The sequence below is a fragment of the Homalodisca vitripennis genome, chromosome 3 (genome assembly GCF_021130785.1).
Source record: "Homalodisca vitripennis isolate AUS2020 chromosome 3, UT_GWSS_2.1, whole genome shotgun sequence".
NCBI classification, from domain to species: domain Eukaryota; kingdom Metazoa; phylum Arthropoda; class Insecta; order Hemiptera; family Cicadellidae; genus Homalodisca; species Homalodisca vitripennis.
In genome coordinates this window covers 36,121,232-36,265,410 of record NC_060209.1, presented here as the reverse complement: position 1 = coordinate 36,265,410, position 144,179 = coordinate 36,121,232, and the positions used below count along the sequence as shown (strand labels likewise).

The following is a 144,179-nucleotide window of genomic DNA, read 5'->3' as shown; positions in this document are numbered from 1 at the left end:
CTCTTACTGGCATTAAATATACCCGTCTTTAATTCCTTATGCAGTGCAGCGAAGATTTTCACAAAATATTGTAAAATTATTCCATACATTTTTTAACATATTTGTAAAGACTTTATTGGGAAAATTATAATTTCTGCACTGTTTATGCAACGATATTAGTTATATGGACGACTGGAGTTGGCTCTTGAAGCGGTCAAGGCTGTTCGCTAGTAACTGGTTGTACTTGTACATAAATCATAAAGTTCATTCTGAAAGAATAATAACGAAGAACAGGTGTTTCTATAATTGAACTTTTTTGAAACTGCAACTTTCATTATAAATTACACAATTCAACTCAAACAACATTAATAGTAAGTGATATTACATCTGAAATATTTACACATATAGTATCAAAAATAAAAAATAGAATGCTTTTGACGCTTCTCATTACATGAGAGTAACGTAACTAATAATTATTTTATTCTTTTGCACCAGTATGTGCATCAGTCTGCATTGAAGTGAAATCGTAATGCGAATTGCTTATATACAGGTTAGGATTAAGTTACACCACGAGTCGAATAGCAGGCTTCACTGCAGTTACATTCAAACATTCAAATCTGTAGCTCATTTCATTCTCTAGGAATCCTGCAAAGAGATAGACAGAGAGGCAGTCATACATAAAATAAATATTTACATAGAGAACTTAGAGAATCACATAACTTGTGTCAGGTACTGAGTGATAGACTTCAATGACACAGAACCAAATTACATACAGTAGTTTTACTTGTCTGATCGAACAACTCATTCTTGTCTATGTAGAAATGGAGTTTTATGCAAAATTTTAAAGTTACAGATTAAATATTTCTCTAATTATCATGGCACGTGATTTATATACATTTTGTTAATTAATTAATATCTCGCAGTATTGATTACTCTAATAAAAGTTTCTGTCACCCTGTTTGGTTGTCTAGCAAATTAAGGGAAGACATTTTAATGCGTATCGTTGCATACTGAGAAGAATGTGTTCATGAGTGACCTTTAGTTTATTAGTCAAGATTAAGGCAGAGTCTCATATAAAAATAAATAGCATTGCGATTAATAATTAAAAAGAATTTTCGAGTTATGAGTGGGTAAACCTTATTTAACCAGTTACACACTCCTGTAAAGCGGTATAACTACAGATATCGTCCAAATATCAATACCAAATAAGTCAACAATCTTTTTGTTGGTATAAATTCTATGGTATTTACTTTATTTTGTTTCTTATTGAAACAATTTTGTTGGTTTATTTGAAAAAATAACTATGTAACTCTATTACAAACCAATAACAATTTGTTTCCTTTAACATTTGAAATCTAATTAAAAGTACATGACATTGGTGAGCAAGACTCCTTACTTTCACAGTTTGATTTAAAACACAGTTGACATGAAAACCTTGTGACATGGATACAGAGTTACAACGTAAAGGGTGGTTGATAGCAAGCACTGACATAGTTCATTTCAAGAAGATTAGTTCTCATTGAAAGATTGACCCAAATCAGCTTCCTTTTCAAATGGACTGTTGAATATTTGTCGATGTTTTTACGTTTTGATTTCTTCAATGATAATCAAATTGATCTAAAATATAAAATATGTAAGAAAGAACATTATGCAACTATTAACTATTATCAAAAGCATCTTTCAAAATAAAACATTGGCTATTCTATACTTATTTTCTAATTTTCATGAAATGCTTTACGTACAGGTAAGATTTAGATATATAAAAATTTAAAATGTTAATTAGACGACTGTTTAAAATATGTATAATATAATTTTATTGTGTGTGTGTGTGTGTGTGTGTGTGTGTGTGTGTGTGTGTGTGTGTGTGTGTGTGTGTGTGTGTGTGTGTGTGTGTGTGTGTGTGTGTGTGTGTGTGTGTGTGTGTGTGTGTTATCTAATAAACGTTTCCAATATGCGGATATATATATCCGATTTGGGATGTGATGTTATACTTGCCACTTTGATATAGCAATTACTGCATTATTTATTAGTCTTATATACATTTTGTGTAATTTTTATTTACTTTTTTCGGATCCCATTATTCTCTTTAATAACTTATTGTTATTCTTTTGATTATTACCTTCGAGTTATTTAATGAACTAAATGATCTTACACTAGATTTTCGTTGAGGTTGTTATTTTGATGTTTCTTGTGGATAGTCATGATAATGTTTGGAATAAAATAACTGGCTTCAGTAAACATTCCGCTGTTAGTTAGAACTGATTTGGTTAAAAGATGTGTACCTAAAGATAAAAAATTATAAGAATCTACTCGGATCATAAAGAATACATGTATACAGTTTCAGGAGTAACCCATTCCTACATTTATATCTTTCCAAATGGTCCACAAATTTGCCAAATCCATTGCAAACTTATTATCATTTTTGTGTCTTTTTGTATTAGATACGTGTAGAACAAATGCAGGGACATTTGAAACAAGTAAATCCTATTTTCGATTTGGAAATGAACAATCGGAAACATACAATATAAAATTCATAAAATCATCAGAATAGTTATAAAAATAATGTGTATAATGCTGTACTCTCAAGTAATATAAAAATGGATTTTAACTCGTAAAGCCCTGATGAGGGGTTTCCATGTCAGACAAATCCTTACTCTGTCTTTTCTCTGTCTGTCATTGTATCGTCTCTGTTTTGTAAAGAGATTAGAAATTAAGGGAAATAATTAGTGTTTTCTTTACTTGTTGAATATCAAGTTTCGAGTAATGTTTGTTGACAGCTGTTTGCTATCGCCAGACAACAAACTGCTGCCAGCTGTCCCATTGTAGCTGCTGACAGCTTGACAGCTCGTTACTGAGGCCCGACACCGCTCTCCACTTATTCGTACTTCGTCAATGTCGCGATAAGTCTATCAGTGAAATTAAGATGATTATTTCTGGTACCCCTCTCCCCAATATATATACGTCTATTGAATTCAATTTTCGTGATGGTAATGTAATTGAATAGAGATAAGAATTAAAAACTTCTATATAATAAAAATATATAAAATTATTTGTATGGAATTATATTAAATAACTCGCCTACGGATTATTGCTACTATATCATAAGTGTTGTAGAATATACGATTTACAGTTTCTTGACGATTCACCTCACACTGTGAACTGGAAAGGAGTATGCAGAGAGAATATATTAGAGAATATCACATTAATATTCCTTTGCTAGAGGAAAGGAATTAGAAGGATCTGCAAGTTTGACGTAGTCTCCCAGCACATTTCACATGAGAGGCTCGAGAGGAAGCATGCCGTGAGATTATAGTACGACGATCGTCAATTCTTAGGAGACAAGTAGTTATTAAAACACGTTTTGGAAAAAGTCGATCTTCGTGATAAGAAGTAGGTAACCAGAATGTCAAATCTGTTGATTTCAATACCGTAATGAAACACGAGCAATCGTTTCGGTTGTACCATATTGAACTGTAAAAAGTTTTCAATTATAAGTTTTAGTCAGAAAACAAGTAGTATTTTTTGTAGATGTTGGACTGTTACGTATGTTATAAATATTAACATGTGTAGAGTAAAAGTCTTACAAAAGTGGGCGTAGAGGTATTACAAATTTTTTTGATGTCACGATATTTGGGAATATGGTTTCAGTAATGACATCAGTCCCAGTTGCAACAGTTCTTGTATTTCTAATCTTGTAGTATAAATCACAAAAACGGACACAAACGGACAAATATTTTGCAATGTAAAAAGGTTAAAATGTATGCGAAGATTGATAGTCTAACAAAAGCAGTTTGATACATGGAAGATATAACTCCTATGGGATATGGCAACACGCCTGGTACAACACATTCCCTCGCTAGTGGGCCTTTACATAATTCAAATGTTACAGCGTCACAATGTTTATAGCGTCGGCTTACGAACTGGATAAGGCTTTATACTATTTTTAACAGTTGTATGTATTTTTTTTTTTAATTTGTCAATAAAAACGTAGTTTGGCACTGAAAGTACTCAAACGTAAATAAGCGGTACGGGAAGTGTAACAAACTGCATAAACACTAACATGAGTATCTGAAGGTCATATGATGTTCCTACAGTGAATAGTTACTACTGATCTTACAGATAACTATGTTCAACGAATTACGACAGTGGAAAGCCAATACCCATTTTAAAATCTTTTATAAGTTTGTTCTTTACCTTTTAAATACTATATCTAAATTTAAACCTTGTATAGTAAATAAAATGCTGCTATAAAATCCCACACGGAGAAATATTAATAACAACGTCAGAATAGCACAAGATACCGAGCGTTCTTTTCGTATATTTAGCTGATGAAAATTAACCAGACAGTACAAATAGAAAATTTTGTTTGCAGAATATTTCTTAGTAAAAGAAAATATTATTTAGAAATTAGTAAACTATTAACACAATCTAACACCAAGAAAATTAATAATAATAATAATGGTTTTATACATTATATTCTTGAAATATATATAAGTGCCATATGTATCTTGTCATTTTAAAATAGGCAATAAGAAGTTTTGTAGAACGAACTCAATGTCCGGAGCATGTCTTCTGGGCTCCCCTCTTGTCTCCAATATGTTATTAAACCACGCGCCCAAGTTACATTGCACAATATTCTGGGACTGACATTTTAATCCTGCTTAATCCGATGTTTGTTATACTCAAAGGAGTTCTAGATATACTTCCTCCAGGATCTCTCAAACTCGTCATCCAACCAGGAACTTGTAGATAACAAAGTATCGTGCAAAGCTGTATTCAATGTTTGCATACTCGATAGAAACGGAAATTAAACCTTCTGTAAATAGATACTCATAATCTACATACAGCGCCCTTTTCATGTAAGGACTTTGTACGCTATGACTGCTTTTGACAAGCTCCTCAGTTTAATTAGCGTACTGTCACACATAAGTGTTTGTACATTCTTGATTGATGAACATTCTATTTTTTGTTCTAAACTATAAAACTACATTTTTAAAAACGGGATTCTCATATGGATTCTAATTCCCGGTGCACTTCTTATTCAATTGTTTTTTTTTCACACAAGATAAAATGGCAAATGGTGTATAATATAAACATTATTATTCTTGAATAAGTGTTTGGAAAAGCCGGAATATAAGACTGAAATGCTTTCAGATTTAAAAAAATACAAGATCAATAATAATAGATAATAATAAATTGTTAATAGTTGTGTCAATTTTAAAAGGTGGAGTCAAATTAAAGACATTTTATTAGCGAATATCGACATCTTTAGCTTTGATGCTACTTAAACCATGTAGTTTTGTACTATGCGACGTGAAGCCGAAGATAAATAAGAATCTAATAGTGTGTCTCTAGGTTACTCTAGTGTTACTCCGTCAGGTATAATCTGTTGGACTGATTGTACTGAAATTTTAAATGGATAATCTTAAGGTCTCTGGTTAACATATAAGCCTATTCATATTTCGAAAATCCCCACTTTTCTTGAAAACTCCATAAAAATTCCATTATTTATTATATTTATGGACTTTGGTTAATCAGCAGACAATAAATGTGTTATTACCTGTCAAAGTCAAAAATAATAAGTATAACAATGTATACACATTTAAACAGGTGATATTAATTGTTTGTCGTTATTCATATATGTCGAAGTCAGTTACACTTTACAAATGTTATGTTACTTGCAGAAGCATCGAAGTCTTGCTAGTGCCGAGTAAAGTCGATACCACTACATCGCATACAGAATAGCGACTCTGTAGCAAACACACGTGTTCTGATAATATAGTGCTACAGCCACAGTGTATGAACTGGCATATCACTCAGTATCTAAACAATATATTTCCCTTTATAAACTCACAGACACTAAAACATAGTCTCAACTTGGAAGTGGTGAAAATTGAATTTCCCTGAATCCAAAACAGTCTGTTAAACTGAAAATAGCTCTGGCACATCGCCTACCACAAAGGTAGTGTAGTTGTTTACCACCGATACAAGTAAGAGCATTCCGGACATTGGCAATTCACCTATCAACAACTCTGGGCGTAAAACTGTTGTGAATACGCTAGAGCACTTCATATTTTGGCGGGCAATGTAGAATCCGAACATCATTGCCTCATCTACGTCTAGACTCTTATCCTTGAGACATGTACCTGACAGTATTGAAAACCTCGACTCATGTGATAAAGAAATGTGACCGAACTGGTCACTTCAAAAACAATGATGCATTCCTTTTTGATGCTGGATGCAGCTATTGTGACCTCTATTCTGTAGTTCAGTTTGAATAATTAGGGTTTAGTTTTATTAAATGTATGTTTTAGAGTTAGTGCGCTGAGTAAACACACAACATGGCTGTTGTGGTTCCTTATTTATGTAAGTCACAAAGCTCTGTTTTGATTATTTTAACCTATATTGTAGTTGCGTGTTAGGTTAGGTATTCAAATAAGGAAGAGATCAGGTTACAGATCTAGAAAATTAGTGTTACTGATTGTTTTGTATCACAGAATTGTTATAAATAACAATAAAGCAATAACCTTTTAACCATTTATTCTTTAAGCCATTAATTATTATTTTAATATATAAAAAGTGTAAATAATTAATAACTACAAGGTATGACAGTAGTAACTCGTGAGTAATCTAGCAAACTGGACGTTTATGAAGGTTATGGGCATTGAAAGCATAGTTTATGTTTTAATGTAATGCGTCAAACAATATTATACGATTACTTTAATTATAACAACTCAATTTGTAGTCATCTTATTTTGTAATAATCAGCCATATTAATTAATACAATTATCCACTGTATTATTCTAATACTTATAACTACAGTTTTTATTTCTCGACTTGTTTATATCATAAAAGTTTAAAGTAACGGTAACTAATAGTATCGACTACTAGTACAAAATATAGTAAATTGCGATGTTTACGTTTAAAACTTGGTCGGATTTACTCTTTTCAATTCAAGACATTCGATTGGAAATCTCTCCGTTCCAGTTCCGGTGATTTATTATTTGAAAGTTAAATTGAAAAAGAAGAAACTTATAGAAGAGTTTTACATTTCCATTAGAGCAATAATATTCAACAAACTGAATTAAATGTTCCCCTCGTTTAAGTTTCTATTGAGTTATGAGGAATAAATAAAGGTCAACTAATCTTGTTAAACATTACTCGTGCGGACATTTTTCATTTAATATAACATTTTAGCTTTCTTCTACAAAAAATAATATTAATATTAAGTTTTACTGTAGTTTGGAAACTAATCCAAACAATGAGTCAAAAGCTAGCAAATATCACTGTCTAAAATTGAATACTGTTAAAAGAGATACATTATTCCATTTTTCTTCGGCATGGATAAATAAAACATTATATTATATCTTTTATTATTGAGTGTACAATGATGAATCTAAAGTATGTGTTATTACTATGCCAATAAATAGGCATCTCTATAGCATATAGAATGGTGTAATGTATTCCTAAGAAATGTTGTTTTATAAATGAAGTGTAGAAGGCACTTATTGCAGGCCAATAATAATCACCACGTGGAGTGATAACACAGGAGGTCTGGAAGCCTTCACTGATAACGATTCGCGACAAGGCTACCGGCTTTTAGTCGCTGACGTGAATATGGACGCAATCCATCATCATAACCTATAACAGTAAACATGATAACGTGCCGGGGTAATGGATGAACAAGCAACAGTGAACTAGAATTACAACACCATTTAACACCTAATAGAGAGCTGCGCGACCTCAACACGTGTCTTTGTTACAACTTTTGTTACTTTTTAATGAGACTCTCTTATTACACGTTTATTACGACAATCTTTACACTGGTCAATAACACCTGAACACCTGATTTGCAGAACCATTAAGATGAAAAATACAGTTCAGATAAATTGAGTTCTCAGTAACGAGTAATCAGTCACACAGACTAACTGATGCCTAAATTACACATTCTAATTGAACGTACTATTTAAAAGGTTTGTAAATATTTGCAAAAGCCATTATGAAAAAATTCTAAATCGTAAAATCGTATGCGGTTCCTGTGTATTTCATTACTGGGCAATACATTGAAATATATACAATGGAACTCTTAACCTATATTAAACTTCTGATAGATCATGGCCAAGTAAAATACTTTAAAACAGAGAGCTCAGAGAGCTTATTACGATACGCTGAGAAAATAGAAAGGCGGAACTCCTTTCGAACGTCTACTCAAATTTTTTTTATCCTTTGCTCGATTGTTAGTTCAGTATAAATCATAAATCGAATTGTACTATATGGTAGCATAATCAATATGGCTTCGTACAAAAATTCTAAAACCATCTTTTTTTGGAACATTTTTGGACTAATGTGTTGAGATACGAATGAGTAAATGTGACTACTGCTGACTTTCTTAGGTTCAGTCATCATTACAACAGGTAAATGGCTAATTGCAGAGTTAAATGGTCTGTATCCATAAGTATGGCCTGCAGGCCGATAATATCAACAACCGAAAAACCCAAAGGTGAACATCACAGTTCAATATGTATGTAGCGACGAATAACAAGAAAGTATAGCCTATAATACAAATTTGAGTCGTATAAAATTATTGTACCTTAGTAAAGAAGTATATTAACTCTATGTATAGTATATTAACTAATGCTCAGCGTACTAAAGCATAATACCTACGCCCTTTCTTATGGATAGGATGTGAGCCAGGTAATAAGACCAAGAGAATTCAAAACATCAAAACTTCTTCAAAAAAGATTAATTATGGAGCTTTTCGAATACCTACTTGGGAGTCCAGGTAGGTAGTGCTAATCAGTTTTCCAGTCTCAATGGCTGTTTTAGCCATCAACCATCTGTTTTGTTCAAACATATTCAATATTGCAATCGGGAGTGGTCTTCATCAAAGGAATAATATGCGGAAGTGAAGTGTTGTTAAAGGTTCGTATCACGAACATGTACTCATCAATATTTAAAGCAAGGATCTAATATTTAGAGTTCTCAAAACACTGCAATATATATACAGGTATGATATATCCTATTAAAGGTAACATTGATTGCACTACAAAAAACATAATTTATCAACTAACCTGTAAATTCTGTCCCAAAGACTATATTGGAAAAACCATCACTCCATTAAGAGTGAGAATGACCAATCATCGATTTGATGTTGCTCATCAAAATTATGAGAGACCATTATCTGCTCATGCGATTCAACACAATCAAAATAAATTAGAAAATTGCTTCAGCCTAAAAGGAATTTACCATTTAGAGCCAAACCCCAATCAAAATACCAATCTAATAAATTTAAGAAATGTTGAAATCGCACATCAATTAATTTTAAAATCAAGGCAACCAGATTGGTTGAACCTAAGATGATTCTCTTTTCCTTTTTATAAAAAAAATTTAGTTCTATGTAAACATTTACAAATATTCTACATACAGCTGATTGGGATCTTGTTGTTTATGGTATTTATTTGTTAAATTTTTATTTTGGTTATGTCTTTTGTTTTTGGTTTGAGTTCTGTTTATATGTTTTAATTCAGTGTGTTCTGATGAAGGGTTGTGTCAACTCGAAAATTAAACATGAGCACTGAATTTTTGTTTCTGTTTTTGTGTACACTATAAAGTACTTCGAAGAGTATATATATATATATATATATATATATATATATATATATATATCTATATATGTATGTATATATATATCTATATATGTATGTATATATATATATATATATATATAGGTATCAGTACGTCTATTTTTACATTTCAGTTGAGTCGCTCTCAAAATAATTCGAATCCCCCACCTCTCTCCAACAGTTCAGCTCAACTTTTTAAGCAAAGTGGTTAATTAATCAAAAACCACTCTGGACAACAATTATCTGTCAATTACACAACAATCAAGTTAAAAGCCTTGTATTGATGACCAGTAGTGATGAACGAGGAGAGAAGCGTGAAAGCTCGGTTTTAACGGGAAAGAACCCAAATAATTCCCAGGAGGGAAATGAAGTATTCAAATCTATGAGGATTCGTCCGCTTAATTGTAGGACACAAATCAGCCTGTTCGTTATCAGTAGATGTAGGACGTTATGGTGTCGACTTACAAGATAGATTCAAAAAATCTGAAAATGTAATCTATTTAAAACTCGGAGTAAATAAGAAAACGTAGGAAGAGAAAAAATGTTCCCTTATCTGGCCAATACCTCACATTATAACAGTCAATCTCATCAGGATATTATATTTCAAGTTGATTTTTCCAAAATCACATTCTTTTAAATTATAATGAACTAACGGAGAGAATTAATTATAAGAAAACATTGTACCTTCTTATAGTAGGTCAAACAAAACTTGACCTAGAAGCTTACGGAGAAAAATATCTTGATCGATCTCCTAAAGAAAGAATATTTTCTGTAATACGACACAAGAAGCCCCACTCCCCTACATCCTCTAAATTACTATTGATTTGTGAAAAAAGAAATTATCTGGGATGCAGGAAGTTGAATTGCAGTTACATGAAAGCCGAATTTAGGGCAGAGCCATAACAGTGAAGCTAATACCGATCTGGAGTGAACAGATATTATTGCATTTAGTCAATTGAAAATTCTGGTACTGTACAATATAGTTCCATCATATTTCATTCAAGCTATATTGTTGTACTAATAATATTGTAGTAGTAATAGCCATATACTTTATTTCTTATTATGATGTAACATACCTCTAAATTGCCTCATCAAACGATTCCCCAACTACATCTTTGAGTACTTTAAAAGCTTATAATTCATCGCTTAGTGATATTTTTGTTTTTCTTCTAACTAAACAGAAAATCAACCTTAACTTAAGGTGTTAGAATTAGGTTTGTGACGTGATATTTATTTTCTTACCACACTAGTATATGCGGCTTTATTAAATTATGCAACTTTATAAATATATGTTATATATTTGTCGCTATGATTATCGAAATGGATAGTAAAATAACAATAATAGTTAGGTTTATATCAAATTAGTTAACAATAATAAAATTTAAAACGTACACAAGGAATTAGAATTACTAATATTCTAATAGAATTTGGCAACGTGAAAATCAATTTTGAACCTAGTTATAAGTTTGTATTAACACAGTGCGCACATTTTGGTAAATAACCATATATTTTTGTTTATATTTTGTAAATAGTTAAGATAGCAAATCATGCATGTTTTATATGTATTAAGATAAATATGTAATATATCAATTATCTTTGATATGTTTAATTACGATATATCCAAAATGTGTAGTTTAATGTTGGAAAGAACAAAATTATTTTAAAGAACTCCTGTACAGAAAACTCGTATACGTTGAGATTTTATTTGGTTTTAATGGATGGAACCGAGTTTGATGAGTTAGGAAATCTATTAAAGTTTGATACTAACTTAGAAAATGCGGTATTTTCGTGGTTGTAAACATAAAAACTCTATCTCATAAATAAGAATATTGAAAATAAAAAAGTGTTTTGTGTAAGAATATGAACTATGTGTGTGTGCGTGCGCGCGCGTACGCTTATCTCGTGTTCAGCTTGAATGATTTCGTTCAAACTTAGCTCGATATAAGATGTATTGCTGTTTGTTTAGTTATTCAAAATGTTCATCCTCTTAAAATCTTACAAGGTACGAAGTTCACCCTATGAAGTTTGCTCGTCTCACAGGATTCAATATACGCTTGTCAGGATTAATTACAGGACGAGGCTCTGAACCAAACATAGGCTCTGTTACACAAGCCTAACTGGTCACGTGATTATATTGATATATCGTATGCAAGCCTCTCTGTTAGTGAGTCAGACTTAGAAAAGTGCTATCAGTTCGTTGATATATTCTTATTCCTCTCTCTGCACACTATTTTATTAATCCATGTACTGTCATTATAAATATCTAACACTGGAATTTATTCATTTTTTCAAAATATATTTTCAATATTCACTCTTACCATTATATTTTCACAATTATTCTTGAGAATAAGAAATATCACCAAATAAAATACTAAAATTAGAGCAATATACACATGTCACAACTTTTGTTTAAGAAAAAGGGTTCAGCTAATAATTTAAAATATAACAGGCTTTTCCAATTCTTATTTGATCATCTTAGGTATTTGATGGTGTATAAATTACAATAAAAACATAAAACCAATATTTAATACATTTTATTATTTTGTGAGGCCTTCCGATATCCAAGATATCTTCTTCAGACACATCACAAAATAAATACAAAAGTAAATTTGATTATTAATAATAGTTAACATATGTGATTTAATATTAATTTGTCTTGTGTGGCGTAGTGTGTAAATATAATTAAATTATTACTGGTATTATACTATATAAATTTTGAATGTTATTTTTGTAATCTTCGTTTAAGTAATATTGAATTTTGAATTGGTCCATCTTCTTGATTTAGTAGATCATCTGTATTTGTTTGATTTATGTAATATGACTCCCATGCATTTAAATATTTTGGAGTGTTAACATGTTTTAATAGTTTTAAGTTTTTCTGTGATATAGTGTGTCCAGTATTGATGCAGTGGTGTGCGACGGCAGATTTTTCTTTTCTGTTGAATTTAATGTGGGAGCAATGTTCTTTATATCGTGTATGAATTTTTCTTCTTGTTTGTCCAATGTATTTTTTGTTGCAGTCATCACATTTAATTTGGTATATAGCTGATTTATTAATAATTTCTTCTTCATCTTTTGGATTTTTCAATTTATTCTTCAATTGACTTGTCGTTTTATATGTGACGTTTTTATTTGTATGTTTTTTGAATGATTTTTGTACATCTTTAGACATATTTGTCTATACATATTATATATATATATATATTGAGTTTTTTCTTCAATAAAATACAATAATATTGGTTTCAATGTTTTTTATTATTGTTTGGAAGTGTTCAGTTTTTTATATAATTACCCATATTAAGTAAATTTCATATCATGTACCATGCCATACGTTATTATTTTCTTACGCCTGTTCTTTTCTTGCTGAAACTAAATACAGATTATTACAATGATGTGTAGCGAACAATCTGTATCTTCCCAATATCTTAAGTCTAAGGCTAAAATTATTGAAATTTCTCTAATACTTGTTTGAAGGAAAGACAAGAAAACTACGTTTTTCCAGAAAATAACTAGGTATATTGTATGGTAAAAAAATTCAAAGTAAGGCACCATTTAAAACTTGGTTGTAAATGTGGACAAATATAGGAATAAATTGAAGATTTTTTTAAAATCTTTCTTTTGGCGCGATTTGTTGTGATTATTATCACATAACTTTATTTGGTGTCTGTGCGCTGCAACATCGATCTTAACCAATTTCATAATTCCTTAAAAGTACTAAATGTTGTCAGAAACCCCAAAGTTATGGATTATTAGAAATATGTATTTCTATTTTCATTTCAAACACTGTTATCTAGTATATATGATACTTTTAGACAGTATTTGCATGTTAAACATGTTCATTCTATTTATGGGACCACTTTATTTTGTAGTAAAAAATTGCCTTTTACATTGTAAATAATAATAATAATTTTAATCCAAGATTCATCTTTTTATTAAATTTCAAGTTTCCACCAGCTTTATATTTCAATTTCAATTTCATACAAAACAACAGTATACTTTCAGTCGTGTAAGATTATATTACAAGGATTGTAATTAAAACGTTAATCGTTGCAATTCATCAATGTATGGTGCGTACTGTATAAAGTATCTATCCTAAAAACAATATAGAAAGACTAGTAACAGGAAATTTAGAAAACAACACTATAAACAACCAAATCACCAACCATTAAATTTAGCACATTATACTATTAGCCACAGATTAAAGGTTTCAAAATCAGGGAAATCCAAGTAAATATTACCCTATATGTAATCAAGGTAGTGAGAGAAAATTAAGGTAGTAATATAACAAACTTTAAGAATAAAGTTAAGATTTGTAAATAAATTTGAGACTGCGGGTAACTTTCTCAAGGTAGTTTGAAACGCTGCTTAATAGCTTTTTATTTTAATACATAGAAAATAAATAAAAAAAATCACCATCATGTTTGCAGGATGCAAAAAGGCAGATTTCATATGTAGCTGCCGCCTTAAATATCGAATGAAATATACAATATCAAAATAGAAGGTGCAATAATAATTTTGAAAATTAATTTGTAGGTACAAAGTTGTGACTACGAAAACTATTAAATAGCTGATATGCTAATATATTATTTTTATACTTGGAGGCTCCATTATATTAAAAAATATGGAAATATTTGTAAGTGCATTAAAATATTACTCAAATTAATATATTAAAACGGTATAGGCTTTTTGTTGAATTGGATATAGTTAAAAAAACTCTGTTCAACAATATTTTTCTCACTACAGTCGATATCTTTCTCGAGATATCTTGTTACATGATATATTCACATTTGTTTTAATTAACTTAGGTTTCAAAGCAGTGTTCATTTAATAAAGTTCCGGAGAGGTAGAGAGTGTACTATAACAGCAAAAGTGCGCTGAAATTAAATCGTGTCGCCAAACCTTTAACTTTGATTTTCCACTCTATTATTTATTCTTTTTTGCTCAACATTATAAATAGAAGTGTCTGAATCATGTTACAATCATGTCATCCGATTGTACTCAGTTTGTTTACTAATTATTTTTTAACATCAAATTCTTCCGTTCACATCATGGTTAATCATAAGACAAATGTATAAATATTCACTAACCCTCATTCTAATCCCATAGAGCGTCATGCTCCATCATTGATATCATTGTTGCTTATTTATAAATTAAGCTTTATACAAACTCTCAAGTTTATAAGACTGTATTTGATATATCGAGTGGACAGACAGACAGATAGACAGACAGAAATGAAATTTCTCTCGAGTGATAAGCTCAGCCAATTATTATCATTATAACGATCTATAAATGCTAATGAAATATTTTATAGTAAATTTGTTGTACAGATTTAAATAGTATCGTATAAAAACTGAAAAATACTTTCATCAGATAATGTTGTTGCAACTGACAGGCATTAACGAAGAGCATTACCATCTCACCTGTAGAACAGTTGGCTGCTTGTTAACAGCTCTCTTGGCGCACCACAAAGTTCACTTCTCAAACAAGAAACAAGTTATGAGACTGAATATGTCAACTTGTGTAATGAGCCTTTCATACTGCATATTGGTACATTGGTAAATATTACCATCCTTTGTGCAATTCTGCTATTCAAACTTGATAAATATATCTCTACAAAAATCCAACGGACATTAAAAGTAGTTTAGAGAAATGTCCATCTCCACACCACAACATGCACTGCTGTAATAACCCCAAAATATTAGAATCTCCAGCAGGGGCGTTATTGGAAAAACCTGTATTAATATAATCGTGTTATCCTATATTGAGACAATAGGTCTACGGGCTTAGTGCTTCTAGTAGGAGAGTCACCAGTAACCTAACCTAAATGACAGTATAGCTCTAAAAACACTGAAGTTGGTATTATTACGTGCAGAAATTCCCCTACTTCTCAAAATTAACTGATCTAACGACACCAAGTTAACAAACTTAGACCTCTGGGAGGGATATCAACGACCTTTAATTTTACTCGGTATACATTTTCTCAAATTGTGTGCGTAACGCCTAATTCAATTCTCTATTCAATTTTCATCTTGTTACGCAGACTAATTGTTACCAACGAACTGCAATTTTAAAATTTTTCAGGAACGATTCATAACTCCACTGGTTGTAAATTAGGCTAAACCCCATATTTCATTTCTTGAATACTTTAATTTTTGTTGGATAAATTTAGTGAAATTGCCTTTTTTTTGGTTTTTTTCAATTTTTTGGCTGAAAATTTGACTCAAAACTGTAAAATAACTTCCATCTTATTTAACATGTTTTACTTCTCACACTTCTCTATTGAACGTACTTGCGTTCAAGGTTTTCTTCGGACACCTTTAACCTTTTTCTGGGATAAATATCCCTTCCATCATTAATGCCATCACCACTTGAGTCACTGAGTACGCCTCAATGACTGCTCTCGTTCGTGAGTCCTCTCGACTCAGTTTCTTAAAAGTGCTGCAATCAATTTTGGACTGAGAAAATATTTTTTATCTTAAATTGCAGCCTTATACAAAAAAATACAAACATTTTATTTTATCACTTTACATAAAATTACAAGCATTTAAAGTATGAGTTTTGGGCAATTTTGTAAATAGGCTCAAATGAAAACTTTTGAGGATACAAATTTGAAATTTCTCAAGATGTGCACGAGCTTTAGGGAGTTAAATGTTGTTTATTCATTTATAACTGAAGGAACTTATATTTTTTAACTAAGCTATTTTTCTGACCTAAATTTATTTTATAAATATAAACATATCACTTCCTAAAGCTATAGCTCATGTAAATCCTGTAGAAATTTCACACTTTTATCTTCAGCCTTTTCTATTTGGGCTTTGTTACAAAATGCTCAAAAATTCTACTTTAAAAGCCTGTAATTTCTCTAAGAGTGATCAAAATATATTTTTCTTCTCTTTTTGTATTCAGGGAAGATATCTTAAAAAGCTTTGAATTTAGCATAATAAATTTAAGATTTTACCACCTTAAACATTGAATCACACTGCGTACTCAACGTATTCTTATATTTCCTTACAGAATAAGATTCATGATAACTTCGAAATTATTTCATAATCATTCGGTCCCTTTCGACCTGGTGTTGATCATCATTCTCGATTTATTTTTTAATTCTTTATACACTAAGCGAACGGGCCTTGCAGAAGTATATATACTAGGGGCTACGAAAGTTTACAACAGCAATGTATAAATAATGATATGCATCTTAGTGAGCTTAGGTGAATGCGGGTGTGGGGCTTTGGTCTTACCGGTCCTTTGATACTAATTACCTGTATGTGTATGTATGTAGTACATAGAACTTCAAACATTAAAGTAAAAACATAATAGAATTGTTTTATCTTATTAATTTCCTGAATAACCCTCACATGTTACTTAAACTTGTAATTTTTAACTGATAATAAAGTAGCTTGGTAAAATAGCCCAATTTCCATCAAGACCATTAAAATTAGAAAAATACATGTCAAATCCAATCAAAGACTTCTTGATACAATATGCCGAGAACTGCTTTTAAAGTCACGTATTCCATATTTTCAATGGGTTCAAAATTTGTCGTAACATCTTTTACTAATAAAGCTAAAACTACCTCCAGTGTTAGTTACATTTTTATTAACTAGCAATATCATGGCTAGGGCCAGTGTTAAAAAAGAATAATAATTCAACATTTATTCGTAAAGCAATAATGTGTACTTTTTTTCTGGCTTTATTAATATTCTGTCCTATTAACATAACTTTACTGAATTTTCTTACAAAAGTAACCCTTTGACCTTGGAATATCTAATAGTGCTACAATTTCAATTACAAAGCAGCAGCTGCTTGAAATCTAAACAAAAGTTCATAATATTCTATTCTTGTTATTGAAGATTTTCTAAAAACAACAACTTCTAAAAATTCGTGATTATGTAGTTTGGCGTGCAAACTATACTCATCTTTCAGTTCAAATGGTAAAACAGCTGCTGCCGGTAGTAATACGGGTGATCTGTTCACCTTACCTGACGGAAGGTTGTCTGCTTCACTCTAGTCAAGTAAAGAATACTTCACATGTCCATAGTGACCTGTGCAATCTTTCCTAGAATTATTTTTACCTTGATTACATAGAGATATGCTACATAATAAAGTTTTGGCCAATGCATCCAAGTTGTGTAACACTGTATAACTTCAACTTAACTATTTAAGTGCACAGCACATTTCTTGGGTCTAGCATTGTATTCTAGTTAATCTGCTTTTAATTATTAATCTCAGTTTGAATAACTTCCATCACCATGTCACATTCATAACATCCCATTATTCTGAAATAGATCAGGAGGTTGGAATATATTCTAGTGACCAACCAATGGGGATCCTCTCGTACTTTCAGATATGTCTCGTTCTTGGGTATAAAAATTGATTTTGACCTAAAGTGGAACTCACTAAACTTGGTCAAGATTGCATTCGGTTTCCCGGGGTGCTATATCGCCTCCGGTATCTAACTAGTTTCTTAAACAAAAAACAATAAGAACTGTATATTTCGAACAAAATTAATCTGTTTTTAGCTACGGAGTTACGTTGTGGGGGGTGCGGCTTCTAAATCTTCTTTGGCGAGACTTTTTGTGCTTCAAAAAATATGCGGCCTCAGAAAAAGAGAACGTTGTAGAAGATGTTTTCATCGAGAGGGAATCTTAACTTTAACCTCCCTTTTTGTCAAATCTATTTCTATTTTAGTTTTCCATAACAAAAGCCTGTTTTCTCAATAGATTAAAACTATTCCAAAAATCATTATTATATTTGGGTCTAAAAATATTTAATTTCTTGCCTGATACCATAAAGAACTACCCTGACATTCGTCCTTATAGGTTCTATGCTAGGAACCTTTCTTATGAATGGTGAATTTTGCAGCTCATCAAAAATGTTTACCTTTTCCCATAGTCTCTCATAATTTTAACAGCTTTTAACAGTTTTAAAATAAATAGTATTTATTATACGTTATGACTATGTTCGAAACATTGTAATATGTCTATGAACAATAAACTATTATATTCTATTCTACCATTGTCTTAGGAATGTTTATTACGCTATAAAAACGTTGTATGCATATGGCGTTCCTGTTATCCAATAATAAATTGCATGCAATGGCACTGGTAATTGCTAGTCATTAATATAAGATTATGTAATGTTTTCTTTACTGGAGTAGATATCAAAATAATAACAGGTAAGTTATATTCAAACACAGAATCGTGGTAAGTTTATCATGAATCGCATCTATAATATTAATAGAACACGAGAATACATCGATAAGTTAATAATAAATTGAATAGAATTATTCTATAATTTATTTTCCATCAGAAGGTGAACTGAAGAAGTGGTTTTGATCCCATTAAATAGGATTAACAACAAAGTAGGTGTCGTCGTCTTGGAAACTGTTTGTTATTCCCAACATGATTGTCTCAGTCTGTCCCACTTGAAAATCAATAAGCTGAGTTTAAAGGCAACTTTGCAATATTCATTTGAGCGTAGAAAACTAATAATTAACCAATTTTAACTCGCAATAGTTCAGTAGTTTTATAACCATAACCTCGTAAGTTCAGTTAAGAAAGTAATGACTAATTGGTATTAAAAAATATTGGAATAATATATATATTAATTTTACAGAAGTCAACTTTCTGATTTTTTTTCATGGAGTTTGAAACGAGGAATATTTTTAAAGTACTTACTGTCTATTTTGCTGCAGAATTTGCCACATCACCAAGTGAAGTCATGACCTTTTACCGAGAGGTCATGGGTGCGATCCCGGGGTCATCACAAATTTTGAAATGGGATCAGGGTCATACCTTAAGCACGTTTAATGGCCCCTTAAAATTCCACTGGCATAACACCCTTTCAAAATCCTCCCTAAATAACCATGACTGTACTAAGGCAAACCATGGAATTTTTCTTATTAAAAGATTCAGACAAGTAAATTACCAGTGCAATTATCCATTTTTTTTCTTGAGCGGCCAGGTATATTCCTGGTTTCCAGGAATGGTCGAATATGTTTTATAACATAAACATGTATTTCTCTTGATGTACGAGTGAAATACCAACTTGTTATTACTCGTAATAACAATTACTTCCCAATTGAATTTATTATAAAATGGGCAAACAGAAGTTTTTGGACTATGAAGAAAATAATGATTTTTTTGTAATAACTACTGAATGCCCGATGCAGATAATAAGATATAATCGTTTCTACCTCACCCATTCCGACACACCACTGGTTGGTAGTTTGCTGTAGAATGAGTTAACACAACCCGTGTAGAATATTCAACTTCGCCTTCGGCTCGCTGGGGGCTACGCCCCCAGGCCCCCAAAGTAAAAAACGCTTGCAAATTCGGGGATAAGCGGAATTCGGTGACTGGTTAAGTCCGGACATTAAGTAAATGACAAGGGATTTAAAAATTGACCTTTTTCATAGATTTTTTTCCGGATTCGTAAAAACTTTTGACTTTGAGGGCATTTTGCGGTTAAACCGTTAGAGATACGACAAAAAGTGACCGGACACGTTTCTTGTTGGAAATTTAATTTTGTCTTTCGATTGTGCCCTCAGATCTGATCTACGACCTATGGTTTAGCCAGAAATGAGCTCGGGAGAAAAGTCTGCACGGGTCAGCTATCTTGAATTGTTTAGTATAAACATAATAAAAACCGACCTCAAGGCAGTATTATAAGTCGAACAGGGGGTTTAATATCACCAGGAGACTATCTAGTCAAGGCGAGAAATTCCCTGGGTGGGTGATTAATGTTAAGGAGGTTAAGACAAGAGGGGTTTAATTTCGTCAGGATATTGTCTGGTCATATGAACAAATTCCCAGGGGGGGTTAACGTTTACCGGGGGATAAGTCTCCAGGGGGTTATCTGGTCATCAACCAGGATCTTCCCAGGGGGGGGGGTTAAGAGATTTGGTGACTGGTAAAATTCGGACATGAGGTCATGGCAGGAAATTCCCTGGGGGGGTTTTAATGTTACCAGGGGGGTTAACACATCAGGGGGTTGAATGTACAGGAGGTTATCAGGTCATACCAGGAAATCCCCGGGGGGGGGGGGGTTTAATATTACCGGGGGTTAATGACACACTTGGGCCTTTTTTAGAGGGTATTGTGTCTGTGAACATAATAAATATTCCCTCTGTCCCTATCTACTATTGACGCTTAGCTAACGCTCAGCCCCAACTCCCGAAGTCACTGAACCTTTTCTGTAGATCACGTGATTTCCTAAATCCCGTTTAAAATTTGTTTTGAGTTACGACCAACCGTTTTAGCCGCTATTAAGCCCGGAATGTAAATTTTTAGGCGAAAATGTCCAATATTTTCACTTAATATCGCGTTTTTTGCGGTCAAACTAAGGGAAATATAGTAAAAAGTCACTGGACCTTTTTTGTAGGTCATCTTATTTCCTAAATAAAACGTTAGTCTTATTTTGACCTCCGAGCGTTTTGTCGCTTAACCATGGAAGATAGAGCAAAAAGTCACTGGACCTTTTTTATAGTTCACTCCATTCCTGACCATGAATTTTTCGTCAGATCCGAGCTAGCTCTAACGGTTCGCCCGCTATCGGGCTTACAAGAAAGGCCTGCAAGAGTAAAAAATGCGCGTTTTTTGGGAATTTTTTTCGAGGGGTTTAAAAGTAAAAATGTCCGGTTTTCAGACTTTTCCTCCGGGTCATATTGTGAAAGGTACCTGAGTGCCAAATTTCAAGTTTCCAGCACTTCTGGAAGTATGTTAGAATTTGTATCTATATATCAATCAGTCAGTGAGTGAGTCAGTTTCACATGCGGCTGTATAAGTATTTAGATATAGATATGACAAAAAGTGACTGCACATTTCTTGTCAGAAATTTAATTTTGTCTTTCGATTATGCCATCAGATTTAAGCTACGACCTATAATTTAGGCAGTACAGAGCTTAGGACAAAAGACTGCACTGCGCAGTTGAAAATATCACGTAAAACTTAAAAAATCAATACTTAAAACGCGTTATGCGGCCAAACCGTTGAGGATAGGGCAAAATGTACTGATCATTTTTTTGTAGATCACGCAATTTCATAAATCCTTTTAAAAATTTGTTTTGAGCTACGACCAACAGTTTAGAGCCGCTATCGAGCCCGAAAGGTAAATTTTTTAGGCGAAAATTTCCAAATACTTTCACTTAATCGCGTTTTTGCGACCAAACCAATGCAGATAGAGTAAAGAGTTACTGGGACATTTTTGTAGATCACCTCATTTCCTAACTCCAACGCAAGTCTTATTTCGATCTCAGAGACCAATGGTTTCGCCGCTATCGAGCCCGAAAACAAAAGTTTCACGTAAAAATTACAAAACGATTGCACATAATCACGTTTTTTTCGGCCGAACCACTGGATGTAGAGCAAAAATGTCACTGGACGTTTTCTGTAGATCGCGCAATTTGCTAATTTGATGGGTCAATCAGATTTGAGCTACGATCAACGGTTCGGCCGCTATCGGGCTCGAAACATTAATTTTTATCGAAAAAATCTCTGGAATGTCAAATGTTCGAGCGTTTTGTCGCTTAACCATGAAAGATAGAGCAAAAAGTCACTGGACCTTTTTTTATAGTTCACTCCATTCCTGACCATGAATTTTTCGTCAGATCCGAGCTAGCTCTAACGGTTCGCCCGCTATCGGGCTTACAAGAAAGGCCTGCAAGAGTAAAAAATGGCGTTTTTTTGGGAATTTTTTTCGAGGGTTTTTAAAAGTAAAAATGTCCGGTTTTCAGACTTTTCCTCCGGGTCATATTGTGAAAGGTACCTGAGTGCCAAATTTCAAGTTTCCAGCACTTCTGGAAGTATGTTAGAATTTGTATCATATATATCAATCAGTCAGTGAGTGAGTCAGTTTCACATGCGGCTGTATAAGTATTTAGATATAGATATGACAAAAAGTGACTGCACATTTCTTGTCAGAAATTTAATTTTGTCTTTCGATTATGCCATCAGATTTAAGCTACGACCTATAATTTAGGCAGTACAGAGCTTAGGACAAAAGACTGCACTGCGCAGTTGAAAAATATCACGTAAAACTTAAAAAATCAATACTTAAAACGCGTTATGCGGCCAAACCGTTGAGGATAGGGCAAAATGTTACTGATCATTTTTTGTAGATCACGCAATTTCATAAATCCTTTTAAAAATTTGTTTTGAGCTACGACCAACAGTTTTAGCCGCTATCGAGCCCGAAAGGTAAATTTTTAGGCGAAAATTTCCAAATACTTTCACTTAATCGCGTTTTGCGACCAAACCAATGCAGATAGAGTAAAGAGTTTACTGGGACATTTTTGTAGATCACCTCATTTCCTAACTCCAACGCAAGTCTTATTTCGATCTCAGACCAATGGTTTCGCCGCTATCGAGCCCGAAAACAAAAGTTTCACGTAAAAATTACAAAACGATTGCACATAATCACGTTTTTTTCGGCCGAACCACTGGATGTAGAGCAAAATGTCACTGGACGTTTTCTGTAGATCGCGCAATTTGCTAATTTGATGGGTCAATCAGATTTGAGCTACGATCAACGGTTCGGCCGCTATCGGGCTCGAAACATTAATTTTATCGAAAAAATCTCTGGAATGTCAAATGTTCGAGCGTTTTTGTCGCTTAACCATGGAAGATAGAGCAAAAAGTCACTGGAACCTTTTTTATAGTTCACTCTCCATTCCTGACCATGAATTTTTTCGTCAGATCCGAGCTAGCTCTAACGGTTCGCCCGCTATCGGGCTTTACAAGAAAGGCCTGCAAGAGTAAAAAATGCGCGTTTTTTGGGAATTTTTTTCGAGGGGTTTAAAAGTAAAAATGTCCGGTTTTCAGACTTTTCCTCCGGGTCATATTGTGAAAGGTACCTGAGTGCCAAATTTCAAGTTTCCAGCACTTCTGGAAGTATGTTAGAATTTGTATCTATATATCAATCAGTCAGTGAGTGAGTCAGTTTCACATGCGGCTGTATAAGTATTTAGATATAGATATGACAAAAAGTGACTGCACATTTCTTGTCAGAAATTTAATTTTGTCTTTCGATTATGCCATCAGATTTAAGCTACGACCTATAATTTAGGCAGTACAGAGCTTAGGACAAAAGACTGCACTGCGCAGTTGAAAAATATCACGTAAAACTTAAAAAATCAATACTTAAAACGCGTTATGCGGCCAAACCGTTTGAGGATAGGGCAAAATGTTACTGATCATTTTTTGTAGATCACGCAATTTCATAAATCCTTTTAAAAATTTGTTTTGAGCTACGACCAACAGTTTTAGCCGCTATCGAGCCCGAAAGGTAAATTTTTTAGGCGAAAATTTCCAAATACTTTCACTTAATCGCGTTTTGCGACCAAACCAATGCAGATAGAGTAAAGAGTTACTGGACATTTTTGTAGATCACCTCATTTCCTAACTCCAACGCAAGTCTTATATTCGATCTCAGACCAATGGTTTCGCCGCTAATCGAGCCCGAAAACAAAAGTTTTCACGTAAAAATTACAAAACGATTGCACATAATCACGTTTTTCGGCCGAACCACTGGATGTAGAGCAAAATGTCACTGGACGTTTTCTGTAGATCGCGCAATTTGCTAATTTGATGGGTCAATCAGATTTGAGCTAACGATCAACGGTTCGGCCGCTATCGGGCTCGAAACATTAATTTTATCGAAAAAATCTCTGGAATGGTCAAATGTTCGAGCGTTTTGTCGCTTAACCATGGAAGATAGAGCAAAAAGTCACTGGACCTTTTTTATAGTTCACTCCATTCCTGACCATGAATTTTTCGTCAGATCCGAGCTAGCTCTAACGGTTCGCCCGCTATCGGGCTTACAAGAAAGGCCTGCAAGAGTAAAAAATGCGCGTTTTTTGGGAATTTTTTCGAGGGGTTTAAAAGTAAAAATGTCCGGTTTTCAGACTTTTCCTCCGGGTCATATTGTGAAAGGTACCTGAGTGCCAAATTTTCAAGTTTCCAGCACTTCTGGAAGTATGTTAGAATTTGTATCTATATATCAATCAGTCAGTGAGTGAGTCAGTTTCACATGCGGCTGTATAAGTATTAGATATAGATATGACAAAAAGTGACTGCACATTTCTTGTCAGAAATTTAATTTTGTCTTTCGATTATGCCATCAGATTTAAGCTACGACCTATAATTTAGGCAGTACAGAGCTTAGGACAAAAGACTGCACTGCGCAGTTGAAAAATATCACGTAAAACTTAAAAAAATCAATACTTAAAACGCGTTATGCGGCCCAAACCGTTGAGGATAGGGCAAAATGTTACTGATCATTTTTTGTAGATCACGCAATTTTCATAAATCCTTTTAAAAATTTTGTTTGAGCTACGACCAACAGTTTAGCCCGCTATCGAGCCCGAAAGGTAAATTTTTAGGCGAAAATTTCCAAATACTTTCACTTAATCGCGTTTTGCGACCAAACCAATGCAGATAGAGTAAAGAGTTACTGGGACATTTTTGTAGATCACCTCATTCCTAACTCCAACGCAAGTCTTATTTCGATCTCAGACCAATGGTTTTCGCCGCTATCGAGCCCGAAAACAAAAGTTTCACGTAAAAATTACAAAACGATTGCACATAATCACGTTTTTCGGCCGAACCACTGGATGTAGAGCAAAATGTCACTGGACGTTTTCTGTAGATCGCGCAATTTGCTAATTTGATGGGTCAATCAGATTTGAGCTACGATCAACGGTTTCGGCCGCTATCGGGCTCGAAACATTAATTTTATCGAAAAAATCTCTGGAATGTCAAATGTTCGAGCGTTTTGTCGCTTAACCATGGAAGATAGAGCAAAAAGTCACTGGACCTTTTTTATAGTTCACTCCATTCCTGACCATGAATTTTTTCGTCAGATCCGAGCTAGCTCTAACGGTTCGCCCGCTATCGGGCTTACAAGAAAGGCCTGCAAGAGTAAAAAATGCGCGTTTTTTTGGAATTTTTTCGAGGGGTTTAAAAGTAAAAATGTCCCGGTTTTCAGACTTTTCCTCCGGGTCATATTGTGAAAGGTACCTGAGTGCCAAATTTCAAGTTTCCAGCACTTCTGGAAGTATGTTAGTTAGAATTTGTATCTATATCAATCAGTCAGTGAGTGAGTCAGTTTCACATGCGGCTGTATAAGTATTTAGATATAGATTATACAAGAATGACTGCACATTGCTTGCACTCAGAAATTTAATTTTGTCTTTCGATTATGCCATCAGATTTAAGCTACGACCTATAATTTAGGCTATACAGATCCTTAGGACAAAAGACTGCACTGCGCAGTTGAAAAATATCACGTAAAACTTAAAAAATCAATACTTAAAACGCGTTATGCGGCCAAACCGTTGAGGAAATAGGGCAAAATGTTACTGATCATTTTTTGTAGATCACGCAATTTCATAAATCCCTTTTAAAAATTTGTTTTTGAGCTACGACCAACAGTTTAGCCGCTATCGAGCCCGAAAGGTAAATTTTTAGGCGAAAATTTCCAAATACTTTCACTTAATCGCGTTTTTGCGACCAAACCAATGCAGATAGAGTAAAGAGTTACTGGGACATTTTTGTAGATCACCTCATTTCCTAACTCCAACGCAAGTCTTATTTCGATCTCAGACCAATGGTTTTCGCCGCTATCGAGCCCGAAACAAAAGTTTCACTAAAATACAAAAAATACAAAACGAATGCAAAATCACGTTTTTCGGCCGAACCACTGGATGTAGAGCAAAATGTCACTGGACGTTTTCTGTAGATCGCGCAATTTGCTAATTTGAAGGTCAATCAGATTTGAGCTACGATCAACGGTTTCGGGCCGCTATCGGGCTCGAAACATTAATTTTATCGAAAAAATCTCTGGAATACGCGTTTCAAATGTTCGAGCTTTTGTCGCTTAACCATGGAAGATAGAGCAAAAAGTCACTGGACCCTTTTTTATAGTTCACTCCATTCCTGACCACCATGAATTTTTCGTCAATCCGAGCTAGCTCTAACGGTTCGCCCGCTATCGGGCTTTACAAGAAAGGCCTGCAAGAGTAAAAAATGCGCGTTTTTTGGGAATTTTTTCGAGGGGTTTAAAAAGTAAAAATGTCCGGTTTTTTCAGACTTTTCCTCCGGGTCATATTGTGAAAGGTACCTAAATTTTCAAGTTTCAGCACTTCTGGAAGTATGTTAGAATTTGTATCTATATATCAATCAGTCAGTGAGTGAGTCAGTTTCACATGCGGCTGTATAAGTATTTAGATAAGAAAAGAGGGTTTAATTTCGTCAGGAAATTGTCTGGTCATATGAACAAATTCCCAGGGGGGGTTTAACGTTACCGGGGGATAAGTCTCCAGGGGGTTATCTGGTCATACCAGGATCTTCCCAGGGGGGGGGGGTTAAGAGATTTGGTGACTGGTAAAATTCGGACATGAGGTCATGGCAGGAAATTCCCACGGGGGGGTTTAATGTTACCAGGGGGGTTAACACATCAGGGGTTGAATGTACAGGAGGTTATCAGGTCATACCAGGGAAATCTCCCCGGGGGGGGGGGTTTTAATATTACCGGGGGTTAATGACACACTTGGGCCTTTTTTTAGAGGGTATTGTGTCTGTGAACATAATAAATATTCCTCTGTCCCTATCTACTATTGACGCTTAGCTAACGCTCAGCCAACTCCCGAAGTCACTGAAACCTTTTCTGTAGATCACGGGATTTCCTAAATCCCGTTTAAAATTTGTGTTTTGAGTTACGACCAACCGTTTTAGCCGCTATCAAGCCCGGAATGTAAATTTTTTAGGCGAAAATGTCCAATATTTTCACTTAATATCGCGTTTTGCGGTCAAACTAAGGGAAATATAGTAAAAAGTCACTGGACCTTTTTTGTAGGTCATCTTATTTCCTAAATAAAACGTTAGTCTTATTTTGACCTCCGACCAATGGTTTCGCCGCTATCGACCCCAAAAACAAAAGTTTCGCGTAAAAGTTACAACAAAATTGTACATAATCAATCACGTTTTTTTTCGGCCAAACCAATCGAGATAGGGCAAAAGATTACTGGACCTTTTCTGTAGATCGCGCAATTTGCTAATTTGATGGGTCAATCAGATTTGAGCTACGACCAACGGTTTCGGCCGCTATCGGGCTTGAAACATTATTTTTATCGAAAAAAATCTCTGGAATTTCAAATGTTTCGAGCGTTTTGTCGCTTAATAACCATGGAAGATAGAGCAAAAAGTCATTAGAACCTTTTTTGTAGTTCACTTCATTCCTGACCATGAATTTTCCGTCAGATCCGAGCTAGCTCCAACGGTTCGCCCGCTATCGGGCTTACAAAAAATGCCTGCAGGGGTGAAGAATGCGCGATTTTTTGGGAATTTTTTTGAGGGGTTGAAAATGAAAAATTCTCACTTTTCGGGATTTTCCTGGTGGTTACACGTGGAAAGCTATCTGTGTACCAAATTTCAAGTCTCTAACTCATCTGGAAGTAGGTTTAGAATTAGTATACGTGAGTGAGTGAGTGAGTGAGTCAGTCAGTCAGTCAGTTACACATGCGGTTGTATATATATTAGATAGAATAGCCCTTCGGGATTGTTAACCTAATAAGCTCTCCACCGTAGTTGCATTAAGCATTAATTACTGACTATTCAATTGAGCTGCATGACCCACATCTGAATAGTTTAAGCAAGCTGAGCAGTATTCAGCAACTCAATGGCATATGAAAGCTAATCCAGTAGTAATTAGGCGCCAATTAAAAAACAAAAACTTTTCTTCGGATGTTTGACAATAATATTATTGATATTGAAGTGTGTCAATTACAATCCAAATATTATTTCCGTTCTTATTCCGTTTCAGACGAAACAAACGAAATTGGAATCTATGGCAAACAATTATTTGAAACCGGTTTTAAACTATTTATTCAAATCGGGAAACTTGCAAGATTTGCTTAGAAACATTTGACGATTTTACCTCGTTTTTAGTTAGTAGGCTCTTTTTACTACTTTTTGTCACTCGATGAATATTATTAGTTCGAATAACAATTTAATTAGTGATAGATAATATGCGTAACTTCGTGCCCAAAAGTATCAAAAAACCATCATACCTTATATTCTGCTGCTAAATTTTCGGATTTGAGAAGATTTTCTAGATTATTTATATTTCACTCTGAAAATATCTCGTTTTTATCAATTTCAAGTTTGTATTAAATGGCATATGTGGGTAATTTTGAATCTTCAACGCACATTTTTTTACTACACACAGTTATTTTTCACACAGTAACAATGAAGTTTCTATCAATAGGTTCTACTTCCTTCATTTCAAGGATTCTGGGTCTCACAATTTAAAATTGTATGCCCAACATGGTCTGTGAATCTTTTATGGAAATGTTGTATTACCCGATTATGATTATTGGATCAAAAATTAAATCATAATTATGGGTATGCATAAGTGTACGGTTCCTTTAACTAATACCTCAATATATCACATGCATAAATACCTTAAATAACAACATTTAAAACCATTTTAAAGTATATTTTAAGGTGCTACATCCAACTCACGATATGATATACGAAATATTGCAAATCTCATTACTTTCCATGCTAATTCAAACGATTGGCATATATAGTGTTTAAATACAGAATAATTAGGTTCAATTTTATCTTTTATATTTTTTTCAATTAGTTAAATACATTTTTAATAAGCTTAAATATGTTGTTGATAACATTCAATTTTCATTATTATATTAAATCGTTTTGTTAATTCTTTAGTTAAAATAAGTGATTTAAAAGTTTCTCCACTCTCTCCCAGCTTGGTTAAGTCTGCATTCGGCTTGCCAGGTCACTATATTCCCTTCAGTATATAGCTAGTTTCTTAAACAAAGAAACGTTAAGAATTATATATTTTGAAAAAACTTACCCTGATCTTAGCCATGACCCGTTATGGGGCTTCTAAATCTTCTTTGGCGAGAGTTTTCGTGCCTCAAAAAAGGGATGCTTAGGATTATCAGCAGTCTCAGATGAAGAGAAGGTTGTAGAAGATATTTTCATCGAGAGGGTATCTTAACTTTGACATCCCTTTTTGCAAAATCTATTTCTATTTTTGTTTTCAATAATAAAAGCCTATTTCCTCAATATTCCAATCACTATAATATATATCCAGTAATATTAGGCGCCAATTAAAAAAAATAATCAGAATTCTTTAATAACTCTTAAAAAATATTAACAATATAACTCTAGGTCCTTATTAAAGTTTGTAATTAGTTTCCATTTTTATAAATGTGGACCAGACAAACAATACTAAGATACTCGGGTTCTGCTTTCTCTAGCCCAATTTGCATTAATTTTGTTTTCCTGAGATGTACTGAAATTGAAAAACAATAAAAAGATTGAAAATAAAAATAATATAATACAAGGCAAAATTTGTATTCATAAAATGGTAATAGCTCAGCCTAGAAGAACTTCATCTAAATATTTAACCTACAGGTATATAACTTAATCAGTTAACTCAACGTTTTAAATGTATATCGTAACTTGTCTTTCATAAATGTCTTACACATTAGGTAACTGGGTAAATTTAATAAAAAATCTGCCTATTACAATCGCCCCCATGACGGAATTTCCGATATATTTTTTTTATTATTCATCTTTCACTCTGAATATAATATTAGAGGGTCTTTAATAAAAATATTTACCATGAGTTTGTAAACGTAACTACCGTAATGTTGAAAATATCCAGACTAAACTTGGTACAAAGGCAGTAATTGCATATAGCTCGTAGCGTAGAAGCAATAAAAGTAATATTCCACATTGTTTTTGCTGTCAAAGTTGCATTTTAGCACACTGACTACATACTTCTGGAGATATGATAAACATTTGCAATACTGTAAAAAGCTCTTGCAAAACTGCTGCAAATAAGTTGCAATTTCTCAATTCCTTTTCATAAGAGAATCTACTATTTGTCGAATGTATATCGCTTACTCATATGAATGTTAAACTAACATTTTACCGATATAGCAAAAATTTTGTACCTATGTTGTTCTACATATTGCAATAAAATTCGAAAGTATTTAGTTGTGAGTTTGTTCTATGCGAAATCGTGCAACTTTTTTTATATTTAAGTATTATTTTACGTGATTCTCTAAATTTATATTCAGCACATCCATTGGTTACTGGTCGGAGTTTTTAATCTTGAAAGGTCATAATAGAAAGTTTTAAACTTTTCAATTTCACCGACCTGGCAATCGGAATATATTAAATATCAGTCAAATACCATATACCAAGTTAGTAATTCACATAGAAAATTTATGTGGACATACAACTTTACAAATTCATGAAACATTGCACTTACAGTTCATTGAATCGTTTAATTATGCTTTCAACTTTAATCACTTCATCCACAAAGTCCATTTTAAACAACTTTTTCCAGCCCTGTATACACTCGAACACTTTCTCTTTTACATGGATATTTTATCTCTTTTAGCCGTTTAAAGTTCAGGTGAGGTATCAAAAAAATTAAAGCTTATTGTATAAATCTAAGTACAAATTTAGTATAGTAATATTAAATTTTGAAACATTTTCCAGACAATGCCAATTAAGCAGACTTCAAGTTAAATATGATAACTATATTTTCTGATCATTGCAACAAGGTAGAAGTTAATCGAAGATTACAAAGACGAGGTATGGTATATTTTGTCATCGACATACCTGGCACACAATCAATTAATTCATTCATCTATTATAATCCTGGACTAAAATGTGCATCCTAAGAATTATGTGTATTCTTTATCAAGATGTTCTTTTTCATCAAGTCTACTTTTCTCAACAATGTTTTAGATAAGTGTCCATGAAACAAAAGAGACAATTACTAGAGAAATCAAACGTTTTTGTCACCAGTTATTTGAACCAACTGCATCCAGACAATGCTCGAATTATAAAACTTCCTAAATAAAATATACCTTTAGTATAAGTATGTAAGACATCCCCTGTCCCTTAATTCGGTTAGCGTTGAATTTTAATTGGACTCTGCATGCAGTGAAATTATGAGGGATGAAGGAAGCAGATATGTGGTCAGATGAGAGCTAAGTTTAACTGTAGCTATCAAGGTTGAAAATACTTTATAGAATTTGGTTATGGACTACAGACATTTTGGTACTGAGTATAGACTTATTCACATTTGTAACCTCTTCTAATAATACTAAGAACTAAGGTATGGATAGTATCGAGCATATCTTCAAACGGAATCATAAGAAGACCTCCCATCCAAGGGTAAAGTTTAGATTAGTGGATTTCCAGAAAGTAACATTCAGCTAAAGAAGCGGACAAAGGATTGTAGCAGCTAGCTTTCGTCATCGACCTAATTATATCAACCTGTGACTTACTGAATTCTTTTACAGCCAATATCTTCTAAGTCTTACAAAAAAACATCATCAAGCTCGATCTCCTTGTCTAGTGATTAAATTTATTCTCATTTCCATCGTTATTAAGTTCTTATCAGTTCCCCTACTCATTAGCAGTTCTGCACTATGAAGAGAAGAATCTTTGTCTTTATGGTTGCTCTTTAGGATGTTTTTTACCTGGAGGTTCCGCCGTTCTTTTCAATTACAGTGGAATGAATGGAGTTCAAAAGCTCCTTGTCCAAAATTTCAACCAGCACATCAACGGGCCTTGGAGTCCATGTGTGTCACCACCATCGAAAATAGTTGCAACAACTCACTTTTCAGCAATTCTTTTCTTCCAGGCTTTGACTGATCTTCAAAACTTTAAGTGCTATTCAAAATCTTGGGCCAGTGGTAGGTTTGTTTCAGTCTTAAGATCTTAAGATCGGCGTCACTTTAGCAACTTGTACATTAAACCTTAAATTTGTAAATTAACTCCTTATGAAAAATTGGATAATAGCCTTTTTTGACGATCCAATGAATGCCCTAAGTAGTATTGTAAGAGCATAGTCCGAACCACAGAAATTCCGCTAGAATTTTCAAGCATCATTCCTGATTTCAGGGACTCAAAACATTTGTTCCCCTTCCATATTTTGGATTTAAAGCCACCATATACAAACTCTGTGAATCTAAGGTATTTGAAGTGCGTAAACGGAGTAAGGGATAACGATCTTTGACCCTCTCTTAATTTTTGGCAATATTAAAAGTCTTAGGTTCACAAATTGTGCAGGATTTGGATAAAAGTGTCATGACTCTGCCTATCGCTAAAATAGATCGAGAAGCAGGAGTCTGTACAAATAATAATATACAAACTTCAGGAGATCGCCTTTGACCCGGGTAAGACTAAGAAATGAGTACTGCATATCATACCAGCTATGTATAGAGATATAACCTTATCACTCAACCAAAAGGCCACAAAAATAGCTAGTTCAGTCACCTTGTGGACACAGTCAAAAATACCAATATACATTAGCAACGTTTATTGACTTAAAACCTAAAAATACATATTTTTGAGCTTTTAATATGAAAAGTAAAGTAACCATTAAAATGTTTTAATCCTTTCTATACCTAAAATTAGAACCCAACAGAAAGATAAGTATTACTCCGTATAAGGGTTTTCACGGAGTAATTGGTATATTTTCAGCCGTTCTAGGAAGATAACGACTGACCTGGCAGTAGCTTAATGTTACCGTAGGCCCTTTGAAAGTATAATGTCCCAGGGGTGTTAAAGCAGACTCTGAAACATTCGTGTGCATTTAGCTAATGAAAAGAGTACTGCCAATGTCCATATAAAAATACCTAGCCTTCACTGCATTTTACACCCATGCTGTAGTAAACTATTGCCCTAAATTACCCTATCTCTAGACTTTATGTTTGTAGCAAGCTTATAGAAACTTTTAAATATACTGATTGTCGGATTTCCTTATTTGAAACATTGATAAGTGGTTTGTAATCACATTTTGATTAGAACTAGAGTGTTATGTACAGAATCTACCTTTGGCAAAGCATTACTGAATATCATCGAATTTCCAAACAAGACTGTGATTTTGGTGTGTATTTAGATCACTATTTTAACAATTTAGACCAAGGCCGCGTAAACAGGCTACGATAAGGGTAGAATGAGGGATATTCTCAGGAAGGACATGCACCACCATTGAACTCAATATCAATAGGAAGTTCCATGCAAAGTTTAAATTCTGTAGCTAAATTCATTCTTGAAAACCCCTGATTTTTAGGCATCACTAAGACCAAATGCCATAGATGGACATCAAACACATAACTCGAGGTTCCCTATGTATAAATTAAGTTTCATGTACTAAATTACCTATGCGACTCAATTCCAGCAGTGTCTTGCGCGCACCTAGGCTTCGCTAACGCTCAGCTAAATGTCATGGAAAGATATGCACTATCATCGATTTCGATATTTTCAATACATAAACAAAGTTTTATTAAAAATGTCAAGACCTTTGCTCAATTCGTTCTCGTTACATCATGTGGCCAAGCAGAAAAACATAAATGAAAGTTAGCTTGGCAACTTACGCTAACGCTCAGCTAGTGAGAATGTTATCCAATAAATTTTTAAAATATTAGGTATTCTTAGCCATTTTAAAAGTATATGCCTGCAATAAAATCATTACTCATAAATATCTGTATATACAAAATTAGAAAAGTAAATTTTTTAGTTAGTACTGTACGGTGGAGTTTTGTTACACTATCAAGCATTGCTCTTTGACCTTGCTATCTTCAGTAATCTAATCTTGGTTATCTTTAAATTGCGCATCAACAATAATCAGCTCACTGATAGGCCAGTAATGGACCCGGCATTCTTGGTCAACACTTTCACGGTCGTAGTGTTCACTGTGGCGGGCTACGTCATCAGACTCTTCTTCGTGTGCGGCAGGAAGACCTAGGCTCCTGTGTTTTGGATGCTTCTAAATCTACATACTTGGGACTTTTTATGGTGAATGACATCGAATTTTAGTTCAAGCATTTTCAACACTGTGTGCAGTTTTGTGTCAACATTGCAGCTCCACTTAGCAAACTACTGATCTAGTTTGTCCTGTTTTCATGAAAAGTACTGTGCTTCTACGTGACAAAAATAAGTAAAACTGAATGTCATATTAAATTTCAAAACATTTTTCACTGATCTGATAGTAAGATACAAGTATTACCAATTGTTTTCCTGTAGTTTTGTTGGAGAAAGACTTGGATTAGACATCAAGAAATATATTTTGAAGTTTTGTAATTTTATTCTAAACTTTCTTACTAGTTTAAAAACCATTGAAGATTTTAATTTTTACTTTAAAGAAGTACCAAATCTACATATGTGTGAAGCAATTTTGAAATTATTCAAAGATCAACCTGTATGTTTTCTAGGATTGGCTGTACTTTTTAAAGTAATATTGTACGTTTTATGACATAACCAGAAAGTTACAGTTTGTATGTTATTAGTTTAGAAATGAATTATTTGTTATCTTATATTGCCATATTTTTCCTATTCATGTTTGCCTTCTACTATTTATTCAAACACCTTACTGATTATCAACATAATAGATGGTAGTGCTGCAGCAGTGGGATGAAACTGATAAACAGTTATAATTAATAATGTAACCTCATTATTTATCTTTAATGCAGACCAATTATTATGATACTGTATGGATGGATAATTTAACATTTAATTAAACATTTTTCACAAACTGAAGTATTTGATGATTATAGGCCATGCTCATTATCTGAATTTATACATGATTGATGGTGTTCATATGTTATACAATAATCTCTATAATAACTGCACTCATCTCCTCATCAAACAGAGTTTTAAACAGGGGAGGGAATTGTGTAAAATTTAATAACCTACAAATTGGAAACCAATGGTCTAATTAAGTATGGTAAAGTACAAAGCAACAAAGCTATTTAATTTTAATTAGAAGCTGTAATGTATTGATAACTAGCTAATTATAATAAACTAAATTTATTTTAATTTTGTACTTCATCCATCTCGTTTAATTTGAAGGGATAAAATTTTACCGGCATTTTCATTACAAAAATAGAACACTACTTTACATTTCGAGGTTTAGAAGTTTGGCACACGCTTAACTTTATGCCTTATGAAATTTTAACACCTAAAGAGGTGGATACATTCCAATCTTTCGAACTCTTAAAAATACCACAAATAGTATGTTTTAGAGATAGATACATTTTAAGACGTGTATGGATCACTACAGCTATACATAAATTATTTCAGGGGGTTAGAAAAGGTAATATATGGTTGTCACCCTTATTCTCTTCCTTCTTTACCCCAGTTTTGAATTTGGTAAATATAATCAGGATAGCTGAGGTTTCTTGATCGATCGGTTACTTCGGTGTACCGTTTCCAGTCACCGCTAGATATGCCTTACGTGTTTCGATGAGAAATAGTAGTCCGACATGGGATACTTAAAATCTGAGAATCGCCTTTATTGTGATGATAGACGAATAATGCTATAAGTAGAATTGAAGAAAAATGTAATTAGTTTTACAGTAATTCATTAATTACTACATCACTAATAACATAAAATATACTTTCAGAGTCCATGTCAAACTGGAAGTTCTTTAGTTATCCAAGAAGCTCTCCCATAAATCGGCAAGAGTAGGCCGGGAAATCTTGCCAGATCCCAAAACCCCATGAGACAGAGTGCAGTCAGAATCTGGTATTTCCCAAAGACCGGAGGGTTCTATAGCACAAGAGCTTGTAGGAGCTGTGAGACTTCAGAAGTCCCTAGAGGTTGAATTCTCTCGTTGCCGGGAACTCCCAATGACAAAGAGCAATATATATATATATATATATATATATATATATATATATATATATTTACGTTAAATTGTATAAATGGCAATAGCCTTATTTAATTTCAATAAACATTGAATCGCAAAAAGTACTTGCTCCGCCGGGAGTCGAACCCGGATCTCTCACTTGCCGGGTGAATGTGCTACCATTACACCACAGAGCGCTTACTTTTTCCGATTCAATTATTTTGTATTTGGCCGTATCTGTCACATATGCGTTTAAATAAGCAAACTAACATATGATCGGAAGACCAAATAAATGTCAAACGACTTTTATTTACGTTAAATTGTATAAATGGCAATAGCCTTATTTAATTTCAATAAACATTGAATCGCAAAAAGTACTTGCTCCGCCGGGAGTCGAACCCGGATCTCTCACTTCCCGGTAATTGAATCGGAAAAAAGTAAGCGCTCTGTGGTGTAATGGTAGCACATTCACCCGGCAAGTGAGAGATCCGGATTCGACTCCCGGCGGAGCAAGTACTTTTTGCGATTCAATGTTTATTGAAATTATATATATATATATATATATATATATATATATATATATATATTGGAGCAATATATATTGGAGCTTCTATAGGCTTGAATATCTCAGAGAACGAAAACACCCGTAGGTGAACACCTCCTATATGAAGGAAGCTGACATACACAGGAAGCATCGACAACTCCTGCATCCAGATACTGGATGTTGTCTGAGACCGAAGGTTCAAAGAAAAGGGAATTTCCTAAGCCTGGAAATTTTTATAGGAGACTCCGAGAGGTCGGGAGAGGCTGAGTTATATATGTAGGAGTTATATATCAGAAACTTCTACAAACCGGAAGGTGTCATCGGCTATAACATCGGATAGATAGAGTGACCAAGGGACTCTAATTTTATGTGGAGTGATAAACGTTTGTACTGTTTGATATGCAGTGAATTTAACATAAGCTGCTGTTAACTTAACATCAAAAATATGTTCCAGACCCAAAATAGATTGCAGCACCAATTTCTTATATTACTCAAAAGTAGAAAACATTAAAATAATTCCTGCTTAAAAGAATAACATACAAACACACTTTACTAATCAATTAGCAAAGTGCTGCGTGGGTACATTACACTGCTGACTGCTCTGTAACGAGCAAGCAGCTGAGCGTTCAGAGAAGATCCGGTCAGGATGCCCAAAGGACTCATCGTTGATTCATTTCCGGTACTGCTAGCTGTGGTCAGACAACCACCCCCACCCCCAACCACCACCACCCGACCACCTCACCACAGCGAGTCACTGTGTACTTTAGCAATCCATCAGGCTGACTGGCAGAGATATACTGCTCCTGGTTGAAATATTGTTTGTTCCTATAAGTTCAAGACTATTAATTTTATTAGATTTGCTTAACATAAAAACAACTACGTAATCAAATTACACATTATAAATATATTGAATTAGTGTCAAATATATGGAACCCGAAGCACTTAAAATCCATTTAAAGTATGTGTATAGAAAACAACAACTACTATCCAACATTATCTTATTTAAAAACAAATACACACACACACACACACACACACACACACACACACACACACACATATATATATATATATATATATATATATAAAAACAACATTGCGGGGTATGTTAAGATTCTTAAGTAACGTAAATATCACTAGGAACTTCCAATGAACTCCAAATAACCACAGCTGCTGTATTAAAGATCTAGCCTAGAGTGCAACTAAAGTAATCCAGACTAGAGGGTTTAAAAAACTGTGCAACTATTGATGCAACAGTACAAATTTTCAATTCAATTGTCGAAAGTGTTCAAGGTCTTGGAGTCTGAACAAATAAAGATATTTATTAGCAGTATGAAATCAGAAATTAACTCAGGGTGAGTACTAGATCATTTTTTTGTTAAAACCACCAGACTGATCAAATTTGCCTTAAACAGTTGGACAAATTCAAGGCTATTGCAGCCAACAAACACATCTCAACATGACTATCTCCTACTAGTTCTGTGGAAGTTTCTAGAAACCGTTTTGATTCATTAGTTTATGAAGTGCTTAAGTGCTAGAGAAGGCGTGATGCTGTGTCTATCGGTTTAAAGAAAATATGTAGTAATTGGGACAACAGGGGAAGGTCTCCGTAAAAATGTATCAAGGGTCATATCATCACGGTGAACTAATATTCAAAACAGAATTAAAACAGAGTATACAAACACTGTTTGTATAAGATATAATAGTGTTATACTAGACTAGTATAATAAATTAATTATTAGCAACATTTAAAATACTATTGATAGAGCTTTTTTAGTTCTTATCAAATCAATAAAAAATTGATAAATATTAACATAATTCGCATTAATCTATTATTGTGTTTACTCAGTTTTGGATAAGTTTATTATTTTTCTGTTATAAACAAATTTTTCATGGGCAAAATTTCTTTATTTTTTACTTATCTGTAAGCTTATATCTTAAATTTCAGTCCCTAGGGATTTTAAGCATTTTTAATTTAGCTTTACTACAACATATAAAATCCAGTTTTAATCAATTGGGCTAGAATAACAAATGTCTTTATATATTTTTTTTTTTTTTTTTGATGGTTTAAGAGAAATCTAAAATTCCAACTTTACTTTTTCTGCTAGAATCACGAGAAAATAAAGATTTCTAAATAGTGGCTTGAACTATATTGAATAGACTGGATTTATTGAATAAATGAAATAATAATAATAAATAAATGCATTTTTGTATTTGTGTAACAATAGAGAGCTTAGTATAAAATTGGGTTTAAACTGTTTACTTCTTTGCCAAGAATTTGAAATACATTATATTTTAATAAACCGATACAACAGAGTATCAAAGAATAAGGTAAAACGTAACAAAAGAGGCAGTCTACATACACGGACACCGACGGATCAAACGCTAAAATCAATATTGTTCTCTTTGGTCCAAGAGGAATCCATGTACCGAATCTAAGATAGACTTTCACACGGACATACACTGACCTAATTTCAAGAGAGTCCTCTCGAGTCCTTAATAAAGTGTTTGCATATGTAATAACTAACAATAATAGTACATAAAGAAAATCGTATTTTAAATCTTAAATGTTTACATTTTAAATGTGTAAATGATAGCAAATACCAAATAAAAGTAAAAAAAAATAATTATTATATGTCTGGTTCAATTAAACATTAGATATTGGAAACTCTAAAAAAAGAAACGTCACAGTAAGCTATCCTATCTTTATAAAATTTATATTTCACAATGAAACTTATAGTTTTAGGTTAGTGGAGTGATGTCGATTTCATTATTTATAAACTTTTATTTTTGTCAGCACATTTCAATTTTAGTAGTAAGAGACCAATCTTTTTTAACAAAAAAGTTTATATATTTCGTTATTATCATTACATAGCCAACATGTCAGTTTGGTATTTCTATATTTTATTCCAACTCTTGTTTTAATATGCATTCCTATGTTTAAACTTATAATAAAAATTAAATCACTAAACAGTCAACATGAATGGATTTCATAGAGCTTTACATCACGTGATATGTTTCCTCACGGACGTGCTCTGTTAGCTGGCAACTTATTCCAGAAGGTTTTGAGAGGTTTCACTTGATTGCAGCAGAAAGAAACCTTGTGAACCATGATTAATGATCCTGTATACAAAGCCCCCGCCCCGCCCCACCCCTCACCACGTCTAAGTTCGGTCTCGATATAAAGAATTGACGTTTACGTGCAGACATTGATTATAAAAGCACTCACTCACTGAGTAACACGTGAATTTCACGTTGTATTTCATTGATTTCTAGATCATAATCTTGTAAATTACAGTCTTTGAATAAAACATGCTTAATTATAGTTTTTTATTTTGTACGATGAAAGAAAACATGATTCTTACTGGATTAAATATGAAAGAAACATTTATTCAATATCAGTTATAATTCAATATTTTCTTAAGGTTTTTTATGTAATTCTAATAATAAATCATCTCCCTTATTAATATTTTTTACTACATTAAATTTATTTCATCTCAAACAACCTCTTATTATATTAATTTATACAGTAAAATAAATAAATTTCAGCAAATTTCCCTTAGTATAAAATAAATATTACTTTTATATTTTAAAAAACTATTTCGATAGAATGAACGAACAGATTGACAGAAACCAAAAAACGTTAACATGACAAATAAATAAAATAATACACATAATTTCAAGTTTTCGTTCACTACACATGTTTTATCACCTCATCATTTAAGAAATCGTATTAAGGGTTTTGACATATGTTAGTAATGCTTCAAAGGTCTTGCTCATAAAAAGTCATGCTGTTGCTGTATCAGTCAGGTATTTCTTCTGTTTTTGGACGGATACCACTTTTGTTATCAAATTTAGTTCAAAGTGTGGTTAAGTTTAACCTCGCCACTTTTTTTAGTTTTTAGTTCTTCTTGCTTGTTTAGTTTTATGTATTAGGGGTTCTTGAATCCTGGTAAAGAAGGTATTTTTCCATCCTCCAAACTTTAGACTTTAGACTTCAAAGTGCACGAAACACTATTACCCTTTCAAACCATTCATAGTCAATAACACACTGAAGAATACGCATATATCATTAAAATCCTGTACTCATATATAAAAACCATATTTGAAATGCTAAATCAGATCAATCTCTATGAATAGGTTGTAATCCTAAAGCTTTAATGGTTCATAATAAGTAGATTTATGATAATTCCGCCAAATCGTATTAATTAATCTTCACACAACACTTCAGCATTTTCACTCAATCATCACACTATATAACTATTATGAAACCAATTAAACGTCATTATAATAAGAAACAGAATTTATTTTAGGTATCTCTCCAAAGATAATTTTACAATATTACAATAATCTTAACACGACTAATTACCAACTTCTGCACCAGTAGTAGAATCTGGTAAATAGTTTATGTTTAGTTCTAAATAATTGATCTTGAATATATTGATGAAATATAATAACAATAGTCAGAACTAGAAATGAATATGAATTAACATTTGTATGTATTTATTGATATTAGTTGGCCATTTTTATGACACGAGTATTGGTCATCTCGTACCTTGGCACTAGTGCCTTGAGGATTCTTTTACGACATATGTCTGTGTCTACAACTTTGAAATTCCGTGATTTCGTCACCGTCTAGATGTTATACACGCGTCTGCACAAGGATAGTGACAATATAACGTCCTGCCTCCGTTTATTTTAAATCCTCCGCTTTAACCACACTATAACAGTTAAATAACCGGGCAAGGCAAATTTGTTATTTGGCAGCAACCAATTGTGTATATTTATTTGTTTGATTCTTTGGATTTATTTAACTATAAGTGCGTCTCAAGATCGGTTCATTCCTTTATAACCTTATAACGATAGGTAATTTAGAAAAGTAAATTGATAATAGTGATTCATTAATTGATATAAATGTTTATGATTTTGGATCAGTGAATTTTATATATATATATATATATTTATTTATTTAATTTATATATATTTATTTTATATATATATATTTATATTTATAGTATTATTATATATATATATTTATTTATTTATATATATTATATATATATATATTTATATTTATATATATTATTATTTTATATATATATATATATATATATATATATATATTTGTATATATATAAAATCTTAATAATCAAATAATCTTAATTTACTGTAACACCCTGAATGTTTATTAATGTAAATACAATTCCCTCTTTTTGTAATTCTTTTATTAAAATAAATAACTCTGGCGTATTTATTAAATAACCATTTACTACATTTTAATTATTTTAGGATGAAAATATGATAACTTACAGTACAACTACAGCTACGTGTTGTCACAGTAATAAACTCTGCAACAAGTGCCCTATTAGTCCCTGAGTATCAGCTATGCGATAAGTTATAATTTGACGCGAAAGATGAAACATAAATTAGCCATGAATAAACATGAGGAGATAAGTGTAGTCTGCAAAACTTAGTTGAACAAAGTTGTAGAGCTGTCATTGTGTGGTTACACTGTGTTGTCGCTACAACAATACTCTCAGTTTAAATCTTTATTAATACCTAACCAATCAAGGTTGGTACCAATTTAACTAATTTGTTACCAGTGTTAACAAAAATTTATTTTAGCACTTCAAACAAGTCAGTACACAAAAGTAATACTAATGCTAGAACAATGTGTGCATCGTCAATGTTTAAGTAACAGTTAATTATTTTCAGGCTTTCAATTCTATCGTTTATAATATATTATTGGAAAGATTATACTATTTTTTATTCTAGGATACTGCGGCTAGCTAGATTGTCTTATCTTGATAAAATATGGCACGTGACCAAAGTGTGTATTCTACGGCTATATCTTTTAGAAAAGTAGGAGGTATCCCTCAAGATAGCTTTTTAGTAACCATCTTGTTCACTCTGTACACAGCTGACTAGTCTGACTGAATCTTATGGTACCGCACACCCTTTTGCAGATGATTATCATACACACAAGTGTCACGTATTCCATTGTCAGCAAGGAAACTACTTGCTCCGCTCCATGCCACCTTATACGGTACATGGTAACTAGTTTTCAGAAGCTGTAACCAATAACTTTGATTTTAGTTTCAATCTTAACGTCAAAAGCAGGCCCTGAATGTTTTTCAATTATTAATTTTTTTTTTATTGTTTATCAAAAATACGCTACGGACTTATATAATCAAAATGTTAAATGTATTCCCTTTTCATAGAGGTCTCCTTAAAATATTTCTATAGTAATAACGAACTAAACAGTCTGTAAGTCAAGACTAGACATAATAATTCAGAACTAAGAAATATCTATAGATTAACTGGCCCCACTACATTTTAGTTTTACAAGTATTATTATTGTTATTAAGTATTATTATTAGTATTGTTATATTGGAAATGTAGTAAATTACTTTATTGTATTTAAACGACACGACAATTTTCTTCTATTTCTATAATGTTATTGTCAACAATGTCAACATTGTTTCAAATAAGTTTGTATTGTTTGTTTGTATGTAACGTTAAACTTGCATGAAATGCCATTCATTTAGTAAGTTAAATTTCATTACAATAAAAGAACGATAAAACACAATATTATGTTGCAAAATCAAATATTCTTATTTATTTATACCAACGCGCACTATTTATGTTTTCATTATAAATAATGTAGATATTATTTTAATATATGTATCAATATTAGCCTATAATTTAACACTCACACACTACACAGAAGGTCGACGAGGATATACTCGGTATGGTCATCCTCGAGGGTTTGTTTGTCTTGGTTGATTGCTGCCTTGTCACGCTTAGGATAATGTAATATTGACAAGTGGACCTTGATGGAGATGACTCTCGTATCCGCTCTATACAACAATACTGTCCTCTCGTATAGGAGCTTTCGTCTCCTCAACGTAGTTCTACACTCTGCCACTGTTACTTGTGTTTCTTCTCTTAGGACAAGAAGTTGACAAATTACTCTTAGTCCTGAAAGGACCTTCACGCTGCTCCCTGGAGTGATAGGATGGATAAGGTTGGAGGTAGGGGCCGCATCCTGTCAAGATTCACGAGCAAGAATGTTAGGCAGTAGTACCAATCATGTCTCCTTGGAAGAAGGGGAAGCCGGCTCTGTACCAGCCTCTCCAGTAGGCAGAGGTGGTATGCCCTTATGTCTAGGCTACCAACTGCCCTTAACACTTAAGTATCCCTACCAACTCTAACAGGTATCTCTTGTACTAGAATAAAGCTACCGGTCTACCCGTGCACCACAATATCTCGACATTTTCGGTTAATGATGTATACTGCTCCTGGAATTCCAAAGGGTTGCCCAGAATTGACAAAACTGTTTTTGTTATACGCAGTTTAGGTTCAACTGGAAGGTAACATTCTCAGCATAGATAAAAAAATACATACGGTGGTCTCACTGAAATCACTTTACTAATCAGGATCCTCGTTTTACAAAATGTGAGGTTGATGTTTGCAATATTCAAGTTTAAAGTAAATTTTGTATTTTTTTCCTATTTTTAGAATAAAATATTATAAAAAAACCTTTAAATTGTACGCCATATAATGATACAAAAAGGTGAAAGAGTAATACCACTCCAATTATCGTTGAACAGATATTTACAAAATGTCATTACACAAGAGCTTCTATTGTAAACAATACAATGAGAATTAATTCCTTAAGGGAAACTGAATGCTATAAAAAGATTACATAACGAGTACTGCTGGGTGTTATAATGTGGATGCAACTTTTTCAGTTAAATACATCACTAAATCGCCAATTTAAAAATCTAACACGTAATAAATCAGTTTAACATTTTACTTAGCATGCAACTTTGAAGATACACCACCCTAACTGTTACTAATCTCTTTATTGTCACACACTCGCTATATACTGCCAAGAAAATTGTTCAACAGTCTACTCTAATAACTAGTTATCTACTTCTAAATTGATTTAACTCATTTGTAGAGGGTCATAAGCATTACGATTTATGTATAGTAATTAATTTGCTACCAGTATATGTGTTCAAACTATTTTGGGACCTACGTATATTGAAACCTTCCAAATTATAAAAATAAAACTACTCGTATACCGTGCAAATGGACGACCCTTCTATACTGTTTCTCTCTGTTTCTGTTGAGGGTATTTGTTTGGAGGATCGTGTTTTTGTTAAAGTCCTGGGAGTTATAATTGACAATCAGCTAAACTTTCTTAAACATGTTGAATTGATTTCTCAACGTGCAATGTGTAAATTGAGAGTTTTGAATAGATACAGAGCGTTAATTCCAATGCTTTCAAAGCTGCATATTGCAAATTCTCTGGTATTTCCATCAATATATTACGCCCTTCCAGTGTTTGGTAGCTGCTTAACTCAAGAGGCAAATGTCATCCTTGCACGGATACAGAACAGTGCGCTGAGGTTTGTTTATAATCTAAAAAAATTTGACCACATCTCACCTTATCGCAAAAGAGCAAATTTACACTCTGTTCAAGATATTTGTAGGCTCCAAACTGTGACATTGGTGCATAAGGTTTTGGTAACTGGTGAACCCTCTTACCTGAGACGGAAACTAGTGGCGCGAGCGACTCTAAGAGAACGGCACACTCGACAGGACGACAAGCTGCAACTGCCGCGTGTGCGGTTGGAGGCTACAGAAAGGTCCTTCTCGTACTTTGGACCCCAGGAGTACAATGCCTTACCACCAGTTATAAAGACTTTGTCTGTTAAAACTTTCAAAAAGGAAGTTAAAACTGTATAGGTACCTTAATGATGTATTGTTGTTTAAGTATGAATTTTCTATGTAAATTACCAGCACGCAATATTTGGGTGTCACAGTTTTTAAAATACGAATTGTACTGTTATGATTAGTTTGACGTGAGTCGATTTGTAAAACAGATTGTAAACTGAAATCCGCTCAAGAATAAAGGCCTTATTTATTTTTTTTACTGTTCCCACCCGTAAATTGATACTTTTAATTTGTAAAAATACTTATTAATCAATTCAATATTAACTTTGCTTTAAATGAATTTCAGCCTACAAAGCGCTCAAGTTTAAAATAATGTTTTATTATGTTACAAAGTATCAGAATGCTGTGGAAACAGGAACCATGTACGGGTATGTGGAGGAATGTTACACTAACAATCGCTCTTCTCGTTCAATGTGTTTGTTTCGTCTCACAAGGGTGGCAAACCATTTCCATGCAAATGAAAACAGCTTCGTTCCCTGTCCTACAAAATGAAAATCTATTACGGACGTGTAACATGTGAGTCAAGCGGTTATTTTCCCCATTTTTCCATAGCTGCCGAAATTGTGTCGCGTTAAACTGGACGTAAACAACAAAACGTGTGCCCTTCCCACGGATTTGGCACCGGAAGTCATATTAGATAGCGTAATGTACTGTAGTACTTTTGAATGTTGTTGCTTTTCTCCAAGACAAATATAGTATTTTTTATATTAGAGAATAATGGATTGTAATCAGAAGGTGTAGTAAACTAGTTGAAATGAATATCATGTATATTCATTGCGAATTTTTATGTCTATGAGTCAAACAAAAACAAATTTAAGTTCACTTATTTCATTTAAATATTTACGAATATTACTATCAATGTAATTGGCACGTCTTATGTTTCATTAGCAACGAACTATGATAACCCAACTCTAAATAATAAAATATTACTGATTTGAAAATAAATTTTTTTTTTTACAATCTTATAGCGCATTTATTCATATCCAAGTGAATAGAATCGTACATAACAACGGTCTTCACCTTTGAGCTCTAAAGTAAAAAGCAATATGAAATTAAAAATCATACGACCCCAAACGCATTTCAAATATATAACTTAAAAATCCAAGATAGCTTTGACTGGACTTAAAACTAGACTAAATAAAAGAAGCAACCTTTATTATAGACATATGCTAAATATTAACGACTAATTCAGTATTACACTCCGTATTTTATATACTCACTTGATATTGTATACACGACAACCGTTTTAAAACGTTTCAATTGAATTTATACACATTTTAATTGATATCGTAATTTCACCAGCAATGTACTAGATTATGACGCAATGGTGATTTTCTTTCAATAATCTCTAACGTTCCATGGACCATGACCACAATTATGTTGCAATCTCCTATCAATTAGTGAATATTATTATATTATGTGCTAAACTGTGAATACTATCCGATGCATTAATTATGGTGTTAACTGTTATAATCAAATGTGTTGATGTTTCCTCTATTCATCAAAAAAACAAAAACTAGAATGTCACGACACATTAACTTTGGTTTTGAAGAGCCAGTATGTTATCTCGGAAATGTCAAGTCAAACACATAATAGTGCGCAACACAAAGGTAATTAGGCTATCTGCAAACTCTGCGGTTTAGGAACTCGTTGCCTCGAGTGAAATATTTAATATTGTTGATTGGATTGCCAACTCCACCCACCTCAACTTTAACAAGTTAGCAGTGGTAGATGAAATAATCTTAACTTTTTCTCAGTTGCCTTTTAATAATAAAAACCACTTTCGGCGATATTTTTATCGTAACTAAACTTGTTGCACATCTTAAATTAATTGTTTTACTTTCTGCAGGCTAGACAAAATTATATCTGTACGTTATAAAATTCTAAATAAATTTAGCTAAATTTATAAATATGCTGTTCTCTGTTTTACTTTTTTCAGGCTAGACACAATTTTATCCATACGTTATAGAATTCTAAATAATAACTAAATTTATAAATATATTGTTCCAATATTATTCTAGAGAATGTTTATTCTACTATGTGTTGACTAATTAAATTTGTTTTACTATTCAGAAGAAGTAATAAAACTCTTGAACTCAGGCTCTTGTTTTATTAAGAGCCTGAAGAACATCTTATTTTAGTATCATGCTTTTGTTATTAAAACTGACTGAATGGAATTTTAAATACTGTTTGTAAATAGACCGATATATGAAAATATACTAACACTAATTTGGCCACTAATAAGGCCAAACATTACGTCCTCTAAGGAAGTCTACCTAAATCTTAAGGGCGGTGGTCCAAACCTTATTTAGAAATCTAAGTAATGTTAAAATACCGCATGGACCAAAAGACATGTTTTAGGAACAGACCGATGCAAATAATCATTACTAAAACACTAATTATTATATATTATATTTTATAAATTACTAGTAGGCTACATGGACTAAAGCAATTTCAATGTCTATACAAATAAGTTACACGCCACCGAGCCTACCGCTGTATGAAAATTATTAAAACTTGATCTGGCTGGCCCGAACTATAAACCAGGCGTGATGGCGTGGTGGCGACAGAGGTAGTTAGTTATTGCTTGTGCGGTTACTTACTGTCTGACTGTATCCGAATTGATTGGTAATCATTTGGCTTGATTGGAATTGTCCACTTCCTATGAACCGTTATGGCCGCACACTATCAAACTGTATTAAAACAAACAAACGCCAACATACAATGGGCGGGGCGTATCTGTTATTCAAATGGATTCTATTGTTAAATGACTTCAATATTGTGTTTTAGTGAGATAAAAGTTTAACCCTAACAAAGTGTATAATGGTGGATAGCCATTTTGTTAGTTTAATACTTCGAGCTTGATTTGTAAAATGAATAAAAACATGATTTGTTTGATGTTGTATTTATCTTACAAACAAACGAAATTCGTCACTATAATACATTAAACACATAACATGCGTTAAAGCTTGCAATTACAAACTCAATATTAATTTTGGTTTTACTCGAAATCGTACTTGTAGTCGAACTTGCCCTCTTTTGTAGGAAATGATTTTTGTTTGTATGACTGACATAAATTTAATTCAAGAAGTAAGCGGTCATACAAAATAATATGTTTGAGCTTTTAATTGTATATTACGTTTGATATAATATGTATTGTGTAGGTATTATTGTATTAGATTTCAAGCCACTTGGCCTTGTTCTACTGTCAATTTAAACTTGACAGTAGAAGCTAATTAATTGCTTATACTCACATAAATGAACTTTTACTCTTATACCAAATATATTTGAAAGAGGCTTTCGTTATAGGAGTAATTTTAGAAATTCTTTCGAATAACGTCATCGATTCCAACCATTGCACTTAATTATTAGTTTATTTAAAACTTATCGATATATACTAAAGATAGTGTTTAAATTACTGCAAAAGTAAGGATTAACAATAATTTAACATGTACTACACGTAAACATTTATAATAATTTATACTTCTACAGAAGGTTATATGTTTCAGTAGCACTCTACGACGTGAATTGAAATGTATATTTATATCTCTGTTAATACATTTGAGTAAAGATTTTACCGTATTTGCTAAAATTTGTGAAATATAATGTTTGAAAGTTTGGATATTAGTATGTTTGAGACTTCAGGTGCTTGATAATCCATTACACATAATCTAGTTGACAGATTTTAGACAACATTTGGCATGATCATTGCTTGGATATAATAATAACAAATAGACATTTTTTAATTCTGAAATATTAATTATTATACAATATTTTTATTTCAAATTTTTGTAGCGTGCTGCAAATAGATATGTCAATAGTATTATCTAACTTTCACTATAGGTGGCAGCACTGAGGAATTCGCACAATTTAGTTTATTTTAGATATTTAAAATTACCTTTGACATTATGGAATGCCATATTTAAATAATGCCAATTATGCAATCACAAGATTTTGGATCTATTCACTTTCATTAAAACAGGTGCCAACAACAAATTTGACCTTGCTATACTCGTAGAATGTCCATATAAATTCGGTTTTTATTCCAAGATTTCCAGGGTTGTTGTTTACAAAATAGCATAACCTCTTTGGCTACATAGCCATTACAAACTTACAATGGCTAAATTTGTTCCAAACAACTTATACGCTGAATTCGGCAGAACATCAATTCAATCACAACGTGCCTAGAATAGTTCAGAATAAAACTGTTTTGACCACCTTGTCCTAAAACATTCGAAAACCATCCTGGGGTATATACTACAAAATGTTCAGGCCAATTTTGGTTCCAATCCATCCGACCGCAACGCGTCGAGAATACTAGTATAAAACACTGTTTGATTATGGAGCTACACTCCTAAAATATACATACAAGTACATATACGTTCAAATATAGCTTTAAAATATATTTGTGAGATTCTAGAGTCGACAATTTTCCTAAAAAGTAATAACGTACAAAAGCGAGTTTTGTATTAACTCAAGGGTGGGTAAATATTTACCAGAGTCCACTGGAATAAATGTATACATGGTCCTTCATAGCCAAATCATATAACTAAAACTCGCATTTACTATAGTGTACATAAAGTCCTGCACGGGTATAATATTTTCTGAACGATAACAGATAAAGAAACAAGATTTGGTACATCAATACTACACCTAAAAATCTACTTTTTGAAGGAACTATCAGTTTTCTGTAATATCATGGGGACGTCCCGCAAGGAGTCAGAAGGAAATCTTAAATAGGAGCATAGGTCAATATGGACATCATTTTAAAGGGCTTATCTAGCAGAGTTTAATGCCGCAAACCGCACTCAAAAAGATTGATCCAGTACAAAATGGCGGCTGTTCAAAGATTTTACTTGGTTACATTTTATTAGTAGCCATAACCCCAGTAAAGCAAAACTGCAACCAAACGAATACTGCAGCTAACTACTACATTATGCTTGTCAGTTGTACAGAAGTGAATTATGACATTAGTTATCCTCAAGGGTTACAAATTTGGTCCTAATATATTGATAACGGGGAAAACCTGATAACAGTAACAATTAGAAATCTCTTATCTTTGGGTCGCAGTTAAGACTTTCCTATTAGCCAGTCTATTCATAGTAGGCTATTCTAGTTTTCCTGTTTTTAGTAGTGCTGTCCATTCATTTTATCAGTGCGCTTTAGTACAAAAGAGTTTGTCGTATTGCTTGTAGTTCTTGAACTACACTATGTCGCTTGACGAACGTGAACGTATAACACTTCTTATGATGGTTGGGGAAATAACAGACGATCACACGAGGAAGCATGCTATTTATTTAATGACTACTTTCACGAGAGGCAGCCAATTTCTAGAACAACTGTAGGGAGAACTGTTCAACACTTTATGAAAACAGGAAGTGTATCCGATCGTCATAGTTCGCTGAGATTTCTAATTGTTACTGTTATCAGGTTTTTCCCGGTTATCAATATATTAGGACCAAATTTGTAACCCTTGAGGATAACTAATGTCGTAATTCACTTCTGTACAATTGACAAGCATAATGTAGTAGTTAGCTGCAGTATTCGTTTGGTTGCAGTTTTGCTTTACTGGGGTTATGGCTACTAATAAAATGTAACCAAGTAAAATCTTTGAACAGCCGCCATTTTGTACTGGATCAATCTTTTTGAGTGCGGTTTGCGGCATTAAACTCTGCTAGATAAGCCCTTTAAAATGATGTCCATATTGACCTATGCTCCTATTTAAGATTTCCTTCTGACTCCTTGCGGGACGTCCCCATGATATTACAGAAAACTGATAGTTCCTTCAAAAAGTAGATTTTTAGGTGTAGTATTGATGTACCAAATCTTGTTTCTTTATCTGTTATCGTTCAGAAAATATTATACCCGTGCAGGACTTTATGTACACCCTGTATAAATCCAAATACAATACTTTATTTATTTCGTGAAATTGTAAATAAAATACTGTTCTTAATAGTCAATTGATTCGCTGTTTAAACCTTAAATATAAATATATTTTCATAACTAGCCTAGGTTCTCAAAAAACAGATGTTAACAGATAAACGCCGTTGTATAAAAAAAGCAGTACCAGTTTAAACTTCAATATAGTTAATAGCTGAAAAGCCCATCATTGCGATATGATTGCCTATAAAACTAACTGTCGTTCAAGTGGATATTATAATCCAGTTATGAATCGAAATTATACAATCCAATTATCACATTTTTTCTGTCGGACACACAGCTTGCGCAAATTCTTTCCAATGTAGTAGCTTTAACCACCGCAAACACAAACTAAAAGAGTACCATGTGTGTACAGGTTCACAATGAGTTCGCCAACAAGTGAACGGTTGTTTCAGTTCTGTCCTTGTCCGCCAGGTAGCAGCAGACAATGATAGTTTATGCGTACTTTGGTGTGACGCTGTTTGTTCTTCTGATATAAATTAATAATTATAATTTAAAATAAAACGTAACAACTTTCATTATTTTTTGACGTGACAACGTCTTAAATTAGGTTGCGGCTCGGAGTCACTCATGAAAAAGTGTAACGCCCGGTAACGTTACGATGCCCGTCGAGTGGGTCCGCCGCACGGGATCCGCACGGGATAAAGCAGATAACTGTGGGTCCGCCGCACGGGATAAAGTAGATAACTATGTTTATTCGTGAAAATGTGGAGTGCTTAGATTCGTCATTTACAACAACTACAACAATAAAGGTAAATAATTGTACACTGATATTTCATTATCGTAAACTATGATTGATTGATTAATTGTTAGATTGACACAAAAGTTGAGAAACTGAGTTTATAGGTTATGTCATACTATTGACAAATGTTGATAGTGTTAAGTAAATTATTAGTTTAAATCGCTCTGCAATCAATCGTAATTCAGTCGATTGAGAAGAAACAGCGCGTATTGCTAGTCAAACATTTAAAATAACAAATTATAACCTCTAACCTGTCATAACAGTGCGACCAAACAAACGAACTAAACCGACCAATCACCACGCGCGGAGTTAGAATTTAACTGTGTTTAGCAAGAATTTCAAATTCCAATTTTAGTAAATGTTTTATTCAACTTTACCATTTACAATAACAAATTTTAATTAATTTCAAATTATGTACAATGTTTTAGTAAACAAAATATATTTCTATAGTTAAAATTTGTGCAATTCTTATTTTCATTCAATTCCTTGTTCCTATTGTGCAATTTAATAATATTCATATCAATAAATATTCTACCGAGAAAAAGACGTTGTCACGTAAAATCTTCGCCCGTAAAACCGACTTTACAGGCAACCATAATTTTTAAATGTACATGTATCCGTGATATTGTAATTGGAAGACTGTAATTATATAATACTATAAACCCCTTAGAAAATAAGACTATTTTGTCTTTGGAGTTTGCCTTCCCGTTTATATAATAAATCGAATTGTTTATCGGACTTGGACTTGAAATTTACTACCCGTGTCTTCCTAATGATATAACTTATTGTTTGGGAACTGCACATCAGTCAATCGCACCTGAATGTTGATGTGCAGTTTGTTGCTTGTCTAATGGTAATGTAGTTGTGATGGATATATTAGTGATTCCCAAGTATCACTGATTTATATTAGTGGCCTACGGTGTTATCTATTTCTTGTTCCTCTTTAGTGAATTCAGTAAGCACCGTTCAGATTGAAATATGAATAAAACTTTTCTATCATGGGTTTATTCTATAACAATTTACAAAATAATATTTAGATCAATTCATACAGAATTTCAATGAGGGTACAACAATACAGATTAGACACTGCAATTTGTCCAATTAATTAATAATTATGACATTTCTCATAAAATATACCCATACTGATAGACAGAATACACTATCATCACATCACATTGCAATATGTCTGTTTCCTGTAATTGGCGTTAAAACGACCAAGGGGTTTAAATTTACTTCCCATTTTCTAAATCCTAAAATAACTTTGTCTCATTTATTAAGTACCCACAAATACTTTATATTCGCATCTGTATCAATCATATTGAGAACTTGTTATTACATTTTAATTATTTTAGGATGTAAATATAACTAATTAGAATACAACTACAGCTACGCGTTGTCACAGTAACAAACTCAGCAACAAGACACATATTAATCCCTGAGTATCAGGTATGCGATAATTTAATTAGAAAGATGAAACCTAAATTAGCCATGAATAAACATGAGGAGATAAATTTAGTCAGCGAAAGTTAGTTAAACAAAGTTGCGGACCTGTCATTGCATAGTTACACTGTGTTGAGGCTACAACAATACTCTAAATTTCCATCTTTATTATAAACCAACCAATTAATGTTGGTACCAATTTAACACCGCCTAATTTGATACAAGTTTTTAATAAAAGTTATTATGGCAGTTCAAACAAGTCAGTACACAGAAATACTGCGGATGCTCGTATCAATATAAGCATCTTCAATGTTTAGGTAACAGTTTTGAATCTCAGGCACCCCAAAATATTACTGATATTAAGCATATTGATATATTATTTAAATATGCATCTTCAAAGTGTAAGTATGAGTCAACTATTCTCAAGCTGTCGACTCTATCAACCATAATATGCAACTGGGTAAATTAAATTATTTTTGATATGGGGGTTCTGCAGTAATATAGATTAACTCTTATCATGGGATAATATGGCAGGTGTCCAGAGAGAGTATTCAAGACCTCTCAGGAAAGTGTACGGTGTCCCTCAAGGCAGCGGTTTGTGACCCATCTTGACAACGAGATATTTTAATATTAATTTTGATAATATAATAAACTGTATTTAATGACTGATAGTTATGTAGCTACGCGAATGCATGTAATTATTTGTATTAGTAATCTACTATATAAAAATTAATCGCTAAATGTATTGCAAATCTCGAGAACGATTGAAACGATTTGGCTATGTGTTAAATGTAATCCCGTGCTTAGATAAATACTATCGTACAGACTATCGTGTGTCCCGTCGGACGCACAATTACGGTACACAATTTTTAGGTTCACCTTGGGTTACAAAATGAAACGTTGAAAAACTCATTAAAATTAAACATTTAATTTAAAAAAACGTATTACTGTTTTTTGCCAATATTATTGAAAAATTCGACGGCAAATAAAAAATTCCGGAAATAAGCCTTGTCGTGACCGTGTCAATAAAAATTAATTTTCTTGTACTTAAATTAAATAAAAGAACTATTAAGGCGTAAATTTACTCCTTGTTTTAAAATAATGGGTGCTTTCAATTAACTTATGATATGTTTGTTTAAAATAAAGTAATTTAAAGCGATTTCAAATTTGAAATTAAATGTTAATTTCAGAGTAATTCTTATTTATAATTGTTCCCTAATAACGCAACAGGCCAACATAATTCAACTATAGCAAAGCAAAATTTTAATAAAGAATTACTGCACGTAGCGTAGAGCATTCGTGGGAAGGATTGGTTCAAAGCAAAAGTTAAGTTCAGATCCATTTTACTTTCCACTAGGTACAGCGCAGCATCTGAAGTCTAACGCTGTGACAGACGTGATTTCTGGAAACGACATCCGATTGTGTGAAATACAATTTTTGACACGATCCCAAATCACGATGGTAATTGTGCACCAGATGAGACAATGAGAACACCATTTCATCTGGATTACATTAATTTTGTTTCTAGTCTAGGTATCTGTTATGTAGAAACCATGTAAAGAGTTCTTTTTGAGCTTGTTGATTCCAGATTCCAGGAGTAACAGCGTTAGACTTCAGACGCTGCAATGATTGGAAAGTGAAATGAAGCTGAACTTAACATTCGTAACGAAGTACTTTAGAATGTTGTGGATTTTCTCAATGACAAAAATAGTAGTTGTGTTGTACAGTAACATTATTTTGTAATCATATTAGTACGTAAGAACATGTAGCCATGATTGTATGTATTATTTAATGTGTATCAATAACTCGAATAGTGTTAGCGTGAGAAGAGTAGACGTTAGATAAGTAATAGATATACAACATTATCATTAACAAATTGTCACTGATCACACAGCAATCTACAGATCATTAGCACTTTGGACAATGATATGTACAGAGCGATAATCGCTCTTAATGGGTTGTGTTATTTAAGCCCTGTGAGGCGCAGCAGTAGTCATCAGTCTCCGCAGACTGCACAGTGAGGAACGGTCACGGTGTTGGGATCAGTCTCCGCAGACTGCACAGCGAGGAACCGGTCGCGGTAGTAGGCAGAACAGTTAGATGTTGGAATTGTGAAACATAAGTACCACAAAGTATGGTGCTAATAGTTTATTCTCAGTAGTAATTTTATACAGGTGTTTTCATTTTTACATGTTGTGAACAGAGTTGTGCCAAGTGACTATTTTCAATAAACTTATTTTTAACCCGATGTACCGAGTCATCTCTTGAGTTCCTACTCTTCAGGGTGAACATTGTTACGGGTTATCTTGCCACTCGGGTAGCCCGCTAACCGTCCCCGCAACAGTTGTTTATATCAGAGAGTAATGGACTGTAATTAGGACCCATAGTAAGTATCACGTATATACAACATGAATTTTCACGTCCGTGAGTCACAAAAAAGCCTAAAGCTCACTTATTTCATCTCATTATTTAATAATACGTTAAAATGCACGTCCTAAGTTTCATTAAACTCAACCCTAAATAATAAAGTATTTCAGATTTTAAAATTGAGTTTTTCTTCACAATCTTTTACCTCATTGATCCATATTCCGGTGATTATACTTGTGATTATATCTACGGTTTTACCTTCGAAGTTAATATTATAAGTAATATAAAATTAAATCTCACACGACCACATAAATATTTTAAATACTAAACTTAAAAATCCAAGACGGCCGCCTAGACTCAAAACTGTGCTAAATAAAAGAAGTAAACTTTATTATGGACACATACTAACAATTTATGGGTAATTCAATATTGTACAACATATTTCATAGACTCGCTGTTTATTATATACATGTTAAGACTTTTATAATGTTTCAATTGAATGTATACATATTTCAAATATGTATGTATGTTAATTTATAATTTCACCAGCAATGCCATATGCAAGGACGCAGTGGCCATTTCCTTTGATTATATAACCTCTAACATTCCATAGACCATAACAACAATCATGTTGAAGTCACTTATCGATTAGTAAATGTTAGTAATATGTAATAATCTGTGACTATCCGATGCATTACTTACGGTGATAACTTTTATATCCAAATGAGTTGATGTTCACTCTACTTATCTAAACAAAAATAAACAGTCACTATAATATCACGATCTATTAACTTTGGTTTTGAGTCAGTACGTTATATCGGATATGTCAAGTAAAATACATAATAGTGCGAAACACAGAGGTAATTATCTGCAAACTCTGCGGTTTAGGAACTCGTTGCCTCAAGTGAAATATTTAATATTGTTGATTGGATTGCCAACTCCACCCACCTCAACTTTAACAAGTTAGCAGTGGTAGATGAAATAATCTTAACTTTTTCCCAGTTGCGTTTTAATAATAAAAACCACTTTAGAAAACTTGCTGCACACTTTATATTCACTGTTTTACTTTTTGCAGCCTAGACACAATGGTATATATACATTATGTCACTAGCAAAATTCTAAATAAAATTAGCTAAATTTATAAATTTTAATATTGTTCAGGAGAATATTCATCCTACTATCTGTTGACTAATTATATTTGATTTACTGTGTAGTAGTCTTAAGTTATTTCAGTATTAATTTTATTGTCATTAAAACAGAATGAATGGAGTTTAGAATACAGATTATAAATACAGTTATTTATATGAAACAATATTAACACCAAATTTATTTTGTAAATAATTATGTAACCAAACCCATCAAACTGTACTGATTACATTTTTTCATCAAACGGCTCACTCCGACTACGCTCTTTTGGTTCAGTTCATTATACTATGCCAAGTTAGGCTCTCCCGCTTCGGTTCATTATACTACAGGTATATTCGGTGAGGCTCATTCGGTTCAGTTTATTATACTATCTCAATCTAGGCTCTCCCACTTCAGTTCATTATACTATATTCGGCTATGCTCATCCGGTTTAGTTCATTATACTATGTCAAGCTAGGCTCTCCCACTTCATTATACATATATTCGGCTAGGTTTGTCCGGTTCAGTTTATTATACTGTGTTAATCTAGGCTCTCCTTCTTCAATTCATTGTACTATATTCGGCTAGGCTCGTCCGTTCAGTTTATTATACTATGGCAATCTAGGCTCTCCCACTTCAGTTCATTATACTACATTCGGATAAGCTCATCCGGTTTAGTTCATTATACTATGTCAAGCTAGGCTCTCCCACTTCAGTTCATTATATAGTAACATGACAGGATGGGCTACTCCGGTTCAGTGCATTATATTATATCAAACTAGGCTTTTATGATTATTTGTCAACGTTCGAGGATGGCGAGACCATTGTTGAATTTGAATTCTTATCTCTAGGGTGATAAGCTGACACGATAATCACTCAGTTGAAAAGCTGTTTATTACAGAACATATTCTCAGAAGGAGTAATCAAATCAGATTTCGTAGTCTTTTTAGTGAAAGCACTTATAATGTAGCACTTACGATGGAGTCCTGTGATGGTTAAAAAAGGGAAATAGTCATGTATGAAGTATATTGTTCCAATGTTTGTGATTAGGAGGATCAGAGAATAAGCAAACTGGAAACTGACACTTATGTAAGATAGTTTACCACTTTTAGTTCGAAAGAATTATATTTTTTCCGCCGTAGCTTACCTCCTTGTTGTTCTGGTGAAGGAATATTACATATACGACTTAAGAAGCCACTATTTTAAAAAGGTGACAACTTCCGGCGCTTATAACCTGGTTCTGTATACGGGATAGAGAGTAAAACTAGCTTCCTCCGGATGTGTGTGTCACACACAGTAGACCACCGTTTGCTAATAAATGTCTCAACTTAACGTCAACGGTTCTCTAGATAATGTGCGTGCAGACACACACAATCACATACTAAGATCTATTTATACCGTTCCGATGTACTATTAATATTTATTATTGTTTTAATATCTAAGATGAAATGCATGCCTACTTTGCTGGCTACACAGTTCGATGTCTGCTTAGTCCTGTGTTATAAATTCTTCAAAGGTATGACAACCTACAATAACCAGTCTTGTTCGTTATATCATTCTATTTTCTTGGTTCAGTCTTGGAGTAAATATGTACATTGTTATATACATAATCAGTATCGTACCTATCTTCAGTGCAAAACAGAGCCACTGTCCCCTTGCTGGGTTTCTGCCATATTGCACTTTGTGTCACTGCACTCGTTTGTTTCCTCAAATTGTAGTCACAGAGTCATTGCAGTCACTTTTTTGGTTTCTTCAGCTACTGTACATATATATCGTCCCATAATGTCAAAGGTAATTTTCAACATCTAAAACAAACTAAATTGTTCGAATTCATTCATCACTGCTGCCATCTATAGCAAAAGTTTAATAACATTATTGTCATATCTATTTGCAGCACAATATAAAAATGGTATTTGTTCAACAAAATATTAAAGTCTGAAATAAAATATTGTATAATAAGTATTATTTCAGAATAAAAATATGTCTATGTTTTATTCTTATATCTAAGCAATGGCCAAGCCAAATTTCGTTTAAATCCGTTCACTAGATTCTGTGTGATGGATTATCAAGCATCTGAACACTCAAACATAGAAATATCCACACTTTCAAACATTATTTTTCTCACAATTCCATTTGTTTGACATTTTCCTGTTTGCGGTCAAGTCAAGTCGCTGTGACTGTGGGGGGGTGGATCCCCCACATCTATCACGGCAGAGGCCTTGAGAGATGTGGGGGATCCACCACCCCCCCCCCCCAAAGTCAACGACTTGACTTGACGCACAAACAGGAAAATGTTTACACAAACAGACAATTATAAAATTATAAATTACAATTCACACCGTAGTGCTACTATATTATATTATCTTCTGTATAAGTTATTATAAACGTTTTTGTGTAGTATATATCAAATTATTTTTAATCCTTACATATCCAGTATTTTAAGCATCATTTTAAGTAAATCGATGTTTAAATTCAATTAATAATTTCAGTGCAATGCTCGGATGCGTTGACGTGATGGGAAACAAGTGCCAAACATACACCTATAACAAAATCCTCTTTAATAAAATATTATGATGTATAAGAGTAAAAGTACATTTAAAAGACTATAATCTATACATAAGCTTAAAAAGTTTAAACTGACGATAGAACAAGGCCAAGTAATTTGAAATCTAATACAATAATACATTACACAATACACAATATGTAATATGCAGTATTCTTATCGATAGTTAAAAACATTATTTTGGATAATCGCTTTCTTCTTGATTTAAATTTATGTCGGTCAAGTACGATTTCGAATAAAATAAAAACTAATATTCAGTATGTAAGTAAATTGAGAGATTTAACGGACGCTACGTGTTTAATTGATTATGGTGACCAGTTTCGTTTGTGTGTAAGAGAGATAGTACAAACAATGGTTATTCATTTTACAACACAAGCTGGAAATTTTTAAATGACAAAATAATGGCTATCCACCATTATACACTCTTTATTGGGGTAAACTTTTATCTCGGTAAAATCCAATACTGAAGTAATTTAACAATAGAATCCATTTGAATAACAGATACGCCCCGCCCATTGTATGTTGGCGTTTGTTTGTTTTAATACAGTTTGATGGTGGGCGGCCATAACGGTTCACAGGAAGTGGACAATTCCAATCAAGCCAATTGATTACCAATCAATTCGGATACAGTCAGACAGTAAGTAACCGCACAAGCAATAACTAACTACCTCTGTCGCCACCACGCCATCACGCCTGGTTTAGAGTTCGGGCCAGCCAGATCAAGTTTTAATAATTTTCATACAGCGGTAGGCTCGGTGGCGTGTAACTTATTTGTATAGGTATTGAAATTGTAGGTTTGTGCTTAGTATCAATTTATTCTAATAGTTGGTTATAAAATGTGGGTATTAATAATTAATGTTTTGTTTATTATTATTTGTCTCTGTCTTTTTTAAAAAATGGTGGTGTATTGTGCTCAATGCGGTAGTTTATCAGTAGAATATTTTTTAACATTACTTAGATTTTGTTTACTGTTTTGGACCACAGCCCTTATTATTTAGGTAGACTTCCATTAAAGAATATAATGTTTAGTATTTTGAAACTTGCCTAGAATAATCGAGGAAAAACTGTTTTGACCATCTCCTTATCCAAAAGGAACCGAAAACCAACATAGGTTATTTATTTTAGAGACATTTTCATGCCAATTTTGGTTCCAATCTATCCGACCACAACTCATCTAGAATACTAGTGTAAAATACTCTTTGATCATGGAGCTACACCCCTAAAATATTAATGTACATATACATTCAAATATAGTTAGTATAGCTTCAAGATACATTTGTAAGGTTTTAAAAGTCAACAATTTTCAAAGGAAGGATAAACATACACAAATATATGTTGTGTCAACCCAAAGTGTCCGACCACTTTCAAATAAATGTCTACATAGGCCAATGGTCCTTCATAGTCAAACCATTACAACTAAAATATATTTACTGTTTATTTTATCCTAAAAGCAAAACTTTTGTATTACAAAACTTTTATGAGCGAAATTCTGTGCTTAATGGTCAATTGATTTACTGTTCAAACCTTAAATATAAAAGTAGTTTAATTACTAGCCTGGGTTCTTAAATGGCAGATGTTAACAGAAAAAACACCGTTGTAAAATAATCAGCAGTAAGGGTTTAAACTTCAATACAGTTAATATCAGATAAACCCATCATGTTTGCTTATCTATTATTTGTTATCCAAGTGGATGTTGTAACCCTTCAATTAAGAATCGGAATTTTAATGACCCAAACTTCTCCAATTCTTGCAAACAACGCTCGCGAGGACTTTAACCTCTCGTGTCCGTTTGGGCTTCACATTTTATCTGTCGGACACACAACTTGCGCAATTTCTTTCCAATGTAAAGGTAGCTTTAACCACCACTAACACGCACTGAAAGAGCCCTGTCTGTTCACGAGGTCATCATGGGCCACCTGGATGGGGTGATCATACACCGCAGCCCTTGAGGAGCTCGTCTGTCATGAGTTCGCCATCAAGTTAACGGTCGTTCTAGTTCTGTCCTTGTCCGCCAGGTAGCAGCCGACAATGTTAGTTTATGCGTACTTTGTGTGCCGCTGTTTGGTCTTCTGATGTAAATGAATAATTATAATTTAAAATAAAACATGTCTACCTTAATTCGTCATTTAAAATGTACATGCGTCTGTGACATTGTAATTGGAAGACCATGACTATATAATACTATAAAATTCACAGAAACAAGATTATTTTACCTTTGTTGTTTACCTTCCCGTTTATAAAATAAATCTAATTGTTTATTATAACATTAAATATAAATTTTGAGACATGTTACCCGTGGCTTCGCACGCATATAACTTATTGTTTGGGAACTTCACATCAGTCAATCTCACCTGAATGTTGATGTGCAGTTTGTTAGTTGTCTAATAGTAATGAAGTAGTGATGAACATATCTTAGATGATCAAGTATCACTGATTTATATCAGTTGCCTACGGTGTTATCTGTGTCACTTATCTATAAGCGCCGTTCCGATTGAAATATCAATAAAGATTTTCAATAATTTACTATCATGGGCTTATGCTATAACAATTTACAAAGTAATATTATTAGATCAATCCGTACGGAATTTCAATGCGGGTACAACAATACAGACTAGACATTTCAATATCAATATTTTGAAATGTCTCCATTTAATTAATAGCAATTGTTACATTTGTCATATAACAATACCCATACTAAGAGACAAAATACAGGATACAATGTCATTGCACCACATTATAATATGTCCGTTGTCTATAATTGGCGTTAAAACAACCAAGGAGTTCTACTTAGAGATTTTATTTGTGTTGGGTTATCTATGAAACAGAAATAGAAACACCCGATTCCACACGGGATACAAAAGCGTTCTTCCGTTACTACCTAATTTTTCAATCACAGTAACAATGCGAATTCACACAATAAAATTTATGTATAACTTGTATGAAAATCGCTGTTATTGTAACTAGTTTTTAATAACATTATTTACCTCTTCAGGCTCCTCATGTTCTAGTACAGCTCGCCTCTTCTAAACGTTATCCTTGTCCTTCGTTTTCTTCCATCACTGTCCCTTCATTATCCTCCAAAAAAATTTGACTTTTAATAGTTGTATGTGGTACCTACTAATTTCAAGGGGAAAACAAAGAATGTTTTTAATTCAAAGAATTAAAAATTATTTATATTTGCATGTATGTTTAAATTTTTATAAAATGAGTTAAGTAGTTTTACAATTTTAGTTTTGTTTGAAACTTAAGAAAATATATGTAGCGTTTCCAAATAAAGTTTTAATATAAATAGAATGAACGTGTTGGGGAAAATAAAGCTCAAACAAAAAATACAAGCTTTTTCCGGGAGAAGCATAACAATCATTGTTGCCGCTTTTTCATAATAGTAGAGGATAATGGAGATCAATCTAAGTGGTTTTAGTATAAATCTGATTTCTGTCGGTTTGTTCCATTGTACACAGCACGCAAGATAGACCCAGAGGGTTGAAATTGCTGTGAAATTCTCTACCTTTACTACCTGTACATCCATTTTTATGTGATGAACATTGGTACAAATAGACAAGGAAGCCTAACTCCTGTCTAGCACTGGTTACACTAGCCTATTACGTTAGCGACGAAAAAACAAGATAAACAAATTAGTAAACTGAGTACATAGTGAGTGTTAATCGTATGATATTTTTCTGTAACATCAATAAGTGTGGTGAAGTTACTTGATTTTATTTGCTGGTTTCGTATAAAACTTCAATATATTATCTGCAATGTTATCTTCATAGCAAGCTAAAATGGTAACGGGCTTTTTGGTGTGTTTTGTTGACTGCGACTACTAATTATAAATGGGACAGACACGAAGTATAGATCTCGTGTTAGGTTGTTCTAACTGTTATTACCTTACTTTCTTGTCTGTTAAGAACATATATTTATCGATTGTAAGCTTATTTTGTAAATATTTAGAGTGTTAAAATTTTAAACACGGCTCAGAACTCCATAACAGTTTTATAATTTGGAATTACCTATATGTACAGGTATGTTTTTACTCAAAAGAGTGTTTGCATATGCCTACAGACATTGGTACACTATTATTAAAAAATAAATTATATACAAAATTGTAAATAAAAACATTTAAAAACCATATTAACAATATCTCGGGGTAAGTTTCCAGGGCTGCAGTTGGCATATGAAAAGCAATGGGGCTAAGCACGGTGCCCACTGCGACCGGCCTGCCCAGCCCAGCCCGGATCGGCCTTTTTGTGAAGTCGAAATACACGCAATCAAATGCACACCCGACAAATACGACCGGCCCGCCCAGCCCAGCCCGGACCGGCCTTTTATACTCTGTCAAAATGCACAAAATGCATACGATCAAATGGACAACTACGACCGGTCCTGGCTGGAATGCTTCATGATAAACTCCAAAATGACACGTTATAGAAATTTTAAGCAGTTTAATATGGAACTTGCGGTTTTAAGATGGTCAACATATCAATATAATTGAATATATTTAAAATCAACTAATTTAATACCAAACCAAGTACATTTTAGAAATAACTTTGAATGTTATTAAAACCAATTTAATCTTATAAGAGTTCAAGATTATTGGAGTTTTAAAACTTTTACAAGTGCTACAAGTTTATTAAAGTTCCAAGTTGCTAGAATAAAACTACAACAGCAAGTGGTTTGTTTTTTTTTTTCTAAATGTAAATATTTCTTCAAAACTTAATGGAAAAATGTATTTGTTACTTGCATATAGGCAAACACATTATTTTGAATAAAAGGGCAAAATGAAATCACACAAAACACGAAATAATATATTCTGAAATAAATATCTGTATTCTGTTTTATATTATTCAGAATATAAATATTCTTTTTTATTCTGAAATTTATGACATAGACTAAAAAGAGTCACTTGTGTTTAGAATACATAATGGTTTGGAATGCATGTAAAAATTTTAACAATTTAAAATAATTTTATTTGGATCTGAACAATTATATATAATAAAAAGTCACATGTGTTCATGATTATCCCTCCTTATGTGATCTTGACAGGAGTGGACTCCTACCCCCTACCTTACCCATCCTAAATATCCCCTCACTCCGGTACCAGCACTTAGGTCCTTTTAGAACTAAGAGAAATGAGAGATTTTTATATCTTCTTTGCTAAGTGAACATAAAATAACAATTTAATCTTTGAACTGTACTCAAATAATCTGTATAATTGATGGGAATATAAGGGTTCTTAGGCTTATGAGCAGAGCCACAGCTACAAGGGTGCAGGGGAGAGGGGATTTGTTTGCCCCTCACAGCAAAATTGTAGGAACAGCAAAATTACAGAGGGTTGAGTCATTGCGTTACAACTACCGGTACTGTTTACGCTTAGTTTAGTCTATAAGCAAATCGCTTTACTACTGGGTAAAAAAATAAGTGTTATGCTTGTTTTCCTAGTTATTTGTTAACAATCCTTCAACTTTCTCCAAAATATTGTTTAAAACAAGCTTTATTCCATTGTCATATATGAAAAAATCCAACTTTGTGGAATTTTAATTGAGGAAATAAATTATATTATTTAAATAAACTTCTTTTTTTAATTGTTTTAATGTCCACCTATTTTCTATCAACCCCTTTCAACTTGACATACATAAGTACATATAGTACTTAATTTTCTTGACAAAAACATCTTGACTAGCTCTCTCTGAAGTAACGAGGGTTATTCAAAAAGTAAGTTGTTTTAATAAATAAAAAGTTACATGCGACTTTATTTATTTATTAAATATACTCGTACTTGAAAGAACAACTCAAACTATTTATTTTCAACATAGTTACCATTAAATTTAAACTTTTGTCATATGTAGGTACAAACTTTCAATAGCTGTTGAATAATATTCTACTGCCTATGAACCTAACCAATCGCGATGTTTTAAGCAGTGACGAAGTGTGACCACACTCAATTAATTGTCTTTTTGTTTGACATCAACATAAGAAACCCACTACCAGTGACTATGTGGTCAAGAAATGCATCACCTTCATGACACCAGATAAGAAACTGAAGACATTTTCTTTGTTTTAAGCTTATCAGTCAAACATTTGGGTAATCTCTGGTACAAAATTTACGATAAGTTTCTTGGTCACAATTTCATGCACTAGAGTTCTTGATATCTGGGGAAAATGTTTTGAAAGATCTGTGATTGTGCAACTTCACTTTTCCATAACCTTATGATTGATTTAGTTGTACCCACAGATGGTTCATCTCAGTGGCGTATATAGAAAAATATTTTGGGGGGGCTGAAATACCGGGGGGTCTGGGGGGTATTTCCTTCTTTTCGAGCAGGTTTCACTTTTCCATTTTAGCGTTATTATGTTTATATAGAAGGACCTGTATCCTTTGTATATTATTTTTGTATAAAATTAAAATTCAAAACTTAAGTGTCTGCTAGTTTGGTAGTTTTCAGTTGTTAAAATAGAAAATAATAGAGGCTATAAAGTCCTATTTTTAAAATCTTTGGTTTAAAATAGTTGTTATACAAAGAAATATATTGTCCTACGTATCTAAAACACAACACACCACAATATTATAAGTTTGAAACTAATAAATGTTGACTATATACTATATTTATTTTAGCAATTGAATTGTTATTTTAGTTTTTTTTAATTTTACCTTAATGAAATCAGAAATAGTAATTTCAGTATGCACACAATTCAAATATTTATATCGTTAAAAAACTAAAATCTCAAAACAGCCTTCCAAGCTACAATAACCAGTTATTGTAGGCCTACTTTATGAACTGTTACAAGGGAAGAAAATGAAATATAGCTAAAAGTATTCATGAAACACTGTTTATTGTCATTTTACAAAACAAAATCCAAATTTCTAGACTTCAGTGAAAATTGTTTTAAAACTTCCTCATCAGTTATGGTAATGTCTCTATGAATAGATAAAAGTGCAAGACCATTCAACCTGTTTTCCGAAGTTGTGTTTCTCAGATACGTTTTAAGTCTTCGGAGAGATGAAAAGCTCCTTTCTGCAGAAGCCACTGAAACGGGTAAAACCGCTAACAATTTCAAAATATTAAACATGTTTGGGAAATAGTCTTTATCACATTTTTCAAGAGCAGAAATTGCAGTTTTTGGCAAACTTTCTTTTTCTTCACGATTCCACTTTTGTTTCCACAGTAGAAATTCACTTCGTACCTCATCTCTGAAAGATAGATCTTTTTCATAAAACGTCAGGGCAGGTTCCAGGGATGAAAATTCCGTTTTAATGCAGTGCTCAGGAAGAACATTCTGTAATGAGTCGATTACTTCCCTGTGGTTTTTAAAACGCTCCTGAAGTGAACAGCAGAAATCGTCAAGGTATGGTATATACACTACACGCCGGTAGTATTCTTCCACGTTTGTATAAGGAGTATTGCAGCGATTAGTTTGCTTGCGACATGTACGGGGGGTTTCCTCTTTGATACCTAATTTGTCAGTGCTTACTTTTAGCTCACTGAACAAAGCCTGGAATGTCTCTTCTGCTTTGCTTCGCCTTTCCTTTACTAGTTACAATACATTGGAAATCTGTTTGTTGGCTTGAGCAAGATCTATATCTTTCTTTTGGAGCATCTCTGAAAGGCGGATAGTCAAAGAAAGCAAGTTGTTCAAAATAAAAAGACATGCAACAAACTGAAAACTGGTCACGGAGGCAATTAGTGTGTGTGCTTTTACAGAAGCTTCTGCAGTCGATTCTTCTTCAATAGTTGATAGAGCGGTAATTATAGGCTCCAAAGCTTCTTTAAACATTATAACTGAATCGTGGCGTTGCACCCAGCGAGTCTCACACAGACATATAAGTTTTTTTCTTTTCATCTCAGGGCAGCATTCAGAAATACTTGACTTAAGTATCGCAGTTCTCTTAGCTGACTTGTGAAAGAAACTACACACCTCACTGATGACACCCATACAATTCATCCTTATCATAGGGATTTTTGATGCATCAGATAGACATAAGTTAAGAGAGTGAGAGGAACAATGTGTGTATATGGCTGAGGGTACTTTTTCACTTATGTATGCTTGTACCCCTCTGAACTGGCCACTCATGACAGAAGCCCCATCATATCCTTGACCACGTAAATTGTTTAAATCAAGTCCAAGACTGGTTAGACTTGACATTAATGTATTGGCTAAACCTTGACCTGTTACATCATACACGGGTACAAAAGCCAGAAAATCTTCCCTAATTTTAAACAATTCCTCGTCAACATATCGGACACAGAGGGAAAATTGTTCAATTTGGCTAATGTCTGTTGTCTCATCTGCTAATACTGAATAAAATACAGATTTTCTCACGTTGGATACAATTTTTGACTGTATTTGGGAACCAAAAATACCTATAATTTCATTTTGGATAACAGAACTAGTATACATAGTTTTGCCACCACCAGTTTCTAGCTGTGTTTTAAGATTATTGTCCCCGTAATTAGCCCTGTACCTTAATAAAGAGCGAAAATTACTATCATTTTGTATAGGCTCGTCAAGATCCACTCTTCCACCATCACGATGCCCTCTAAGAGCAATTTGTTGCCTTCCACAAAATCTAATTGTCTGGATTATCGGTATAATTCTATTTTTGTTTTCCTGAACATTCATTTTTCTCTGCATGTTGATACTGTTTATCACACTTTCTGTTTTTCCATGTACTAAGGATTTTACGTCTTCAGCCACTAACATTGCAGTTTTATGATATTGTTTATTTTCATGTTGCATGAAAACCTCCCTAGCTTTCTTAAGCTTTGTAGTAAGTGGTTTTGATACTAATACTCCTAAACTCTGATGGTTTCCTTTCCCACCTGTGTTGTGTGAGAAAAAAACACAATATTTACACAGGGCCCCTTCCTTTGCTTCCGAATAAGCTAACCATTTGAAGTCTTCCAACCACTTATATTGAAAACTTCTGTTATTTTCAACTTTAGGAAATTCGTAACTACGTTGAGGCTTCCAACAGTTCTCAATAATTGAAATTTTCTCTTCATTTTGAAGTGAAAAGGAAGTTGAGGAGCAGTAATGACCAATATCATTGATATTGTGAACTAACAAAGTGTGATTACTCTCGTTAAGGTTATGTTCAATTTCACCTGTGTGATCCTTGATCTCAACAACGCTGCCAGTTGATGTAGCACAAGTGGAGGGACTCGGTGTTATTTCAAACGATGTCTGCTCGTCGATCTCAGACGAAACACGTTTTTCTTCACGAAAAAAGCTTGAATCGAACTCTGTCTCTTCATTTTAAATGTTTAATGTAGCCTATGTACTTCACACGTAAACTGTCAACTATAAAGTAATCAGATCATGTTTAAATAACGCGACAACAAAACATATCACTTGATAACAGTCACTACAATCACAGCACATATGCATACAGCACTTAAAATGTCACCACGGGTGATACGCACTAGACAACAGCAGACAATGGCGTGGTAGTGCGGAATGAGGTCAGGTGTGGTGGGAGTGGGTGGGGGGTTGTAGGAGGAGGAGGGTTGCTAGGCAGCGGGGCCGCGGCGACACGTCATCGTCATATACGCATGCCTGGCGCTGGCACTACACGAGCGGCCGACACGACAGTCAGGAGCGTCAGGCTACCTCGCACTCTTTACAGTTGCAACGCTTATTTGCATGCTTACAAAAATATTAGTAATTTCAACCTCTGAAAAAAATAAATATTGAATATTGTTAGGTATCATAATGTATTCTTAAAATTCCACTATAAACTATAATACTAATGTAGTCGAAAGTATAGAAGCACAGCTTATTGAAAATAAAAATAAATTATCGTATATAAGTTATAATATTTTTTTTGTGTTTCAAATTTCGGGGGGGGCTCGAGCCCCCTGAGCCCCCCCCCTTATATACGCCCTTGGTTCATCTACTCTGCTTTTTGTCATGAACATCAATTAATTCTTCATGAAATTATTGCCTTCATGTTTAACTGCAGTATAGTTCATAATGTCTTATCAATATACAGGACACAATTCAAGATGAATTTCCATCGGATGGACTTTCTTCACCAAAAGCATGTATTTCACAGTCGGCCAGAAATTTGATTATGGTGGGCATTTTGAACACTAGTTTGGAGCACTTAAAATAACGTAGTGACCTTCAGAATGACATTGCCAGAGTCACTATACACACCCAATTGGTGATCAGATGCCTCGCCAACTTACTTTTTGAACGACCCTTGTATTTCCAGCTACATACACGAAATACCACAAACATTTACATGTGTTTAAAAGAGCTTGGATCAAGATGCGAGCTTGTAGCAACTTGCAGCCACCAGGTTTTTGTTACACGTCTAAACATGGGCAACTTATGGTAACTTTGTAAAAATTTTCTTTGGCTATAGAAAATACACACATATCAAAATGTAAAACTTTTTATTACAGTAAAGTGACATTGTGGTAAAATATGCATGTACTATAAATATCACAGCAGAGAATACACAGAAAAAAATGACCACACTTACCTTATATGTAAGTATATTCTAATATAAATTATATCTATAATTGTAAAAGATCACATTGTGCAGAATGTTCAACACCCATGTCTTGTTGCTTATTATTTATGTTATATCAACATCAATAGTTTGTTCTGAACCTAATCTCTTGCATGATAGTTGTGGACAACCAAATTAGACTATGTAGGGGCCCAAGCTCAGTACAGCATATGACCAATAAATAATATTTTTTAATACAAATCAACACTTTCCTTTACATACATATTTAACTTACAAGGAAAAAAAATAATTAGACACAATATTTACAAGTTAATAGTTTAAATATATTGTTAGTAAAATGTTTAAATTTTCAATTGTAGAATAAAAATAATCTTTCAGACACAGAAGGCATGGAGAATCATCAAAGTGTCCTGTGAAACATTGAAGCAAATTAACTAACATATTATCAGCAATTTACAATTCAGAATATTTTAATTGAGTTATGTTATTACATACAACAAATTAATAATCATTAAATGAGAATGATTAAATGATGTATTTAAGATAACTAAGACGTTTGAAAATACATATTTTTTCATTCTTTATTTCTAACATAACATATTACTCTGCACATATTTTGGTAATAAAATATATATTTCTGTAAATACTTTTTAATCACAATGTGATATTAAGGGACAAGACTTCTTTCAGTCTATATTTTGAAATATAATTACTTTAAAATATGTAATTAAATATCCAAAAATATTTCTATAGTGGGTATTTTATAAATTAGTCACTATAACATTTGGAGCTATTTTAAGTTTCTGAATAAACTATGTTATACCTTAATGCGATGGACAGATTCTTAAAACAATATCCATATAATGTAAAATGTACATAAATAAACATTTATTAAATAGAACAAACCTAATTTAGTACCATATTTTCTGTTGATAACAAAAAAAAATTGAATTTTCTTATTGGATTAAATAAATTAACTATTTAATAATACTCATTTTGTGGCGATTACGGGATAATGTAAATAGACCCACCCTACCACCATTTTGTAAATCATGACTTGAGACTTTTTTTTCACTTTTTATCATTTATTTTTGAATTTTATGCCATTCATATGCGCCATGCACAATGTCACGAGTACAGAGAATTCAGTTTATTTCAGCACAGCACTGTAAGGCCAAATCAGAGACAAAGTACATTTAGCTTTCACTTATAACTGTGAAATTCATTTCAGGCAAGTAGAAAAATGCAGTATGAATTCCTACTTATATATATTGTTCTTTATGAAAGGAGAGACCAATCATACAGTTGTATTCTGCTTGCCCTCACAGGTCATTAAGATTTGGTGAATGAATCGGTTCAGCTTCCATAAAAAAACTTAAAAACCTTTGTCACTGTCTTAAAAAAAACAAGAGTGTTAATTCACTGGAATCCTTACACCACATCTGAGAAAGTTTGTGGAGTGTTAGTGTTAACATTTTTATCAAACACATAAGCTGCCTTGTCTGTACTAAGTGTACATGAGAGATTCTGAGTCACTACAGTAAAAATAAACTGGACTTAATTACTTAAAACTTAAAATTACAAAAATTTAAACTCAAATTAACATTGAAGTTTCAGGAACTTTTATAAAATTTACATAACAGTTGATAAAACAATTTACAAAATCTTACTGCAATTTATATCTTAAGAGTTGATGTTTTGTGATGTTCAATACCTCTGTGTGGAAGGAGGCTCAGTAACGCTTGGTGCAACCCCAGTGGCTGTCTGCTCTTCAGCTGACTTGGTCACCCATCCTCCCATCTCCAGGTCTTGTTCCTTCTTTAAAGCCTCCTCCTGCACCAGTAACAAACATACAATGCTTGGTTTTTAGGACTTTTCAATGGATTGCGTAGCTGTTTAAATGTTACAACAAAAAAACAGCTAAGTAGTAAGTAAACTAGTCCTGCCAGTTAACAGACTTTGTATAAATTATCATTTTAAAAGATATTAAAAGGTGGATTAAACTGTCCGCACATAAACAAAACAAAAAAAAAAACACTGAAAATGATTGGATTTAGTTCAATGTTTTCCCCGCTTTAACTATTGAACTTTTCAAATCATCACTAAACATTAATACTTTCTTAGCAATATATTTGAAGAAATCACACAAAAAACAACTCAATTCTAAAATTTATACAACTTACTATTATTAACAAAAAGTTTAATTCTAGAATTTTAAAGTTTAATTCTAAAGTACAAAAATGTCAGTAATTTGCTATCTAATAATAATAATTTTATTGCTTTAGAACATGTGCATGTTATAGAAATTGTCAAAGAAGAAAATAAGCTAAAATTTTGGATTCCTACATGACATCTAGGTTACTTTCATACATACAATTTATTCCATCCATCCTACTGCTCATTCATTTTAATTTCCCACTCTAGCACCAGCGTCAGTCAGCCAATTATGTAGTCACCCATACATGTGCCATGAACTCGTCTGTATTGTAAAAAGCTTCTGAGAGCAGTGCAGTTTTCAGACGAGTTTTAAATGCCTTAGGCATTGCGGCACTTTTTATGAAATTTGGCAGTTTGTTGACAAACTGAGCTCCTGCCTGAGAAGGCAAACGCTCATGTACTACCGTCCTGTGTCTCCCAGTTCGGTAGTTGTCCCTGCCTCTAGTCTCATATGAGTGTATATGATGAGATTGCATTTTGACTTGAAAAACATAGACGTCTCTAGAAAGTAGAGGCAGGGTAATGCCAACAGTTTCAGATTTCTGAATGCTGGTCTGCACGACTCTCTCCATTGTAGTTTTGCAATTGTTCAAACAGCTTTTTTTTAGTGTAAACACTCTAGAGAAATGTGTATTTGCACAGCCTCCCCACAAGACCACTCCGTATGACAGGTGGGGGTATATCAATCCATAATACGCCGTCATCAGTACATGAGTTGGGCAGTATTTGGATAGCTGCCTCAAAACATAAATGCCTGAGGAAAATTTTGAACAAACGTTGTCTACATGACTATCCCATGTCAACCCTCGATCAAGGTGTATTCCAAGGAATTTAGTCGAGTAGACTTCTTCGATCTCAGCCTCCTCCAACATCACTATAGGACTTTGATCAGAGACGGTCGGCCGCAAACGAAATTGAACAAACACCGATTTTGACGGGTTTGTTTTAAGATTGAGCTCATTGAAATGTTGAATTAAGTTGTTGAGCTCAGTGAATGTTGTCATTTCAAGTTGTGTGTTTGATTTTCCTTTGAAACAGAGAGTATAACTTTGTTTTATGAATAGAACAAAAGTGAAAGTTCTATGATTAAGTCACAGACAAATTAAATGTACTAATTCATGAAATTTGGTAATATTCACTGTAACAGCATTATGGTTCTCTTACCTCAGGCACCAGCTGATTTAAGTGGTCTATCTCAAACTGGTACTTAGGGGTTGTAATGCCAAAAAATGAAGCCAACGATTCTCCCAGATAATCACAGACTTCCAGTGTCTTTGACCCAGCAGTAGTAGTCTGATACCATATCCAAGGACCCCATGTCAAGGATTTCTTAAGTTCAACAACAAAATCAATTAACATTTCTACTAAATTAAAATTATTACTAAATGTGCTTCGTGAAACACATGAGTGTATTCCAGCTAATTCAAAAGAAGCAAGTTTGAATTAGCTGACAAAAATAAAATATCAACTAACAAAAACTAATATTTACTGCCATTAATTTAGTTAAGAATCAATAATTAAATAAAAAATTATTTTAAACTAGAAGTTTTACCCTAAAAAAATTATCACAAAGCAATGTTTAAAAATTGTGGGTAAAACTTTTATTCCAGTAAAAACTGTGACACTAACATTTAAAACATCAATTTTAATTTATCTGGCATATATGTCTGAATTAGGCGACTAAGAGCTCAAAATGTTTGAATATCTATTATTTAGTTTTATTTTTTAACTTATCAAGTGAGCACTACTTTTACAAAAGGCTTCATAATTTACTTAGAAACATAGTGCAATGAAAGTTGGCTGATCTCTATGTAGAGATCCATGTCCAGATGGATGGCCATTAACCATTATCACACCTTATAATGCCTTATCAATAAGCCATTGGTGCCTATCATGGAATGTTCTATAACGGCTGGGACAATCCCAAAGACTTCAGCATCACGGAACCTTTCATGATAAGTACTACGAGTGTGTAATAAAAACATTTCCAAACTTGATTGAAATAGTCATATGAAATTTTTATATTGTATTAAAAGTAAAAAAAAATAATCGATTACCAATATATAATACTGAGTGTTTAAAAAGAACTCCTTAGTTTTAATGTGACATATACAAAATGACATACATTATTGTAATTAGTGGTGTTCGATTCATATAGTTTCGCTCCTGCAAATATGGAAATTTAGTTTTTGCAGTTGGCAAGCTTGCTTGATTTTGAGAATAACGGCACCAGAACTCAGTTCAGACTAGTGATGGGATAACCGAATGGATTTTATAACCGACTAACCAGTCAGTTATTTTTCTAGTTAATCGGTTATTTTAGTCGAATGAACCGATTACCTTTTAAATTCAATCCACATTTTAGTACACAATTTCAGAGTTTATTTACAGATAACAATTTACACCTAAACAATTAGCCTAATGCTCTGCTTAACTTACTCTCAATATAACGCATTTCATTTTTGTATTTAAACAAAACACTATTATTCACGAAACACCTTAACCATAATACCTACACAATTATTTTTTTTATGTCTTATAAAAAATCAAACATCAAAGTTTGATAAAAGAAGAATCTTCTATTGGAGATAAGTAGGTGCGAACTGAACTGATTATTTATATTCTTTGATTATGGAGAGTCAAAGGGATGGGGTGGTGGGGGAATGAACCATTCCTGTTGAGACAGGTATGCGGCGCGGCGCGGCCAATTTACTCACGGCCGTACTTAGCTTTGGCGAGCCCTGGTAAAGATATTCGGTCGGGCCCCGTCGTGTCCCCCCACCAGACACAGTCCCTTCATATAGACATGTGACTGGCTCCGGAAGAAATTGTACGAAAACCTGGTCTGAGTTCGGACCTGAATATACAACCAAAAATTCCAAGCTAACCCGCACTGGCAGAACCGTAATTGAAAACGAAATTCTGTAATTGTATTATTACTTTTTTCTGTGCATACGTTATAGTCATAACATTTTAAAAATGTTATATTATCATATATCATTTATAACACTACAAGATAATTAACCGTTCAAATTGCAAAATTATAATTTATTTTAATTACGAATCACGAAAGTTAATCGCTAAAGCACGATATTTCAGTAATAAAAATAACTTATTATAATAAACGAGCAATTCAAGTATAGACTGTCTGCACAACCAGTTAACTTACAGAAAATTATACTTACTTGTAAGTGTAGGATTAAGTGTAGAAATTAGTATATTACATTTAATCGAAATGGAGTATTAAGGTTTTTTTTTGTGAAGTTAACTTATTATTTATAGTGTTTTATAGATGGATAATTTTTTATTAAGCAATCCTCTTTGGTGTATTGTTAAATAATTGGTATGCTCCGGAAGAAAAGCTTGTTTTAATATTTAAAATTATTAAGCGTAACAAGAACAACGTATGTAACCTCATTGTATATTTCTGCACTCATAATGTCCCAGATGCACTTATACGTATTTTAACACTGCACGTAAACTAATACTAACCAAATTATTTATTACATTAAATTCAACCATAATTTTATTCCCTTTCCCCTCCAATATCGTTACCAATACTGTTATGAATATGTTACTTAATACTGCACATCCTTGCCCTCAATGCACCATCATTATTAGCACATGTTAATGGCATCTTGTCTTAGTAATCTCTATCATACGTTTTACTGTACCACAGAAAGAATTGCTATTTTTATTTAAATTTCAACAAAATTAAAGCTTTTTTATTCGTAGCCATATTATTTTTGGAACATAGAGATATATATTTATTTATGTTTTATATTACAAAGTATCTGATTTTAAAGTATTATCTATAAAATATAATTATTAGTTTTAATTTGGTGACTTTCCGCACCTTTATTTTGATATGGGTCTCTCTTAAATTATGTCTTTCGTTTACAGAAACTGTTCAATATATTCTTAGTAACATAATCTTGCAGATCTTGGTCTTCCACCATTAAATTGTTTTTTATTGTAATGTGATCGTATTTTTTGTAAACTATGATGCAAAACACGTATGGTAAATTAATTATTTCATTTAATAAATTTAAACAAAACTAACAGATCTGATTTGATGGGAATATCAAAGTGTGTAGTGCAATACTCAAGTGAATTAAACATGTTTGCAATATTACCATATGAAAATTATTAGAAATTAAACAATATCATAAGTTTTAAAGTTAGTCATGCAAAACCTATGCCGTGATCTACCAATTGAATATCTACTTTATTAAATTTTATAAGCTTATAGCTTACTATTGATAGAGGTCATGCGTATAGAAAATGTGTAAAAATCCTAATGAAATTTTTTAATTAAACACAATTGCCGATTTATGATGTACTATTGCTATTTAAGATTACATATATTTTAAGTTTGGAAGAAATAATAGCGAAGATGTTAAAATCAAAGAATAATTTACTTTTATATATTAATAATTACCCAGAACAGCGTTTACAGCATGCTATACTGTACTTGAACTATTTGTCAATAAAGATTAACTAAAAATAGTGAAGATAATTTAAAGAATAATATACATAAAATTAAAAATGGAGAAATAAAAAGATTTCTCATGTAATAATTAGATATAACTTTGATATACAATTCCAGAAATAAAAAAACCCCAAAAGTGTATATTTAACATATTTAAAATAATATTTACACAACATTGAAATCAAAAATAGCCAAGAAAAATAAAAAGTGTTTTAATATAAGTGTATTTTTATGTGGATAAAAATTGTAAATGAAGAATTTTTTAATAATTCGGAATACCTTTTTGCTATAGTTTCTATTAGTATAAAAAGTTTTAATTAGTATAAAAACAAAATCCATATACTATTTAATATATATACATATATAGATATATATTTAGAAAAAATATTTATATCATACATCATTCAAGAGACTAGAAAATTTATTTACATTATTTACGGAATTTATATCATTATACAAGTAGTATAATTAATGTACTTATTCATTTCTACATTTTAGCGTAAAAAAATTCCAAGATTTAAATTAATTGTTCTACTAAGCAATGGCTCTAAACATATCTAAATTTACATTTTGCTTCATTGAAAACTCGTTGCATTAATCAAAAATAAAAATACATTTAGTATAAACAATCTTGGATGAGAGTAAAAATATAGTTTCAGAGTAATGTTACAAACGTGAATACGTTCAAATTTCAATATAAAATGAATATCCAAGGAATACAAGATAATAATCTTATGCTTGCTTACTATCTAGATTCATAAGTGCAATATGTAAACGACAATAATGTGAAAGTGAAGTTGTAGAATGAGACAATAAACCTTTTTTATGTACAATGAAAGGGATCAATTTTGATAATCTTTGGTAGAATTGTAAAGGTTCTCTCTAGATAATCATCAGGCACTGGTTGACTCGCACTCTATATTTGTCAAATTGAGAAGTTTAAAAAAGCACTTGTTAAATAAGTTCACTGCTACAGTTTATAATTTTTTAAGGTATCCGTAGAGTAAATGAACTACTGTAAAAATTAGGATAGTCAGAAACGTTGTACCATAGGTGATAGCATTTATTAACTTCTGTAAATATTAACCTGTAAGAAAATAATTATCATGTACGTATGACGTGAGAAAGTGAATAATATGAAAGTGAATAGTATTAATGTGAGAGCGTGTTAGAGTGAGCGTCAGTATTAATTAGTATTGCTTTACAGTTTTGATTATTTTTCACATTTACATGAAGAAGACACTAAGAAAGACGAAAGCTATGTAGGTTATTATATTTATTAGTACGCTTGGTTTTTTTGAAAACCAAATAGTAGTTTTAACGTGTAATTCAAGTGTATCACTAGCTAAGTTGTATATTCACTAAAAGCGAGAATTCACTTAATTTAGCATTGTTCTCGGCTACTAAACATATTTGTAAATACTCTTCCTTGTAACATGTGTTAGCCCTTAAGGGCTTTAATGATCATATTCTACTTAACTTATCCACTTGTGTATACTTATGTAAATGTTAGATTTAGCGAGTAACTTTATCCCGCCCTCTATTCAATTAAAATTAGTGAGTTAGTAAATGTTAAGTGTTCCACAGTTTTGGTTCGTATATTTTGTGTAGTTTGTAGTTTACGTATTTATTCCCTTTACAGCTGAGTGCGTAGAAATGTTCGATCACCGCCGTACCACTAATCTGAGTTAGTATCGTGTAATAGAACAACTTACTGTGTTTCTGTAAATACTGTAAATAGTGTACGTGCTACATTAGACTATTATCGGATCAGTTTACTGAATGTTTTTGTTTTCATATAGTTTATGAAAAGTTATGTAAGAGGAGTAACAGATGTTCTTGATTCTGAATTCTGATCGGCCGTCTGCCAGCAATAATGGTGACGTGTGATCAGTTGTGTATGGTTTATATAAAATGTTGTTGATGGCTTCCCATTCACATATAAGATGGCTCGCAAACGTCGTGTGTGTCGCAGATGTGGTTGTTTCTAATCAGTATGTTGGACTAATTTGTGAGGTGGTGACTAAATAACTCGTACATCATTTATACCCTCCACACAACTGTTTTACTTATTTTTAAAAACTAACTTCTTTTGCATTAAATTCACTACACTTTAATGTGTGTGGAAATATTTATTCCCCAATAAAGTATACATAATAAAAATTTACGTGAAAAGCAATTTGATATTTGTCTTCATATAAGGTATGGTTAGAACGACTCGAAACTCTTTATATATAAAATAAAATTTAAAAATTTAGAAATAATACAACTTCATGAATTTATCACGACAAAGAAATCAAATATATTTTATAAATTGATGCATTATTCAGAAAATACACTTTTACTGAGCACTACTAAAAATAATCTAACTAAATATGACTAACGTGAAATAAAAAAAAAACATGCTGTGAAAGAAGTAATGTTTAAATATATAAAGAATAATGCGAATAACAACCTACAATTATTAGAAGTAATATAGTACAACAGTAATTCAACATTCGCATGACAATAAAATTCAAAGCAACTTGCAGCCACATCTAAGATAATTCATAAACATGTTCTAGAGTCTATGGTCTGTACACATTCCACCTTCCTAGGTTTAGCACTAGGGCGAACGAAATAACTCATTTCCCATAAGTCCTAGACTAACCTTACTGAATTGTATCTTAATCTGTAACTAGAGCACTGAAATTAGTGTTACCAGAACTTAAGTGTTACAATTTCTATAAGCATACAATGCAACTGCAATACAGTATTTTATAACAAACATTATCAGAGTTCCATTCCAATTCTAACAACAAATTACTACTACTTTAAATATGTTAACTAGATCTTCTGTGTTGTAAGTTATAACATATCTGACAGAACTACATCATGTAATGTTCAAAATTAATGACAATATTTATTTTGGAATGTATTCCTGATATATTAGAGCACATGTGGAGGAGTTTTCAACATTGTTTATTGATGTTCTTAGTTGTAAAAATAAAATGTAAAAGTTGTTTTTTATTACTGCCCTGAGTCTTCAAATCTTCTTAAAGCTGTAGATTGTTAGTTTTGTATATTTTACCGAATATTACGTTACTTTTGTTAGTTTCTGCGACACACACGAGGAGAGCAGCCTATCAGGCAATACCGGGCGATCTTGGCCCATCAATTACAGTATGTGTTCCTCTGTACATACTAGCCTACTGACATGTTAGTAAATGTTGAACTCTAATGATGTCTTTGTTTCATTCAACCCTCCTCCTCCTTATATAAGTCGTCTTTGGGCGCTGCGGTGGTAGAGGGTGTTGGTTTTATAGTGAATTAATAACTGTAGGATTATTGCTCTGCAAGCAGGGGTGTATCTGGACATTTCTTTCGGAAGGGGGAGGGGATAGTTCCAGGGGTTAATAGCGGATCTATACTATCACATTATTACAAAGAAGAAAAGAAAACACACATAAAAAGTGTGTTTATATATGTGTGTGTGTGTGTATGTGTGTGTTTTAGTGACATATTATTTAGATTTTTGAATGGTTTTAGTTTGACATGACTGCAAATGCTCATAAGGTAAGACGAAATGTCAGAAACTGTAGGGGATTGATCGTCAATAATTTCCCTTAAGTGTCACTGACTTTTTTACACGTATGTTTGTTAGCAAAGTATTTATTTGCTTTATTGTTTTAGTTGTATATGATTAATTTTCTAAAACATTTCTAAGATGAAACATCATATTTCGGAAGGGGTGTTAATCCCAATATTCTCCAAGATACACCCCTAATCACGAGATTCCTTAAACATATGTTTGGTAACGCATTATTTATATTTTGAATGGTTATAATTTTATAAAACTAAAAATACTTGTGCGATGAAACGTAATGTTTCATATGGGGGTTGTTGATTCATATCTCCCCTGAGGTACAAGATTTTGTAAATATTTTGAATGGTTTTAGTTGTATCTGAGTGAAAATACTCGTCGAGTATGGGAGATCAACTCCTGTCCACCCCTCCCCCCCCCCCCAGAAATTCTGTTTCACCCTTATGAGTGTGTGTGATCCCCTGAGTACAAGACTATAACGTTTTTACCCTACCTTGGCAGCGGAGTGGTTAATATTGAGTCAACGAATTAGAAAATGTTTTGAGATCTAATAAATAAGCGATTATCATTGAATACAAGTTCTAGATTATGGTATACTTAAACGCATAGAGTATTTTACAAACTTGATTTATTAACTTAAAACATGGCAAGTTTATAAAACAATGGTACTGTACAAATAATAAATACATGTATATATACACACTCATAAGAACTACTTAATTACCTGACATACATATAAAAATATATGAGCAATTTACAGTTTATATGGTCATTGAGAATCTTAAAAAAACGATAAGAACAATATAAAGAATACACGTTACATCTCAAAGTAACATTATATAGAGAAAGGTATGAGGTCCTGCACAATAAATATACAACCAGTGGTGTTGAAGCGAAGTATGACCATTGTTAGACCATATATTCACTCGGTATTTTCTCCGTAATTGAATATCACAAAAAACTTGATTATGAGTTGTTGGCTAGTAATTTCATAATCAAGTTTATAAAACTAAAAAATCCGGGCCAGAAACTAAATACACACCGCAATGTTTGGTATATATCACGTGGAGTTGCCATTTTTGTACTGGATTTGCTTCTTGCTAAATCAAATGAAAACTATTTAAACTCACAAAGTTCAGGATATGGTTAGGAATATATTAAGAAAAATAGCTTTATTTTACAGTAATGACTAAATCATATTTAATGAGAAACAATATATATGAGTAACACACACAGTAATGCCGGACTGTATGTTTGGAAGAGAAACATCCCTCGCATTCATCATGAACATTGTGTGGTTGGCATTTTGTGTACGTTCTGTGCGGGCATGTAAACGCTAACACTACCAATCTTAGAGTTGTAACCCATTTTGAATCGTCTTGTAAAGACCTAATTTAAACGGATTAAATTTCGATATTGAGTACTTCTGATTTGTCAGAGTTTTACTTAATACTAGATGAATGTACGCCAAGGCACGTGACGCTCAACAGGCTTTGCTCAGTTTAATGTAGAATTTCAAGTTTGCCAGATAGAAGAAAAGACAACTACACGGCAAAGAGAATTTGCAAAACTACTGAATGATAAGCTTCAACGACGCTGAGCAAAACTCCTTGGTCGGACAATGGACACGCAAATCTTAGAACTCATTTTTCCCTGTGAAGGAATGAAGTTTCGAGCATCTCTCAAGTCTTAAAATTAAATCGTTCTCAAAATATCTAGCTACTTGATAAATTTACATTTTATTCATTAAGTTATGTTTGATATCAATGTTTATATATTAAAATTCTACACACCAAAACACCATAAATGATATTGAGTGTGTTGCGATATTTAGGCTACATGTGTTGATATGTAATATGTTTAAATATTTTATAAATATACAGAGTTTGTTTATAGATTTAGTCATTCTGTTATTTTCACGTTGCCATTATGGTTTACCTATAAAACCAATGTAAAAATATTTGCTGTCAGCCAAATTTCATGCAGTAAAGACATGCACCATACTCGAACTCGTTGTTCATCATATAGAAATGAATTAATTTCAAGTCTATAGACTTATTTTCAAGTTATTTGCTCGTTTTCGGGATATCGAGCGGACAGACATATCATTAGACATATCATTTAAACATATGATTGTTATTACTTTTATATCGATTGATAGTCTATGATTCGATATGCGAATATTAGGTATCGATGATTATATTCTTCGATATAAAAAACCGGGTCCGCTTATTGGACCGTACCCCTACAATGCAAATGTAATTTTGGATGTCAGTGTGATGGTGAACAGCCTACAGCAAATACTATCCCTGCAATTACTAAAACTTTCAAGGAAACTTTAAACCAGGAAGGTGGATAGGCAGTGATAATATAATCTCTTGAACTTAATCATCAAAAACCAAAAAGCTTGAACTTAACCCCAATTGACCTTATTTTGGAGCCACATAAAAAATGTTGTGTATGCTGGTGTCAAGGTATATAATATCACCCATTTACGGGAAAGAATTACTAAAGCAGTCAAGGCAATTATACAATGATAGTGAATACCTGGTGAAAAATGTAGTATTGTCTCGGACATAGGGCAATAAATGGATCCCATGTTGATGTTTGCCATGTTTTAAACAACTTGGAAGAAGTAGACGTAAACAGATGCTAATTTTTTCAGGTTTGTTCAAAAGTCTATCAAATAAAACTTATGAACTTGACAAAGATGCTTTGTTTAAGATTGTTTATGGATTCCTCGTGGGCCAATACTCTAAGAATGGTTAAAGATCATTGGTAGCATTAAATTAATTTTGAAATCCTATGCTGATGTGCAGAATTTAGGTTATAAATACATTTTTAATTTCACACAAATAAATCTTTTAGACTAATTTATACAGAAGCTATTTAAAATCAGTTTTTATCCCTGTAACTGTAAGTTTATGTAACTGAGGCTAAAGTATTTTTCTAAGTACGAGACCTAGGTAATAATTACGCAGTAATACTCACAGGATCAACACTAAATCAACATTCAAATTATTTTTGATATGGGGGTTCTGCAGTAATATAGATTAACTCTTATCATGGGATAAATATGGCAGTGTCCAGAGAGAGTATTCAAGACCTCTCAGGAAAGTGTACGGTGTCCCTCAAGGTTTGTGACCCATCCTGACAACGAGATATATTAATATTAATTTTGATAATATAATAAACTGTATTTAACGACTGAAAGTTATGTAGCTACGCGAATGCATGTAATTATTTTGTATTAGTAATCTACTATATAAAAATTAATCGCTAAATGTATTGCAAATCTCGAGAACGATTGAAATGGTGGGGGGGGGGGGGGGTGGGGGGGGGGGGGGGTGGGGGGGGGGGGGGGTGGGGGGGGGGGGGGGTGGGGGGGGGGGGGGGTGGGGGGGGGGGGGGGTAACATAACGTAAATCATTAAGTGGAATAAGATGGAGAAGCTTCATTTAAATGTACAATAAATTTACTAAAACAGATTTTAAAATATAAATAAAACAAATCATAGTACGTTTTTTGTAACTTGATTTAAAAGTTTTTAAATCTTAAGACAATAGGCATCTGAAATTCGGTGAAATTACATTTTATATCGTAATCGTGTCTAATAATACAGTTTTTTTCTTGTAATTTTTAGTATCTAATGAAGTCTCTATAACTAATTAAAATTATGTTAAACCTAACTTAATTTACGAATAAGTAATCTTAAAACGACGAAAAGTTTTAATAACAAGAATAAGAGCAAACATGTTTAGTATTCCGTAAGCTACCACGTAAAATCAAGAAAGAAGAGTGTACGAGATTAAATTTTTGTCTTTGTTCGTATGATTCACAAAGTTTATTTTTTGTAACCAGCCTTTGCGAGTTGATAATCAACTTGGCTATCAATTTTGTTTGATATTACTTGCTGTATATTTAGAAAACAGATTTTTATTTTTCTTTGTCACTCCTACGTAACTTCAAGATAATTTAATAAGTTTAAGTTCCTGCGATCTTTTTAGATGTAGTTTGGTCTAAGTTGAACTAATTCAAAAGAACGTGACTATCTTGGAGTGAAGTCAATATTGGCGTGCCCCAAGGTTGCGTTTTGTCCCCGTCATGTTCTTAGTTCATATTAATGATTTAGAACGTACAGTTCAGTACTATAAAATCGCAATGTTTGCAGATGACGTAACCCTGCTCCTTACCGGTAGAGACGCTGTAAAAAAGTACTATGGACTGAAATACAGTTTCTGTAGGCATTCGCTTCACATAACCGAGGGGATTGTCCATTATGGTAGTATCACCTTTTGTGAGTCGTCAAAGTTTTATAAGATGAGATGCTCATACAGGCGAACTTTTGGAACGCTTGAGCTCTGCAACTTTTGTAATTAGAATGTTGAAGCCCTCTTGTAACATAGATGTTCTCTTAGACGTTTACCGAGGATATTGCGAAAGTCTACTGCGCAACGGTGTAGCGGCTTGGGTTAATCCTTCTTCTTTAGACGGTCTGATAAGATTCCAGAAGGCTGTTCTAAAATGATTTTTAACCTTCGCAAATCCACCTCTTACAAAAGGATTTGTTTTATTAAATTTAAATGTATTTACAGTGCATTCTTTATATATAAAAATGTTATTTATAAAGCTCTTTTTGGAATTCTTAAAACAGGCTCTCACATTATTTTGATACAAGAAGTAAAAACTGAATTATGATTTTGCCACCACAGAACGGTCAAGTTTGAGAAAAGTCACTTTTAATTTGGTATTCGGCTGTTCAATCAGTTAGCTGAACAAATAGGGGCAGAAAAACATTTTTGTTTTAAGAGGTTGTTGAGGATACTCCTAATAAGTTCACTGTTTTATTGTCTACAAGGGTTCCGTAATTTTAATCTTTGACTTAGAAATTTAAAATAACTCGTTCTTGTTTTGTACTGTACTATATTATGGTACTTGGACAAAGCTCAAAATTTATATATATTTTGTTTTACTGTGCAAATCATACGTTTAAATAAAGAATAGAATTGAATGATTACAAGTAATTCATATCCTTAATTTTTTTCTTATTAAAAGCGGTAGTAAATCCGGACTTAACCCTTCTGGCGAAGCTGTATTAATTTACATTAATTAGTGTCTCGGATTAAATATAATTAGTTGATGTATTGTTCGTGGCAGCAAAAAACTCGTGGTTGCAATACTTCGTGATCGCAACATTTCTTCATAGCGACATATCGTGATAAAATCCTTTTTTTCATAAACGATAGCAGTTTTTTAGAGGCAAGTCTTGAGGTCGTCCAGTTAAAGAAGATAATTTTTTCCCATAAGGGACATTATTGGGAGTGTTTGCAATGATAGTAATGATTTGGACATTAGTAACATGGCTGTCTAAATAAGGGCTGTTAGTCAGAACGTCACTCAGTTATTATGTCAACAGGCATTATGTCAACTTCTTACAGCAGAGTTTAGTAATAAATCAGTATTAATCAGCCCTGAAAGGCTAAGATTTATGTCTCTTTAGACATACTATGTTAATATGGGATTTTTATGTCCACAGAAACACATATTGCCTAATGCATGTTTAAAAAACTTGACATCTTTTTTGTTTCTTTTGTTGATAGACTTTAGTAAATTGAGACTTAAATAGTAACAATTAAATAAATGTTTGGGTAATATTCTCAAAACTTTATTAAATGTACCTTTATGTTTTTAACGTCTTTATGTTTTAGTGCTCGAAAAAAGAGCAGTTTAATATACGGACTTGAGGAGTTATAAATCTTTCGAGATATGCAAACAGGTTTCGTACAGCCCTTCTCCCTCGCTAGCGGGTCCTTTACATAACTCAAATGTTACAGCGTCACAATATTTATAGCGTCGGCTTATACGCACTGGGTAGGCCATTCTGTACTTCTACCATTTTGTGTGTTTGTGTATGTTTATATCTTTTAATAAATACAAATAAATATTTATTTGTGTATTTAAGTTATTACTATAATGAAAACTTAACCAGTTTGAAAACTAAATAGCAACAGCATGCGTAATTAAGATAATTATAAATGTTTATTAAGGTGGACGCCACCTCCACTACGTTGAAGGTCATGTGATATCACTAGCCAAAACCAATGTGATTACTTACATATATATGGAGTTCATCGAATTACATTTTTGAGAGTGGTGGTGATTTCCTTATTACAGTTCTTTGATTAGTTGCTTTTAGACAGGAGAATCCTAAGAATAACAACAATTTATAAATGTAATTTTAAATTACAAAACAAAGCTGTTGTACAAATGTAATGAGAACTGTTGAAGGTCATGTGATATCACTAGCCAAAGCCAATGTGATTACTTGTATATATATCGGTATATATAACGTTCAAAATACAGAAACTTTAATAAGGAAATCACCACCAATCTTAAAAATGTTATTCGATGAACTCCGTATGTTTTTAATAATATAACCATTCTTTTCAATTTGTTTTATAATTGTTGTCTAAAAGCATAGGGTAAGATTTATAGTTCCGGTCTTATTTCAACCTTTTCTGCAACCACTATTGGCCACAGAATAAGAAAATATTTAAATAAGAAAATTTAAAATTTTAGATAACATATTTTTATCTGTACGTTTTGGCAAATTAATTCTGTAATACAGATATAAAAATAATATTTATATCAAACTTTTAATATTGATTTAAAGAATGTTTTTAAGTCAATGTTGTGTTTTGCCAGAAGTAGGCTCATCCGACCTGCATATGTACTGTATATGTATGTATTCTTGACCAGGGCAAGAAAGAAAACCAACAATTGTGATACCCGATATATGCTAGACTTTGAAGTAAATTACAATGGATAAATGCATGCGCTTTACGTTCGGAGTAGACTTTTCAGACATGGGTTTGTGTTTTTTCGAGGAAACAAGGCAAAATCAACTATGGCACAGGAAATACTTAGACCGAAGTATATTACAATTGCCATAAATATACAGTTTTTGACATATTTTCTTTTGACTGTATTAACAAGGCATGGCTTCGGAAAATTCACTGGAACCAGAAGTGCTCATATACGTGCAAAGCCTACAAAATTGTGTTCCAAGCCGTGGATAACTGCTAGTACATTTGTGAATGAACGAAAGATTGGCGCGAAAGGTAAAAATTGAAAGGGAACATATAACATCAGTAGGGATGTATGCTCCTGAGTAAGGTAAAATATATTTAACTATCTCACATAATTTAATGAAATACTTGAAGAGATAGACAAATGTGTTAAAAAGGATCATGTTGTAATGTGTCTAGATCTGAGGGCCAGAGTCGGCAACAATCAAATTCTTACAGTTTCAGAACCATACGGAAAAGATCATCCTACAAATGTTCTATAAAGCATACATTCATAGACAATACTGAAGCCAATGTTTCTGAATAATCGATCTCAACGTTGCATTACCATTCTCTTTGAAATTTAAATGTTTCTTTATAAATTTCCAAATTGATCAATAACCAATAAAAAACCAATAAAATATTTAAACTTTGAACACGCAACAAGTTATAGCCCAAATCCTGCAAGTGGAGAAGAAGAAGATAATTTTAAAAGTGCGTTTAGCTTCTGTTAACTTTTCTATTATTGTAGCAGTCACAGACTTTAGTCCTGGCATCTGGATACATGTTTGTCTAAAGAGATTTCAAAACGCTCTCCACTAAGAAGAAGGCGATCTGGAGCTAAACTCAACATTTCACAGTGAATGAAACTTTCTCATCTTACCTACGTTATGTGAAAGAAGATTAGCAGTTCGTACCAAAGCTCGAGTCTGTTGCAAGCCGATATATGAAAATACGCGCCTTAGTTACTACACTAATCGTACATTGTCACAATAATCTTCCACTAATTGTAGACTTCAAACTCAAGCCGACTGGAAAAAGAACTCTCTTGTTTTTATTGGGTGCACATGCTTTCACCTCTGTGACGTTGTAAATGGGGAAGCAGACTCACTAACTGCCCGCTAGTAATTAACCTCTTATATCTCAGTAGTACACACGGTTTAGCTTTTGTTATCGTCGCAAAATATTTTTAAGAAAGTAATGTATATTAATTTTGTTTTCCGAGATAACTCATCATAGATAAAGAGTATGATTGTTGTTGCAGTCTCAAAAAATACTTAGTATTACTCAAATTTAATATCCTCCAGGTCATGTTGTACACTTTATATTCAAGAAACAAATAGAATTAAGATTAAAATTTAAGAATTCAATATCCTGTAACAATATGTAAAATGAGTTTTCTCGTACGACGTGCAAAACTGTTCATAAAACATTATTACTTTTCACTCAGGCAATTTATATTTACACAGTTATTTCATTTCATTTTTAATATAGTCATACATTTTCAAAAATGAAAGTGTGATTTTATAATAATAGGCGTACATTATAAATTATGCGAATAAATAAATGGAAAACGTTCATGAAAATATAGGCCAAAGTAGCATGCTTCTGGATTTAATAATTTTCCAGTACAGTGATTGAAAATGACATAGCGATACATTAAAGCTTTTAAAGCAGTCATATGAGGTTGTATAATGTTTTAATGAGACTATTTAGAGGTACTTTACATCATAACCAAAAATGCAGTATGTAACTATTAGTATTACTATTATTATTATAACTATATACCTTGAATAAACTATGTTGGAACTTTATTGTACAGTACCAGAATATCCTTTTTTAACAGACTAAATGCAATATTCTGTTTTCGTTCCAGATCGATGCTATGTCCAGCATCATTGATTTTGGGTTTTATTTAGTCAAAATTAAATCTTCCTTATTCCAGATTAATTCCATTGCCAACAGAACCAGGAATTAAAATAGCAACACAATAAGTGAAGGGAAGAGGGGTATCTTATTCACAAATATCGAAAAATCTTTATTTGACCTAATATAAGGAGGCGTCTATTTCTTTAACATTATTTCTCTCTGTTATTCATTATAATGTCTGTGAAAATAACTTCAAAAAATGAAACATTGGATAAATTAACTGTATAAAATATATAATATCCTGACGAAATGAGTGATCCTTTTTCCTTCTCCTACGTTGCGTGTTGTTTTATTTATTACGTGTTTGAAATGGACAAAATCTTTAGATGCATGTATTATTTGAATCTGTCTAAACTTCATCGACGCTATATCGCCCAGCATCTTCCGAATACGAACTGCTGATTATGAACAAGTTGATTTATGTCCTGTTATTTGGCTGAAGAATCCTCATATATTTAAATACTTTAACTTTCCATCTAGGAATTATATAGGCTTATAACACAGCTTTCTCGTTAAAACTGAGCTTTCACGCTTCTCTCTTTTTTCATCAAAACTGCCGTTGTAAAGCTTTTAACCTCGATAATTTTTACGTCGTTGAGAGATAATTGTAATCCTGAGTGGTTTTTGATTAATTAACCACTTTCCTTAAAATGTGAAGTGTGGTAAAAAGCTGATCTGGACCGCTGTACAGGGGGGGGGGGGATCCGAAATATTTTGAGAACGCATGAAATGTAAATCGACTTACTGTTGCATACGTATTTTACACGTTCACCCTCCTGTAATATATATATATATATATATATATATATATATATATAATATATATATATATATATATATATATGTAATCAGAAGAAAAGGAAACAAGAGTTTTGTTTTATATTATCTACACAGACATTTATTTAACTTTTATTAAAACATGAAATCTAAAAATCATAAATAAGTAAAGTATAAATTTTAACACTTATGTATTTAATAATAAAAATTGTTATTAAAATGTGGAGAAATGTTTATTTATTTTAAAAACTTTACTAAAAAAACTAGTATATCGCTTTCAATTGGGTAGGAGAGAATAGAAATAATTTTAATATACGAGTTTGAATAAAGTCGTAATTAGTTTTTTAACGATAGCGTATTAAAGTGATAACACTAAAAAAAGTATACAATCTCGAATGATATGTAGTAAATATTGCTCGTCACTTTATTTTCACAAATTATAATATAATATATGCCTTGCATTACTTTAGTAGATCCGTGTATTTTTCTTAAAAGTATAAAAATCGCTCAGTACGATAATAGGCTATTTTGAAATACAATTGATATATGCGAAAATCAACCTTTCCCTAGTAGCTAAGTCAGCTGATTTTCTCTCTCCTATTATTTACACTCTTTCACTATATAAACATACTTTATAATCATGTTGTGTATTTTGACAGTCCTATGTTCAAACAGCTGATTTAAACACTAAAATGATTTACAAAAATAATGTTACCCTTAAATAATTATGGAAGGATAACTACTAGAGTATGAAATTTCATATAATTTTACCGTGCATAAGTTTGTTTGCGGTGCTCGATATCGTTCTCCAGGTTTGACATTGCTTCCTTCGAAAATTGATAAAGAACCTAATAAATAAAGAATAAATAACAATTCAACAAAAAATATAAACTTACCATTGCTTCCCTCGAAAATTGTTAAAGAACCTAATAAATAAAGAATAAATAACAATTCAGCAAAAATATAAACTTACCATATTCTTTTAACCAGTAATCATTATTTAGTTGTTAAAAAAATTATTAATAATTAATACTACAAAGTATGGCGGTTAGTAGCTACTGGTGAGAAATCAAACAAATTGGAAAATGATTAAGATTATTGGTATTAATAACATAGTTTATGTTTAGATAGTTTTATTGATACAATTGCTCACTCTGATAATACTTATAACTGCAGTTTTTAATTCTCTACTTGTTTCATGAACGATTTAAAGTATTGGTGACTAATAGTACCGACTAATAGTTAAAAAAAATAATAAATTACGATGTTTATGTTTAAAACTTGGTTCGATTTACTCTTTTACATTCAAAACATTAAATTAAAAATCTCTACCTTCCTGTTCCGTTGATTTATTATTTGAAAGTTACATTTAAAAGGGAGAAACTTGAATAGATGAGTTTTACATTTCCATTAGTGCAATAAGATCGAACAAACTGAATTAAAGGTTATTCTCGTTAAAGTTTCTACCGAGTTATGAAGAAATATAAATAAAGGTTAAATAATGTTATAGAAAATTATTTTTCCATCTATATATATATATATATATATATATATATATATGATCGATGAGTATATATATCCTCATCGATCATTACTTTAAAAATTAGGCATCAGTTAGCCTGTGTGACTGATTATTCGTTCGTGAGAACTAATTTATCAGAACTGTATTTGAAATTTTAATGGTTATGCTAATCAGAATCACATTAAAAAGTAACAAAAAATGGAAAAAAAAAGGCACGTGTTGAGGTCACGCAACGCTTTATTAGGTTTTAAATGGTGTTGTAATTCTAGCGTAACACATAGCTACAATATAGGTTAAAATAAATAACCAGAGCGTTGTGACACACATAAGTGAGGAACCACAACAGTCATCTTGTGTGTTTACCTCATGCACACTAAATCTAAAACATGCATTTAATCAAACTAAACAACACCAATTATTCAAACTGAACTACAGAATACAGGTCACAATAGGTGTGCACTCTCCGGCCAATCACATAGAACTGATCAGAAGTCTATAGTATCAGATACAGCCGCATCCAGCATTAAAAGGGTTTGCATCATAGTTTTTGAAGTGACCACTCAAGGTCGGTGACATTTCTCTAACACGTGAGTGGTAGATTCCTATACTATCAAGACAAGTGGCTCAAGGATAAGAGTCTAGACGTAGTTGAGGCAATGACGTTTGTATTCTACATTGACCGCCAAATTTATGAAGTGCTCTAGCGTAGTCACAACAGTTTTACGTCCAGAATTGTTGATAGGTGAATTGCCAATGTCCGGAATGCTCTTACTTGTATCGGTGGTAAACAACAATACTGCCTTTGTGGTAGGCGATGGGCCAGAACTATTTTAAATTTGACAGACGGTTTATGGATTCAGGGAAATTCAATTTTAACCACTTCCAGGTTAATATTACGTTTAGTGTCAGTGAGTTTATAAAGGGAATACGTTGTTTAGACATCGAGTGCTATACCGATTGATATACTGTAGATGTAATACTATATTATCAGAACACGCACGTTGGCTACAGAGTCGCTATTCTGTATGTGGTGCAGTACTACGACGTTACTCGGCTCTGGCTAAACTATTGCGTAACGACAGTGCGATGCTGATAAACTATGTCATAAATTGAGCGGATTGTTCATCAGCAATTTTCAATATACCTTGAAAGTAATAACATTTTATCAAATTTTCAATCTGGTTTTCGCTCCAACCACAGCACTACTACTGCACTTCTAAAAATAGTTGATGATATACGCCTTGGAATTGATAAGAGTCAGGTAACCATTTTAACCCTTTTCGACTTTTCAAAGGCTTTTGACTGTGTCTATTATCCCCTTCTCCTCATCAAACTTAGGAAGGATGGTTTCTCTGATGGTAGTGTCAAGTGGGTTGAGTCTTATCTTTCGGGACGACGCCAGTGTGTCAGGTCGGGTGAGAAGCAGTCGAGATGGAGACCAGTCACTCGTGGAGTTCCGCAGGGTTCAGTCCTGGGGCCACTTTTATTTTCACTGTACATCAATGACATTACTACTCAAATTACTCATTCCAATTTTCACTTATATGCAGATGACTTACAAATATACCGCCACTTTTCTATAAGGGACATACAAACTTGTGTGACTCTCATGAATTCCGATATTGACGCTGTTACTCACTGGACTTGGAAACATGGACTAAAATTAAACGTAGACAAAACTCAGTGTATTATGATAGGTCATTCAAAGCTTGTTCGTAAAATTGACTTTACTACGGCTCCCAAATTAAAACTAAATGACCAAGATCTAGAATACTCTGAGAAAGTAAAGAATCTAGGACTTATTATTGACAAACACTTAAGATGGACTGAACAGGCTTCTTTGATATGTAATAGGGTCTTTGCCGGTGTTCACAGCCTCAAGCGGCTGGCTTCATATCTACCACACCAGGTTAAAATAATGCTGATAAAGACTCTTGTACTGCCTCACTTCAACTACTGTGACATAGTCATTAATGACATGACTGTGGAGCTTTCAAATAAACTCCAGCGTGCTCAGAACTTTTGCATTAGGTTCATTTTTAATCTCAGACGTGATGATCACGTAACGCCCTTCTTCAAACAATTATCTATATTAAAATTACAAGATCTTCGAGACTATCACTCACTCATTCTGTTGCACGCTCTTTTAAATACAAATTGTCCCAGTTATCTTTCAAACAACTTTCAATTTATGTCTGAAATAAGTGAACGAAGTACAAGGAGGGGTACATCCTTATTATCTATACCAATTCATCGAACAACTACCTTTAGTAAGTCGTTTACAGTTTCTGCCTGCCGATTGTGGAATGCCTTACCTATAAACATCAGAGCCATTGATAAGCGCGCTCGCTTTGGGGCGGAGGTCAGGGCCTTGATGCTGGGGGCTCAGGGGGTATAGCGGTTGGCGGCTTTGGAATGTGTTACTTAAGGCAACTGAATGCAAGTTGAATGAATGCATGCGTGTATGTCTTATTATAGTTTTGTAAATATTTATAAAGTTACATTAATTATAGATGTTGTTTTTTATTATTTTAAAGCTAAGATTCTTTTAATGTATAAGGTAAATAAATAGATTTATTTTTAGTTATACATGTATATGTATGTTAGTTTAATTTTTTACGAGGTTAAGTGGTAGAGAGGACTTTATAGTCCTAACTTCGCCTCTAATAAAGACATTTTTCATTTCATTTCATTTCATTTCATTTCATTTCATAAACTGGACACGGGGTGAAAAACGGCTTCACTCGAGTTGGACTTTTGTACTTTCCCAAGCAAAGATGATTAATCTGTCATTGAAGTATCGCAGTTAATGATTTTTTTAATTATCATTCACAACTACTCTACCTATATTTTGATTTGCCTTGTCTCAAAATTCTTAGTTTTTAATCTCGCTCCATGAAACGTACCTTATTAAAAATTTACTGTATTTTGGACTTTAATCCTATGTCTCAAATCTTGCTGTTTTTGTGAATTAGTAGTGTTTTCGTTTGAAAAACCCTGTAAATCAAACACTGAGGAGTTTGTTTTTAACTGCGAACTTTCTTTGCTGAAGATCAATAGCAGAAAAATACAATATTCAATATCTTAGGCTAAAAATATAGTTACATCCTAAGGCGTCTATTACTTTTGAATTATAACAAGGTTTTGTATGCGTTCTTCAGCTTATTTCACTATGAACCCAATTTATCTATGAAATGTATCTATATTCTGTGTCAGAATATCTGATCATATTATATACCTGTTTAGATTGTTGATTTTCTAATAATGGTTCCCTCCTATGATTTCGGTTTCAAAAATGACTTCCTTCAGTAATTTATTAATCCTTCAGAACACATCCTTTTTGTTAAAGTCTTGACCATATTTACTGTAAACTACAAAAACTTGATAAGAACTTTGATTTGGAGACAAAATTTGCCAGTAATTATGTGTTAGGTTAGTTCTTTACCTGAAGAAGAGATCAGATTTCAGATCTCGAAACGTAGTGTTACTGATTTCTTGTTTCACTGAACGATGGCAAATGTCCGGAAAAATCCTGTTCCCTTCACAATCCTTCCATCGTCAAAAATAACCTTCAAACAAAAGTATAGGTTTGTATTTCATAATGTATCTGAGAATCCTAAGAGATTTAACCTCTAAAAGAATAAACCGTTAATACACCAGCTGTTATGTCAATTTTAACAGCTTGTCTTTTGTCACCGTAATGCATTTTGGATATTACGCCTAAATTTAAAATTGGTCGAATATATTTACTTTATTCTTCCAAGATGTACATCACTTACTGTTAATGTGGTAAAATGAATAACGCTTGATTACATCGTGTAACACGTTGACTGTGACAGGCTCATCACGGCGCTGTAGTCTCGTGTCACTAGTCATGATCACGCAGTATAGAGCCGCAATGAAGGTGTAATTACTTGTATTATAACTAGTCAGGTATTGTACACGTACAGTGGTTTAACGAGTGTTGGGTTCTATATTATTGTCATTATATACACAGTAATACGTTATTCCCTTAAGGTAATTATTATATGAAAATAAAGCAATCGCATCTTTTCCATATGCATATTTGGTTATGTCTGTAATAGTGTCTGCCTCCTTCTTTTTATTTTGTAGTGACAAAACTAAACTCAACTAAATATATTAGCCGTAGCAGTTATCAAATGACGAACCTGATCGTTTTTTCTAAACAACAGTTATCTCTTAAACGTTACTCCTGTATTTGAAGTGAACTAATTATTATAATGGAATGTTATCTTCCTTATTATCAAATTCACATTGCTGCTAAATATTTTATAAAAAATCCCATTACTGCCTTCTCTGTATAAAAAATAAACTAATATTCGTTATTTAATTTTTAAATAAACCTAGACATTTTTCAACACTATTAAGTAGAATTGGTTGTTTCGTCACTTGTACATCCTCAAATCTTGTAGATAATTAAATTCTTAAATGTAATAATCAGAAAATGCTCTAAAGAAAACTTTAAAAATCAGACTATTTAAATGGTTTGGAATGAAAATTTGAAACTAATAATATGAAATTTCAAGGATCGTAACACTTTATTTTTAGATTTAAATTTAAAATACTTTACAAATTTGAATTACTAACTCATATAATAAACACATACTATACTATACTAAATATATAAGTATATATTAAATTAACAATTCTAGGAATGAGAGACTATTACTTTTAGGAGAGAAGCAATATTTTGGTAATGCTTTATGTTTCATTCAAATTTATCTTACATATGCTAATATACTTTTACCAGTAGTTAGAATATGTTAACTTTTATATTTTAGCATTTTGAACTAATTTAATTGTCTTAATGAACACTGAACATCCTCGCAAAACTGTTTTGTAGAAATTTGCATAAAATCACGAAAGCTAACATTATGATAATGTGAGCTGCCGTAATGTTATGTAAACTTCCATCAAAGCAGCTTAACGAGAACAGACAACAACAGTTTAGTTTTGTTATAATAATATAATATATTTTTAAAACGAAATACGATAAGATTTGTTTCAGAGTTATTTTAGCTATAATATATCTCTCAATTAAGTTTTGTTTATTTGGTCTCTAGATCTATGGGTACATTTAGGACGTGGGCGCCAACACAGTTATTTATAAACGTGTGATACGATCCAAGCGTTCAGTCATTGCTTTCAGCTGCTTCACTTTTCATTCTAATATTAGCCAGGAGAGATATATTTGGCAGCGGGATTTTCATTATTTCAGATTATTAAACTTACACTAAGAAACTGTATGGATCGTACAAAATATTACATTCTTGAACTATACTACAGTTACTGAATTGTCCATGGTATAATTCACCTCTCTCAATATAATTAGTTTCAAATATATTGGAACTATATTTTAGGTTGATCATATTTGAAATACTTAGTCAGCTTTAATAGAGGAAAAAGACAACTTTATCCAAATAGTTCTTCCTGTTGAACTACATATAGAGTAAACCGTGAGGCAATAGATAAAGCTACTTGGTATCCTCATGGTTTATCAAAGTATCGGACTTTCCGCTTTAAAAAATTTAGCAATGGTTACTTCACATAACGTAGCTAAGGTGGGAATAACTGAATAATTGTGAATGTTCAGTTTTGCTTCAGTCTACTTTCCTCTTAGTGCAGCGTCTAAAATCTGACGCTGTCACAGACCTGACTTCCGGAATCCTAGAGTTATGTTCGTCTGAAGAGATAAAAAAAAGTTGCTGTCTCTTTACCTAGTTTCGAGTTACGACACACCCACATTACAAAATATAGTGTAATTTATTGTAATACCTCTTCACCTATGAGAAAAGTGAACTGCAACTTAAAATATAGAAGGTACACAGAATAAAGAAGTTTACACCTTAACCAGAAGAATATTGCAATAATATGCCATTGTATAAAATATCGCTTATTTGTTTTAACACAAAGTCCCTCTATTAGGCTGATTTAAATATGAAAGGAGTTTAAAAGCATTTAACAGGGAATCTATTAAATACTGTATTCTAACTTTCAAAAAAAGGAAATATTAAAAACTGAAATGTCACATCAGCGTAGTTCAAATTAAACCTGAACTCAAAATAATTCTTCCAATTGTTTGTAGAATATGAACCTCATGTTAAGCACTGGTCTTTATTGAAACAGCAAATCTTTCTTCAAGAAAATATAAATATAGCCTTTTGAAATGCAGATGGCTTACATAAGTTTATCTTCAAAGAAATACAAATGAAGCTGATGAACGTGGTGTGGGTCTATAAAAGAAAATCCGACAGGCAAACAGATAATCTATCTATCCAGCATGCTGCTATACTTAGGCAAAAAGTTATTCTTGTATAATCTGAACCGTGCTATACCCATACTGTTATGAAAGGTCCCCGTCTTTAATTCTTTTTTGTTGCAGTGGCGATTTGCACAAAATAATGTAAAATTAATTCGTAAATACTTCATCATAATTGCAACAACTTTATTGATCAAATTATAATTTATGCACTGTTTATGTAATGAAATTTGTTGTATGGAAGACTGCAAGCCTGTGGTTAGCCCTTGAAGCGCACAAAGGTGATCGCTAGTTGCATAAAGGTTTACTTCTATATAAATTAATAAAATTCATTCTTAAATAATTATTACGAAATACAAGTTAACTCTTTATGTGAACTTTATAAATACTGCACCTTTTATTGTAAATTACACAATTCAACTAAAAAAAAAAAAAACACTAACAATAAGTGATATTACACTTGTAATCTGAAATGTTTACGCATATGGGATCAAAAATAAAAATATGAGAAGGTTTTAAACATTTTGCATTGTATGAGAGTAACTTATCGATTAATAATTTTATTCCCCTAGACCAGTATGCGCTCTGCATGGAAATGAAATTATAATGCGAAATGCTTATATACTATGCTTATACATATATAAACGCCTTAACTCTTAGCTTGCACCTGATTTACTCTTTTGATGAAGTAGTATTTAATTTATATGAAATTGAATAATGAATTGGCTTAAACGTCTGCTGATGGGTGTCTTTTAAAGTTTGGTGAACAGTATTAACTACATGAACAACTTTAATTGCAAATTTTAGTGTTACTAGCGGTCTACTTCATACATCCCGTATCCAGTTCCTGGAGCATCGTCCATGTTCAGTATAGTTCGGTATTTACATCCAATTTTGAGAAATCAAGGAAATAGTTTGTCTAACAAACCAAGGAAAGTATTCTTAAAGCGTATCATAGCATTCTGAGAAGAAAGTGGTTGCTTCAACATTTTAAATCTTATCAAAATTATGTGATTTTGATGGCCAACTTTTTATTTCAGTGTTTGATTGAAAACACACTTGACATGAAGACCTTGTGACATGAATACAGAATTAAAACGTCCAGGGTGGCTTATAGCAAGTACTGACATAGTTCAATTCAAGAAGATTTGGGTAAATCTTTTATTGAGAACTATTCAATGAAAGATTGACCCAAATCCGCTTCCTAATAATATAGACTATCGACTATAAGTAGATGATTTTACGTTTTGACGTCCTTAAATAAGAATCAGTTTGTTTTAAAATATAAAGTTTATGAATAAAAAATAAATTGTTATTTTAAAAAGTAATCGTAAACACCTCTTAGAAAATAAAATATTTTCTATAATTACCCCCATTTACAATCTTAATCAAATGTTTAGATGTTCTAGGTAAGATTACGGTATGTCAGATTAAATTTCTTGTGAATCTGAAAATAAATTCTTTTTATAATTTGATGACGATATTATACAGTTTTTAATTTTCAAACAAATTGACTGTTCAAACCCTTAATGAATAATATAACGGTGTATCAGAACTATAATATTTTATTATTAAACTACATATGTCTATTTTAAAGTTTAAGTATTGCTATACTGTTCTATACGAAGCAAGAGTGTTGTACTACATTTCATAGGTAAGTGTCAGCCGATAGTAAATTTACAGTAATAACATTTTTGAATCATGCGGATAATTGGTCAGCTCGTATAATTCAAAAGAATCTAGTTTAGTAATAAAAAATAATGAGTGTATATATATATATATATATATATATATATATATATATATATATATACATATACTTGAACTCATCTGTTTTTGGAATGATACCTTCCTATATTTATTTATTTTATCATAAAAGAAAAGTTAGGAAAGTATAATTATTGTTCTAAGAAACCAACGTAAGGGGATTTCAATATGGTCAACACATCTGTCACATCCTTTAGGACATGTGCAGATTTCCCTTGTTTTTACATATTTAGGTCCATGTCTTTGAGCAAAATCAGGTCAAAGCAACAGCGGATTCTTAATTTACGTCAATTATTTTATTTCAGATTTTATGGTCATAGCTATCTAGAAGAAAATTTAAAATAACGTAAACTCGAATGTAATAGTTGTAAACAGAAATAACACCAATAAGGTATTAAAGAGATTAATGGAATCAGAAACAAGTAAATACATATAACACCAAATTTATAGTAGACTAACAAATAATTCAACAATTTTTATATCAAAGCAGCGATAATAACGTCACATCTCAAAATAAGATATCTGTATCCGTAAACTGGAATGATGTATTAGATAATTATAGTGATGTGATATCGATGGAGAGTGAAGTAGAGTAGTGCTGTCCTTCAAAAAGCCTTAAGAACTAAAATCTTGTTCGTTAAGAAAATCAAAATTGAACTTACGTCAATATACATAGTACGAGTAAAACGGCCATCTAATTTGACAAAGAATTGATGAACCTTTCCTAAAGTTTATATCAGGGTTTCTTGTTCATGGCGTTCGTAATATCACTAAAAATATGGTGCAGATTATTTTGATTCCTTGGGGAATGTTACCTGCTCACTTTGGTCTCCAATAATTGTGAGTGCATAGTACTTACTAGTGTGCATATTACTGTAAATCGCCGAAGCAATTTAATGTTAAAACCATTATGGGTTTCTTACTACAGCAAATTCCAAAATAAAATAAAAATAATAAGCCGTGCCCACTCTTTTATACTTTCCTATATTATCTTTATCTTATTATATCTTTTTATTTTTTTTTATTATATAGGTGTAGATAAAATGCTGAACATTTGAAACAACTAAATCCTATGTTTGATTTGGAAATGAACCTTCGGAGACATACATTAAGAAGTTCATAAAATCATCAGGATAGTTATCAAAACCCTGCTGAGGGGTTTTCATGTCAGAAAAATCTTCACTCTATCTTTTCTTTCTTTGTAATTGTATCGTCTCTGTTTTGAAACGAGTTTATAAATTAGGGAAATATAATTAGTTTGTATTTTCTTTTTTTTTTGGAATATCAAGTATAGAGTAATGTTTGTTGACAGCTGTTTGCTATCGCCAGACAACAAACTGCTGCCAGCTGTCCCATTGTAGCTGCTGACAGCTTGACAGCTCGTTACTGAGGCCCGACACCGCTCTCCACTTAATCGTACTTCGTCAATGTCGTGATTAGTCTATCAGCGACATTAAGATGATTATTTCTGGTATCCCACCCCCCCAATATATACGTCTAGTGAATGCAATTTTCGTAATGATAAAGTAATTTGAAAGAGATAAAAAATAAAAACTACGATATTATAAATATATATAAAATTATTTGTTTTGAATTGTCTTAAATGACACGCTTACGGATTATTGCTACTGCATCGTACGTATTGTAGAATTACCGTTACTTTGACGATCCACCTTACACTGTAAACTGGAGAGGAGTGTGCAGAGAGAATATATAACATAATATCACATTACTATTCCTTTACTAGAGGAAAGCAATTAGAAGATGCCTGCAAGTTTGATGTAGTCTTCTATCACACTTCACATGGGAGGCTCGAGAGGAATCATAACGAGAGATCACAGTACGAAGATCTTGAATTCTTGGTGACAAAAATATATAAAACCGCGTTTTGTTAAATGTCGGTCATCGTGATAGGACATACAGTACGTATCCAGATCAGACTCTCAAAAGAGCGCAATGAATTAGATGAACAATAGTTTTGGTTTTCCGTATTGAATTGTAAAACATTTCCAGTAACATTGTTTAGTCGGAAAATATGTAGCGTTAATATTGTAGATGTTGTGCTATTATTTATTATATAAGCATTAACATGCGCGCAGTAAGGATCTTTTCCGCTCCCCAATTTATCTTCGAGTCTTACAAAAGGGGCGTAGAGATATTATAAATATTTACAAAATATCACCGTGTTTGGGATGGTTTCACAACCCGTATACTTAATTGATTTTAAGAGATTGCAGTTTCCAGTCCAAGTCAGTTTTGCTATGACAGTGAATAATCTTCAAGACAATCGTTAAAAATAACTGGATTAGATTTATGGAGTCCGTGTTTCTCCCACGGTCAGCTGTACGTGGCCTGGTCTCGAGTAGTGTTTTAACTGTCTAGTGATATTTTGTAACGCGAGGTTCGCACAAAAAATGTCATGTACAGTAAAGGTTTAAGTCGATACAAATATTATCACTGATTCTGTTATTACGGCGCTTAATACAAAGTAATTTTTAAATAACAACGAACTAAGTGAATTAGTTTATGTTTTGATACCTTGTCAACGCATGAACAGTAGTTAGTTTATATCTATTTTGATAAAACCAAGTGAAACGTTCTGGGTTAGTACTGTACTGTATTACGAGTTTTTTTAGTACTCGTTGATTTCAGATAGCGATCGGCCTGACTCTACGTATGATAGTGAGTTATGCAGTGAGCATATAAATTATAAGATAATTTTAGATCAATAATCTTTATCCAAATTTAAGGCAGGGTCCTTAGCAAACGTCACATAATGGGCCTAAAAACCTCAATTAAGTAGCCTATACGGAACAGTGCGATGAAAATAGATTCGGGTGAACAAAATTTATGTTTATAAAGAACATAGACCTTAGTGAAATTCGGTTGTTTCGAACCACACAGTTACTCAGATAAAAGTCGGGGAACTGTGTTAATTTCAAAACCACAGCGACACCGATGAAAATTCATTTTGCTGTCTTTATTGAATCAGTAAACTATTCCAATATCTTTGTTTGGCAAAAAAACGTGTAGTGCTTTTGAACATGTTGAAGTTTCCTTAAGCTTTTTAAACATTTCATTAAATTTTATCGAATTGATCACTGTTTGGATTTAATTTATAATGCTCACAATACCGTTATATATGTAAACTAATTTAAAAATATACGACCATAATTTAATTAAATTTACTATTCTACAATGTGTAATATACTCATTAGATTTTAACTCATGAACACATCTGTTTGTACTAAATATGACTAAAGAAGTGATTTTCTTCAGCTACAAACCATATTTATCTTACTATTCGATTTAGGTGGATGTCATAGTAATTTCATTTAGAAAAAAATATAAATCATGATTTTTTTAGTTGATTTTATAAATATTCAATGATGTAATATAAATATTGAGTTGATAAAATGAATTCGTAAAAACCATGTACATAAAAATATAGTGGTTATTTTTATAATTGTACTATTTATTTGCTTTAATGCTGGTACTAAACTGTATTTAACAAGGAGTAAGCATGAAAATATTTTAGTAAGTTGGCAAGTACTAGGCTCTTCAGCTGTTTTTTGCATGATTCTAAAACAAAATAAAAATATCCTCTTTAAACATTTTATTAATTGTTACTATATATTATAATTATATAATTGTATAATTATAATATAATTATATAATTGTATAATTATAATATAATTATATAATTGTATAATTATAATATAATTATATAATTATAATTACAATAATAATTATAATACCATTGTATAATATTATAATATAATTATAATTGTTACTATAATGAAGTTACTATTATTTCCTAACGTACGTACATTACTAATAATACATTTTTCATGCTTTTAATTCAGAATAATAATAATAATATAATTGTTATATATTTAAAACTCAGAATATGCTAGCAATATCAAAAGAATAAAAATAAATATAATAAATACTATTGCTAAATCACTTATTTCCCTCCAACCGCTGCTTTATATATTTAGTGCTGTCATTGACTGTGAACCGAATTGCATACAATTTTGGAATTAGGTCCATGTTACCCATAACTTCAAAAGTGAAAATGATTTGTACTCCGCAACCACCCTGGGGGTGGTTGCCACCCATTTATCGGGGGTGAATTTTTTTTCAAAATAACCTTGGATTATCGATAGAAGGCCTAAATTTAAGCAAAAAAATCATCTATAAAGTTTTTCGAAAAATCCAATACTTTTTCAAATTATTTTCAATTGAAAGTTCGCAATTTTTTTCACGTTTTTCATCGGGTTTTTGCAAATATCTCCAAAAATATACGTTTTATCGAAAATTTTATAATGAACAAAATTGTAGCAGGTAACAGAATAAACAATCTGGTTTTTTATAAAGTATTATGAGTGCAATATTAAGCTAGATATTAAAGATCAAAACCGTTTCTTTATTTTGTCTGAAATTTAATCGATGTGGTCAATGCCATCTAGCGGGCGAGCAGATGCATTTTAGGCATTCTAATAAAAAAAAACGTTTTGTAGTGCTTGAAATAAGCTTTAAAATGAGCACTATTAAAAGTCTTTTGCACGTTAAAATAAGTGAGCTGTATTGCAAATAAGAGTAGCATCTAATGTTTTTTTTTTTTTTTTTTTTAAATCAATGGGTTTAATAAGTTCCATTTCCACCAAAATTAAAATTAAATCGTATTCCGCCTAGAATTAACTTTATTATGAAGAGTTTCATAGATTTTATCAGTGTGGCTGATTCAGGATACATATGTTTAAAAAAAGTCAAGATTAAAAAGAAATTCAAATAAAAAAACCACCTTTTTTCATAATATCTCAAAAATGACGACAGATACGTATAAAAGTGGTATGAATGAAAAATTTAGGTATTTTTCTGACAAACAATTTTAATTTTTTGTTTTTTCTGTCAAACAAAAATTGACGGAGATATGATTGTTTAAAGAGCGCGTGGGCAGCGCAATCACAGCCTCTCTTAAGCCCTTTAAACCCTTCACCGTTTGAGAAATTAGGTTTTTTAATATATATTGCAATGAAGGATTTTGTAGCTCCTCTTAAGTACCTTTACAATGATTTTTTTTATAAAATTGTGATTACATGAAAATTTAAGGAGTTATGGTCCAAAAACTTATCATATTTTTTTTTTACTTAGTAACTGAAAATTTCGGAGTGTGAATATTTGGAGCAATGTGAAAGTACGCAGTATATAGAGACCCAAACTACTTTAATGTGTATATATACATAATATGGCTAATATATTTTGGAAACGTAGCCATGAATACATACCAACGTTCTTATATGTATATATAACACATGTGAGTTAATTTTATATAATTTGTAAATATTTTATTCAATAAATGGAAATTATTTGTAAATATGCAATCATATATTATTTACTGTTTTAATTTAGGGGTAGTTTTAAGGGTAGAAAACTTAAGAATATGATAATCATTTTCGAGAGTGTGGAAATAATATTTAAATCCTTTTCATTTTATAAAAAAAATTTTAACAATTTTTTATCAAGGGAGTAGTTTTCAAGGGTTGAAAGGGGGTTAATAATTTTATAATTATCATAGAGAATATAAAATATTACTTACTCTATACTTACATCTTTTTATGTCGTACCAAAGTATTTTTTGTGATTTTTTCAATTTAGAGGTTGTTTGCAAGGGTTGTAAGATTTTCAAGGGGTTGAAAATGATTTTAATATGAGGTAATTGTGTTAGAAAACACTTTACAATTTCACCACTTACTATTAGACATGTTTTTCTAGCGATAAAATGGCTCAATGTCAATTTTCCATTAAGGGGTTGTTTACACCCCTTAAAAATAATAGGCGGAGTTTCAGATCATTTTCACTTTTGAATTTAAGGGTAAGATGAGCCTAATTCCAAAATTTAATGCAAATCGGTTTACAGTAAAAAAATTCGGAGGTAAGACCGTATTTTTCGCTTCAATGACTGCACTAATTTATCTATAGAACATATGTAACGTTCGAAATTCATTCATAGTAAGTTTTGCACCTATATAACTTTTCAGTTATTTCTGATACAACGATTTAACTTGAGTAAAATAAAAAACAAAAATCCAAATAGTTGTTAAAATATAAATAAATGTAGAACAGTGAGCACTAATTAATAGATTAAACACTATTTAATTCCTGAATAAAAGTATTTTGATTGTTGGCCGATCCTAATAAGATATGATAAAAAACCTAACAAAGAAAATTATGCGTAAAAACGTTGTACTAGAATATGAAAAAAATAGCAATAATATTAAAGACAAAAACTAATTTATTCTAAATTACATCACAACATTTAAAAATACTTTTACATATTTCCTAATTCAAAAAATGTTATCTTATAATTCCAACTATGTGGTTTGGGAATAGTTAGACTTTTAAAAGTTTCTCCAGATTTCTCTATAACAGAAAATATAAATAATGAAATAATTCAATAATTAATATTAACGAAACTAAGCCAGGAAAAAATTAGACTGTAAATATTCTGAGCAAAAATATTTAACTATTGTCTAAGTTATAAAGTAAAAACTAGTAAAGAAAACGCGCCAGAGCACACTGTATCTTTGACAGTGTAGTAAACCACGTTTATGTTTGTGTTCACATAATCGACTTGGACTATAATTTCGTTTGATTCCCTCGCTTTACGATTATGTTTGAAAACAAGTGTTTACGTTACATTTGACCTTTTCGTAACATAAAAATAACCTAGTTAAAATGACGCTAAGTTTTTATTTGGGTGTGGGCAGATCCAAAGTAATTTTTCATGATTGTATATAACACTAGCTGTAACCCGCTATTTCGTTCGTAATTTCCTACGGAGTAACACCACAGCCAACTATTTCCTCAATGATGTAGAACTCATGACATAGGTAATCGTAATTGGAATATATTCCTATTCGAATTTCCGAGCAAATATCCATTGTATTGTGTCCATATTGTATTGAATATCTCAAAATATTACTAGCGCTTAAAATATCTTAGACCAGGGGGAGAAATTCTCCCTGTAATGTGTTAACTCTTTTAGTGAGATATGAACACTATCACGCCGGTGGCGTGATATGAAGGAGTCCTATGATACGTTTGAAACGGAAGTAGTCATATTAATCGTGAAAATTATTTCTATGTTACTGGAGATTTCAATACAGTCGTGCATAGTAGCATTAGCTTAACAAGAATAATTATAATAATATAAACAATTAGACTTGTAATATTCTCGAATCTGCCACACGGTTTTCTGTCCTCGTTTGTATCCTCGATTTTCATTCTTTGAAAGCAAAGTCATAAAATATCATGGAAAACACAGTTTGGTGAAATTGAAGTGGCAATATTATGACAGGAGTAATATTAAGATACAAATATAATATACAACAAATGCTGATTGTACTGAATGCTGGCTGATGAAAGTCATAAGTGTCGTAAACAAACGCAGTTGGAGGACATTAAGGTGCAATCTATGTTACACCGTTTCAAGAGATAATATTTACACAGAGTCACAGTATTCACAGTTAAAGAATAACAACATTGTGTTACTACATTTTATATACAATTTCTATCAGTATTTGGCCTAATGAATGAATTCAGCTCCAATTCACCTTCCGTTGGCAAACCGTTTAGAATCTGGGGAATTGTATCTGAATTCATCATTTTTCATTGAGACAACCTTTTACCACTATAGGCCTTCGTTACTAAAGCAACGTTTGTTTAAAATTAGAATCTCTTTTAGGAGAATCTGAAATTTTCACTTGCGCGGAAAACTAATCGAGTGTTGTAGAAATCTTTTAAGGTTTTTGCTGGTTGAAATGGATTACATGTTTCAGTTAATTACAAAACCAAAAAGTAACATATGTTACTTACAATTAAGAATAATGGTTTTTTATTGTAAAATATGAATACAAATATTCTATCTAAATTTACAATGTACGAATTTACAATGTGATTTATTGCTTTTGTATGTAATAATGTGTACGTACATAATCAACTTGATACGCAGTAAAATGATGTTTTTTAGAAAAGTTTTAATGTTGTTAGACGTAAAATGTTTTTTAGGTTATAATTGACAGTAAATACTTGCACAATTAATTATATTTCTATTCTGTGTAAATTACATGCAGTTTTGAAACTATATCACAGAATCCCGAGTAAAATAGATATTTGTGCTCGTTTATTTATTTTAGTAAAATATGCACTACAATAAAAAAACAATGCACTTTCCGCTGTGATTACACCAGCAACCTATCGTGCTACCAATATATAGGAGGAGTCTAGGTGTTTGTCAGTCAATATGTTTCCTCATTCACAAGTTCACAGGTGAGAAAGCAGGCATATCCAATAAGGCAAGAGAGGTAATTTTCCAGTCGGCTTGAGTGTGAAGTCTAGTGTTAGTGGAAGATAAATGGGACAATGTACGATTATTGTACTCGAGCTTTGCTAAGCCGACAATTTTGAGATCAGTATTAAATCCTGTTACTTACCGCCCTCACCATTCCTACACGACGACTTCGTTATATTTGGGCCTATGGTGGGAGAGGTTATAACTTTCACCAGTCAGTATCCATTAAAATCAACGTTTGTTTGTGTACTATATTTATATCTTACTATTACCCCCTCTCACCGCTCATACTATTTCCAAACTTGATCGGCCTTCTCCAGTGACACGCTTTTCAATTGCACAATACTGTGCAACACTGCCTAATGTTGCATAAAGTTTGTAAATGTTGTTTAGCAAGTTACACAATAAACCATACACGTAAAATGATCAAAGGCTCAATAGTAATAACCATTGTTTATAAAATGTAATAATAATATATTTGTATGATAAAGTAAAGTACCTAACTAGTATGTTTCCTAATGTATTTATTTATCTGGTGGCCCAGTTATAATACTGTTGTTATGTATGATCATAACGAACACTTTCATGTGCCAAAAGCTGTTTATGCTTGCTATCAAACCAATATTTAGGGATTTGGCTGATCCTTAGCTTTTGCAAAAATGTGTGAAGGGCAAAACACGAAAACCCAAACGAATCATTAAACAATGTAATTTGATCTGTAATATCAACAAGAGTTTTTGTTAGCCAACCTATGCTAAAACCTATAAGCACATTTAATAATGGCCTGATAAGTAGAGTACAAATAATGGATGAGCTTTCTCCTGGTAAAATTTTGGTTGCTGCAATGAAAAGTCTTCAGAATAAGCGACTCAAGAGAGCCGAATTAGCTGCAAGTGAGTTTGAGAAGAAAATCAGGAAGGCTAAGTCATTGAAGAAAAGAAAAATTAGAGGACCAATTTGAGCAGGATGAAGCAGACAAACCAGCCTATAGCACTGGCAGATACTGATGTTACCAATTTCACTGTAGGCGATTTTTTCAATCCAGTTTTCCCAAAAGTTGTATTTATTCTAACTTTGATGTAAGTTTCAATCAATCAAAATCACTAAATGTAATATTTTTGTCACTGTTTTTGTTTTCAATTGTTTCATATAGTAACGTTGAAATGCAGAGTTGTGTATAGAGTTTATTTTTTAAATAACACGGACCATAAATACCATATTTATTCTAATTGCTGAGACTACATTAAGATTTGTTGCAGAATTCACTTTTGTAGAGTACATATGCGGGAGTAACGTCAAATGTAACATTGATTTAAATCTCATGTCAACTCATAATGTTTCTTTATAAAGAGACGCGAGAAAAAAAATCGCAATGAGGAATCACAGACCAGTAAAATAAAAGTAGATTTTGATAAAACTAGAATGAATTTTTAAAGAAACATAAGTCGTGAAAAATCTCAGTTATCAGGATACAACGCAGTTTGCCAGATTAGATTCTAAATAACTGTATTGATTTAAAAGCTCCAACAATGTTGATGATAATCCCTTTGGTTATCTGTATTGAAAATCGGAAAACGATTCCAATAACGTTGATTGGTAATAGAAAAGTATGGCGTTATTAAAAAAAGTTGGAATGTTACGTAAATTTAAAACCTTGTTTGACTTTGATCATGGTCTACGGAGTTGATGGTTTGGGTATAATTTGTACTGTTCACCATTAATTTGGCATTTTGGTAAGGTGAATTTATGAAAACATTCAATAAATCATACTGTTTTTAAACATTTATTGTATTTCATTTATTGTAATTTCAATGTTTATGTCCCCAATGGGGCTATATATGTCGATCTTTATATAACGTTGCATAGTAACACATTAAAATCTATTTGTACCAAATGCGTCGAGCTTCTCTTATTGCACGCCATTATAGCAAAATTCTTTATAATTTTACTAATATTAATTAATCCAGTAAAAAAATGTAAGCTATATAACTTTTTTCATTATTATTTGTTTGTAACAGTCTTGACCTACTATAAAAATAACCGATGTGTAACACGTTTACTTCCAGAGGCTACATGTTTTCTCTGCCACTGGAGCCAAAGAGTTTTGAAACTGATATAATAAAAAAAATTTTAAGAGGAATATAAAATATTTAGCGTCAATATCAGAATTCATTTCAAAAATGAAGTAACGTATTTCAACGTAATCGCACAGTATAATATAATCAAGTGAAAATGGACAGATTTCTTTAATATGTACAACAAATTTACTAACAACAGATTTAATATATTTCAAAAAACAAATCATATTACTTTTTTTGCTATTTTTTTAAGTTTTAAATCTTAAAACAACAACTTTCTGAATTATGTGAATTTAACCATTTTATATCATAATGGTGTCTAATAATAAATGTTTTATTTAGTTTGTTGTATTTTAATGAAATGTATACACCTCATAAATATTGAATATTAGTTATCAAACTTAATTATGAATAAATAATCTGAAACAATGAAAACTTTGAATAAAAATGTATATGAGGAAAAATGTTTAGAATTCAGTAAGCTATCACGTATAATCAAGAAAGAAGAGTATAACGAGATTAAATATTGTCTTTGTCCGTGTAACACAAGGTTTATGTTTGTAACCAGCCTTTGCAAGTTGATAATCAACTTGGGCTTTCCATTTTGTTTTATATTACTTTACTATATGTTTGGGAAAAAGATTTTTAACTTTTTTTGTCACCCCCTCGTAACTGCAAAATAATCGAATAAGTTTAAAGTTGCTGCGTTCTTTTTTAGATGTAGTTTGGTCTAAGTTGAACTAATTCCCAGAGAACGTGTCTATCTTGGAGTGAAGTCAATATTGGCGTGCCCCAGGGTTGCGTATTGTCCCCGTTATTGCTCTTAGTTTATATTAATGATTTAGAATGTACAATTCAGTACTATATAATCACAATGTTTGCAGATGACGTAACCCTGCTCCTTACTGTAGAGATGCTGTAAAAAGTACTATGGACTTTGCAATTTCCCAGCTTTCAGATTGATTTGAGGCAAATGAATTATTTATGAATGGAACTAAAATCAGTGAAATACAGTTTTTTGTAGGAATTCGCTTCACATAAACTGAGGGGATGATCATTTTGGTAGTATCACCTATTGTGAGTCGTCAAAGTTTTATAAGGTAAGATGCTCATACAGGCGAACTTTTGAAGCACTTGAACTCTGAAACTTTTGTAATTAGAATGTTGGAGCCCTCTTGTAACATAGATGTTCTCTTAGACGTTTACCCCGAGGATATTGCGAAAGTCTACTGCGCAACGGTCTAGCGGCTTGGGTTAATCCTTCTTATTTATACGGTCTGATAAGATTCCAGAAGGCTGTTCTAAAAATGATTTTTAACCTTCGCAAATCCAACTCTTACAAAAGGATTTGTTTTATTAAATTTAAATGTCTTTACAGTGCATTCTTTATATATAAAATTGTTATTTATAAAACTCTTTTTGGGATTCTTAAAACAGACTCTAATTATTTTGATACAAGAAGCAAAAACTGAATTATGATTTTGCCACCACAGAACGGTCAAGTTTGAGAAAAGTCACTTTTAATTTGGTATTCGGCTGTTCAATCAGTTAGCTGAACAAATAGGAGCAGAAAAACATTATTTTTGTTTTAAGAGGTTGTTGAGGAAACTCCTAATAAGTTCACTGTTTTATTGTCTACAAGAGTTCCGTAATTTTAATCTTTGACTTAGAACTTTAAAATACCTCGTTCTTGTTTGTCTTTCATTGCTTGTACTTTACTATATTATTGTACTTGACAAAGCACAACATTTTTTAATATTTTGTTTTACTGTGCAAATAATAACGTGTAAGTAAATAAAGAATTGAATTAAATGACACAAGTAATTCAGATCCTTACTTTTTTCTTTTTTCTTATTAAAAAACGTTAGTAAAACCGGACCCTTCTGACGAAGAATTATTTATTTACATTAATTAGTCCTCGGATTAAATATAAAATAATTCATATATTGTTCGTGGCACCAAAAAACTCGTGGTAGCAACATTTCTTCATAGCGACATATCGTGATAAAAATCTTCTTGTCGTAAACGTTAGTAGTCAAGTTTTTTTTAGAGGCAAGTCTTGAGGTCATCCAGTTTAAAGAGGATAATTTTTATAAGGGAAAATAATGGGAGAGATTGCAATGATAGCAAGATTTGGACATTAGTAAATAAGGCTGTTAGTTAGAACGTCAATCAGCAATTATGTCAACATCTTACAGCAAAGTTTAGTAATAAATCGGTATTATCAGCCCTGAAAGGCTAAGTAAGATTTATGTCTTTTTAGACATACTATGTTAGTATGTCCACAGAAACACATATTGCCAAATGCATGTTTAAAAAACTGCATATCTTATTTGGTTCTTTTGTTGGTAAACGTTATTAATAGAGACTTAAATACTAACAATGAAATAAATGTTTTGGGTAATGTTCTCAAAACTTTAATAAATGTAACTTTATGTTTTTAATGTCTTTATGTTTTGTGTGCTCGAAAAAGAGCAGTTTAATATACGGACTTGAGGAGTTATAAATCTTACGAGATATGCAAACAGGTTCGAACAGCCATTCACCCTCGCTAGCGGTCCTTTACATAACTCAAATGTTACAGCGTCACAATATTTATAGCGTCGGCTTATACGCACTGGGTAGGCCATTCTGTATTTCTACCATTTTTGTGTGTTTGTGTATGTTTATAAACTTTTAAATATAAATAAATATTTATTTGTGTTATTGAAGTTATTACTATAATGAAACGTAACCAGTTTGAAAATTAAATATCAACAGCGTAATTAAGATAATTATAATGTTTATTAAGGTGGACGCCACCTCCACTACGTTGAAGGTCATGTGATATCACTAGCCAAAACCAATGTGATTACTTACATATATATATGGAGTTCATCGAATTACATTTTTGAGAGTGGTGGTGATTTCCTTATTACAGTTCTTTGATTAGTTGCTTTTAGACAGGAGAATCCTAAGAATAACAACAATTTATAAATGTAATTTTAAATTACAAAACAAAGCTGTTGTACAAATGTAATGAGAACTGTTGAAGGTCATGTGATATCACTAGCCAAAGCCAATGTGATTACTTGTATATATATATATCGGTATACATAACGTTCACAATACAGAACTTTAATAAGGAAATCACCACCAATCTTAAAAATGTTATTCGATGAACTCCGTATGTTTTAATAATATAACCATTCTTTTCAATTTGTTTTATAATTGTTGTCTAAAAGCATAGGGTAAGATTTATAGTTCCGGTCTTATTTCAACCTTTTCTGCAACCACTATTGGCCACAGAATAAGAAAATATTTAAATAAGAAAATTAAAATTTTAGATAACATATTTTTATCTGTACGTTTTGGCAAATTAATTCTGTAATACAGATATAAAAATAATATTTATATAAAACTTTTAATATTGATTTAAAGAATGTTTTAAAGTCAATGTTGTGTTTTGCCAGAAGTAGGCTCATCCGACCTGCATATGTACTGTATATGTATGTATTCTTGACCAGGGCAAGAAAGAAAACCAACAATTGTGATACCCGATATATGCTAGACTTGAAGTAAATTACAATGGATAAATGCATGCGCTTTACGTTCGGAGTAGACTTTTCAGACATGGGTTTGTGTTTTTTCGAGGAAACAAGGCAAAATCAACTATGGCACAGGAAATACTTAGACCGAAGTATATTACAATTGCCATAAATATACAGTTTTTGGCATATTTTCTTTTGACTGTATTAACAAAGCATGGCTTCGGAAAATTCACTGGAACCAGAAGTGCTCATATACGTGCAAAGCCTACGAAATTGTGTTCCAAGCCGTGGATAACTGCTAGTACATTTGTGAATGAACGAAAGATTGGCGCGAAAGGTAAAAATTGAAAGGGAACATATAACATCAGTAGGGATGTATGCTCCTGAGTAAGGTAAAATATATTTAACTATCTTACATAATTTAATGAAATACTTGAAGAGATAGACAAATGTGTTAAAAAGGATCATGTTGTAATGTGTCTAGATCTGAGGGCCACAGTCGGCAACAATCAAATTCTTACAGTTTCAGAACCATACGGAAAAGATCATCCTACAAATGTTCTATAAAGCATACATTCATAGACAATACTGAAGCCAATGTTTCTGAATAATCGATCTCAACGTTGCATTACCATTCTCTTTGAAATTTAAATGTTTCTTTATAAATTTCCAAATTGATCAATAACCAATAAAAACCATTAAAATATTTAAACTTTGAAGACGCAACAAGTTATAGCCCAAATCCTGCAAGTGGAGAAGAAGAAGATAATTTTAAAGTTGCGTTTTAGCTTCAGTTAACTTTCCTATTATTGTAGCGTCTGAAATCTAACGCTGTCACAGATTTTAGTCCTGGCATCTGGATACATGTTTGTCTAAAGAGATTTCAAAACGCTCCACTAAGAAGAAGGCGATCTGGAGCTAAACTCAACATTCACAGTGAATGAAACTTTCTCATCTTACCTACGTTATGTGAAAGAAGATTAGCAGTTCGTACCAAAGCTCGAGTCTGTTGCAAGCCGATATATGAAAATACGCGCCTTAGTTACTACACTAATCGTACATTGTCACAATAATCTTCCACTAATTGTAGACTTCAAACTCAAGCCGACTGGAAAAAGAACTCTCTTGTTTTATTGGGTGCACATGCTTTCACCTCTGTGACGTTGTAAATGGGGAAGCAGACTCACTAACTGCCCGCTAGTAATTAACCTCTTATAGCTCAGTAGTACACTCGGTTTAGCTTTTGTTATCGTCGCAAATATTTTAAGAAAGTAATGTATATTAATTTTGTTTTCCGAGATAACTCATCATAGATAAAGAGTATGATTGTTGTTGCAGTCTCAAAAATACTTAGTATTACTCAAATTTAATATCCTCCAGGTCATGTTGTACACTTTATATTCAAGAAACAAATAGAATTAAGATTAAAATTTAAGAATTCAATATCCTGTAACAATATGTAAAATGAGTTTTCTCGTACGACGTGCAAAACTGTTCATAAAACATTATTACTTTTCACTCAGGCAATTTATATTTACACAGTTATTTCATTTCATTTTTAATATAGTCATACATTTTCAAAAATGAAAGTGTGATTTTATAATAATAGGCGTACATTATAAATTACGCGAATAAATAAATGGAAAACGTTCATGAAAATATAGGCCAAAGTAGCATGCTTCTGGATTTAATAATTTTCCAGTACAGTGATTGAAAATGACATAGCGATACATTAAAGCTTTTAAAGCAGTCATATGAGGTTGTACAATGTTTTAATGAGACTATTTAGAGGTACTTTACATCATAACCAAAAATGCAGTATGTAACTATTAGTATTACTATTATTATTATAACTATATACCTTGAATAAACTATGTTGGAACTTTATTGTACAGTACCAGAATATCCTTTTTTAACAGACTAAATGCAATATTCTGTTTTCGTTCCAGATCGATGCTATGTCCAGCATAATTGATTTTGGGTTTTATTTAGTCAAAATTAAATCTTCCTTATTCCAGATTAATTCCATTGCCAACAGAACCAGGAAATAAAATAGCAACACAATAAGTGAAGGGGAGAGGGGTATCTTATTCACAAATATCGAAAAATCTTTATTTGACCTAATATAAGGAGGTGTCTATTTCCTTAACATTATTTCTCTCTGTTATTCATTATAATGTCTGTGAAAATAACTTCAAAAAATGAAACATTGGAGAAATTAACTGTATAAAATATATAATATCCTGACGAAATGAGTGATCCTTTTTCCTTCTCCTACGTTGCGTGTTTTATTTATTACGTGTTTGAAATGGACAAAATCTTTAGATGCATGTATTATTTGAATCTGTCTAAACTTCATCGACGCTATATCGCCCAGCATCTTCCGAATACGAACTGCTGATTATGAACAAGTTGATTTATGTCCTGTTATTTGGCTGAAGAATCCTCATATATTTAAATACTTTAACTTTCCATCTAGGAATTATATAGGCTTATAACACAGCTTTCTCGTTAAAACTGAGCTTTCACGCTTCTCTCTTTTTTCATCAAAACTGCCGTTGTAAAGCTTTTAACTCGATGATTTTTACATCGTTGAGAGATAATTGTAACCCTGAGGGTTTTTGATTAATTAACCACTTTCCTTAAAATGTGAAGTGTGGTAAAAAGCTGATCTGGACCGCTGTACAGGGGGGGGGGATCCGAAATATTTTGAGAACGCATGAAATGTAAATCGACTTACTGCTGCATACATATTTTACACGTTCACCCTCCTGTAATATATATATATATATATATATATATATATATGTAATCAGAAGAAAAGGAAACAAGAATAATAATTTCATCCCATTTATATTATCAATGTTGACAACACGCTTTTATATTGTTGTGATCATTACATGTTTTACCTAATTTAATTGTATATAAAAGCCCATATTTCCACGTCGTCTCTCATCATAAATGTAATAATTCATAATTCATCATAAACTTTAAGCAAGTCCAATTATATCTTTGTTTTATACACGGTATTTAATTTTCATTAATAACATTTAATACAATTATTTTGAATGGGCGTGATGTAGCGATGAATAAGTAGTTAATACAGGAACTCCATAAGTTGCAATAACTATGCCGTAGGGACTACAGTTTGTAAAACCGACAGAAACAAATATTTTCCACTTCCCCACATAGCTCCCGAAAAATTATCAATTAAATGATGTATTGCTCGGAAATTTGTTTATGCAATGGGCTTTACTCTGTTACTTGCGCTTATTGTGAATTCAACACAGTACATTTCCTCTCGCTTATACAGACATTTATTTAACTTTTATTAAAACATGAAATCTAAAAATCATAAATAAGTAAAGTATAAATTTTAACACTTATGTATTTAATAATAAAAATTGTTATTAAAATGTGGAGAAATGTTTATTTGTTATAAAAAACTTTACTAAAAAACTAGTATATCGCTTTCAATTGGGTAGGAGAGAATAGAAATAATTTTACTATACGAGTTTGAATAAAGTCGTAATTAGTTTTTTAACGATAGCGTATTAAAGTGATTACACTAAAAAAAGTATACAATCTCGAATGATATGTAGTAAATATTGCTCGTCACTTTATTTTCACAAATTATAATATAATATATGCCTTGCATTACTTTAGTAGATCCGTGTATTTTTCTTAAAAGTATAAAAATCGCTCAGTACGATAATAGGCTATTTTGAAATACAATTGAGATATGCGAAAATCAACCTTTCCCTAGTAGCTAAGTCAGCTGATTTTCTCTCTCCTATTATTTACACTCTTTCCCTATATAAACATCACTTTATAATCATGTTATGTATTTTGACAGTCCTATGTTCAAACAGCTGATTTAAACACTAAAATGATTTACAAAAATAATGTTACCCTTAAATAATTATGGAAGGATAACTACTAGAGTATGAAATTTCATATAATTTTACCGTGCATAAGTTTGTTTGCGGTGCTCGATATCGTTCTCCAGGTTTGACATTGCTTCCTTCGAAAATTGATAAAGAACCTAATAAATAAAGAATAAATAACAATTCAACAAAAAATATAAACTTACCATTGCTTCCCTCGAAAATTGTTAAAGAACCTAATAAATAAAGAATAAATAACAATTCAGCAAAAAATATAAACTTACCATATTCTTTTAACCAGTAATCATTATTTAGTTGTTAAAAAAATTATTAATAATTAATACTACAAAGTATGGCGGTTAGTAGCTACTGGTGAGAAATCAAACAAATTGGACATTGATTAAGATTATTGGTATTAATAACATAGTTTATGTTTAGGTAGTTTTATTGATACAATTGCTCACTCTGTTTTGCTAATACTTATAACTGCAGTTTTTAATTCTCTACTTGTTTCATGAACGATTTAAAGTATTGGTGACTAATAGTACCGACTACTAGTCAAAAAGATAATAAATTACGATGTTTACGTTTAAAACTTGGGTCGATTTACTCTTTTAAATTCAAAACATTAAATTAAAAATCTCTACCATCCTGTTCCGTTGATTTATTATTTGAAAGTTAAATTAAAAGGGAGAAACTTGAATAGATGAGTTTTACATTTCCATTAGTGCAATAAGATCGAACAAACTGAATTAAATGTTATTCTCGTTAAAGTTTCTACCGAGTTATGAAGAAATATAAATAAAGGTTAAATAATGTTATAGAAAATTATTTTTCCATCGATATATATATATATATATATATATATATATATATATATATATATATATATATATATGATCGATGAGTATATATATCCTCATCGATCATTACTTTAAAAATTAGGCATCAGTTAGCCTGTGTGACTGATTACTCGTTCGTGAGAACTAATTTATCAGAACTGTATTTGAAATTTTAATGGTTCTGCTAATCAGAATCTCATTAAAAAGTAACAAAAAATGAAACAAAGGCACGTGTTGAGGTCACGCAACGCTTTATTAGGTTTTAAATGGTGTTGTAATTCTAGCGTAACACATAGCTACAATATAGGTTAAAATAAATAACCAGAGCGTTGTGACACACATAAGTGAGGAACCACAACAGTCATCTTGTGTGTTTACCTCATGCACACTAAATCTAAAACATGCATTTAATCAAACTAAACACTAATTATTCAAACTGAACTACAGAATACAGGTCACAATAGGTGTGCACTCTCCGGCCAATCACATAGAACTGATCAGAAGTCTATAGTATCAGATACAGCTGCATCCAGCATTAAAAGGTTTGCATCATAGTTTTGAAGTGACCACTCAAGGTCGGTGACATTTCTCTATCACGTGAGTGGTAGATTCCTATACTATCAAGACAAGTGGCTCAAGGATAAGAGTCTAGACGTAGTTGAGGCAATGACGTTTGTATTCTACATTGACCGCCAAAATTTGAAGTGCTCTAGCGTAGTCACAACAGTTTTACGTCCAGAATTGTTGATAGGTGAATTGCCAATGTCCGGAATGCTCTTACTTGTATCGGTGGTAAACAACAATACTACCTTTGTGGTAGGCGATGGGCCAGAACTATTTTAAATTTGACAGACGGTTATGGATTCAGGGAAATTCAATTTTAACCACTTCCAGGTTAATATTACGTTTAGTGTCAGTGAGTTTATAAAGGGAATACATTGTTTAGACATCGAGTGCTATACCGATTGATATACTGTAGATGTAGTACTATATTATCAGAACACGCACGTTGGCTACAGAGTCACTATTCTGTATGCGATGCAGTACTACGACGTTACGCGGCTCTGGCTAAACTATTGCGTAACGACAGTGCGATGCTGATAAACAATGTCATAAACTGGACACGGGATGAAAAACGGCTTCACTCGAGTTGGACTTTTGTACTTTCCCAAGCAAAGATGATTCATCAGTCATTGAAGTATCGCAGTTAATGATATTTTAATTATTATTCCCAACTACTCTTCCTGTACTTTGATTTGCCTTGTCTCAAAATTTTTAGTTTTTAATCTCGCTCCATGAAACGTACCTTATTAAAAATTTACTGTCTTTTGGACTTTAATCCTATGTCTCAAATCTTGCTGTTTTTGTGAATTAGTAGTGTTTTCGTTCGAAAAACCCTGTAAATCAAACACTGAGGAGTTTGTTTTAACTGCGAACTTTCTTTGCTAAAGATCAATAGCAGAAAAATATAATATTCAATATCTCAGGCTAAATATATATATATTTATATATATAGCTACAATATACATTAAAATATAACCAGAGCGTTGTGACACACATAAGTGAGGAACCACAACAGTATCTTGTGTGTTTACCTCATGCACACTAAATCTAAAACATGCATTTAATCAAACTAAACACCAATTATTAATGATTTTTTAATTATTAAATATATATATATATTTACATATTAAGGCGTCTATTATTTTTCAACTATAACAAGGTTTTGTATGCGTTCTTTAGCTTATTTCACTATGAACCCAATTTATCTATGAAATGTATCTATCTTCTGTGTTAGAATATCTGATCATATTATATACCTGTGTAGGTTGTTGATTTTCTAATAATGGTTCCCTCCTTTGATTTCGGTGTCAAAAATGACTTCCTTCAGTAATTTATCAATCCTGTAGAACACATTCTTTTTGTTAAAGTCTTGTCCATATTTAATGTATAACTACTAAAGCTTGATAAAAAACATGTAGGTTGTGATTTGTAGAGAAAATTTGCCAAAATGACAAGAAAATTAACTGAGAATATATTTGACACGCAATATATACTTGTCATTACTTATGTTTATAAAAGATCGTTGTTTCCTTAGGTAAAGTAGTTGCATTGGCTGAGTAACTTGTTTGACAGGATTGAAGCTAAAGAAAACATAATAATTCTAAGCCGGGACTATAGGTTTGTATTTAATAATGTATCTGAGAATCCTAAGAGATTTAACCTCTAAAAGAATAAACTGTTAATACACCAGCATCTGTTAATGTCAATTTTAACATCTTCTCCTTTGTCACTGTAATACATTGAGGATATTACGACTAAATTTAAAATTGTTCCAATATATTTACGTTATTCTTCCAAGATGTACATCACCTACTGTAAATGTGGTAAAATGAATAACGCTTGAATACATCGTGTAACACGTTGACTGTGACAGACGCCTCACGGCGCTGTAGTCTCGTGTCACTAGTCACGATCACGCAGTATAGAGCCGCAATGAAGATGTAACTACTTGTATTATAACTAGTCAGGTATTGTACAGTGGTTTAACGAGTGTTGGCTTCTATATTATTGTCATTATATACACAGTAAAACCTTATTCCCTTACAGATAATTATTATATGAAAATAAAGCAAGCGCCTTCTGTCCACATGCATATTAAGCTATGTCTGTAATAGTGTGTGCCTCCATCTAATTCTTTTTAATGACAAAACTTAACTCAACTAAATATAATAGCCGTAGCAGTTATCAAATGACGAACCTGATCGTTTTTTCTAAACAACAGTTATCTCTTAAACGTTACTCCTGTATTTGAAGTGAACTAATTATTATAATGGAATGTTATCTTCCTTATTATCAAATTCACATTGCTACTAAACATTTAATAAAAAATCCGCTTACTGCCTTTTCTGTATAAAAAATAAACTAATATTCGTTATTTAACTTTTACAGAAACCTAGACATTATTTCACTACTATTAAGTAGAATTGGTTGTTTCGTCACTGGTACATCCTCAAATCTTGTAGATAATTAAATTTTTAAAATGTAATAATCAGAACATTCTCTAAAAAAACTTTGAAAATCAGACTATTTAAATGGTTTGGAATGAAAATTTGAAACTACTAATATGAAATTTCAAGGATCGTAACACTTTATTTTTAGATTTAAGTTTAAAATACTTTACAAATTTGAATTACTACCTCATATAACAAATATATACTATACTATCTAAATATATAAGTATATATTAAATTAACAATTCTAGGAATGAGAGACTATTACTTTTAGGAGAGAAGGTAATATTTTGATAATGCTTTATGTTTCATTTAAATTTATCTTACATATGCTAATATAACTAATATACTTTTACCAGTAGTTAGAATATGTTAACTTTTATATTTTAGCATTTTGAACTAATTTAATTGTCTTAATGAACACTGAACATCCTCGCAAAACTGTTTTGTAGAAATTTGCATAAAATCACGAAAGCTAACATTATGATAATGTGAGCTGCCGTAATGTTATGTAAACTTCCATCAAGCAGCTTAACGAGAACAGGCAACAACAGTTTAGTTTTGTTGTCATGGTAGAATATATTTTTAAAACGAAATACGATAAGATTTGTTTCAGAGTTATTTTAGCTATAATATATCTCTCAATTAAGTTTTGTTTATTTGGTCTCTAGATCTATGGGTACATTTAGGACGTGGGCGCCAACACAGTTATTTATAAACGTGTGATACGATCCAAGCGTTCAGTCATTGCTTTCAGCTGCTTCACTTTTCATTCTAATATTAGCCAGGAGAGATATATTTGGCAGCGGGATTTTCATTATTTCAGATTATTAAACTTACACTAAAAAACTGTATGGATCGTCCAATATATTACATTCTTGAATTATAGTACAGTTACTGAAATGTCCATGGTATAATTCACCTCTCTGAATATAATTAGTTTCAAATATATTGGAACTATATTTTAGGTTGTTCATATTTGAAATACTTAGTCAGCTTTAATAGAGGAAAAAGACAACTTTATCCAAATAGTTCTTCCTGTTGAACTACATATAGAGTCAACCGTGAGGCAATAGATAAAGCTACTTGGTATCCTCATGGTTTATCAAAGTATCGGACTTTCCGCTTTAAAAAAATTTAGCAATGGTTACTTCACATAACGTAGCTAAGGTGGGAATAACTGAATAATTGTGAATGTTCAGTTTTGCTTCAGTCTACTTTCCTCTTAGTGCAGCGTCTAAAATCTGACGCTGTCACAGACCTGACTTCCGGAAATCCTAGAGTTATGTTCGTCTGAAGAGATAAAAAAAAGTTGCTGTCTCTTTACCTAGTTTCGAGTTAAGACACACTCAGATAGAATAGAATATTTTGTTCAGTACTACAAAATATAGTGTAATTTATTGTAATACCTCTTCACCTATGAGAAAAGTGAACTGCAACTTAAAATATAGAAGGTACACAGAATAAACAAGTTTACACCTTAACCAGAAGAATATTGCAATAATATGCCATTGTATAAAATATCGCTTATTTGTTTTAACACAAAGTCCCTCTATTAGGCTGATTTAAATATGAAAGGAGTTTAAAAGCATTTAACAGGGAATCTATTAAATATTCTAACTTTCAAAAAAAGGAAATATTAAAAACTGAAATGTCACATCAGCGTAGTTCAAATTAATCCTGAACTCAAAATAATTCTTCCAATTGTTTGTAGATTATGAACCTCATGTTAAGCACTGGTATTTATTGAAACAGCAAATCTTTCTTCAAGGAAATATAAATATAGCCTTTTGAAATGCAGATGGCTTACACAAGTTTATCTTCAAAGAAATGCAAATGAAGCTGACGAACGTGGTGTGGGTCTATAAAAGAAAATCCGACAGGCAAACAGATAATCTTTATATCCAGCATGCTGCTATACTTAGGCAAAGAGTTATTCTTGTATAATCTGAACCGTGCTATACCCATACTGTTATGAAAGGTCCCCGTCTTTAATTCTTTTTTGTTGCAGTGGCGATTTGCACAAAATAATGTAAAATTAATTCGTAAATACTTCATCATAATTGCAACAACTTTATTGATCAAATTATAATTTATGCACTGTTTATGTAATGAAATTTGTTGTATGGAAGACTGCAAGCCTGGGGTTAGCTCTTGAAGCGGACAAAGGTGATCGCTAGTTGCATAAAGGTTTACTTCTATATAAATTAATAAAGTTCATTCTTAAGTAATTATTACGAAACACAAGTAAGCTCTTTATGTGAACTTTATAAATACTGCACCTTTTATTATAAATTACACAATTCAACTAAAAAAACACTAATAATAAGTGATATTACACTTGTAATCTGAAATGTTTACGCATATGGGGTCAAAAATAAAAATATGAGAAGGTTTTAAACATTTTGCATTGTATGAGAGTAACTTATCGATTAATAATTTTATTCCCCTAGACCAGTATGCGCTCTGCATGGAAGTGAAATTATAATGCGAAATGCTTATATACTATGCTTATACATATATAAACGCCTTAACTCTTAGCTTGCACCTGATTTACTCTTTTGATGAAGTAGTATTTAATTGATATGAAATTGAATAATGAATTGGCTTAAACGTCTGCTATTGATGGGTGTCTTTTAAAGTTTTGAGAACAGTTTTAACTACATGAACAACTTTAATTGCAAGTTTTAGTTTTACTACCTTTCTACTTCATACATCCCGTATCCAGTTCTTGGATCATCGTCCATGTTCAGTATAGTTCGGTATTTACATCCAATTTTGAGAAATCAAGGAAATAGTTCGTCTAACAAACCAAGGAAAGTATTCTTAAAGCGTATCATAGCATTCTGAGAAGAAAGTGTTCGCTTCAACATTTGAAATCTTAGAAAAATTATGTGATTTTGATGACCAACTTTTTATTTCACTGTTTGATTGAAAACACACTTGACATGAAGACCTTGTGACATGAATACAGAATTAAAACGTCCAGGGTGGCTTATAGCAAGTACTGACATAGTTCATTTCAAGAAGATTTGGGTCAATCTTTTATTGAGAACTATTCAATGAAAGATTGACCCAAATCCGTTTCCTGATAATATAGACTATCGCCTATATGTAGATGATTTAACGTTTTGAGTCCTTAAATAAGAATCAGTTTGTTTTAAAATATAAAGTTTATGAATAAAAAATAAATTGTTATTATCAAAAGTAATTATCAACACCTCTTATAAAATAAAATATTTTCTATAACTACACACCTTTACAATCTTAATCAAATGTTTAGATGTTCTAGGTAAGATTACGGTATGTCAGATTACATTTTTTGTGAATCTGAAAATAAATTCTTTTTATAATTTGATGACGATATTATACAGTTTTTTATTTTCATAAAACTTGACTGTTCAAACCCGCAATGAATAATATAACGGTGTATGAGAAGTATATATTTTATTACTAACTACTTATGTTCAATATAAAGTTACAAGTATTGCTATACTGTATTGTACGAAGCAAGAGTGTTGTACTACATTACATAGGTAAGTGTAATACAATTTTTGAAGCATGCGGATAATTAGTCAGCTCGTATAATTCAAAAGAATCTAGTTTTGTAATAAAAAATAATGAGTGTGTGTTTATATACTTTAACTCATGTGTTTTTGGAACGATACCTTCCTATATTTATTTTATCATAAAAGAAAAGTTAGGAAAGTATAATTATTGTTCTAAGAAACCAACGTAAGGGGATTTCAATAGGGTCAACACATCTGTCACGTCCTTTAGGATCCGTGTAGATTTCCCTTGTTTTTACATATTTAGGTCCATGTCTTTGAACAAAATCAGGTCAAAGCAACAGCGGATTCTTAATTTACGTCAATTATTGTATTTCAGATATGATCATGGCTATCTAGAAGATAAGTTAAAATAACGTCACGCGAATGTAATAGTTGTTAACAGAAATAACACCAATAAGGTATTAAAGAGATTAATGGAATCAGAAATAAGTAAATACATATAATACATATAATACCAAATTTATAGTAGACTAACAAATAATGCAGCAATTTTGATATCAAAGTAGCGATAATAACATCACATCCCAAAATAAGATATCTGTATCCGTATACTGGAATGATGTATTAGATAATTATAGTGATGTGATATCGATGGAGAGTGAAGTAGAGTAGTGCTGTCCTTCAAAAAGCCTTAAGAACTAAAATCTTGTTCGTTAAGAAAATCAACTTAGGTCAATATACATAGTACGAGTAAAACGGCCATCTAATTTGACAAAGAATTGATGAACCTTTCCTAAAGTTTATATCAGGGTCCCTTGTTCATGGCGTTCGTAATATCACTAAAAAAATAGTGTAGATTATTTTGATTCCTTGGGGAATGTTACCTGCTCACTTTGGTCTCCAATAATTGTGAGTGTATAGTACTTACTAGAGTGCATATTACTGTAAATCGCCGAAGCAATTTAATGTTAAAACCATTATGGGTTTCTTAGTACAGCAAATTCCAAAATAAAATAAAAATAATAAGCCTTGCCCATGCTTTTCTTATATTTTATCCTTACCTTATTATATATATATATATATTTTTTTTTATTATATAGGTGTAGATAAAATGCTGAACATTTGAAACAACTAAATCCTATGTTTGATTTAGAAATGAAGCTTCGGAGACACACATTAAGAAGTTTATAAAATCATCAGGATAGTTATCAAAACCCTGCTGAGGGGTTTTCATGTCAGAAAAATCATTACTCTACCTTTACTTTCTTTGTCATTGTATCGTCTCTGTTTTGTAACGAGTTTATAAATTAGGGAAATACGAGTAGTTTGTATTTTCTTTAATTTTGGAATATCAAGTATCGAGTAATGTTTGTTGACAGCTGTTTGCTATCGCCAGACAACAAACTGCTGCCAGCTGTCCCATTGTAGCTGCTGACAGCTTGACAGCTCGTTACTGAGGCCCGACACCGCTCTCCACTTAATCGTACTTCGTCAATGTCGTGACCAGTCTATCAGTGACATTAAGATGATTATTTCTGGTATCCCACCCCCCAATATATACGTCTAGTGAATGCAATTTTCGTAATGATAAAGTAATTGGAAAGAGATAAAAAAATAAAAACTACGATATTATAAATATATATAAAATTATTTGTTTTGAATTGTCTTAAATGACACGCTTACGGATTATTGCTACTGTATCGTACGTATTGTAGAATTACCGTTACTTTGACGATCCACCTTACACTGTGAACTGGAGAGGAGTATGCAGAGAGAATAGATAAGAGAATATCACATTACTATTCCTTTACTAGAGCAAAGCAATTAGAAGATCTGCAAGTTTGATGTAGTCTTCTATCACACTTCACATGAGAGGCTCGAGAGGAATCATAACGAGAGATAACAGTACGAATATCTTCAATTAATAGGAGACAAAAATATATTCAAACGCGTTTTGGTAAAAGTCGGTCATCGTGATAGGACATACTTAACCCGATCAGACTCTCAAAAGAGCGCAATGAATTTAGATGAACAATAGTTTTGGTTTTCCGTATTGAATTGTAAAACATGTCCAGTAACATTGTTTAGTCGGAAAATATGTAGCGTTATTGTAGATGTTGTACTGTTATTTATTATATAAACATTAACATGTGTGCAGTAAGGATCTTTTCCGCTCTCCAATTTGTCTTCGCGTCTTACAAAAGGGTATAGAGGTATTATAAATATTTACAAAACATATGATATTTGCGGAATATTGTTTCAGTAATATCATCAATTCTCATTACAATTTAATATAATAGTTCATGTTTTCTAATCTTGTAGTATAAATCACAAAAAAGGACATAAACGGACACATATTTTGCAATTTAATAAAGTTAAAACGTTTGCGAAGGTTGATACTCTACCTAAAGCAGTTTGATACATGGAAGATATCACTACTATGAGATACGGCAGCAGGTCTGGTACAACACATTCCCTCGCTAGTGGGCCTTTACATAATTCAAATTTTTACAGCGTCACAATGTTTATAGCGTCGGCTTACAAACTGGATACGGCTATACAGTTCTTTTAACAGTTTTATGTATATTTTGCTTTAAAAGCTTACTAAAATTTGCCAATACTATTTTAGCTTGACACTGATAGTGCTCAAACGTAAATTAACCATACGGGAAGTGTAAAAACCTGCATCAAAACTAACATGAGTATCTGAAAAACATACAACGTTAATCCTACAGTGAATGGTTACTCCTGATTTTATAGATATCGTTATTTTAAACGAATTACGTCTGTGGAAAGCCATTACTCCTTAAAACCTTTTATAAGTTTGTTTCAAATACTATATCTAAAATTAAATTGTAAATAAAATTTTGCTATAAAATCTCATACGGAGAAAAATTATGAATAAATGTGTTGTAGAATAGTACAATAACGGAGCCTTCACCTCTTCGTATGTTTAGCTGATGAAAATAAATCAAACAGTAGAGGTAAAAAAATAGAAAAAAAAAATTTTAAATTTTAAAGTCTTTTGTAGGATATTGATTCGAAAATGAAAATATAATTTTTAAAAAATTAGGAAACCTATTAATACAAAATAACATCAAAAGAAGCATTGTAGAACGAACTCAACGTCTCGAGCATGTCTTCTTTTTCTCCCCTCTGTCTCCAATATGTTATTAAACCACGCGACCAAGTTACACTGTAAAATATTCTGTGACTGACATTTTAATCCTGCTTAGTCCGATATTTCTTATACTCAAAGGAGTTCTAGATATACTTCCCCGAGGATCTCTCAAACTCGTCATCCAAGCAGGAACTTGTAGATAACAACGTGTCGTGCAAAACTGTATTAAATGTTTGCATACTCGATAGAAACGGAAATTAAACCTCCTGTAAAATAGATAGACTCATAATTTACATACAGCGCCCTTTTCATGTAAGGACTTTGTACGCTATGGCTGCTTTTGGCAAGCTCCTCAGTTTAATTAGCATACTGTTACACATAAGTGTTTGTACATTCTTGATTGGACACTCTATATTTTGTTATTAACTATAAAAAATAATTTTTAAGAAAACGATATTCTCGTATGGGTTTTAATTTGCGTTGCGCTTCTTATTCAAATGGGTTTTATTCAGGATAAAATTAAAAATTAAATTTTAAAACTGTCTATGTACTTTTATACAAATGGGGTATGTTAGAAGCATGATTGTTTTTGAAAAAGTATTTATAAAAGCCAGAATGCAAGAATGAAATGCTTTCATATGTAAAAATAGCCTAAAAGATCAAAAGTTGTGTCAATCGTGATTTGTTGAATCAAATTAAAGGGTTTTTATTAGCGAATGTCGACATCTTTAGCTTTTATGCCACTTTATTCATGTAGTTTTGTACTATGCGACGTGAAGCCGTGGATAAGTAACAATGTAATGGTGTCTCTTTAGGTCGTTTTATAAGTGTTACTCAATCTGCAGGATTGATTATACTGAAATTTTAAATGGACATTCATAGGGTCTCTGGTTAACATATAAGCCTATTCCTATTTGGAAAATCCCTCCTGGTTACGCCCCACTTTACTTGGAAACTCCATAAACATTCCATTATTCATTATATATATGAAAAAAATGAATAATCAGCTTGGCTTAATCAGCAGGTAATAAATTTTTTTATAACCTTTTAAAGTAAAATATAAGAAGTATAATAATTTATACACAATTAAACAGGTGATAGTAAATGTTTATTGTTATTCATCTGTCAAAATCAGTTACACTTTACAAATGTCGTGTTCCGTACTGATTTGTCTGAGTTAGTTTTTGTTGGAATTTTAATCAAGTACATTAAAATGAGAAATTTATTACGTCAGTTGACTGGAAAGCTAAGGAGTTCGACTGTATCCTTAGGATTCTTCTACACTTGCCTAAACTAGTTAATTGCTCTAAAACTGTTGGAGCTATTTAATAAAATATGATGAAAAATTATAAAAATTCATGAAATGTTTAGAGATAGGCTACTTATAAAAGCAATCTCAATATCAGAATTCAGGTCTCCATTTTAAACCTAAAACTAAAATGGATAAAAATTGAAATATATTTCAGAGATTACCACCTTACATCAGGTCTTACAGCAGGGCTTACACAAGCAGGAACTGCCGCAGCGTTAACAAGGTAATTAACAAGCCCTCGCTGAACACACTGTTGAGTTGGACTTTTACTGTTTTATACGGATTATCAATATGGAAAAATACCCATTTGTGTAAGATCAAAATATGAAGATTTTTTAAATCGGTAACTGAGGAGGAACGCCTTGTTTACTGTAATGAAGCGGGAGGTATTTTAGATGGATCATTCGTTTTATATATGTATATATATATAAAACGAGTTTTCAATTACAAATCGATTTTTTCAATTGATTTCAGATAATTAGACCATGAGGGTGATTCGAATATATTTAAAGCAACTAATTAAGGGGGGAATAAGCAAAAAAACTCTAGATCTACCGTTACCAACTATATATATATATATGTGTGTGTGTGTGTGTGTGTGTGTTGTGTGTGTGTGTGTGTGTGTGTGTGTGTGTGTGTGTGTGTGTGTGTGTGTTGGTATTCAACATATATGTTGTATACCATATGGCTTTACAACACAAATTTCACTGCATTATCAAATTGATTACTGATCTTCTTCCATTATTGTCTAATAGGTTCTTTGATATATTCTCTTTAAAAAATCGGGAACTGAGGAGGAATGCCTGGGTGGTTATAATTAATAACGTAGTCGGAGAAAAGCGGGAGGTGTTTTAGATGGATCATTCGGTACATGTGTGGGTAACGGTAGATCTAGAGTGTTGTTGCTTATTTGGAGACACAAAAGCCAATTAATGTTTACATTGCTAGCATGTTTACAGGATAGTAAATAATAATGTCTAAATATTAAGAAGCAAATTTAATCTGACAAGATTGCATATAAGAATATTTATTTTTCGGGACTTCTGGAAACATGAATGATCAACTCTAAGGTTCTTCAGGTAACATAAGACTCCGAACATGACGCTATAAATGAAACAGAATCTGCTACTGTGATGAAACGTTTCCTCAGTGCAAATAAACGTAACCTAAATCCTAACGAGATGTTTTGATTATTTTAAAATCAAGTGTACAGCCTACCAGTGTACTCGTACAAGACTTAGATGAAATGCTTTTTACCCCAAATATCTGTTTTGAAATCATTGTCGGGGATCGGATAAAATAGATTATCAAACAAGTTGATACAAATTCTTAGTAGTACAATAGACTACGCTGTTTTTATAATCAGCCTTCTGTTTTTCGGTTTATCCGGGCTCTGCACGTACATAAATTTAAACTCCGTTTTCAGAAGCTGTTATTGAATGTGTACTATGCATTTTTTCTATAAACTATTCAACAGAAACTCCTATACCTCCATGAAATTAAAAACTAGCCTAAGTGCATAATAAAAAGTTATATCAAACCCGTAAAATTTCTTTGAATAAATTATAATGGTAAGAAAGTAAGTCGAAAGTATTCATTCTGTAATTGCATTATCTTACAATTAGCAAATATTTGCCACAAGTGTATGCCAGATGACCCAAAAGTGCAATACCTTATTAAAACAAATAAATAAAAACCGACACTAAAAATCATGGTTTTAGTATTACGGCAACTTTGACCCCCAAACCTAAGCAGTGGGGATTGAGAAGTAAGTGAAAATATAAAACATATTATTTTAAAGTCCGGTGTAAAATGCTGCAAATCAGAGGTCTCTACCTCATGTTATTAAAAAAGGTAACTGTGCAATTTACATTCTTTTATTAGAGCAGCTCATCACTGAGGATGTGGAGTAAACATCTATTGAACAGGCATAAAACCAGAGGACGCTATTTACTATCGTGTTAAGTTTATACTATTGTAACATCAGAAACAATAGGAATTTTAAAACAAATCTGAGTTTGAAAGCTAGATCTCTAATAATAATAATAAAACTTCATCCCTCACAAATTACGCAATGGCATAGGACTGTAAGTTAAAACTCTGACTCGAAATATCACAAAGACTACCATCAGAGGCATGCGACTAGTGAATGCGTGTACTGAACCAGAGGTGTCACCTCGATCGTACATGGCGTCCTACCTCTGCACTCAGAATGTGGATTTCTGTTAACATCGTCACTATGTGTGCTAATTCCGTAAACCACCGGTGCATGTGAAAGGAAAAGGGTTCGATGACCCACTTGTCTTTGACTGTTTCAACGTTCTTTCTTCTCTTCAGACACAGACAGGTATCAGATTTCAGTTGCAAACTGTGTTACCGCGTACTCAGTTTGAGCTTGAGAGCTTGCTCCGAGTACCATCCTAGCCAGAGTACATGTAGGAGACTAAACTCGATTACAGAGGCTACTATATTCAGAGGCTGGCTGTGGAACATATGAAAGAGTATACACAACCTGTTTACCCAATGCAATTTAAGAGATTGCAGTTTCCAATCCAACTCAGTTTTACTATGACGGTGAATAATCTTCAAGGGCAATCGTTAAAAATAACTGGATTAGATTTACGGAGTCCGTGTTTCTCCCACGGTCAGCTGTACGTGGCCTGGTGTCGAGTAGCGTTTTAACTGTCTAGTGATATGCTGTAACGCGAGGTTCGCACAATAAATGTCATGTACAAGGAAGTTTTAAGACGATAAAAATATTAATAACTGATTCTTTTACCACGGTACTCAATACAAAGTAATTGTTAGATAACAACGAACTAAGTAAAATAATTTATGTTTTGATACCTTGTCAACGCATGAACAGTAGTTAGTTTATATCTATTTTGATAAAACCTAGTGAAACGTTCTGGAGTAATACTGTAATGTATTACGAGTTTTTTAATACTCGTTGATTACAGATGGCGATCGGCCTGACTCCACGAATGATAGTGAGTTATGCAGTGAGCATATAAATTATAAGATAATTTAAGATCAATATTCTTTATCCAAATTTAAGGCAGGCTCCTTAGCAAACGTCACATAATGGGCCTAAAAACTTCAATGAAGTATACGGAACAGTATGATGAAAGTAGATTCGGGTGAACACAATTTATGTTTATAAAGAAATATAGACCTTAGTGAAAATCGGTTGTTTCGAACCACACAGTTACTCAGATAAAAGTCGGGGAACTGTGTTAATTTCAAAACCACAACGATATTGATGAACATTCATTTTGCCGTATTTGTTGAATCAGTAAACTATTCCAATATCTTTTGTAAAAAAAAACGTGTAGTGCTTTTAAACATGTTGAAGTTTCCTTGAGCTTTTTAAACATTTCATTAAATTTTATCGAGTTGATCATTGTTCGGATTTAATTTATGATGCTCAGCATACGGTTATATATGTAAATTAAACTAAAACTATACGACATTCGTTTTAATTAAATTTATTATTCTATAATGTGTAGTATACTCATTAGATATTAACTCATGAATACATCTGTTTGTACTAAATATGACCAAAGAAGTGACTTTCTTCCGCTACAAACCATATTTATCTTACTATTCGATTTAGGTGGACGTCATAGTAATTTCATTTAGAAATAAATATTAATCATGATTTGTTTAGTTGATTTTATAAATATTCAATGATGTAGTATAAATATTGAGTTGATAAAATGAATTCGTAAAAAAACATGTGCATAAAAATATAGTGGTTATTTTTATAATTGTACTATTTATTTGTTTTAATGCTGGTACTAAACTGTATTTAACAAGGAGTAAGTATGAAAATATTTTAATAAGTTGGTAAGTACTAGGCTCTTCAACTGTTTTTGCATGATTCTAAAATAAAATAAAAATATCCTCTTTAAACATTTTATTAAAGTTTCTATATATTATAATTATATAATTGTATAATTATATATTATATAATTATAATTGTTACTATAATGAAGTTACTATTATTTCCTAATGTACGTACATTGTTTTTAATTCAGAATAATAATAATAATAATAATAATATAGTTGTTATATATTTAAAACTCAGAATATGCTAGCAATATCAAAAGAATAAAAATAAATATAATAAATACTATTGCTAAATCACTTACTTCCCTCCTACCGCTGCTTTATATATTTATCTATAGGACATATGTAACGCTCGAAATTCATTAATACTAAGTTTTGTATCTATGTAACTCTTCAGCTATTTCTGATACAACGATTTAACTTGAGTAAAATAAAAAAACAAAAATCCAAATAGTTGTAAAAATATAAATAAATGTAGAACAGTGAGCACTAATTAATAGACTAAACACTACTTAATTCCTGAATAAAAGTATTTTGATTGTTGGCCGATCCTAATAAGATATGATAAAAAACCTAACAAAGAAAATTATGCGTAAAAACGTTATACAAGAATATGAAAAAATAGCAATAATATTAAAGACAAAAACTAACTTATTCTAAATTACATCACAACATTTAAAAATACTTTTACATATTTCCTAATTCAAAAATGTTATCTTATAATTCCAACTATGTGGTTTGGGAATAGTTAGACTTTTAAAAGTTTCTCCAGATTTCTCTATAACAGAAAATATAAATAATGAAATAATTCAATAATTAATATTAACGAACTAAGCCAGGAAAAGATTAGACTGTAAATATTCTGAGCAAAAATATTTAACTATTGTCTAAGTTATAAAGTAAAAACTAGTAAAGAAAACGCGCCAGAGCACACTGTATCTTTGACAGTGTAGTAAACCACGTTTATGTTTGTGTTCACATAATCGACTTGAACTATAATTTCGTTTGATTCCCTCGCTTTACGAGTATGTTTGAAAAGAGATCTTAACGTTACATTTGACCTTTTCGTAACATCAAAATAACCTAGTTAAAATGACGCTAAGTTTTTATTTGGGTGTGGGCAGATCCAAAGTAATTTTTCAGGATTGTATATAACACTAGCTGTAAAACGCTGTTTCGTTCGTAATTTCCTACGGAGTAACACCATAGCCATATATTTTCTCAATGATGTAGAACTCATGACATAGTTAGTCATAATTGGAATATATTCCTATTCGAATTTCCGAGCAAATATCCATTGTATTGTATCCATATTGTATTGTATTTCTCAAAATATTACTAGCGCTTAAAATATCTTAGACCAGGGGGAGAAATTCTCCCTGTAATGTGTTAACTCTTTTAGTGAGATCGCCGGTGGTGTGATATGAAGGAGTCCTATGATACGTTTGAAACGGAAGTAGTCATATTAATCGGGCAAATTATTTCTACGTTACTGGAGATTTCAATACAGTCATGCATAGTAGCTTTAGCATAGTAAGAACATAATAATGTAAACAATTAGACTTGTAATATTCTCGAATCTGCCACACGGTTTTCTGTCCTCGTTTGTATCCTCGATTTTCATTCTTTGAAAGCAAAGTCTCAAAATATTATGGAAAACACAGTTTGGTGACATTGAAGTGGCAATAGTAGCAATAGTATGAGCAGTGACAGAGAGTAATATTAAGATACAAATATAATATACAACGAATGCTGATTGTACTGGATGCTGGCTGATGAAAGTCATAAGTGTCGTAAACAAACGCAGTTGGAGGACATTGAGGTGCAATCTATGTTACATCATTTCAAGAGATAATTTTTACACAGTCACAGTATTTATAGTTATAGTTATTTATAGTACAATAAAAACATACTATTTCCATATTTTATATACAATTTCTATCAGTATTAGGCCTAATGAATGGGTTCAGCTCCAACTCACCTTCTGTTGGTGAATCGTTTAGAATTTAGGGAATTGCCTCTGAATTCATCATTTTCATTGAGTCAACTTTTCCCACCATAGGCCTTCGTTACTAAAGCAACGTTTGTTTAAATTAGAATCTCTTTTTGGAGAATCTGTTAACAAATTTTCACTTGCACGGAAAACTAGGCGAGTGTTGTAGAAATCTTTTAAAGATTTTTGCTGGTTGAAATGAATTACATGTTTCAGTTAATTACAACCAAAAAGTAACATATGTTACTTACAATTAAGAATAATGGTTTTTATTGTAAAACATGAATACAAATATTCTATCTAAATTTACAATGTACGAATTTACAATGTGATTTATTGCTTTTGTATGTAATAATGTGTACGTACATAATCAACTTGATACGCAGTAAAATGGTTTTTAGAAAAGTTTTGATGTTGTTAGACGTAAAATGTTTTTTAGTTTGTATTATAATTGACAGATAATACTTGCACAAAGATTATTTTTCTATTCTGTGTAAATTACATGCAGTTTGAAACTATATCACAGAATCCCGAGTAAAATAGATAATTGTGCTTGTTTATTTTGGTAAAATATGCATCACAATAAAAATCTATGCACTTTCCGCTGCGATTACACCAGCAACCTATCGTGCTACTGAGGTAGAGGAGGTTAATGTCTAGGTGTTTGTCAGTCAATATGTTTCCCCATTCACAAGTTCACAGGTGAGAAAGCAGGCATATCCAATAAAGCAAGAGAGTTAATTTTCCAGTCGGCTTGAGTGTGAAGTCTAGTGTTAATGGAAGATAAGTGATACAATGTACGATTATTGTACTCGTAGTAACTAAAGCGATTATTCTCATACATCTGCCTGCACACACTCGAGCTTTGCTAAACCGACAATTTGAGATCAGTATTAAATCCTGTTACTACCCGCCCTCGCCATTCCTACACGACGACTTCGTTATATTTGGGCCTATGGTGGAAAAGGTTATGACTTTCATCAGTCAGTATCCATTAAAATCAACATTTGTTGTGTACTATATTTATATCTTACTATTACCCCATCTCATCGCTCATACTATTTCCAAACTTGATCTGCCTCCTCCTGTGGCACGCTTTAAATTGCACAATACTGTGCAACACTGCCTAATGTTGCATAAAAGTGTAAATGTTGTTTAGCAGGTTACACAATAAACCATACACGTAAAATGATCAAAGGCCTAATACTGATAGACATTTGGTATAAAATGTACTAATAAAATATTTTTATATTCTCACTACATATAATGCGAATCTGTGTTATGAGTAAAGTATTTACTTAGCATTTCTCCCCATATACTTATTAATCATAACATGTTTTCTAAATCGATTACATTTCATTAAATTACTAAATATCTTAACAAGCATTTTAAACCTATCTATTGCCCAATCTAAGGCCTAATACTATTAGACATTGTTTATAAAATGTAATAATAATATATTGTACGAGCGTATGTAAAAGTAAATTAAGTACCTACTTAGTATGTTCCTAATATATTTATTAATCTTAACATGTTTTTAAAATCGATTAAATTTTAATGAACTACTGAATATCAATCATAACGAGTACTGTAAGCTTATCTATTGCCATAGTTAAGATGTGAAATGGTAAAAACAGAAAATCTACCAATTTCATTGAGATAATTATTGTTATCAATAGTTTTATACTCTTAGGTGCACATCGAAGTATTAAAATAAGAACTTCAACTGTATTGAATTTAATATAAGACTTGTTTTTCATCTTTGTATAAGGCATAATGAGATACATAGCCTACAATATCTTAACATAGAAGGCAGGTTTTGCTGAGGTTACATGTAACATTGTAAATATATAACTCATTTTATCAGCCTACACGTTTTACTAAGTCACATTTAAAATGCCATACGGTTGTACTCAGTTTGTTTAGAGATCAATCCGGCAATTTACTAGTTGCCATCATGGTTACCATAAAATCAATGTAAAAATCCTCGTTGTTAGGCTAATGTCATATAAAAAAATTGTGAGTTTCACAAAGAGTGAAAAAATTATAGAATTTTCTTCTTGAAATATTTTTCTATGGATAGCCATCTTTAGTCAAACGATGATAAAACGACACTCGGTTGACTAAAGATGGGCTATTTTCTATCTATTGGCGGTTTGTATGCATTATGTTGTCCGCAGTACATATCGAGAACGAAATGAGATATAGACTTGAGCGAAGCACGTAGCACCTTGTGTGGGGAACTCCTACCTTGTTTATATTAAATACGTATGAATAATGAAATTTTAGAAATTAAAAGATAAATATTATTTGAGTAAAATGCCAAGGAGTTCCAATAGCTCAGCTCTCTATTAGATCATGAATAAGTATAAGTGTAGTAAACATGCTGACATGTAAGGGGAAAACTATTTGTATTGATTTTAATTTTTGAGAATAGTGAAGCAACGGTACTCCGTAAACCTGCATTTTTGTTAAAATTTGTTATGAGGTACATTGAATATGTTAAATCTCGTGTAGTTTATATTAAAAGAACGATATTTTTAAGCTACACTCAATTATGGTATAGGGCGTAATATTTTCTAGTTTTCTGAATCAACTGCAAATCTGAATAATTTTTAATAGTTCTTTAAATTCCGCTCTGTGAGTGATAAGATACTATGATTAAAGAACTTCATATCGGGAATTTGATATTTAAAACAAAACAGAGTTTTTATTTATTAATAATAAACATTTTTACTGTCGATGCGAGATCTCAGATGTCCATTACTTTGAATTACTGGTATAGAAACCAAAGTCGTAGTTCACTGCAGAATAAAATGTATTAAATTATTGGGTATTTTTAAGAGGTAGAAGCTAAAAATGCATTGCCCCTGGAAACACTAATCCTCTTACATTTCTGCTGACCTATTTCTGTACAGGGATTTAGATATGACGAGGGTAAGAATATAACTTGCAAATGAATATTTGATTGCTCTGTTTATATGTTTATACAAAACGTACTTTACGTTGTTAAATTTTTGTTGCTCCCAGGTTATTAGTAAACATTTGTGATCAGTACTAAAGGTATCGACTACTATTCCGGCTAAAAAAAACTTTTTTGATTGTTCCTTTGACAAATTTATGAGGAACAAATGTTTCAACTAAAGCGCATTTTTTCAACGTGTTTCATTTTCTAAAAATGAGAAAAACTATCGTAAAAATATGGGAAGAATGGTAATGTCTGTACTTTTGTAATTAATTCTCAATGCCGTAAGGATCGCTTATTTTAGCCACATATACCTTATTTTGATAACATATCTGTGTACCTTAAGACTGTCTCAATAATTAATTAAAATAAGTATTTGTATCATCGGGGAATGAGACAGCAAATTCAATGTTTACTCCATTTTGTACTAGCAGATTTATCGTTTTTGTACTTGTCAACCCCACTTTACAACTTTTCCCCCAAAATTTAATCAACCCGTCCAAATACTCATAAACGTTTGTACCAGACACTCCAGCTTCCTACCAATCATTGAGCTGTATTTCAGAACTAATCTCTTCAGTTGAGTTTAGGTCTTACCTTCAGAATGTGTCGGGTTGTACAATTAGGGTGTATACGGTTTGTGAATAATTTTCATATAAATTTGTAATGCAACCACAGACTGTACTAAGATGATAAAAAATATAGTTTATATTGTGTTTTATTAAATCAATGGATTTAAAGTGACGAGTAATGTTTGTGTACAACTGATAACGTTGTCCCCTGTCTGTCATCAGACAACAAACTGCTGACAGCTGTCCCATTGTAGCTGCTGACAGTTTGACAGCTCGTTACTGAGGCCCGACATTCCATTTATGGGTACTTCATCAGTGTCCCGCCCCGTCTATCAGCTACAATCATTGAGGTGATGATAATATCTATCACTCCCTGTTATATTATATCTATGTTTTGATTATTTATATATACATTACATATATATATATCATATAATATATACATATATATATATATATACATGGATGCGTACGCACGTTCGTGTGTGCATTGAACAACTGAAATGGTTATTTCTGCATAAACCTATCACAAAATCAATAACTGTAATAGTTTTATCAGTTTTTGTTTTTTTTTAATTGTTTAATATGTATTGGTAACGTTGATATGCAGAGATGCGTATAGAGTTATTTTTAAATCACATGGACCATAAATACCATTTTTAATCTAATTGCTGAGACTACATCAAGATTGTTGTAGAATTCACTTTTGTAGAGTACATATGCGGGAGTAACGTCAAATGTAACATTGATTTAAATCTCATGTCAACTCATAATGTTTCTTTATAAGAGACGCGAGAAAAAAATCGCAATGAGGAATCACAGACCAGTAAAATAAAAGTAGATTTTGATAAAATAAGAATGTATTTGTAAAGCAACATAAGTCGTGAAAAATCTCGGTCATCAGGATACAACGCAGTTTGCCAGATTAGATTCTGAATAACTGTATTGATTTAAATCTCCAACAATGTTGATGAGCAATCGCTTTGGTTGTCTGTATTGAATCGGAAAACGATTCCAATAACGTTGCTAGGTAAGAGAAAAGTGTACCGTTATTAAAAAAGTTGGAATGTTACGTAAATTATAAAACCTTGTTTGACTTTTATCATGGTCTACGGAGTTGATGGTTTGGGCATAATTTGTACTGTTCACCATTTGGCATTTTGGTAAGGTGAATTTATGAAAACATTCAATAAATCATACTTTTTTAAACATTTATTGTACATCATTTATTGTAATTTCGATGTTTATGTCCCAATGGGGCTATATCGGTCGATCTTTATATAACGTTGCATAGTAACACATTAAAATCTATTTGTACCAAATGCGTCGAGCTTCTCTTATTGCACGCCATTATAGCAAAATTCTTTATAATTTTACTAATATTAATTAATCCAGTAAAAATGTAAGCTATATAACTTTTTCATTATTATTTGTTTTTAACAGTCTTGACCTACTATAAAAATAACCGATGTGTAACACGTTCACTTCCAGAGCCTACATGTTCTGACACTGGAGCCAAAGAGTTGAAACTGATATAATAAAAAAAAACGTTAAGAGGAATATAAAATATTTAGCGTCAATATCAGAATTCATTTCAAAAATGAAGTAACGTATTTCAACGTAATCGCATTATAATATAATCAAGTGAAAATGGACAGATTTCTTTAATATGTACAACAAATTTACTAAAAACAGATTTTAATATTTCAAAAAACAAATCATATTACTTTTTTGCTATTTTTTAATTTTTAAATCTTAAAACAACAACTTTCTGAATTATGTGAATTTAACCATTTTATATCATAATGGTGTCTAATAATAAATGTTTTGTTAGTTTGTTGTATTTAATGAAATATGTACACCTCATAAATATTGAATATTAGTTATCTAACTTAATTACCAATAAACAATCTGAAACCATGAAAACTTTGAATAAAAATGTATATGAACAAACATTTTTTGAATTCAGTAAGCTATCACGTATAATCAAGAAAGAAGAGCATACGAGATTAAATTTTGTCTTTGTTCGTTTAACACAAGCTTTGTTTGTAACCAGCCTTTGCGAGTTGATAATCAACTTGGCTTTCGATTTTGTTTGATATTACTTAGTATATGTTTGGAAAAAGATTTTTATCTTTCTTTGTCACCCCTTCGTAACTACAAGATAATCTTATAAGTAAAAGTTCCTGCGATCTTTTTAGATGTAGTTTGGTCTAAGCGGAACAAATATGAGCAGAAAAATATTTATGTTGTTTTAAGAAATTTTTGAGGAAACTCCTAATAAGTTCAGTGTTATATTGTCTTAAAGAGTTCCGTAATTTTAATCTTTGACTTAGAAATTTAAAATAACTCGTCCTTGTTTGTCTTTGAATTGTTTGTACTTTAATATACTATGGTACTTGACACAGCACAAAATTTGTATACATTTTGTTTTACTGTGCAAATCATACGTTTAAATAAAGAATTGAATTGAATGATACAAGTAATAATATCCTTACTTTTTCTTACTAATTCCAAAGAACGTGACTATCTTGGAGTGAAGTCAATATTGGCGTGCCCCAGGGTTGCGTTTTGTCCCCGTCATGTTCTTAGTTCATATTAATGATTTAGAACGTACAGTTCAGTACTACTATAAAATCGCAATGTTTTCAGATGACGTAACCCTGCTCCTTACCGGTAGAGACGCTATAAAAAGTACTATGGACTTTGCAATTTCCCAGCTTTCAGATTGATTTGAGGCAAATGAATTATTTATGAATGGAACTAAAATCAGTGAAATACAGTTTCTGTAGGCATTCGCTTCACATAACCGAGGGGATTGTCCATTATGGTAGTATCACCTTTTGTGAGTCGTCAAAGTTTTATAAGATGAGATGCTCATACAGGCGAACTTTTGGAACGCTTGAGCTCTGCAACTTTTGTAATTAGAATGTTGAAGCCCTCTTGTAACATAGATGTTCTCTTAGACGTTTACCGAGGATATTGCGAAAGTCTACTGCGCAACGGTGTAGCGGCTTGAGTTAATCCTTCTTCTTTAGACGGTCTGATAAGATTCCAGAAGGCTGTTCTAAAATGATTTTCAACCTTCGCAAATCCAACTCTTACAAAAGGATTTGTTTTATTAAATTTAAATGTATTTACAGTGCATTCTTTATATATATAAATGTTATTTATAAAACTATTTTTGGAATTCTTAAAACAGGTTCTCATTATTTGGTACAAGAAGTAAAAACTGAATTATGATGTTGCCACCACAGAACGGTCAAGTTTGAGAAAAGTCACTTTTAATTTGGTATTCGGCTGTTCAATCAGTTAGCTGAAAAAATAGGAGCAGAAAACATTTTTGTTTTAAGAGGTTGTTGAGGATACTCCTAATAAGTTCACTGTTTTATTGTCTACAAGGGTTCCGTAATTTTAATCTTTGACTTAGAAATTTAAAATAACTCGTTCTTGTTTGTCTTTGCATTGCTTGTACTTTACTATATTATGGTACTTGACAAAGCTCAAAATTTATATATATTTTGTTTTACTGTGCAAATCATACGTTTAAATAAAGAATAGAATTGAATGAGTAATTCATATCCTTAATTTTTTTCTTATTAAAAGCGGTAGTAAATCCGGACTTAACCCTTCTGGCGAAGCTGTATTAATTTACATTAATTAGTGTCTCGGATTAAATATAATTAGTTGAATATAGTTGAATATATAATTAAATATAATATAGTTCGTAGCAGCAAAACTCGTGGTTGCAATACTTCGTGATCACAACATTTCTTCAAAGCGAAAAATCATGATAGAAACCTTTTTGACATAAACGTTAGTAGTCAAGTTTTCTAGAGGCAAGTCTTGTGGTCGTCCAGTTAAAGAAGATAATTTTTATAAGGGAAATTATTGGGAGAGTTAGCAATTATAGCAAAGATTTGTACATTAGTAAAATGTCTGTCTAAATAAGGCTGTTAGTCAGAACGTCACTCAGTAATTATGTCAATTATGTCAACATCTTACAGCAGAGTTTAGTAATAAATCAGTTTTATCAGCGCTGAAAGGGTAAGATTTATGTCTCTTTATGCGTACTATGTTAATATGAGATTTTTATGTCCACAGAAACACATATTACCTAATGCATGTTTAAAAAACTGTACATCTTGTTTGGTTCTTTTGTTGATAGACTTTAGTAATTAAAACTTAAATAGTAACAATTAAATAAATGTTTGGGTAATATTCTCAAAACTTTATTAAATGTACCTTTATGTTTTTAACGTCTGTATGTTTTAGTGCTCGAAAAAGAGCAGTTTAATATACGGACTTGAGGAGTTATAAATCTTTCGAGATATGCAAACAGGTTTCGTACAGCCCTTCTCCCTCGCTAGCGGTCCTTTACATAACTCAAATGTTACAGCGTCACAATATTTATAGCGTCGGCTTATACGCACTGGGTAGGCCATTCTGTACTTCTACCATTTTGTGTGTTTGTGTATGTTTATATCTTTTAAATACAAATAAATATTTATTTGTGTATTTAGGTTATTAATATAATAAAACTTAACCAGTTTGAAAACTAAATAGCAACAGCATGCGTAATTAAGATAATTATAATGTTTATTAAGGTGGACGCCACCTCCACTACGTTGAAGGTCATGTGATATCACTAGCCAAAACCAATGTGATTACTTACATATATATGGAGTTCATCGAATTACATTTTTGAAAGTGGTGGTGATTTCCTTATTACAGTTCTTTGATTAGTTGCTTTCAGACAGGAGAATCCTAAGAATAACAACAATTTATAAATGTAATTTTAAATTACAAAACAAAGCTGTTGTACAAATGTAATGAGAACTGTTGAAGGTCATGTGATATCACTAGCCAAAGCCAATGTGATTACTTGTATATATATATCGGTATATATAACGTTCACAATACAGAACTTTAATAAGGAAATCACCACCAATCTTAAAAATGTTATTCGATGAACTCCGTATGTTTTAATAACCATTCTTTTCAATTTGTTTTATAATATTTTTGTCTAAAAGTATAGGGTAAGATTTATAGTTCCGGTCTTATTTCAACCTTTTCTGCAACCACTATTGGCCAAAGAATAAGAAAATATTAAAATAAGAAAATTTAAATTTTAGATAACATATTTTTATCTGTACGTTTTGGCAAATTAATTCTGTAATACAGATATAAAAATAATATTTATATCAAACTTTTAATATTGATTTAAAGAATGTTTTAAAGCCAATGTTGTGTTTTGCCAGAAGTAGGCTCATCCGACCTGAATATGTACTGTATATGTATGTATTATTGACCAGGGGAAGAAAGAAAACCAACAATTGTGATACCCGATATATGCTAGACTTGAAGTAAATTACAATGGATAAATGCATGCGCTTTACGTTCGGAGTAGACTTTTCAGACATGGGTTTGTGTTTTTTCGAGGAAACAAGGCAAAATCAACTATGGCACAGGAAATAATTAGACCGAAGT

General features: G+C 32.1%; 1 protein-coding gene across 1 annotated transcript; it reads right to left on the bottom strand.

The window, feature by feature from the left end:
* Positions 1 to 70,143: 70,143 nt before the first annotated feature.
* Positions 70,144 to 124,109, bottom strand: LOC124358147 (protein FAM177A1-like). The gene is made up of 5 exons (XM_046810439.1): positions 124,063 to 124,109; positions 83,524 to 83,533; positions 73,622 to 73,786; positions 71,955 to 72,073; positions 70,144 to 70,650 (listed from the first exon to the last, which is right to left on the bottom strand). The coding sequence occupies exons 1-5, from the start codon at positions 124,107 to 124,109 to the stop codon at positions 70,641 to 70,643; spliced, it is 351 nt and encodes a 116-aa protein (XP_046666395.1). The 3' UTR covers positions 70,144 to 70,640.
* Positions 124,110 to 144,179: the final 20,070 nt, after the last annotated feature.

Excerpts from the sequence above, each read along its gene's own strand:
- LOC124358147 (XM_046810439.1), bottom strand. The coding sequence starts at position 124,109 with ATGGACGATGATCCAAGAACTGGATACGGGATGTATGAAGTAGAAAG. Across the intron at positions 72,074-73,621 it reads TAAATCAGCTGGTGCCTGAG|GAGGAGGCTTTAAAGAAGGA; the intron begins GTAAGAGAACCA and ends TTACTGGTGCAG.